The sequence below is a fragment of the Mizuhopecten yessoensis genome, unplaced genomic scaffold (assembly GCF_002113885.1).
Source record: "Mizuhopecten yessoensis strain PY_sf001 unplaced genomic scaffold, ASM211388v2 scaffold8071, whole genome shotgun sequence".
NCBI classification, from domain to species: Eukaryota; Metazoa; Mollusca; class Bivalvia; order Pectinida; family Pectinidae; genus Mizuhopecten; species Mizuhopecten yessoensis.
Genome location: NW_018407364.1, coordinates 555,224 through 667,120, shown reverse-complemented (window position 1 = coordinate 667,120; position 111,897 = coordinate 555,224). Strand labels below are relative to the sequence as shown.

At 38.5% G+C, this 111,897-nt stretch overlaps 6 protein-coding genes and 1 long non-coding RNA gene across 10 annotated transcripts; 3 read left to right on the top strand and 4 right to left on the bottom strand.

Moving 5' to 3' along the window:
* Positions 1–1,206: 1,206 nt before the first annotated feature.
* On the bottom strand, positions 1,207–11,547 carry LOC110454827 (L-aminoadipate-semialdehyde dehydrogenase-phosphopantetheinyl transferase-like). 2 transcript variants are annotated; one of them, XM_021504554.1, is made up of 6 exons: positions 11,481–11,547; positions 9,625–9,825; positions 8,637–8,853; positions 7,436–7,554; positions 5,705–5,935; positions 1,207–3,615 (listed from the first exon to the last, which is right to left on the bottom strand). In XM_021504554.1, the coding sequence occupies exons 2-6, from the start codon at positions 9,784–9,786 to the stop codon at positions 3,433–3,435; spliced, it is 912 nt and encodes a 303-aa protein (XP_021360229.1). In that variant the 5' UTR covers positions 9,787–9,825; positions 11,481–11,547; the 3' UTR covers positions 1,207–3,432. The 2 variants fall into 2 exon arrangements, with proteins under 2 accessions (XP_021360229.1, XP_021360230.1); XM_021504555.1 differs by having other exon boundaries at positions 11,512–11,534.
* Positions 11,518–23,015, top strand: LOC110454826 (GTP-binding protein 8-like). Of its 2 annotated transcripts, none has more exons than XM_021504553.1 (7): positions 11,518–11,692; positions 14,327–14,749; positions 15,875–15,982; positions 17,080–17,210; positions 19,185–19,284; positions 19,669–19,787; positions 22,290–23,015. In XM_021504553.1, exons 2-7 carry the CDS (start codon positions 14,372–14,374, stop codon positions 22,369–22,371), a joined length of 918 nt encoding a protein of 305 aa, XP_021360228.1. In that variant the 5' UTR covers positions 11,518–11,692; positions 14,327–14,371; the 3' UTR covers positions 22,372–23,015. The 2 variants fall into 2 exon arrangements, with proteins under 2 accessions (XP_021360228.1, XP_021360227.1); XM_021504552.1 differs by lacking the exon at positions 19,185–19,284 and adding an exon at positions 18,741–18,840.
* Positions 23,016–31,777: 8,762 nt separating this feature from the next.
* Positions 31,778–57,384, bottom strand: LOC110454806. Its single transcript, XM_021504525.1, has 18 exons — positions 57,117–57,384; positions 55,592–55,668; positions 54,504–54,626; positions 52,226–54,006; positions 49,567–49,709; positions 48,405–48,525; positions 47,883–48,026; positions 46,949–47,052; positions 45,363–45,847; positions 43,883–43,974; positions 43,240–43,361; positions 40,973–41,109; positions 40,515–40,688; positions 39,415–39,441; positions 36,833–37,022; positions 36,037–36,156; positions 32,692–35,133; positions 31,778–32,304 (listed from the first exon to the last, which is right to left on the bottom strand). Exons 2-18 carry the CDS (start codon positions 55,624–55,626, stop codon positions 32,215–32,217), a joined length of 6,330 nt encoding a protein of 2,109 aa, XP_021360200.1. The 5' UTR covers positions 55,627–55,668; positions 57,117–57,384; the 3' UTR covers positions 31,778–32,214.
* A 21,923-nt stretch (positions 57,385–79,307) lies between these two features.
* Positions 79,308–80,299, top strand: LOC110454794 (UDP-3-O-acylglucosamine N-acyltransferase-like). Its single transcript, XM_021504501.1, has 3 exons — positions 79,308–79,517; positions 79,865–79,972; positions 80,105–80,299. Exons 1-3 carry the CDS (start codon positions 79,323–79,325, stop codon positions 80,249–80,251), a joined length of 450 nt encoding a protein of 149 aa, XP_021360176.1. The 5' UTR covers positions 79,308–79,322; the 3' UTR covers positions 80,252–80,299.
* A 113-nt stretch (positions 80,300–80,412) lies between these two features.
* On the top strand, positions 80,413–82,374 carry LOC110454804 (UDP-3-O-acylglucosamine N-acyltransferase-like). The gene is made up of 3 exons (XM_021504524.1): positions 80,413–80,559; positions 81,304–81,591; positions 82,015–82,374. The coding sequence occupies exons 1-3, from the start codon at positions 80,413–80,415 to the stop codon at positions 82,372–82,374; spliced, it is 795 nt and encodes a 264-aa protein (XP_021360199.1).
* Positions 82,375–84,133: 1,759 nt separating this feature from the next.
* LOC110454838 lies at positions 84,134–92,070 on the bottom strand. 2 transcript variants are annotated; one of them, XR_002463408.1, is made up of 4 exons: positions 91,894–92,070; positions 91,349–91,495; positions 90,715–90,822; positions 84,134–84,474 (listed from the first exon to the last, which is right to left on the bottom strand). It is a non-coding gene; the product is annotated as an uncharacterized LOC110454838 (long non-coding RNA). The 2 variants fall into 2 exon arrangements; XR_002463409.1 differs by lacking the exon at positions 91,894–92,070 and adding an exon at positions 91,649–91,713.
* Positions 92,071–101,001: 8,931 nt separating this feature from the next.
* Positions 101,002–108,462, bottom strand: LOC110454868 (cytochrome P450 2B5-like). Its single transcript, XM_021504619.1, has 4 exons — positions 107,753–108,462; positions 103,464–103,979; positions 102,728–103,171; positions 101,002–102,092 (listed from the first exon to the last, which is right to left on the bottom strand). The coding sequence occupies exons 1-4, from the start codon at positions 108,099–108,101 to the stop codon at positions 101,911–101,913; spliced, it is 1,491 nt and encodes a 496-aa protein (XP_021360294.1). The 5' UTR covers positions 108,102–108,462; the 3' UTR covers positions 101,002–101,910.
* Positions 108,463–111,897: the final 3,435 nt, after the last annotated feature.

The following is a 111,897-nucleotide window of genomic DNA, read 5'->3' as shown; positions in this document are numbered from 1 at the left end:
CCCCCCCCTCCAGATGGGCAATAGAAAAGAGAAGGACGATGGATAGACAGATGGACGATGGATAGACAGAGGGTCGATGGAAAGCAAGAGGGATGACAGATAGACAGATGGATGAGGGATAGACAGAAGGACGATGGTTAGAATAGACAGATGAGCGATGGATAGAGAGAAGAACGATGAATAGACAGATAGACAATGGATAGACAGAAGGGCAATGGATAAACAGAGGGTTGATGGAAAGCCAGAGGGATAGACAGAAGGACGATGGAAATAATTGACATGGGACATCGATAGAGAGAAGGACGATGGATAGACAGATGGACGATGGACAGAAGTATGATTGATAGAATAGACAGATGGGCTATGGATAGAGAAGGACGATGGATAAAATAGACAGGACCATAGATAGACAGATGGACGATTGGATAACATACAGATGGACGATTGATAGACAGAAGGACGATGGAAAGCCAGAATGATGATAGATGGACAGAAGGACGATAGATAAACAGAAGGATTATAGATAGACAGAAGGACGATGGATAGACAGATGGACGATGGATAGACAGAAAGACGATGGATAGACAGATGGACAATGGATAGAGAGAAAGACGATGGATAGACAGATGGACAATGGATAGAGAGAAAGACGATGGATGCCAAGCCATGTTATATGCTCTCCACTTGGTCCCTTATTTGGTCCAGGAGAGCTTAAGAATTCCTGTCCAGCTGCATTGCCATTTTTCCTATATACAGTAACCTCCCCTTAACTCCTTTTAGATATAATTGTAGCATATTTGGATTGTATACTTGTTGTCCAGGTAGCTCAATCATTCCCAGAGATGGTATAACAATCTGAAGTCCAGGGTTCGAATCCTAGTCTAAACCCGCAGAATATTTTACACACAAAACATGTTAGTAGTTGATAATATTTTGTTCATTTCATATCTCCATTATGTTTTCTTAAATGTACGACAAGGTATATTTTTCTTTTCAAAATTGATTTATCAAAGCTATAGTCATGCCAGAAAATAAGTTTCAAACGCATAGTTTTATATTTTGGTCGTGGTACGAGGAACCTTAGAATGAAACAACAATCACTTAATAGTGCGAATGACATTGGGATTTATGTTGCTTTCAGTACTTCACCGCACAATTTAGAAAATTCAGAATTCAAAGTATTCGAAAAAAATTAAAACACACACATTTATAACAAACATATTTTATTGATCCTGGTACATTGTATTCAATAAGTTATTCTGTCCGGCTTATAAAAAGTATATAACAATGTATAAACAAGTCATTGACAACCTTAGAACAACATACACATTTCAGGTTCGGATGAATACAACTTGATGATTTGATCATTTTTTACACACTGCTGTTATTTTTCATCAGCAGTTGTTATAAATCACTTCCCATACCAAAGCGATGAATGATAAAACAAATATACAGAATAATTGCATAAAAAAGTGAATAATTCAAAACTAATCCCTAAAGTCTTCTTTTAAATACTGCCTATTTCACTGGTGTTATTAACATTTTTGGTAATTCCTTATGAATATTCATAAAAATTTCAAAGGTTATGCCTGATTTATTGAAAATTGTTCCAACATTTAAAACAACAGTGACTAAAAATTACCAATAAAATATATCTCTATTATCTGTGACCAAATAATCATTATCTAGTGTCACTTCCTACTGGTAAGTTCCCCAGACACCCTGGGGAAAAGGGACATTATCAACAAGGGACATAACCCTGTCATGATATAGGTTACGTCACTTTGGCCACTTTTATTTATCGCGATTCAAACAGTTGGACTAGCTATACTTGTATGTTTATGAAATAAGGAGGGACCTAGTAATATGATGCTGCATTCAGGCGAACCTTGACAAAGCAATGCAAGGCCTGCATAAACCTTCACAAGTCAGCCAGGATTTATACCTAAAAACAGACAAACCAGTTGTTCTGCATGAACGATCAAGCCCGACGTGCATGCTTAGAGTATGCAATGAAAAACACCTGCAATTTCGTAGTAGATGAGCAATCCTTGGAAAAACCTTAATTTTCCACACTTATACAGTGTACTGACAAAAATGCCACAGTTCACAGATAGGAAAAATGTTTGTTTATGTTATTAGCCATTTTTTTGTCAGACTGCATATGGTAAGTTCACTTTTCACGATACATGTACATCGTTTGTCAACAATTTATTCATTATAAGATTTAAAGTTTTCACGATTTGTATTAATTTTATTATTGTATACTGGGAAATATTCACTGCAGTTTGATTTTCGTATATTTCACCCTCCATAATGAGGGTGAATTTATCACTACAGCAAACATTTGTAAACAGCACAATATATATCGTTATTAAGTGTGATGGGCGAATTTAATACTGGGCGAAAATGGATTCTTCAATTGATGGGCATACAAATGATACGAAACACCCTTCAAAGATAACATCAATCATCTGTAGTACATAGGTTCATATCCCAACTTCATACAAAATATCTAATACCGTATTCGCAATAATCAGCACTCCTCCCCCAATAAATCAAATCCCTCTCCTCCTTTTTTGGGAGGAACTGAAATTATAAAGGCCCCCTCCCAGAACTGACCAGGCCCATCAAATGATTACCAGGGTAATAGCAATTAAACTTTAAAGCAGAGATTTATTTCTAGTGATCATGGTTGAACTTCCCTTAAAGCGCATGAAACTTTTTATTTTTAAACTGCCAGCAACACTGGAATGTTTATAATGATCTTCAGTAGCAGAAGTTGCACAACATTTTTCCATCATAAATCACATTTTATTATCCTAATACAAAGTGTATATATGCATTCGTGTGTATTCAAATACCATGGGTGCAAATTATGGTATTCAAAAGTAACAGTATGAATGTTATAGATAATATAACACTCATAATTATGTGAGACTAATTCTATTTTTTAAGATTTTAAGATACTAAGATGCTATTTTTTGTTACACCTCAACTTAATTTCTCATATTCTGATTGGTTGAGAAAATGATGGAAACAAACACTGAAACTCGCTAAAAATACAATGTAGAGTGACGGTGACATAATGATGTGATAGTGCAAAATGTTACCCTAGCAAAATATGTGCACATTAAGTTGATCATCAGTTAATGTGCATACAGATTGTGAAGATAAGATTTTGCAGGTGATATTTTACACTGTCACCTGTAAATAGGACATTCATTACACATAATGTAGCAGTGCAAATTGTCTATCATCTGAAACCTGTTCTCACTTTTTATTTTGCTTTGGGTAACAATGATTCCCTTGGGTTGACATTATGCACTGTTACCTTCTAATACATTATATTGATAAACTGACACATGGTATTGCCCATATTAAGCGCACTTTAGAAATGATGATTAAGACTGCGATGCTGTGGGTGTCATGTCAGGACGTCTGTGCTTTTTTGCTTTTCCATTGACTCGGGTCCTCTGCTTTTACATGAAAGTTCTCCCAGAACGACATGTCTGGTTCAGAGAGAGACTGGACATTTTTGATGACATCTCTAAAATCCAACACCTTAAATTCTCCTCCGGCAGACAGCAATCCTTCCTCCATGTTCTTGTTTACCTGCAATGGAAAACATGTTCTGTATGTCATGGTAAAACTGTTTACAAAATATTGTAAATAATAAAGGCTATAAATATTTCAAAGATAATGGGTGAGAATAAAACCTCAGGGAAAAAGCTTTTTTTTCTCTCTCCAAAAATTGTCTTGTAGGTAAAAATTCCTTCCATTTACTACACAAACATGCATCCTCAATACTGCAGTGGTTACTCTCACTTTTGCTCTCTGCACCCCTGGAATTTGACATAGCAAAATTGAAGGAACGCATGCAGCTAGCTATTTGATTGGTCTCAGGTAAAAAAACAACTGACCAATCGCCAGGCTGATACCTGTCCTTTGAAGATTAGAGGAGCGACATTCGACTTCAAAGCCGGTAAATTTTACGCAACCGACAGATTCTTTTGACGTACATCAAAGTATCAAACTAGTCTTCTCGTCTCATCCACAAGGTGGTTCACACTGAGCCTTCAATTTTGCTATGACATATTCCAGGGGTGCAGAAAGCATGAGTGAATGTAACACCTGAGGTATTGAGGATGACAAACATGTCTAGTGAAACCCAACTAATAAAACAGCCCGTGGGAACTAATACTTTGCTATAGTTTACAGGGTGTCAAAATACACAGGTTTAAGCTTTATAGGAAACGGACTGTATGATGGATATGACAGGACATCAGAATACTCAGTGGTCAGATTAGAGAGGTTTCACTGTACATAATCAATTGTGATATCCAGACAGTAATGGGTTCGGAGATAGCTCTTCTCTATTTTCAGATTTATCAACACAAACAGGTGCTATAATACAATCACAAGTTGACTTTTTCCAGTAATGAGGGAGGTAGATATTTAAACATTAAACTGCTATCAGTTGGCATTCATAGGCAATTCGAATGCCAACTAGACAAAGGCAAATTCCATGAAGCACTCAAAATTGTTGATCAAGGGGAGGTAGCCTCAACTTTGTACTTAGAGTTCCTACACTGTTGGCAGTGCATGAGCTGGACAACTTGCAACTAGGAACACAGATTGTTGGGAGAGTCAAAACATTCAAAAGGAGAATTAAAAAAAAATTTATATATTTCCTGAAAATGTACTTATCACAATGTCTGGGACTTTGATAATACCCCCCAGGTATAAACTTTAAAGCAAGTGATCAAATTGTGAAAGATGCAATTTCGGTAATTTGTCTTGTCTGTCATGAAACATAATGCCATATTTTTTTTCTTGTTGACCAATGAATGTAAAAGTCATTGTAACATAAGAAATGGATCAGAACATGGATATTACAACCAGACAAACTGGAAGTGCTGTTAAACAAGAACCAGAATTATAAGAAATATAATAGGCTGCTACCACCAAATTACATTATACAAGCGTACATGTTAAGTGAAAAATAGAAGTAATTCCATTTGTTTCCTGGCTGTTTTGGGAATATTTTTTTCATGAATTGAGAAAAATTTGACATGGTGTAAAATTATTTCTGGTCATACAAATTTGCAAAATTTCATAAATTTGTACAATCTTAACACAATGATGTAAATAAGTTGACAAATGGAATTGAGGGAAATAAATGAACTGAATAATCAACCTGTGAACAATTAGCATGAGGAGATAGATAAGTGTGTAACCATTTAACCTGTGCATAAGACAGATTGTAAACGTGGATGACTTATAACACCAGGTACATCTAACTCTGAACCCTGTCTGGTGACAAAGGGACTGTGATAGGAAGTGTCACCACGAACAAAATCATAAATTTTGCATATATATGAATTACTGAAATTCATTTTTATACTTGTCAATTTGGAAAAAAAACTCCTTACCATTTCTGATCTTTGCATGAGGACTAATTAGTTTAGTGTCACAGTCTGTACTGTAACATATATAGGCGACATTTTTTCTGCATTAATACGACATGCCTTCTTTTTATAGGTTTCATGATATCGGTTACAATTTTGGGAATTTTTTACATGATTTTTTGGGTGAGAAGGTAAATTGCCTTGGGAATGGGACCAATAAGCGGCCTCAATTTTACAGACAGGAAATTAAAAACACTGAGATCCCAAGCACTACAGCATTGTCACACACTTACGGGACATCCCAAACGTGTTTTGTCATTTTCGTTTACAGCTACTGCAATACTATGGTCACCTAGCAACTGCTCCTCAAATGTCCAGTCTGGCATCGGTGTCCCAGCTATCTTCAGAGTGGTGTCAGAAATGACACTAGAGTCTATATTTAAAGTTGGAAGGTTGAAGTTCAATCTGCCAACCTCAAATCCAATGCCTACACCGAGTGCTTTTACGTAACTTTCCTTCAAGCACTGAAAATAACAAAAATTAGTAAGGAGATTAACTTCCCAGTCGTATGTCAACCTCTTTGTGGATGTGAATTGGCTAATGTACAACCATGTATCAACCTACTGCACTAGTTGTATACAAGACCTAGATTTATATATATATTAACCTAGTCATGCAAATAAAGCTAGTGTATATGAACTTTTTGAAAAATCTACTAGACAAATGTCACAGCAGTAGCTGTGTACACATGTGTCACAGCAGTAACAGTGGACATATGTGTCACAGTAGTAACAGTCGACATATGTGTCAAACCAGAAACAGTGGACACCTGTGTCGCAGGAGTAACAGAGACTGACAGAGGACACATGTCTCACAGCAGTAGCAGTGTACACATATGTCAAACCAGTTAGAGTGGACACAGGTGTCACAGCAGTAACAAAAGACACATGTGTCAAAACAGTAACAGTAGACACATGTATCAAACGAGTAACAAAGGACACATGTGCCAAACCAGTAACAGTGGACACATTTGTCAGAGCAGTAACAGTAGACACATGTATCAAACCAGTAACAAAGGACACATGGGTCACAGGAGTAACAGGGGACACATGTCTCACAGTAGTAACAGCGGGCACATGTGTCACAGTAAAAACAGTAGACCCATGTGTCAAACCAGAAACAGTGGACACCTGGGTCACAGGAGTAACAGAGACTGACAGAGGACACATGTGCCAAACCAGTAACAGGAGACACAGGGGGCACAGCAGGAACAGGGGACATATGTGTCACAGCAGTTACAGTAGACACATGTATCAAGCCAGTAACAAAGGACACATGTTTCACAGTAGCAACCGAGGACAAATGTGTCACAGCAGTAACAGTGGGCACATGTGTCACAGAAGGAGCAGTGGGCACATGTGCCACAGCAGTAGCAGTGTACACATATGTCAAACCAGTCAGAGTGGACACATGTGTCAGAGCAGTAACAGTGGCACATGGGTCACAGCAGTAGCACTGTACTCATGTGTCAAAGCAGAAACAGAGGACACATGTCTCACAGCAGTAACGGTGGACACATGTGTCAGAGCAGTAACAGAGGACACGTGTGTCACAGCAGTACCATTGGACATATGTGTCAACCAGTAACAGTAGCCACATGTGTCACAGTAAAAACAGTGAACACAACTGTAACAGTAGAAACAGTGGACACATGGGTCAAACCAGTAACAGTGTCGCATGTGTCACAGCAGTTACAGTAGACACATGTGTCACAGTAAAAACAGTGAACACAACTGTAACAGTAGAAACAGTGGACACAGGTGTGACAGTATTAACATATGACACAAGTGCCACAGCATAAACAGTGGCCACATGTGTCAAACCTGTAACAAAGGACACATGTGTCAAAGCAGCAACAGTGGACACATGTGTCAAACCAGTAACAGTGGACACCTGTGTCACAGGAGTAACAGAGAATGACAGAGGACACATGTCCTTGGCTTTCAATGGATTATTGGTCATACCCAGAGTCTGAAGAAGAGCTTGAGTCTCTCTTTGTCTGTGGTGGGAGAGCGAATGAGCATCCATTCTTCTGCAGTGAATTGTCTCCTCATAGTTTCGAAGAAGCTATCCACATCTGTACCTGTTCAAAACAAATCCATATGCATATATCTACAACTATAATATAATAGGTTGATGAGCCATCTAAAGGGTGAAAGCAGCTTGTGTTTTAGTCAGTCGTTAGATCTTACATATAATATCCCATCAGTAAGAACAGATGTGGTTATGGTATTGACTTGGAACAAGAAGGTACATTGTATGTTAGTTTTGTAAAATCAGGTCTTTTGTCATAAAATGTCTGAATAGCAGGTAGACAAACTGTTCCAATGTTAAACAAATAAAGAAATCAAAGTACTGAAAGTTCTGCACTGTGTACAACAGCTGTTATTATCTGTGCAGGACTGAAGTCACTATAATATTTGTTCAGTATGTAATACAGTATGTTCCACTGGTATAATGAAAACACTACGACAAAATTCTAGGACTTACAGGTCATCTTATGTGTGGGTGTGTATTAAATCACAATTTTTCCAATTCAGAGTTGATCAAGAGTAAATTTCAAGCACATGTCTATGTTGAGTGTTTAAAATCTACCCTTAATTCAAGAGAATGGAAAAAGTATGACGACATTCTGTGTCAAAAAGGAGAGGAACTCATTTTTCTCACATAATAGTTATCAAAGTCTAGAAATATATATAAAATATCCATCTAGTTGATTGCACTTGCCTCCCTAATTGGTTTTAATTAGTGTAGGGGAAGTAACTCCTATTACCTTACAATACAAATCTTCCAATTCCAAATTTAAGGTGAAATTATATAAAAATACCGGTAAATGTTGTTTCAGTTTGAAACTGTGGACAGGGATAGCACCATGTTTCCCTCTAATGCAATACTGACTCTCTATAGAAAGTTAAGAGGTCATGTGACAGCTCTAAACCAATCATTTCTAGATATTCTTTTGCAATAAATGTAAACAATAGACAGCTGTAAGACCAATGTCATCAATACACTCTTTTACAATGTAACAGTTTTCTAGGGATCTCTAAAACTCATTCACCCCTGAAATTTCATAATGAACTATTCCAACCTTTGCATTGGAAGAGTTCAAATGTGTCTTCAGGGATGGATGAGTTTATAAAGAACATGTAACTTAAACTTACTAACGTGTTTCCAATTTCATGACATCCACACCGAGAATACAGTTCCCTTGTGCCGCAAGGACAGCATAATCCCCCTGGTGGGAAACGTTGAAACTGAAATTATCAACATCAGTCCTGTCTGCTATATAGGGTTTTCCCTTCTCTGATCTTGCTAAAGTCACTTCCTTAAATGGAATGTTGAGGTATTCTGAGATAACCTTTCTTATCATAAGCCGTCCAATCTGCAATAAAAAAATAAAGTATTCAGGATAGAAATAAAAAGCCATACGAGCCTGAATAAATCTCAACTATACAAAGGAAGCTAACTTTCTTAAGAGAAACGAAGTTTGCATAGGAACCTTTTTTAGCATTCTGTGAAATACCATTTCCAGTATTATAAATGTTCTGAAAGGGGGACCTAAGTTAAAAAATAAATACAATAGAATCAACGTCAACAAAACATATTTTGAACTCAAAATCGATAAAAAAAAAATAGTCTCAATATCGAAAAGACTAGGGCATATGTGAACAAAAGAAAGCATTACATTGGTATGGAGACTCTTGAAAAGGTACAAAGATAATAGGACCAGGTGTTCCAAAAGGGTTAGCACCTTCTGCTTCATTAACGACACTCACCATCTAAATCTAGGTCAAATTGACACCTATTTTATAAGTAATAATTACGATCTAGCATGTTTCAAGGGAACTTGATTGGATGTGTTTAGATGTCCACACAAGGTATACAAGCGTTGGAATATGAAAAGGGCAATAACTCTGTAAACATTCGTAATATCAGTAAACAGATTCAAACTCTTAATATGTTGCCTAGAAAAGATATTGTCTATGAACAGACAAATAGTGGGTCAGGCTGATTCCAGCATACACTGTTTCTCCTCTACAAACTTTGATGTGTTGTTTTAATAAGAAATTATCGATTGTGTAAGATTGCCCTAAACATGTTAGTTGAGATAGATTTTGTAGAAGAACAGTATTAACTATTGTTGACAAATTACCATGGAAGATTTTGCATCTTTCTTGAACACAAACTTGCTGATCCTCTGTGCTTCTTCAGGCTGGACACACTGGTTACACACGGTCCAGTCCTCCGCAGAGGGAGCCCATGCCCGGAAGTTGAAGGCCCACCTTACACTCATCCTCACATGCCTCCCAGCCATCTCTCCATCGTAGGGGCAAACAGGTTACCTTTACCCTGTCTGGAACAAAATCATTTTGATGTATCGATATATGAATTAGTACTGAATATTGGCATTAAGCTCACGCATACATACCAACACACATAGCCACGATACAGAAATGTATATTAAAGATGCTAATTTTTAATTCAATATCAAAACAAATTATTAACATAAGAGTTTTCATTGGCAACGACAATGATTTAATGACAAATTATTTTCCATTTTGTCGCTGTCTTTTTAAGAACGTGTGGCATTATACTAAATTACTTGAACACTTTTGTTAATGCCACCCTTCAAGGCCTTTATAATACAAGCACACCATATAAAATATCAGTTATCTCATGATTCTGATTTCAACAGGTCAGTCCCCGTCTTGGAACATTAAAAAAAATATATTTAAAATCTTGTAAGTGAAAGTTTTAAGGTAGCACATAACCACTGACTGTTTTTGTATGCAATTCGGACATGGCAAAACCCAGGTATTAATTGTTACAGCCCTCTAATTGCTAATCATGCACTAGTAAACATATATATAGCTGTATACTTCATACATTACAAACCACAACATTACTTTTATATACATACAGTAACACCTCTTTTATAATAACACCCACCGTGAGTCAATAAAAGAGATATTAAGGATGAATTATGAAGAAATATAAGTTAACAGCTGGTGGAGGGTAAGCAAGGGGGCAAATGAGGGAAGGAGGCAAATCAAAGTTTTATCATAATGAATACATAGCTGTCAACCCTCCCTTACATTTGGAGGGACGACTTCCTCATTTTGACCTAAATTTACTGATCTCCCTCGAAATTCAAATTTAATTCTTCATCCTGTGGTCAAATGATCTCCTAGTTACTGCAGGGTGTGTGTAATGATTATAACAGAGGTGTCTGAATCAAATGAAGGTTTTTTATGAGTTATTTTGAATTTTCATACATAAAAAGGGAAAGATAAATTGAGCAAAGCAGTTTCAGTCACGTTTCACGCACTTTCTTCCTGACGTTGGAAATGTGGAATGAGGGAGATCTCCCTCATCGGAGGTTTCAGAGGTAACACCTTAGTTAATGTGAATATGATGTATAAATGCAACATAAACAACAGGTCCTTAGGGACTGTATCAGTCACCTTGATATTTAGCAATCAAGGCAAAATATATGGGCAATTCCGGGATCATCCTTAACAGGCTGCAGCACCCTTGACTATTTTTTTTATAAAACCAGTGTTTTTTGTAGAATTTGAAGAAATAATATCCGAGTCCCAAAAATTACCGTTAAAATCCAATTAAATAACAGCAAATTTTGTTGAAATATGATCATCTGTTCAGCAGGAGTAGGCTTTTTAAATGCTTTAACACATACCACTCAAGTATACCACTTTAAGTCCTAACCGACCAAATTACATGTGCCATGTTTGTAACTTAACATCTTGAATTACAATCCAAAATCCCCGATGTATGACATTGTGTTCATTTTGGATTTTTCAATGTGCTAGAAACCGGTAAAAACTGCTTCCTCAATTAAGTCCGAAATCCGTACGTGGTCATGTAAGCGACTTCAATATCATTGATTCAACTTCACGGAACTTATCGAAACAAAAGACATCAATTAGAAAACTATTATATTGATCACTTGTATAGTGTATATATGCCCTAGAAAATTAACAAACTTACAATATCGATCGAACCGTGTACGTTTCTTTACCTATGTCCCACTTAGCATCCGGGCATTTCCAAAATGGCTGCGCCCAGTGTACGTGCATGCAGCCGGCTAGTAATCATTCACAGGATACGGCACACTCCGATATTTTTGGGACATACGTTATGAAATTTGATATTTCACTCCAAAGTACCGAACAAGAAAACAGTACGTTGTGGTTGCAGCGGTAAGTATCAAGAAACCGCCGTCTTATATTTATGAACCGGTTTCCTCTGGCCCTGCAGACTTGGACATTTTGACAGATAGATGTCTGGTATGGGCCCGACCAGACATCTATCTGTCAAAAAGCCCATGTCTGATGTTAGAGCCAGAGGAAACTAGGGCTACACAAGCATCTGATTCTGGCCGCGTCGGGTCGTTTCGCACTAAACCTGTTTGACCACGCAATTACTTCAACTTTGGTCATAAAAGTAGCCATTTATTCAACTTGGGTCATAAAGTATTACGGTAATACAAATATTAATACCCGGCCTCTTATATATATATATTAATTGTCTTGTCGTCGGTAGCAACCTTTTCGCAGCTAGTACCACTACTAATTAAGTGATTATAATGCTTGACAATGGGGTATCGGTGACCGGGCCGGTTGTATATATATAGACATGGGTATACGTCTTCGGGGTCAAATTAAGACTTTTTTAAAAAGGATTGAGCGGTGCTCATGCAGGATTGGGTCGATTGGAGGGTCCCGAGTACAATTAACCCCGTCTGGTTTTGCATATTTTTTTCCGCTCCTGTTACACTCACGTACCAGATGCAGATGTCTGTCTGTGATACTGTATACATGTATATATATAATTTTTATTGGTTCTATAGCAAATCCTTGAAACCTCGATAAAAAAAAATCATTAATAAAGAAAGAAATTTGCAAGGAGCATGAAAATCTAATGAATGAATGTGTCTGACAGAAGGGATCAATGATCCCATGCACATTTTGTGATGAATAATTACCAAAACGACACCCCTTTAACTCTTGTAAATTATAATTAAAAATACCTTTTCCGAACTTAAAGGCCTAAAATGGTTTACAATAATTTATAAAGCAATCCAAATCCATGTGTTTTTATTATTAGCTCTGACACCTGCCTGATGCTTGTGCCATGGCGCGGCGTCTGTCATCCATCCGTTGGGTCCGTCAACTTTTTGTTTAAACGACTTCTTCTGAAGATCCATAAGGCATAGAGTCATGATATTTGGCCAGTAGTATCATAGATGGAGTCCGACAAAGTTAGTGAATGAAAATGACCTTGACCTACTTTCAAGGTCACAGGGGTCAAATAGGTGAATAGGTGTAAACTTTCAAACGACTTCCTCTAGAGATCTGAAAAGCCTAGAGTCATGATATTTGGCCAGTAGCATCCTATGATGAAGCCTGAGAAAGTTTGCAAATGAAAAGGACGTTTGGTTTACTTTCAAGGTCACAAAGGTCAATAGGTCAAAACATTCAAACGACTTCTTCTGAAGATCTGAAAGGCATAGAGTCATGATATTTAGCCAGTAGCATCGTATGATGAAGTCCTACAAAGTTTGGGAATGAAAATGACTTTGACCTACCTTCAAGGTCACAGGGGTGAAATAGGCCTTAACCTTCAAACGACTTCTTCTGAAGATCTGATTGCCTTAAAGTCATATTTGTTCAGTAGCATCCTATAATGGAACCTGATTATGTTTGTGAATGAAAATGACATTGACCTATACTTTCAAAGTCATATGTCCGTCATGTGACACCATCCTTATATTTCCTTAGCTGTTGCTAAAACGATAAACAAATAACAACAAACAAATCCCTTCAACACACTTCTGAATATCCGAAACGTGTCAAGTCCTGCTCCTATTCCCCCACCAGCATCCTCTGTTTGAGCTCAACAACATTCGCACATGAATATGCCCTTGCCCTATGTATACTTTCAAGGTCACAGGGGTCAAATAACTGCGTGGTAAACCTTCAACCTCTTCTGATTATCCAATCAACCTAACTACACAATATTGACCAACAATTCCATGTAACAAAACAAACAGGGGAGCAATACAGGCCCTTCTTGGCCTGTGGTTAGTTAGGCTGTCATGCAAGTAAATAGGATACTTTTCCATTTCAGGATCAATCTCTATTTGTGTATGTATACAGTATAAAAATATAACCTCCCCTTTAATTAACAGCTCAGTTTGTTAGGGTGTCTGAGTTGAATGATTGGAGGTCGATCCAAGGTTTGAAAATACTGGTCTGGTCACATTTTTACAGTTAAAACACTGTTGTCGATTCCATGAGAGGGATTCTTAATAGTTTCTAAACTTTTGTTATTTCATATAATCAAGTTTGTGTCAATAAAAAACTATGTGTATTCAATATTGTAAAATCTAACAAGACGTTTATGATATCACAAAAGAGATTTAATGATTTTCACATTTTGTAATGAATGTGAATTAGGAAATCAGCACCCCATGATATTCATGTGCCTTTGAACATCGATAATTTATCAAAACACCACTTTCTAACGTAATGGACTTGTCTGTTAAGTGGTTTAAAATAAAGCGATCAAAATTCCTGTTCTTCTCTAATATACAAACTTTAATATTAAAATCAGACCTCTCAAAACCACTTAGTTACTTACCCGGTACGCTGAGAGCTCTCAGATTGCTTCTATATAATTAAGTTTTTAACCGACTTTGCAAGATCTTTTCCACTTGATAAATGGGAAATGGTTGAATATTTTGTGCAAATCACTTATAAAACAAAAAATTTCATTATCTGTTAGGTTTATCATATGACTGCACTGTATTCTGATTATAATTCTTATTTCAGATAACAACAAAAATATTCTTAACCTCAGTAAGACAATTGACCAGAATGAATAAGTTCCGCAGATTACTCGGGAATCAAGGAATGGTTGTGCTTTCTAAACCTGGCTTCACCTGGAGCAAGCTTTCAGCACTGCTGAGTAACACAACGCTTGGATCTTTTGGTATCAGCACATCCACAAATATACAATGCTTGTCAGCAACAGACCAGAAAAAAACACAACTGACACCTTATAATCCAATCAGCGAGCTTCAGCCGTTTGTAGCTGTGCCTATTATACCAGAGGGAACCGCTTCTTTCAATCCTGCAGAATCTGAAATAAAGTTTGCTTCAAAATTCTTCACACCAAAAGATGAATCATACAAGATAAAGCATATAAAGACAGCTGCTGAGATAGATAAATTACCCAAGTATGATATTCCGGAGGTAATTTTTCATTTTGAAAAAAAAAATATGACATTTTATAAAGATCTTACACTTAGCATGTAATTCCTGATCAGTTGTAAGAAAATTTCTCAAATCTCTTGACAATATTTCTAAATTAGATCTTTCTTTTTTAATATTACCGTCATTCATTCATTGCATTAGAAATATCTACACAGCATAAAAAACAGCAATCTTTATTTTATCTCTGAAACCCATGTGTGTTCTATATACATGTATCCACTCTTGACACAGATAATCTCTGTCCCTTTAGAATACGTCATGACAAAATTGAAGGATCGTGGAAAGCTCCGTTGAAGAAAACCTGACCTATTTCTAGACTGATACCTGTCCTAAGGCTTTGAATATAACAGAGGAGTTACACCAGCTTCAATGCCTGTTGATATTATCACAGTGACTATGCTACTGCACAGTTCTATTTATCTTCATCATAGCAGGCATTAATTAGACTAGTCTGCCAAGTGGGGGTTGCGGTGGCCATGTGGTTATAATTAAGGCATCTGAGTCATTCTGCTACCATTTGCCCTCCACCACTGGGTCGCGGGTTTGAGGCCTACGTTGGGCAGTCGCCAGGTACTGGGCTTAGGTCATTGGTTTTTCTCTGGGAACTCCAGGTTTCCTCCTCCACCACAAAAACCTGGCACGTCCTTAAATGACTATAGCTGTTAATAGGACGTTAAACACAAACAAACAAAGTCTGCCAAGTACCGTACTTGTATCGATCCATCCGCAAGGTGACATGTAAACAGCCTTCTATTTTGTCATGACATATTCTATAGGAGCAGGTGTGTGTATATCGAGAGCAGAACACATGTTCTTTGAAGATGGATACGCCTCAAAATACTATCCAAATGAGCTGTAACTTAAAAAACATGTTGCATTTTCATTCTTCAAATAAATAATGATGTCAGCTTACTGTGTACCGGGAAATGTTCGCCCTTCTTATTTAATTACTATGTATATTATGTTGTTGACAAATGTTTGCTGTAATGATAAATTTGTCCTGATTAAAGATGGCGAAAATCAATATGCAGCAAAAATTTCACGGTATTCAGTATATGTTAGTGATTCCAAGTTTTAGATGTTAAACTTACATATGTATTTCAGGTGGCGTTTATTGGTCGGAGCAATGTTGGGAAATCCTCTTTGATACACACCCTGTTTTCCAAAGCTCCAATCACAGTTCTTAGAAAATTATCGGTGTCATCCAAACCAGTAAGTAATGTCGGGTGACAATCTGTTCTGATAAAAAAAAATCTTAAAATGTACGTTTGTGCATACCTTTGAAAAGGAAATGTACTCCAATAAAAGAACTTATTTTATGAATTCAAAATCTTTGCTAGATGGTGTAACATGTTCAGACCTAACAAAGTTATATTTGTGTTTCTTGCTTCGAATCCACGAGAACAAGGTGGTCTTATTTTCTGACATGTGATGTATTATACAAGGTTAAGGTTAGTTTCATGCAAATCTTTTGTTAGGTAAATATGCATGATCAATCCATTTGAGAACATTTGGATCCTTAATTTGAACACAGGTAAAGATAGACATATACCATCGTTTCAGTACCCACTCTTACTACAGCCAGAGGTCAAAAGTCCTCCCTGTGATGTCAGTTTCCCATTGGATTCTATGTAAATCTACTTATTTTTTTCAAAATGTTTTAGAGCCTTCATTTGACATCCAATTTTTATAAAACTGTTAGAGAATTACCCAGTATTTCTTGTGGTAATCTTTATACATGTATTATTATCCATGCCTCTAGATCTGTTGTTGAGATATTACTTTTCATCCCTGTATAAAAGTTATACTTTGATGTCATTCCCATAGACACAATGGTTAATTTTGCGGTAATAATTGTTTTGGACAATTTGAACTCATCATGGTTAGAAGTCTATGAAACAGGTTATTATATAGAAGTATTACCAATAGAAGCACTAGCTAATTCTTAAGCTATGTGACAAATTTCATCAATTTTTGACAACTCTATAAACGAAGCCAGGTAAAACTAATTTTAGAAAATTAAATTAACATAGAATCTAATGGGGAAAATGATGTAATATAACATGAAAGACTTTTGAACTTTGTTTGTGCATCAAAAAAATAAATTGTCTTAGACATTTCTGTGAAAACAAACCCTCTAAAAGTTAAATACAGGCACTTTATTTGAGTGACTAATTTTTGTTACTGTTGGAGGTAAAAAAAACGGGGGGGGGGGGGGGGGCAGTTTTTATCACAATTATTTGTTCTGTTTGGCCTTCCTATTCAATTGTATGAGGTGTAGCAGTAATAGACGTGGTCTGCTGTTACAGGGGCGTACCAAGGCACTACAGTTGTACCAGGCAGGAGGGGCCTTCACACTGGTCGACATGCCAGGCTACGGACATAACATGCCCTCCTACTTCGTAAACTGTGTGGAAACCTACTTTCAAAAAAGGACAAAGTGAGTGATCCAGTAGACACACAACAAGGGGTAGATTTTACCACAGGCCTAGTCCAGTGATTTGTTATATGGGCCAGTTCATTTTGCGAAGAACAAAGTCTTCTATCCTTTTTTTTTATTAAACCCATCAAAACTGGTATGAAATGCAACATCCTGAAAACATACATGTATATGCTCCAAGGAAACATACAATTACCTTTCAACATTAGGTTTTTGCGTTTAAGTTAAGTTTCTCTAAAAGTGTAAGTTAGTTTCTCTAAAAGTATAAGTGCTAGACCAACCAAACTTGGACCATTGGTGCATCTTAGGTAGAACATCTCAACCCATGCATCAAATACTGGATGTGGCCTACCTTTTATGGTCCATGTACTTTGTCAGCATCTCCATCAACATTAAGTTTTTGCGTTTAAGTTTGTTTCTCTGTTATGTGCATTGATGGTCAAAACAGGGCATAAGCGAGACATATCAATCTGAATGGCTTGTTTTTGCATCAAATTAACTGGTCCATAGGTAGCTGACCCTTATATTGACTCTGGACTTTTCGTAGTTGTCATAGAATTGAATCCTGTAAATCTAGCCATCTTCCATCATAAATATATCTTATTTTTATCATCTTGAGACATGACAGACCACTTGAACATGGGTATCATACCGTGATCCACTCTTCAACCTTTTTTACTTTCAACTTCTTGAAAGTGCTTCAAATTACTAAAATGCAATTACTAATAGTTTGACCAAAAAGCTGCCAAAGGAGATGGTCTCAGAGAACGTTTCAAAAATGATTTTCTTGAAGTTAAGATATTGTCATTTTAAAAATTTATTATTTCACACAGGTTTGGGATGTTCTCTTGAATTTATTCACATTGTGAATTTGAAGCAGTAAAGAGGACATGCCCAGGATTTTAAACAAATGTTTATGCATGTGTTTGGAATATGTCTACTGAACTTTTTCAATTGTCAGACTTTACAAAGTTAAGCAAGTTCGTTTTGTCCTGAGATGTATGCTCAATGAATTGGTGTAGCATTGAGGAAGTTGGTGGTCTTCATTTTGTTAGGAGGCACGGCAGTCTGGTGGTAGGATGCCTGGCTCGTAACCGAAGGGTTGCGAGTTCGAGTCACGTCACGGCACTGTTTTGTATCTTTGAGCAAGATACTTTACTCTGCTTGTTCCAGTCTACTCGGCTGTAAATGAGGGCGTGTTTGGGCAGTGCTAGAATTGTTAAATGCTAGCTGTGAGCGCTGAAATCAGCACCGTCCGTATGCTCCCCAGGGAGTTGAGAAAGGTATTGGCTGGATGCAAAGGCCCTATAACCAGGGATAATTATTTGTGAACAGCTTTGAGAAGACCTACAAACTAGGATGTGATAAAGCGGTTGTTATTTAGAGTCCTAAGAACATCAAACTATTATTACTATTATTATTCATTGATAAGGTCAGTGAAACATAGATGAACAATACAGGCCCATTTGTCCTCACATTTATTTCACATACTGCGATAGAATTATTGAAAAACCTGACTTTTTATTTCAGGCTAGTCAGATCGTTTATATTAATAGATGCAGTGATGGGGATTACTGAGACTGACCTGATAGGTCTACAAATGATGGAGGAAATGGTTATCCCTTATGTAGTGAGTTGTCTACCCTTATCAATATCAAAATTCAAGAACATCCTTAAAAAATGTTTGCTTGCAGTTTCAGGACTGACTCACTAAAGATGGAACCCACTCAACCTATTTTTGAACTTTCGTGAATTATTTCTTTCTTGCTGAAAAATAGCTGAAACTGAGGGACTTTATTTTTACAGAAATGTGATATTTCGAGAGAGAAAAATCAGAAATTCCTACTAACTGAAAAAAAGAATATCAGAAGGGAAACTGCAAACCATTTTTTAAGGATGACCTTAAAATTGTAGGGGTTTTATGTAATTTTACCATTAAACACAGTCGATGTTGATTGTGGCTGACTGTTGTAGCTTGAAGGTGGTGTTCATTCTGATCGACTCTGAGATAGGATTGACTAGACTGGATAAGGACATGCTGGAGAAGTTACATGGCTTCTCCACAGTTCACTGTGTACGTAGTCCAATAAATGTACTATTCATTTTTGCGTAAATGCACCTTAAGTACTGTTAAGTAACTGGTCTTGCTATACTTTGAATTTCCGCTACTCAGAGTGCCTCAAGATTGCAATATTACACCGCAAAGTTAATCAGATATATGGTCTTGTTAATTTAATTCAAAACGGGGTAAGAAAAATAACATATTTTGCACACACTTTCTTGTTCTTTAAAAATAGAAACCAACTGACAATGTTGAAAAATGAACACTTTTGCAGTTTAAAATTTAATGTTAAATGACTGAACTAGTAAAAACCTAACCATGACAGATTCAGAAAAATATAAGCATTACAACATCATTTTAGCCTCAAAATAAGTAAAACCATTTTTTCCTTTTCAGTTGGTGTTGACAAAGATTGACAAGGTTAACAGACACCAGTTAGTGAGGAACCTCATGTCTGTGATGAATTACAGAGACGAGCACAGCAGATTCTGCCTTCCACAGCCGTTCCTCGTCAGGTAATCCTCATGTATAATACTGTCTGCCACAGCCGTTCCTCGTCAGGTAATCCTCATGTATAATACTGTCTGCCCCAGCCGTTCCTCGTCAGGTAATCCTCATGTATAATACTGTCTGCCCCAGCCGTTCCTCGTCAGGTAATCCTCATGTATAATACTCTCTGCCACAGCCGTTCCTCGTCAGGTAATCCTCATGTATAATACTGTCTGCCCCAGCCGTTCCTCGTCAGGTAATCCTCATGTATAATACTGTCTCCCACAGCCGTTCCTCGTCAGGTAATCCTCATGTATAATACTGTCTGCCCCAGCCGTTCCTCGTCAGGTAATCCTCATGTATAATACTGTCTGCCCCAGCCGTTCCTCGTCAGGTAATCCTCATGTATAATACTGTCTCCCACAGCCGTTCCTCGTCAGGTAATCCTCATTTATAATCCTCCCCGCCATAGCCGTTCCTCGGAAGGTAATCCTCATTTATAATACTGCCAGCCACAGCCATTCCTCGTCAGGTAATCTTCATGTATAATACTGCCTGCCACAGCCGTTCCTCGTCAGGTAATCCTCATTTATAATACTACCCGCCATAGCCGTTCCTCGGAAGGTAATCCTCATTTATAATACTGCCAGCCACAGCCATTGCTCGTCAGGTAATCTTCATGTATAATACTGCCTGCCACAGCTGTTCCTCGTCAGGTAATCTTCATGTATAATCCTGCCTGCCACAGCCGTTCCTCGTTAGGTAATCCTCATGTATAATACTGTCTGCCACAGCCGTTCCTCGTCAGGGAATCCTCATTTATAATACTACCCGCCATAGCCGTTCCTCGGAAGGTAATCCTCATTTATAATACTGCCAGCCACAGCCATTCCTCGTCAGGTAATCTTCATGTATAATACTACCTGCCACAGCCGTTCCTCGTCAGGTAATCTTCATGCATAATACTGTCTGCCACAGCTGTTCCTCGTCAGGGAATCTTCATGTATAATACTGTCTGCCACAGCTGTTCCTCGTCAGGTAATCCTCATTTATAGTACTGCCTGCCGCAGCCTTTCCTTTTCAGGTAATACTCACGTATAATACTGACTGCCACAGCTGTTCCTTGTCAGGTAATCCTCATTTATAATGCTGCCTGACACAGCTGTTCCTTGTAAGGTAATCCTCATTTATAATACTACCTGACAAGGAACAGTTCCTTGTCAGGTAATCCTCATTTATAATCCTCCCTGCCACAGCCGTTGCTCATAAGGTAATCCTCATTATTAATACCGCCTGCCACAGCCATTCATTGCCAAGTAATCCTCTTTTATAATACTGTCTGCCACAGTCGTTACTCATAAGGTAATCCTCATTTGTTATGTGAAATGAAATATATGTTTGTATTTCCTTAAATTCCAGGAAACATTTCAAGTCAGAAAGTCTTACATAAAGAGTTATTTACTATTGGGGACATAAGATAATTACTGCCCTAAAAACATAGTGAAGTATTAGGAAAAAAAATGACAATTATTGTGCAATATATTTGTATTTTTAGCTCTTTTCCAAAGGAATTTTTCTTATTTTGTAATCTATCTATCAAAAAATATTGTGATAACACATCTTTTTCATAAGTAGAAAGGACAAGTTAGGTTAAGTTCTTGCTGAAGTTTACTTGCCCCGGACTAGAGGACTAGTGCTTTAGTGTCAGTTGGATGTGGGTAGATTATACACCAGTTTGAAAATGTCTAGTTGGTACAGCTCAAAATCTTTGCCCTAAATATAAACTAGAACTGTCATCTGGAGGATAACTAATATCCCTCGCAAATGCTGGTAGTTTATACATCATTTAGGGACCTTGACCTTGCACAAGTACATCAGATAGTGATCATCAATGCAAACTTTCAATGAAATCCACCTGTAAGTTAAGGAGGAGTGGTGCAGACAAGTGTTTAGCACAAAGGGGCATAACTCTGTCACAAAGGGCCATTACTCCCTTAAAAACTGTTGTTACCTGAAAGTAATATGCTGGTGCCCAAGCACATCAGATAGTGATCATCAATGCAAACTTTCAATTTCATCCACCTGTTAGATAATCAAGAGAAGTTGTGCGGACAAGTTTTAAGGACAAAGGGGCGTCACTATATCACAAAGTGTTGAATTCAAAAATTAAAATACTGTTGCACAACTACATAAAACATTTATCCTTCAAGCAAAGTTTTAATAAACTCTGCCTGTTAGTTAAGACAGAGGAATCTGGACACGTTATTTTACATAAAGGGCCGTAACTCCCTTAAAAAGTGTTGAATCTGAAATTAAAATGCTGGTGCACAGCTACATAATACATGTATACTGATCATTCATGTGAACTTTCAAATCTGCCTGAGAGTTAAGATGGGAGTTTTCCAGACAAGTAACTGCGGATGACCGACATCCAGGGTGATTCCAGTATAACCACACACACACCCTAACTTCGTTGCAGGGTGTATAATGATACATTTTTTTTCATTGCGTTTCTTCTTCTTTTCCAGTGCCCACTCTGGTGCAGGGATAGAACTGCTGCAGACATTTATCGCCTATGTGACTGGTAATATGTTAGTGACCGGATCATGATGAGGGATACAGTGGCTGTAGACAGTCATCCTCAATGTGATGGGCTTTCAGACACTGACCGGATCATGATGAGGAACACAGTGGCTGGCTGTAGACATTGTTGCCAACATGACTGACTATCAGACACTGACCGGATCATGATGAGGAACACAGTGACTGATTTGTTGAGTGTTTGACTGAAAGTTATATTTAATTGTTGGTCGTGTTACTTGAAGTGTGAAAGTAAACCATTAATTTTGTACTACTCTCATTAGAAACAGTATATACTGAATATCGGGAAACTTTCAATGAGTCAAATATTTGCCCATTACCAATTAAATCCATATTTGTCCAGTATAAATTTTACCTTTTACATGTCATTTCTATTAAAGGGCATGCTGTACACTTATATTCACCATCATGATAAATTTGTCTTCATTGTGGAAAATTAAAAAGGGTGAAAGTTAAACTGCCACAAAAAAAATCCCAGTAGACAGTATCCTGATCAGTGTTAAAGCTGCAACAACCTCAATCGTTTGAGGATCTGATGTTATAACAGGACTGAAAACTCTGAAAAGTTACCGATTCAAGCTTTATGCTGAACAAGATTTCTGGGTGATAGGCTGTCACTGTGAGAAAACATAATAAAACCACTTGTTCATATATTTGTGATTTATTTTATATTTTGTTAAATTAGTAATCATTAATAACATAAATAACAAAGGTACATTACATTTGAGTTCAATTTGTCAATGTTACCTTTACACTGTTAAAGCCCGAAAAATTGGTCCTTTCAAATACCTAACATAGATTCTTAAAGCTCAAGTTTCAGGGATAATACAATTAAAGCTTAGCAGACCTTAACCCTTTCACCCCTAGGTAACTTTGGTAGACTCTTCCATACATTAATCTAGATTGGTCCATTATGGTCTACAGTGGTGAAAGGGTTAAAAATTAATGTAGGCCTGAAAGTGCAAGAGAAAACTAAGTCTGTTCCTGTTTTAAACATAACTCTGGTCCAAGCAGTGTTAAACATGGTCAGAACATAATAAAGGAAAAGCAGCCTTGTTGGAGATCCACATATACAAGTGTATGGTCAACAGATAGACACTTAACTAGGCAATGCAAATTTTGAAAATGCAATTTTGAAAAATAAACCAAAAAAAAAATGAAAAAATTCTGTTCAAATACATTGTATTGAGGTTTTATATATATAAATACATGTATACAGACTTTAGGAATTGTTGAAATTTTACAAGATCAACATCAAATATAAAAGAAACTTTGCCTAGCGACTCACTTACCACAGCAGTAGATATAGAAATATTGACCGTGAGAGTGTTACCTGTGCATGTGTTTTACATGTCACATGACCCGACTAGGTGTGTAACCTATCGCATCATCTGTATAGTGTCAAGTGACGTAGTATATCATTTTTCGGAGTGCATGCTTACCAAGGGTCGAACGTCGGAGAAGGGGGAGTTCCGGATCCCCCTACCATAATTTGAAAAAAAATCAACTAGGTCATAGAAGCAATCTCCCATGTTCTAGGGACTCCATTTAGTCTGATTATAAACAAGTAAAAACCGACTTTTTATATGAATAATATTAAATTGTGTACTTCACTTAGTAGATTTTTATTTACATAAACCATCGAGATTTTTCAATGTGTATCAACATAAAAAATAATTTTCAAGATTTTTTTTTTTTTTTCATATCTTTTCATTTTTATTTATGATGGACAGTCCATATCAATCATTAAAAAAAAAGAGAAATTAATAAAAACATATGATTGGAAAAAAATCTTAGTGTATGCTTAAGTATACAAGGAAACATGTATTGCTACGCCAATGGTGTTTATGGGTGTGACAACTCTAAATGCAGACTATTGGTGACCTCTGAACTCCTAGCAGGACATATAGTACAACTATTGAGTAAATATAGAAATACCTATATATATAATTTACATACACTACATCATCAATCTCAATCAAAATACAAAAACTCAAGATAAAATTGATACTATAATTCTAACATTAACAAGACAACATCACACTTAACAGGACAAGAAGGCAGCCTTTTGATTTATTATTGATATCCTTAAAATCTCTCATCCTGAGTTAATAAGAAAAAGTATTATTTATGATACAAAAGACAAGGCAATTTTAGGCAATTAAATCAATCTGAAGTCACTTTTTTATTCAAATTAATTTGAATAATTAAATTTTTTGATCCTCAACATAAAATATATTTACCATTTATAAAATATCAGACCATTGAGAAATGTTCCACTTAAGGATCCCTGTTCCACTGCAGTGGTTTTTCGAATATACAGTAACCTCCCTTTAACTTCTGAACGGTTGAACCGGTCAGACCAGAATTGTTCGTTTATGAAATAAGGTTGGACCTAGGTAATATGATGGTGCTTTCAGGCAAGCCTTGACCAAGCCTTGCAAGGCCTGCATAAACTTTTGCAGGTCCATCAGGATTTATACCTGAAAATGTTACATTTAAAACGGACGTACCGGCGGGTTGTTCCGCATAAACGAACAGGCCCCTGGTGTATTGTCACAGATGGATATATAACTGTACCACAGTTTGGCTAGGCCACTTCCATTGACCAGTTAGCTCAATTTGTTCGTGCCATAGTATAACAAACTTAAGTGACAAGTATTCAAATTCTGGTCCAGCCCTGCTGATTTTTTCCACTCAGAACACTAGCTGTTGTTGTTGTTTTTTATTTATTTTATCTTCAATGACATAACTTTTCAGAAATGAGTTATGAAAGCTATATTCATACCGGAAAAACGTTTCCAACGCTTAGTTAGAGTTTATGTCAGTGGTACAGGGATCCTTAAGAGAAATAGCATTTAATTGTATACAATCGAGTGTACGAGCTTCTGATCCAAGGGAGACAATCACTTATAGGAAAGCAACATTCAGCTTTTACTAAGAGGACAGCATTAAAATTGAGCTATTATAAGGAATGTTCCTCTGTTCTTTGAAATGTAATGAAAAGAACTAACCATAAATATTTAACAGTGAAAAAAAAATTGGGAAACTGAAGTGTGTAATAATATTTCATATGCCAGCTGACTTTCATTTTCTCACATACATGTAACTTAGAAAATACAAAACCGAAAATGATTCTTGTTTCAAAAGAATTATTCAACATTCATTGGAAACTATTAGATTAAAATCTGTAATTACACATAAGATTCATGGCCTTCGATCAGCTTTCATATAAAAAACAAAATTAACATTGTTATTAGGAAATTTCGGACCTTGAAGACTGCATGAAGCAACAGTCTATGGATTCCAATTTTCAGAGTTTGTTATCAATCAATTTAACAGTATTCAACATATAGTTTATAGATTAATTAACAAATCTGTATATTGCACACAATTTCAAAATGATTCAAGCATGATTATAATAACAATCAGGATCATTTAAAAAAATAATAGGCAACAATTTGAAATCAAACCAAATCTGTTCTGAAATGAGTGGCTAATATAAAAAAAAAAGTAATCATATTTCATTTTGTTGACATGGTCCTATCAAGTAAAGTACAGTCAAGCCTTGTGATCAATTCAGCAACCTTCACTATAATTTCAGCTAAAGGGATGCATTGTGAAAGGTCTGGACTATTGTGAAACTTTTATGAAAATACATGTATTGTTCAACATTTGCAGGGCAACCAGATTATTAATACTCAGATTAGAGGAATGACTGAATTTATGTACAATGAAACCTGCCTAATCTGACCACTGAGCATTCTGATATCCTTTCATCTTTGATATACACCAGAAATCCTACTTCTCCAATCTCTACCTTCTAACGACATTATGTCTATTCAAAATATTTGTTTGAATCTACAGGGTATCGGATTAGACACATTTCACTGTATAACAGGTTTCTTCTAAAACTAAAAAGCGAGTTCCTCGACGTTTGCTTAAAACGTATGATGCATTATCTATATATAGCATTGAAATTTTTTATTTCATGTAAAAGTAATTTTGAGATCTGAGTGATATAATTTCGTAAATCAATTGTTCAAATTAATAAAGTTTCACAGCTGTGACACATGCCACAGGGGTGTAGCACATGTACAGCAATCATCACCCCAAGGTGTGTGTATGTGTATATCACTGAGTTACACATTCACAGACTCGCTGTGGGGAGGGCATCTGTGCCACGCCCCTAGCTATGACATGTACACACGATGCTGGCAAGCATGCAAAGACAAAGCAGAGAGGAAAATCTCGAGAAAACATAAAATTTGACTTAGTTTTACAATGTATTTACTGGCTTTAAGGATCCAACCTAAATCTGCTGTAGTAATATTTCACTGTTCTTTGTGTGTGAATATTATAATTCACAAATATCAGCCCTATGAAAATAAATACACAAGTTCACATGTACCCAGCATTAACACTATCAAACAGCTATATACTAAGTATTATGTAAATCCATTGGCTGGTCTCGGGTTGAGATACATGTATATATATTTGAGCGCAGAACGTGAAATACAACATTTCCTGTACATAACTTACAAATTGATTTTAAACCAAAATAAAAAAAAAAAAAAAAATCTTCGAAATTTTAAAGATATGTGCAACACAGTAATAAAGATAATTTAGTGCAGATTATAAAAGATCGCGCCGGTAACTCTCCTTGTATTTAACTTGCTGTAGAATATCGTATATTGGTCACCCCATTATCTTAATTACTTTCCCCTGTAACTGCTAGTTTCATCTCTCCTAGTGCATGGGTATATTTTTTGATAATTTGATTATGATAGCATGAGGCATACTGACATCACACCATCTTAAGTTACTCCTGTATATTTTTGGGGGACAGAGGGGGGAATTGGGAGAATTCTATTTAACCAATGGTGTAATAGCATGTAACAAAACAGTTTTTTTTCTTAACGATTTATGGAAATGAGGGTAAAAAAGACTGCACCAATTTTAAACAACGTACCAAGGATGCACAGATTAAAATCCATATGAATTGAAATTTTTTTAATAACCACAGATAATACAGAAAAAATCACAATGACAATCAAAAAGGAAAATCTATTTTTCAAAAATATTCAACAGGGTCTAATACAATGTTAACAAAACAGTATTTTATAAAAAAAAAAAATGTATAAAACTTAACAGAGTTGTATGGTGCATAACATATCTAGAAATTTCAGTGACTAGAAGTGATATCGGAATGTTTGTGTTCCTGAATGCGAAACCTTCCATATGGATATCGGACGCAGTCGCATATGTTATGAAATGAGGGTTTGAAACTGTGAACCGATGGTTTATACAATGTATGAATCATACGTACGCTATAGACTACAAAGAAATCTCACACATCAAAATGAAGCAGACACTACAATATATACATATAGATATATAATCAATTCAAGACCTTAAATATTCTGCAGAAAAGGGGTAAAATGAAGTGCTGTAGTTTTGGAATGATAATTGTAAAGTTTTAAACAGATATGTACCGATGGATGATAAAATAGCAATAAATATCTATTACAAGTCCAATAAACCTAGCTATATCACATGTACAAAGAACAAAAAGGAATGAATTAATCTTTGTTGACACAATACACAAACAGTTGCAGTGTTTTTCGGAGGGCAGACAAGTCATGGTCTATTAAAGAATGATTAAGAAATCAATCAGTTTGAAAAATGGAGGTAGGTAAGTTAATGAGGACTGCAATAACAAAACATTGACATGTGACTAACAGGTATGACACACGTTTGACACAGGTGTGACTGACATGTGTGACACAGGTGTGACACAGATATGACTCACATGTGTGACACAGATATGACTGCCAGGTGTGACACAGATATGACTCACAGGTATGACACATGTGTGACACAGGTAAGACACATGTGTGACTGACATGTGTGACCCATGTGTGACTGACATGTGTGACATAGATATGACTGACAGGTATGACAGATGTGTGACACAGGTATGACACATGTGTGACGCAGGTATGACACATGTGTGACACAGGGATGACACATGTGTGACTGACAGGTGTGACTGACATGTGTTACACAGGTGTGACTGACATGTGAGACACAGGTGTGACTGCAATGTGTGACACAGTATGACTGGCAGGGGTGACACAGATATGACTGACATGTGGGACACAGATATGACTGACATGTGTGTCACAGGTGTGACTGACATGTGTTACACAGGTATGACTGACATGTGTGACAGAGATATGACTGACAGGTGTGACAAAGGTGTGACTAACATGTGTGACACAGGAATGACTGACATGTGTGACACAGATGTGACTGACATGTGTGACACTGGTGTGACTGCCATGTGTGACACAGGATGACTGACAGGTGTGACACAGGAGAGACACGGATATGACTGACAGGTGTGACACAGGTGTGGCCGACATGTGCGACACGGATATGACTGACAGGTGTGACTGCCATGTGTTACACAGTTCGACTGACAGGTGTGACACAGGTGTGACTTACATGTGTGACACAGGTATGACACATGTATGACTGACATGTGTGACAGAGATATGACTGACAGGTGTGACTGAAATGTGTGACACAAATATGACTGCCAGGTCTGACACAGGTGTGACACAGATACGACTGACAGGTGTGACACAGGTGTGGCCGACATGTGCGACACGGATATGACTGACAGGTGTGACCGACATGTGTGACACAGGTGTGTCTGACATGTGTGACACATGTATGACTGACAGGTGTGAAACAGATATGACTGACAGGTGTGACACAGGTGGGACTAACATGTGTGACACAGGAATGACTGACATGTGTGACACATGTATGACTGACAGGTGTGAAACAGATATGACTGACAGGTGTGAGACAGATATGACTGACAGAAGTAACACAGGTGTGACACAGATATAACTGACAGGTGTGACACAGGTGTGACACGGCTATGACTGACAGGTGTGACACCTGACATGTGTGACACAGGTGTGCCTGACATGTGTGACACAGGTGCGACTGCCATGTGTGACACAGTTCGGCTAACAGGTGTGACACAGATATGACCGACAGGTGGGACACAGGTGTGACTGACATGTGAGACACAGGTGTGACTGCAATGTGTGACACAGTATGACTGACAGGTCTGACACAGATATGACTGACAGGTGTGACGCAAATATGACTGACAGGTGTGACTGACATGGGTGACACAGGTATGACTGACATGTGTGACAGAGATATGACTGACAGGTGTGACACATGTGTGAGTGACATGTGTGACACAGGTATGACACATGTGGGACACAGATATGACTGACATGTGTGTCACAGGTGTGACTGACATGTGTCACACTGGTGTGACTGCCATGTGTGACACAGGATGACTGACAGGTGTGACACATGTGTGAGTGACATGTGTGACACAGGTATGACACATGTGTGACTGACATGTGTGACACAGATTTGACTGACAGGTGTGACACAGGTGTGGCCGACATGTGTGACACGGATATGACTGACAGGTGTGACACAGGTAGGTATTATTTACCATATACTGTATATGATGACATCTTACTGTAGAAGCTGAATATACATTTATTTCAACTTGTAAAACCTAAAACTATAATTACAGCAAAGTTTACACGTTCACGTGTAGCGGAACTGGACAGGGTCAATCATCGGTGATCAGGCAGCTCAGTTCGTAGAGTGTCCGTCTAGAGTTCGGAGGGTCCCGGGTTTGAATCCCGGTCTGGCCGTGCATTCTTCCATCTCCTGTTACACATGTATATATTTTTTACAAATTGTTCACAAACAGAGGAAGAGTTTATCTAAATAACTTAAAAGATAATGAAGGATGGACATAACAAATATAAGCAGATCTACAGGAAGTAAATTAAATGGTCAATAAATATATGTAAAATAAATCATTGGCTAACTTTGTGGGGGATATTTAGCTCTAACGGACGGACAACACAAATAAGAACATGTGTAAGACAGACTAATGGTCATCTTTGTGAGAGACTGACCAACAGGATGGATACAGCAAATAAACATGTAAAACAGATAATTGGTCAACTTTGTGGTGGATACTCTACAGGAAGGACATGACAAATAAACATATAAAATACATCATTGGTCAACGTTGTAAAAGACTGACCAACAGGACAGACACAGTAAATAATTAAATATCGTACAATAAGATTATCTACAGGACGGACATAAGTAAATGATGAACACAACATATAAGAAATGTAAAATAGACTGGTTCTAGCCATTCGGACATATATGTATATATGTGTATATATATCTTATTAATCATTCTCAAAAATATATAAAACATCTTCATTATAACTTAACTTATATGTAATACAAAAAAAATTCAATGACATGAAGTGATATATATTAAAGGTATACAGCTAAAGCTACACAGCATGTATATTCAAATGTGAACAAATATCTTTATTTGTGTAATATAAGTTTCTCACGACACGCCTCACATATATGTCAACATCTGTCAAGGTTTACTTCATGTCCACCGCATTCTTACAAGCCCACGAAGGCAGTGGCTGACATTGACAATTGGAAAAAAAATGAGATTCTCGTCGCTTATAGCTGTATACTCAAACTACCACAAACTCTCGCAACCACTTCCTGTCTCACAAAATCACGCACAGACTCGTTAACCCACATTCTTTATACACTAACATGCTATAACTGTCTAGACTCCACCTAAACATACAAAGGGTTGAGTGTATGTAGATCAGCATAAAACATTAACTCATTCACCCTTAAATTTCATAATGAACTATTCCAACCTTTGTATTGGAAGAGTTCAAATGTGTCTTCAGGGGTTAATGAGTTAACAATTTAATATCACAAACAAGATAGTGTATAGTTTATCTTAACACTATACTGTATATAAAAAAAACACCATAAAAAGTGCTTAAACAATAAATACAGTAATTTTTTTTTAAATCTACTGTGTTATAATTTTATCATTACAACATTTTATACATATACTGATCATTTAGGAATGTTTTGTAGTTGCTAGCAAATAATATCACAGAAAAGCTAGCTAACGGTCACAAAATTGAGAGATACAGAGTAACAACATTGGCATGTATATATAGAACTCTCCAATTTCCCATAACTGGCTAATAGGCTCCAAATTTCTCGAAACAAAAACATAAAAAAGTCGTAGGGGTTTTTGTTGTTGTTTTTCTCGAAATTATATTCTGCCCCTGCATAATTCATAGTATGTAATTTGATTAAATTTTAGTAAATTGTAAAAAAATGTATCATATTTCTTTTCAAATTTATAAAAAACAAATTACATGCTTTTATCCAAAGTAATATAAATGAATTTTAAAATTCAAGTTTCATATTTGCTCACACTAAAATAGTTTTTTTAAAGATAATTTAAAAAGTCTGAAGGGACACCAAGATATAAAGAAATGAAGAAGCATTAACCAATTAACCATTCTTTCATATTTCAAACCTGAATTGAATTCAATGCCAAATATGTGTTATGGAAAAAAAACACTGTTCGAAAACTTAAGTCTGAATGTAGCTCTTACTTTTAGAAATCTGGACCAGATGCACAAAGCGACATAGCTCCCATTTAGAAGGATGATAACCAACGTCAGCCAAGATTCTACGAAGCGAAATCAGCCGTTGGTATCTTATTGTGATAGGTAACAACACTAGTGACAGTACTGTACTATTTTGGTAGTACATGTACATGTATTGGAGTAGGGATAAACTCTACTGTCCGCTACCTCTGGTGACCACTGGTCAGCCCTATATAAGTGAATCCTTTGGTATGTTATAATGTAGGTTGGGTGGTCAGTCATCCATGAGTGACCAGCTACTAGCCACAGACTGTGAGGGACTGTTAGGGTCTTCTCCAAGTGCCATTCGCCTACTAGATACAGCCTACAAAGAAAATAATTTATTACATTTTTGCCAGTGAAATATCGGATTCTATCAACTTGATAAAACTGATATCTTTCACACTGTGAAAATATCACTTTTTGGTATTGACCAATCATAACGGTTTCTTCTATTTGCTGCATTCAAAAGCAACGATTTTTTTGTTCAGATTCAAATGAAGCGACGGTAGAATAAGTGGTTGAAATGGTAAATGTTTGGTACACACACTTAAGTATTTACATGAATATACAATTAATAACATTTTCATAAACAATCACACCAGATAATAGCAGAAAACGTCGGAATTGCGAGAAGAACCAGTACTAATACAATATGTCTCCCTTCATTCGAAGGGGAGACATAATATAACAAGTACAAAATATATCTCACCTTTTTGAGTATTTCCGCGATGGACACCATGGTACTCTTTTTGACGTGTCGGAGGTCGTGGAGCTGGCTGGGGTGTGGTTTAGATGTGGACACCAGGGTTTCTTTTTGATCACGTAGATCTGTCGACTTCAACATCAACTGAGGATTGTTCATATTCTCTACCTGAGCAACTCCGCATTGTAGTCCGCGGTTCGTTGCCCTAGATGCCTGAGGTAGGTCCTTAGAAACAATGGCAGGCTTCACAATCTGTTTCTTGCCCACTGTCACTGAGAGAACTGGGGGTGGGGGTGGGGCAGGGGGTGGGGGTGCCGGGACCTGTGGGGGAGAGGGATGAGACGAGACACATTCAGCATCAGCACCACTTTGTAGATGATGTGTTTTGTATGCACTAGATACATTATGTTTTGAGTGTAGAGGCTCATTAGAATTTGGTGTAAGTGTAGGATGATTTCTGCTGGCACCATCACCTCTAATTTTCCCGCCTGATTTCCGTTTCTGTTGTTTGAGCTGTGAGGAGAGAATCGGTCCAGATGCTGTTTCATCTGTAGAATTCTCCTGGTCTGAGAAATGTCCCAGATTATGAAGTTTACTACTTAGCTCTGCCATCCAGTTCGTAGAAGCTCCCACCCTTACCTTTTCACTAACTTGTTCTGGCTTACTGTTTGTAGTCTTTTTCGTTGATTTCAGGTCTGTAGGTTTTGGCTTCGTCTGTGGTCTTGGGCTGTTGGCTACACCTGCTCGAGAAACATTCCTTGGGTAGTCTTCTAAAATCTCCTCCAGACTGTCTCGTAACGTTAGCGAATCCAGACTATCTGCATCAATACTTTCTATCTCAATATCCTGTGAAACGTTGAGGCTGTCCCGACTTATGTTTCTACCTAACTTCTCTTGATGCTGAATAGGGGCTGCCGTCTTGATTCGATCAATCACTGCCCCACGTGGGTCAACTTCTGCCATGCTTGCTTGAGATGTTGGGGTCCCCTGCACACTTTTCCTCAGCGAATTTCTGGAGTTTATGACTTGACTTTGGAAGTCCTTCACATCAGTTTGTGATCTTGGGGTTACCTGTGTACTTGACCGGACACATACATTCTCTAGGTTATCTGATGTTGGAGTCACAGTCTGTGCACTTTTCTTTAATACGTTTTTACTCTTTCTCACTTCACTTAGTAAATTCTGTCTTAAATCTACAGGTGATTTGCCTTTCGTTAAAATGTCATTACTGTTGCGAATGTCACTCATAAGACTTTTTCTAAAACCAGTCTGCTCTTTTCTTGAGCTCACTGAACCAACAGAATTATTACTCACATCCAAGGATCTGCTATTGCTATCCAACCGTGGAGAGTTATTCTGTGTTCTTGGCGATCTAGAAGCCGCAAGAACTCTGCCATCGTTAGAACATCTGACATCAGAAAAACTTGCTGTACCTGTAAAACTCTGTCTTACATTGATCTGATGTTGATTATACCTCTCAGCTTCTGCAGCGATACTGTTTCTCACTGATTTTTCAGCTTCTGCAGCAATGCTTTTTCTCACAGACCTCTCAGCTTCTGCAACAATGCTGTTTCTTACTGACCTCTCAGCTTCTGCAACAATGCTGTTTCTCACTGATTTCTCAGTATCTGCAGTGATGCTGTTTCTCACAGACCTCTCAGCATCTGCAGCAATGCTGTTTCTTACTGACCTCTCAGTATTGGCAGCAATGCTGTTTCTCACTGATTTCTCAGCATCTGCAGCAATGCTGTTTCTTACTAACCTCTCAGTATCTGCCACAATGTTGTTTCTCACCAATTTCTCAGCATCTGCAGCAATGCTGTTTCTAACGCTTCCCATTCCGTCCCACATGCCTCGGGGGCTGCTCCAAGCGTCCAGACTGCCCCTGATAGGTCTAGGTGTTTCTGGGGAGTTATGAATTCTTTCAGTGGATCTTTTGTCTGGGGAACTACGACTGCTTCCGAAGGATCTAGATGTGTCTGGGGAACCTTCTTCCCCTGTTGGGATGACAAGAGGTTTCCGTGATGATTCCGTGTTATTCATTTGTGCTAAATGATCTCGTGGAGACCGGGCAGAATTTATTTTTCTTGGACTAATATCTCTTGACTTGAGAACCTCATTTAAAATGTCCTGAGATTTTCTTTGTGAACTTGTTGGCCTATTCTCTCCCGACTTTGTGGTGTAATCACTTTGTTTTGGCGATAAAGAACCCTGGTTGGCTGTATAAGGCCCATCCTCCGGTTCTACATATGTACCAAAGGACCGTTTGAGTTTCATATCCTCAATAAGAATTTTGGCATTGGCTGTGTCCAGTGAGTTGGTTACAAGACTGATTATAGTTCGGGCGGAGTGAATATCCTCCAGTGCCTCCGGAGGAACTCCTGCCTCCCGGAACAGGTCCTGCCACTCGCTGGGAAATGTCATATTTTCCAACTGCGTCAGTATCTCCTGCAGGAAAAAGTATCGAATACAAATTATAAACAAAGCTTCAAATATGACTTATGTATACTAAGTGACCTGGTGGCAATTTCTTCCTTGTTTAAGCTATTATTAGTAATATATATACATTTGAAATAGCATATAAGCTGAGAAAATGGCAAACTTATGTAATAAACATTTTATCTGTAGTATTTGAATGTCATTCTGTGGAATATTGAAAAAAGTTTGATCCGTCTTCAAGACCAAAATATTTGATTTCATAATAGAGACATACCATTATAGAAAGAAGTGGACTTTTCAACATTTATCACTATGTTGCCTACTTGGTCCTACTTTCACCATTATTATTATAAAACGGAATGTTTTGTTTCACATCAATTCAAAGTTAAATCTGTCAAACAATTTTAAAGGACTGAAATCAAATAATTAAATATTGGAAATACATTTGTAATGTCAGCAACTGAAAAATATTTCAGTGACATCTAATATTGGGATAGGGGAAAATGTGACAGAACTGCTATACAAATGTATAAGAGCAACAAGATTTTCATATTATTAATTTTCTTTTCAGAGTTACATGTTTTCCTTGTTAAGTGTACAACATTTCCTTGTTGATTCTCTCATTACTGTATTTGATTGCAAATAAGCCCCAACCCATAGTAAAATAAAATACTCCACAAGTAGGGAGGGGGCTTAATTGCGAGTACCCTCCTGTTCACAAATGTCCGCCATCTTGGATATACCACTGTTTTGATCTATGACCACCCTACATATCATGTACTTATAGTTGCTCATGTTGTACAAAAGTAAGAAAAAGTACAAGATTTCCTTTTTAAAGAAACAAAGATTTTTGTGTTAAATGTACAAGCTGTCATATGGTTAGATACGTTTCTATGGCTTTCAGTGTTTTACCTTGAATGGAGGCCGTTTGGATGGAGCAGGTGCCCAGCACTGCTGTATAAACTTTGTGAGTTCGGCTGGACAGCTTGAGGGTATCTCTGGTCTCTTGTTCAACCTCACTCTCTCCAGTACCTTCAAAAACAGTAAGGATGGTTATCAGTGAAAGACAATTATAACTTATAAGTACCAGAACCCCACCTTGATTCCCATACCACAACTCCCACATCATGATTCCCATACCACAATTCCCACATCTTGATTCCCATACCACAACTCCCAAACATGATTCCCATACCAAAACTTTCACATCTTGATTCCCATACCACAACTCCCAAACATGATTCCCATACCAAAACTTCCACATCTTGATTCCCATACCACAACTCCCAAACATGATTCCCATACCAAAACTTCCACATCTTGATTCCCATACAACAACTCTCACATCTTGATTCCCATACCACAACTTCCACATCTTGATTCCCATACAACAACTCTCACATCTCGATTCCCATACAACAACTCCCACATTATGATTCCCATACCACAACTGCCATACTATTATTTACATACCACAACTCCCACATCATTATTCCAAACCACAACTCCCCCATCTTGATTCCCATACCACAACTCCCATACTATGATTTCCATACCATACAATGCCCAAATAACAATTACCATATAAAATGAACCCCATCCCACAAGAAAAGATATGCTTTTCCTAAACTACAGTATTGCTTTGATTCTCATTTTATCGTCAGCAACACATAAAGCATCTGTAGACCGGATTATTACCATAGCCTACCTGGAACACAGAACATCCCTCATACGGCTGCTTTCTTGTCAACATTTCCCAGAGTATCACCCCGAAGCTGTACACATCAGCCTTTGGAGTTAGCTCCCCTGTCTCCAGTAGTTCAGGGGCCATCCAAGCAGGGCAGCCTTGCACTGGTTTTGATTTTGATGTTTTCGTTGCCTTCAGATTAGCATCATATCTGTGGTGACAAGTTTACATAAATAACTGTTTTTCTTCATTGATTTCTGTTTAAACTCATATCGAGGGTAACTATGTTAACTCATGCACCCCTGAAGACACATTTGAAATCTTCCAATTCAAAGGTTGGAATAGTTCATTATGAAATTTCAGGGGTGAATGAGTTGAATATCTAGCAGTACGGGTACATATTAGTAAAAAAGCATACACCGACCAAATATACATTTTACTTATCATTATTTCTAATACCAGAAATAGCTGGCTTCAAATATGAGGTTGAGTTAATAACCTTTGATCTTTAAAAGAAGGAAACCTCACACACCTTGTGATCAATTTGACATCTGTTAGTAAGTGTAATGAAAATGAAAAAAATGCATTTAAACTTCTTCATTGATTAACCATTAATCTTTGTGAACCGACTATAAATGGTTCTAGAAAAACACATCATCTATATTTACGATAAAGACTAATTATTAAAATACTTTCAATAGAGAAACTAAAACAAGCAATTTACACTTCCGATTTTAACCTTGAAGTCCTGAAATATTCGTTTGCTACTTACCCGGGTTCACATGTTTATGAATTAAAGTTTTATAATAATAATAAAGTTCAAACAAACAAATGTGACCTATTATGGGATCTTTATAAAGGACATTGTAATTTTCATTTATATTTATAATCTAACAGCAAGATTAGAAGCCCCAGGACTACCAGATTTATAATTTGGATAAGGAATTGTTTAAAAGTAAAGCTTAAGCCCACAAGAAGAAGTATTTGCCCACAAAACCTGGGTAGCTTTCATTTATCCTGTTGAATTGATCCAGATGGCACAGAAAAATGGTTAACTGGTCTGTGGTAAACGAAAGCACTTGGATCAAAAGTAGGCAGACATCAAAGGCAAAGCTTGAAAAATACAGTCTATTCATGTGCTGCTGCTCAATATGCTAAAATACAGTCTATTCATTTGTTGCTGCTCAATATGCTAAAATACTGTCTATTCATTTGACTATTTGACACTTTTCATATGCAGAGTGACCCATCTCTGTGCTAAAACACCACAAAAATTTAATTCATTCACATGTCTAGATCACGTAATTATAATTCATGTAAATGAACATTTCTCATTTTTGGTCAAAATTTCTAAAATTATTATTCCCCCCCTCCCCCCTAAATAACCTGTTATACAGTATGCGTCAAATTTTTCCAGAGGTCACCCTCAATGCCAAACTGTGCCTGTCATTTCTCATAAGTTTGAACCAGTTGAAATGGTCTAACTGGATAAATGAAAGTGGCTCAGGACTAGATCATGCAATAGAATCGTCAGCTCACACCGTACAAAAGTTTTACCAACTTAATCATTTTCTGGTCAAGCATGTATTTCATTGAATCTGTTTAAATTATTTTCACATGCAGCAGCAATGCAGTAGACTGGAAGCAGTTTCTCTTGCCCACAAGATCAGGAAATCCGTATACCATTTGATACTGGCTATTTTTTTCTGACCCACGGGTCTGGATAACTGTTGTGACATCACAAAATTGTGCAGTGATTGTGATTTAAACTTTTGCCAAGTCAAACTTTCAACCTTCACTACTAAAATCCTTATTCACCCAGTATCAATGGAACCATTCATGTTGTCACAACAGGCTATAATAAAAATAATGACAGTACCCATCATGAAGACTGCATGGCACTTATTTTTTTGGCAATTCTAAATGATTTTTTTTTAGATTGGTAGGCAAGAAATATCTCTGGGAAGCCCAAAGGTGGTATAGATGAGGTGCTTCATATCTTGGGATAAAATATCAGTATACAGTCAGACTTTGATGTTTCAAACTTTGCAAAATTATTGGTAAAAAAAAATCCAGGATTAGTTTGCATGTTTTGGTAATAAAATAACCCCAGCACATTTTACTGTTCTCATCATACAGGTAATTGTTTTGCTTCAATTTATAAATTGTAATTTTTTAATGTTTTCCTACAGATGTGACCTTGATTGTAGTTCGAAACAGCGTGAAATTTGGCTGATCAAAGTTCAGTTCATAAATGAAAAATCAATAGAGTTATATAAGGAAATAATTCCAGACTTTACTATAAGTTCGACAAATTGAGAAATTTGAATCATCGAAGTTTGATTTGTATGACTGTACTGATATATATTCTGTATGGTCACCTCATCTATATACCTCACCCCAGGTAAACATTCTGTTAATCTAGCACTAGTTTGTTTTGTGTAGCTGTGTAGTGTAAAGTGACCACTCTAAACTCTGTCACACAAAAAAAAGCACAAGAGTGAAGGAACATCATGTTTTGTGTGTGTGTGTATGTGTATTATGTACAAATTTCAACATCAAACAGTATTGCGTGCAGCAGTAATAGTGATTGACATTTGTACTTTCGTAATAGCTGTAGCGGTGCAGGTCTGAAATATATAACATATTAAACTATTGAGTGAATTGAATATTCTTAAACATTTTAAATGAGACTTATGAATATACTGTACTTTGAGATATTTTGGGGTTGCCGAAATTCTGCGGTTTTTTTTTTTTTTGCTAAAAATTGGAAGATTAAATTTTGGTGCATAAATTTGGCATTTGACGATACTGTGTGCGAAATTTTGTTTTTTTCCGTTGACTATACCAATTTATTCTGTTATGTTACGATAGATGTGCGTCTAAATGACAGGACTTGATCATCTATAGCCTGGAAAGCTTGCAGAATTAGCAACTGCAGGATGCATTATAAATGAGTAAGAAGACTATCTGCCGAAATCCGGATGTTGAGGGGATATATTTCTGGCACTGTGAAATTATGTTGAAAATAATTTTGGCTCATTCACTCCAAACACCAAATAAATCAAAACATATTATCTGATCCAAAATATCTCAAAGCTATGAATTGTTTTAAAGTTAAGTGTTTCTTTTTAATAGAAATACTGACATAAGGAAGGGGTTAAGGGTATCGGTATTTGATAGAGACTTGAATAAAAAAAATGAATAGCACAGAATATATATATATATCTTGAAAATAGATGAAGTCATTCACCCCTGCAATTTCATAATGAACTATTCCAACCTTTGAATTGGAAGAGTTTAAATGTGTCTTCAAGGGTGAGTGAGTTAACTACAAAATATATTAACAAATAACTTTATGTTATTCTGTATGTACAATGTACAGATGTTGTAAAATGCAAAAGTTAAACTTCATCAAAAAAATCCTGGTATATAGTATGTATCTCTACTGTACTGGTGTAATCTCCTAAACGTAAAACATTAATTCGTTATATGATAGCAATAATTTAACAAACAACGAAAATGGTATTTAAATAAGTTAAAGCCAACAACAGCAAGACATCATTTTCATATTGACGTATACAACACTAAATACAATGCACTGATTACAACAACATTTGATCTAATGCTTTTAGAAGCTACAGAGGTCACAAATTCCTCAAAGCATTAGGCTAAAGCTTCCAACAAGAAAAAAGTTGCCTACCTTAATTTTGAGAAGCCGAAGTCGGCAATCTTTGCACGGTCGTTACTACAGATGAGAACATTCATGGATTTGAGGTCGAGGTGAAGAACTGCTGGCTTTTGTTGATGGAGGTAAGCCATCCCGAGGGCAATGTCATGAGAGATGCGGAAATACTCGGCATGGTCCAGGGGCTCCCTGTAATACAGAGATATTCATCAACAAATGCTTATCTACGGTTTTCATCCAAAAGTTACTGTATTTAACTTCATTGAAAAGTAACTCAAATGGAAAGTATTTGACCCCTGACAATATTTGTAAGCACAGGGTCAAAAAACAGTTAAAGCCATATTCATGACTCCGTGTCTGTGACAGGATCAACTAATGACGCTCTAAGTCATATATATTATGTAAATTAAATACTTCTGGTAAAAAATATGAGAAAGATGAATGTAGTTAGCCTAACCCTTGACCTTACTTACCTGGTGGTGCTATGGAGACGGTGATACAGACTCCCCCTGGCCATATACTCCAGCACCATCAACGGAAGTCTACTGGAGCTACACACGCCCATCAGTAACACGACCCGGGGATGGCGAAGATCACGCAGCAAGCTCACCTGGGGACATTGAGTACACAAACCTTAGGGTCACATGTGGTTATTTATACTTCTCCTACAGCCGTTATAGATTTCAATTCTCCCAACTCATTGCATAAACCTGCTAGGAGTTGGTAAACATTTTGGTTAGCCAGTAGTGGGTTATGCCTTGGACGTGATTTCATTGGTCAATCTTCTATGATACCAAGTAACAATGATTTGCGACGTCATCTTCCTTTGTGAAGTCAAAGTACAATATCTGAATGTAACATGTCGTGGGAGACAAAGGTCCCAAAACTCGTGATGCATGGTTGTTCATCATGTTTATCTAACTTTTTATTCAAATTTCAAATTAGTGGAGGTGCGGTAGTCTATTGGTAGGACGCCGGGCTCGTGACCGAAGTGTTGCGGGTTCGAGTCACCGCATGTCACTGTGTTGTATCTTTGAGCAAGATACTTTACTCCGCTTGTTTTAGTCTACTCAGCTGTAAACGAGTACGTGGTTGGGCAGTGCTAGAATTGTTGAATGCTAGCTGTGAGCGCCGAACTGGCAGCACTGGCTGTATGCTCCCCAGGGAGTTGAGAACGATATTGGCTGGTTGCAAAGGCACTATAACCACAGATAATAATTTGTGAACCGCTTTGAGACGACCTAAGAACTAGGTTGTGATAAATTATTATTATTATTATGAAAGATACTCGGTAAACCTTGTATCTTTAAAAAATTTGAAAATTAATGAACTTGAGTTAGATAAACATAATAACCAGCCATAAGTCTACTTAACACCATCTCACAGAAGCAGCGACTCACGCTCCAATTACAGCTAAACAATCATAGAATCAATGAATTAATCACTCAGATGTCCTGTGTAAAGTACTAAACAGGTATACAGGTATGGCACACTGGTGAACCATCTAGTCACTTGTTACTGACTCAGCTAGATGTATGTCACAGAGGTGAACCATCTGGTCACTTGTTACTGACTCAGCTAGATGTATGTCACAGTTAAACCATCTAGTCACTTGTAACTGACTCGACTCGATGTATGTCACAGTGGTGAACTGTCTGGTCACTTGTAACTGACTCAGCTAGATGTATGTCACAGTGGTGAACCGTCTAGTCACTTGTAACTGACTCAGCTAGATGTATGTCACACTGGTGAGCCGTCTAGTCACTTGTAACTGACTCAGCTAGATGTATGTCACAGTGGTGAACCATCTAGTCACTTGTAACTGACTCAGCTATATGTATGTCACAGTGGTAAACCGCCTGTCACTTGTAACTGACTCAGTTAGATGTATGTCACACTGGTGAACCGTCTAGTCACTTGTAACTGACTCAGCTAGATGTATGTCACAGTGGTGAACCATCTAGTCACTTGTAACTGACTCAGTTAGATGTATGTCACACTGGTGAACCGTCTAGTCACTTGTAACTGACTCGACTCGATGTATGTCACACTGGTGAACCATCTAGTCACTTGTAACTGACTTAGCTAGATGTATGTCACAGTGGTGAACCGTCTAGTCACTTGTTACTGACTCAGCTAGATGTATGTCACAGTGGTGAACCGTCTAGTCACTTGTAACTGACTCGACTAGATGTAAGTCAAAGGGGTCACACTGTCTATTTTTATTGTTACTTACTCAACTAGAGGTTGTCAGACTTGTGAACCATTTAGTCACTTGTAACAGACTCAGCTAGAGGGGTCATATTTTCGAACAATAAAATTGCTTTTTAATGATTTGGCTGAAAGGATTTTCCATTTTCCTCAATCAGTAAGGCACTAGACTGATAATCTGTAGTCTCAGGTTTAACACCTTAATGGAGGTAAACCTGACCTCGTTTCCATGTAGGTAAAATGTCTTGGTAATACAATACATTGGTACCTTGTGACTGATGGTTTGATTGTTTGGCTGTGTTTTATGTTCTATCAACAGCTTTGGTAATCTAAGGACGTGCCAAATCTTGGTGGTGGAGGAAAACTGGAGTACCTGGAGAAAAACCACCGACCTATAGTCGGTACCTGGCGACTGCCCCAGGTACGCCTCAAACCCCTGATCCAGTGGTGGAAAGCTAGTGATCGTAGACGGTCAGACCTCCTAACCGCTCAGCCACTGTGGACCTTAATAAGTTGTGAGTGAACTTACCTCTGCAGTGAAGTAGTTTCTGTCTTGAGAAGACAGCGGTATCTTCAACTGTTTAACTGCCACCTCTGTCCCTTGGTATTTGCCCTTGTATACTTGAGAGAATGTCCCCTCACCAATCAAATCTGTACAATAAACAGGTCGCATGGTATTAACTCATTCACCCCTGAAGACACATTTGAACTCTTCCAGTTCAAAGGTTGGAATAGTACATCATGAAATTTCAGGGGTGAATGAGCTATAACTGATGAATTCAATCACTGAAGTACCCAAATGTAATAAGTCTCTATTATAAATCAGAAGCTTTTATAAAAAAATAAAGGCTACATGGAAAACATAAAATATCTAATTTCAGAGTAACAAAAAATCAAGTTTAGATATTGAAAACACTCTTTAGCTTTAAATCTCTCCAAAATTCCTCTAAATCATTGAGAAAAAATTCAATCTTATTCAGTGAACCCCAAAATAATGACTTGAGGACAGGAGTTTGAGCCTTTGGATGGTTAAAAGAATACAGGACCTGGTCACCAACTGGACACATTGTGGATAATTCTGTTTTGATATTTATAATGCAAAACAAAAGAGAAAATACACAAAAGCAAAAGAAAATACCTAAGCAAAAAAGTAATTGATTGACAGTATTTACCTTGTTCATCAAACCGAACCTCCTTAGGATCCACCTCTATGCTCCGTACAGGTTCAGTTTGGCGTATCCTGTTCAGCTCTGAATTCAAATGTCTGGGAAAAACACAGAGAAATACAAGGCACTTATCAGTAAGCTATATACCAGAGAAAACAATAGTCTACAAAATTCATTGATAACTTTTCTCTGGTACCTTACCAAGATATGATTACAAAGGTTTGTTGTCGGGTCAACAGCAAAATTCAGCTTTAACTGTAGTAATTGGAGTCTGTCTGTTCTTTAATCTGGCCTTGTTTCATGGTCCAATGCATTCAAAATTCAACTTTATTCTATACAATAATAGTAGATCTACTCTTAGTAAACTGGCTTTTGATTTCGTTCCAGTCTACTGCTGGTTGTCTATACAGTTCTACACTACATAGGAAAGTTAACGGTATATGGTCATTGTCATCTAACCCAGGTAGAAACAGCTCAGTGAATACCCTACTTGAGAACCTTTCCCCTAGGGTTTAAATCTCTCCATCCCATCCCCCAAGGTATGTAAGATTACATAAGTCGTGCCCTAGGGTTTAAATCTCTCCATCCCATCCCCAAAGGGATGCAAGATTACATAAGTCTTGCCCTAGGGTTTAAATCTCTCCATCCCATCCCCAAAGGTATGTAAGATTACATAAGTCGTGCCCTAGGGTTTAAATCTCTCCATCCCATCCCCAAGGGATGTCAGATTACATAAGTCGTGCCCTAGGGTTTAAACCTCTCCATCCCATCCCCCAAGGGATGTCAGATTACATAAGTCGTGCCCTAGGGTTTAAATCTCTCCATCCCATCCCCCAAGGGATGTAAGATTACATAAGTCGTGCCCTAGAGTTTAAACCTCTCCATCCCATCCCCCAAGGTATGTAAGATTACATAAGTCTTGCCCTAGGGTTTAAATCTCTCCATCCCATCCCCAAGGGATGTCAGATTACATAAGTCGTGCCCTAGGGTTTAAATCTCTCCATCCCATCCCCCAAGGTATGTAAGATTACATAAGTCGTGCCCTAGGGATTAAATGTCTCTATCCCATCCCCCAAGGGATGTAAGATTACATAAGTCGTGCCCTAGGGTTTAAATGTCTCTATCCCATCCCCCAAGGGATGTAAGATTACATAAGTCGTGCCCTAGGGTTTAAATCTCTCCATCCCATCCCCGCAGGGATGTAAGATTACATGAGTCGTGCCCTAGGTTTTCGATGAAGTTGTTCCCAGTCATAACAATTTCATGATGTCATGTCAATTATGTATTGATGCAATGTCAAAATTGCAAATATGAATAAGAGAAAAAGAATCTTTTCCTCTTTGGGAATGAAATGGAGAACCCAACTTTTATGGAAAGATACTTAAATTGACAAAAACTCTGCAAGCCTCATGTTGATATCCTCAACCTTAGGCACAATTGGGTGAAACATTATATTAACATGTTTTTTACCTAAAATTTGACTTACCTAATTTGTTTTCTGTGTTGTGCTTTTTCCTTCTTGATCTCTGTCAGTAGTGCTCTTTTACTCATTGTCATGGAAACTGTGGACGACTTTGTATTTCCCAGGTATGAATTCCTTACTTTCATTTGTTCTTTCATCAAACTAAAATCCTCTTCAATATCATCTTCACTTTCGTTGCTGTGTAGATCTACTGTCACAGTGTCTTCAAACAAGCTAGTTTCCTCCCCTTGTCTCAATTTTGAAACATTTTCATCAACATTTGAATTCGACATAATGTCACTCAAGTTCAATCTTGTTACGATATGATTCTCTAGATTTGACTTTGTGACAGAGGTAGATGGGGTTTTTCTGTGAGATTTTGAAAGCTGATCGAAATTTTCCTGATCGGTCACTTGAGCCTCGACCTGGACCAATCGGTTCTGAAGATCTCGGACAAGATCCATGGTGATGAGCTCCCCGGACATCGCACGATCCTGGAGGGACTGGATCTGACATGGGGACGAATGTATAATTTTACCAAATACAAATAGACCTAATGAACCTGATTATATATCCTCCATTTTTATATCAATTTACATAAAAAAAGGAATCTAAAAGAGGTTTTTTTAATAAAATGTCATGTCTCATTTGAATGACTGAAAGATATTCACATTGTTTATTTTCAGCAGCATTCAGCAGCATTGTAAGTGGGTGGGAACAAGTGTCAAAAGCCCCCACCCCCCTCCCCAACTAGAAGCTAGGGCCTGGTAAGCTTTACAAAAAGTGAACTCAGAATTTCTAACTTTTAACATTTTCAAAAATTTTGTGTGTCAGAATTAAAGGAACACGTATGGTGGCAGAGTACAGTAGAAATGGCTTGACCCTAAAAATAAAGGGCATGTCTCGGATAAACATGGATAGCGGATTCATCCTGCACAACACATCTACAAATATATATATATATTTATAAACTACATTTTGAATAGGTGTTTTTAGAAGAACATTATTTTTTTGAAAAAGTGATTTCCCCAAATTTGGGACTTCTGAAAACCATGGTTACCACATCAAAAAACACCAAAATATGCAAAAAATCATGATTTTTAACCCAGAATTTGACCCCCAAAAGTAGAATTGTTTATCTTAAAACCTGTCTGAAATTAAATATCGCCTACTCGGGAACAGAAATACTCACGTTTTAGCATAGGTCATTCCGGTGGATTTTTCACAATATTTACACATGTGCTGAGTACAAAAATAGACTACATGAAAAGCTAGCTTTTGTTGTGTAGTCACAGATTTGTAAATGCCCAAAATTGTAGTCTCAAACCAAATTCGTTTGTTATTTTTTTTTAATTATGAAGCCCACATAGTCCACTTCATCATGTATATGCCAATTTTAGTGCTGATTTTTTTTATAAATTTTGATACATGTTATATTACAGGAGTTATTAATTGTATAAAAATATCACCCATGGCCACCGTACGCTACTGTACTCTGCTACCTATACATGTACAGCTAGAAAATAATAGTTCATCTACAAGAAATTTATTTTTGTTAATGTTTCAATATTTCACAAAAATACCATTTTGGGGGGAAAAAAAGTATTTACCTGCTGTTCCAGGTCTCTAACAGCAGTCGATGACCCCTGCTTAGTGGTGCTGTGTCTTGGCGGCCGGGAAGCAATTCTCAGCGAGGATGACACCAGGAGCTTATCTAAACACAAAACAACAAAATACACCACTGTATACACACTGCAGTAGTATATGTATGGGGTTTTTTTTTTGCCTCTTTTCTTTTGAGAAATTGAGATATCCTCATCATGGATATTTAACCAATAAAATGTGAAATGACGTCTGTGCTTAGAACCCACAAACTTATAGACATTGAGGAAGACTCCCCTTCACCCCTTCTGAATAGTGTGTCATTTTAGTGTTGTGGCATTAATAAACAATGTAGAACTCTTCTGCGAAGGAGATATATATCTAGTATCTATCACATATCCTTATATTTAATTCGTTTTAGATGTAACATGGAATTTGATTGGCTAATCAAAATATTCTGTGACCATACAAACATGATGTACCATTCCCATTTCTCATTTTAGTACTAGTATGAAGCGCAGATGGCTATTGTTCATGATGTCAACAGCCCAAACAACTGACCCCGACATATCAAGATATTGATTATTAATGATGTGATGAACATAAGCTTGAACCAGTGTTGATCAATGTAGTTCTATCTCACTAAGAATGTTACTGACGTCACTTTTCCACAGAAGAATGACCCAGATCATCAATTTTGTTCGATGTTTTAAGCTGATATGAATTAGGAAGGGCATAACCCTACTGTGTTTTGACATTATTGCAGATTATATATTGTGATTATAATCTCGCAAATATCTGTTTTATCAACTTCGCTCTGTGTCTCCTTTAATCAATTTGAAACAGTGTAATCATGATATACTGCCCCAAATCTATGAGCACAGAGTCGGGTAGGGTTATTCCCCAACTCTAGCCATGGAAATGAGTGACAGCAAGGCTTACTTGGGTCATCCTTGGTGATCTCACTCGTGCTTGGAGGCACAGCCAGACTCTGTCTACTGGACAATTTCGGAGTACGCCTACTGTAGGACGGCCTGGCTCCTTCCTCCTTCAAAACACTGGCAAGTCCGGTAGCATCTGGTTCATCTACAGCAACAAGTCAACATTTTGATATGAAATTCATTTAAACATTTAAATCCTCCTATCAGTAATCATACTAATCAAGTTAGCCTACTACTTACCCAGCCAGTGTTTCGGATTCTTTTTTTTACCATTGTCTCTGTAATCATTTATTTTAAAACTCAGATGTTCTTGGGAATGAAGATGACTGAATTATCAAGACTTTATTTACATTAGTGTCCATCCCAATGACCTTTGACATATGATACTGACCTGCATGTATGGTCTCTTTCAAATGTATTTCAACCATGACAAAATATGAACTGACCTATCAAATTAGAATTTAAGCATTATCACATAAGTTATGACTATACTGTTAACGTTTTTTTGACCAGAGGAACTGACCTGTATGACATCCAGTGTCCAGCACGCTGACCGTCAGGAGATCTGCCAGAGTGTGGTTGGTGACATCAGTAGCCCATTGCTGTATGTGGGCCATGTCATCCCCTTCCTCTTCCTCTACTCTCTATATAAACAGACAATAGACAAATCTTTACATCTGCTCTGTAAACCTACCAAGGGTGGCTGTCATTCATGAGACCATGAATCTGAATTACTGATGATTACGACGTCATTACAATTGTGACGTCATCATCACAACCGATCAGATGGCGGTCAATTGGTTTTTTTCATTTGTTAATAACTTTTTTAAATGTTAAGAGGAAAAATAAAATTTAAATATTGATTTATTTTTAAACAAATGGAAATTATAAATATAAGTATTGAACTGCATTCTGTTTAGAATTATATCTATATAATTGTGTGAACAGGACTGCAGACAAATATTCATAATTCACTAATGTGTGTTATTTAATTTGTCTGCATTCATATTAAGAACCATGATCACATGATTATAACTCTAAATGTAATGTAATTAAATGCACATGTATAGTTTCTATACAAGCCATTCGGATTGATACGGCTCGCTTGTGCCCCGCTTTGACCATCAATGCACATGTACAGTTTGGTTGGTCTAGCATTTATATTTTTAGAGAAACTATTTTAAACGCAAAAAAAATAATGTTGATTGAGATGCTGACAAAGTCAATGGACCATAAAAGGTAGGCTGCATCCAGCATCTGATGCATGGGTTGAGATGTACTACCTAGGATACATCTATGGTCCAAGTTTGGTTGGTCTAGCACTTATACTTTCAGAGAAATTACTTAAATGCAAAAACCTGAATGTTGATGGAGATGCTGACAAAGTCAACGGACCATGAAAGGTAGGCTGCATCCAGCATTTGATGCATGGGTTGAGCTGTACTGCCTAAGATGCATCTATGGTCCAAGTTTGGTTGGTCTAGCACTTATACTTTCAGTGAAACTAACTTAAACGCATAACTTGATGTTGGCGCCGCCGTCGTTGCCAGAAAAGCAAAACTTTAGTCTCGCTTCCGCTACCTCATGACGGCAAGACAAAAATCAACCATTATCTCTCTATACAATCAGTGACAGAAAACTTACAGTTCTGTCATCTCTGTAAAGTAAAATTAAACTTTGTTTACCCGGCTTTTTTCTCTAGATAAATGCTTGGCGGCTAATTCATCCCTTTGTTGTTTTCGCCTTTCTCTTGATTTCTGCTCTTTCTCTTCATAATCCTTTTCCATTTTCTGTTTTTCTTCAAGTCTCCGAGCTGCTGCATTAATAGCTGTGATAAAAAAATAGTAATACTTGGTTGTTTAAGATATATTTAAGAAATGAACAGAAAAGTTGCACCAAAAAATGTACACCAAATAAGTTGTATCTACCCGGTAATAAAATGTTTGGTTTCTGATATATATATAGTGTTTGTGTAGTTTGTTGATACAATTATAAATTAAGGGTTAAAGAAACAATTTTCATCCTCCTTATATTTTTCATCCAACTATAGACCAAACTTGTTTCTTTAATTAGAAACCATTCGGATGATGTTCCCTATTTATCCCTAAGCTTCAATTTCTCATCCAAAATCTACATCACAAAAAACTACTTGGAAACCTTTGCACCGTCAAAACTTTCGCACTTCACTCGTTAAATCTATATCAGCGTCAAATTCGCCCTTCACATTTTGTAACTTTATGCTGGTAGCAGTGTATCAATATTTTCAGGATAAATATATCCTAACTATATAAACTATTTTTATAGGATTTTCAAGAAACTCTTTACACCTTGTATCATGCAAATCATGGAATAAAGTTATGGATTATCTTTTTCAGCAAAAAGGCACAGCATTAAAGTAACATAAGTAATATACCTACAAAAGCTACACACACTAAATCTACTGTGGTAAGTCACACCAACTATATACACTGTAATAAGTCACACCAACTATACATACAATGTGATAAGTCACACCAACTACATACACTGTGATAGGTCACACCAACTATATATACTGTGATAAGTCACAACAACTATACATACACTGTGATAGGTCACACCAACTATATACACTGTGATAATTCATACCAACTATATACACTGTGATAAGTCACACCAACTATATACACTATGATAAGTCACACCAACTATATACACTGTGATAGGTCATGCCAACTATACATACACTGTGATAAGTCACAACAACTATATACACTGTGATAAGTCACACAAACTATATACATACACTGTGGTAAGTCTCACAAAGTATATACACTGTGATAAGTCACACCAACTATATACACTGTGACAAGTCACACCAACTAAATACACTGTGATAAGTCATACCAACTATATACACTGTGATAAGTCACACCAACTAAATACACTGTGATAGGTCACACTAGCTATATACACTGATAAGTCACACCAACTATACATACACTGTGATAAGTCACACCAACTATACATACACTGTGATAGGTCACACTAGATATATACACTGTGATAAGTCACACCAACTATACATACTCTGTGATAGGACACACTAGCTATATACACTGTGATAAGTCACACTAGCTATACATACACTGTGATAGGTCTCACCAACTATACATACACTGTGATAGGTCACACTAGATATATACACTGTGATAAGTCACACCAACTATACATACACTGTGATAGGTCACACTAGATATATACACTGTGATAAGTCACACCAACTATACATACACTATGAATACACTATGATAGGTCACACTAGCTATATACACTGTGATAAGTCATACCAACTATACATACATTGTAATAGGTCACACTAGCTATATACACTGTGATAAGCCACACCAACTATATACACTGTGACAAGTCACACCAACTATATACACTGTGATAGGTCACACCAGCTGTATACACTGTGATAAGTCATAACAACTACATACGCTGTGATAAGTCACAACAACTATATACACTGTGATAAGTCACACAAACTACATTTGTATATACACTGCGATAGGTCACACAAGCTATATACACTGTGATAAGTCACACCAACTATATACACCGTGACAAGTCACACCAACTAAACACACTGTGATAAGTCATACCAACTATATACACTGTGATAAGTCACACCAACTAAATACACTGTGATAGGTCACACTAGCTATATACACTGTGATAAGCCACACCAACTATATACACTGTGACAAGTCACACCAACTATATACACTGTGATAAGTCATACCAACTTTATACACTATGATAAGTCACACCAACTATATACACTGTGATAAGTCATACCAACTTTATACACTATGATAAGTCACACCAACTATATACACTGTGATAAGTCATACTAACTACATACACTGTGATAAGTCACACCAACTATACATACTCTGTGATAGGACACACTAGCTATATACACTGTGATAAGTCACACTAGCTATACATACACTGTGATAGGTCACACCAACTATATACACTGTGACAAGTCACACCAACTAAATGCACTGTGATAAGTCATACCAACTATATACACTGTGATAAGTCATACCAACTACATACACTGTGATAAGTCACACCAACTACACATACACTGTGATAGGTCACACTAGCTATATACACTGTGATAAGTCACACCAACTATATGCACTGTGATAAGTCACACCAACTACATACACAGTGATAGGTCACACTAGCTTTATACTCTATAAGTCACACTAGCTATATACTCTATTAGTCACACTAGCTATATACTCTATAAGTCACACTAGCTACTACTCAAACTGATATAATTACCAGCAGATTTCTTTTGTTGTTTGCTTGCATCAACAGTGACCACTTTAGCCAAATCTTGCTGATAAGCTGTTTTCTGTTTTGTTGTTACAGAAGATGTTGGAGCTTTCCCATCATTTTTACTCACACTTCCACGTCGAGAGAGTGACCTTGACCTTGGTCGAGATGGTAACTTACCCTGGCTACTTTTCTTATCTGAATTTTTCTCAGCATCTTTTTTACTAGTCCTCTCCTGTTCTCGTTTCACTGGTGGCTTTGACGTTGAAGATCTAGAATGAAAACTGTTTGACCGACACAAAGTTCTTCTATTTCCATTAATGTCAAGCTTTTTCGTCTCCTTTTTACCACCGCCTTCATCCATAGGTTTGAACTTTTCATTGTGAGATTCATGTTCGAAAAGTATGATTTTGTCAAAATAGTTCGATTCAGATGAATGAGAACTCATTTTATCCGAGGTAAAATCTTGGCCGTTCATACTTCTTACTTCTAACAGTTTGTTTCCATCACCTACACCCTTGGGGACTTGCATAGATTTATTCTGCCATGGTGTTGGTGATAGTGGATGACTTTCCTGACTAGGGTCCCAGTCGTTCTCGGACACCGAGGGACAGTGTTCTGCTGTAGTTATTTCCCAATGCGACCATGTTTTATTTGACTTCACCGACATTGCCGTGTCATCAGTCCAACTGGGTTTTTGCTGTAGTTCCTCAATTCCTCGTACAATTTTGTTAAATGCTCCAACTGCAACCACTCCAAGTTTGTTCAAATGTTTCGGAGAAAGCAGTACCAATTCTTCCATGTCAATTTCATTTTTGGCAAAAATCTGGACATATTTTTCCTCTTCTAGTAATCCAAGTCTTCGTAACCATAGATGTACATCTGGATCACATTTTGGCGACTGTTTTTCACTCGTAACAAGTGACTGTGAATCGGTGTTATATTTAGGGATAGTTGGACTGTCTGTTCCCAATGGTGACCTACTTCCAGAGTCATCATCACCTACGAAAATTCGGTTAGTCTGCTTTGGAAACTTGGGACTGGTCAGTCTATGAGGTTCTTTTTGATTGACATCAGATTCAAGTTCCAGTGAATTTCTAGGTGCTTGAGTTTCAAGTGTTTTTGTCTGTTGTTTATGACTTTGTTTTTGTAATGTCTCTACATTTACACTTTCCCTTTTTCTCTCTCTACTATTTTCTCGTCGAGATTTCACTGGAGTATTTTTCCCTCTTCCCAACGTATTTGACAAAACATTTTCTGATGGAACTTTCCTGTTCTCAGAAATTTTATCTTTGGATTTTACTGCTGATTTCTTCCGCGTGATCACATTCGCACTGGCTTTCTTTATCACTTTTGTTTTTAATATCTCCATTTTTTGCCAGTCATAATTTCCGATTGTTCTACTCTCTGCATCCTCTTCTTGTTTTGTATTCCCAGGACACTCAAACTCTGGAGACAAATCCCTCCTTGCTGAACTTTTGACCTTAAATCTATCCATATCATTATTATTTTCACTGGAGTTCTTTTCGTCGTTAAGTCTATTCCCTGCAGGTTTGTATGGACTGTTCGTATTAGAAGGTTTGGAACCACAATTTGAGGCACTGTATTTAATGTCATTTGTTTCATTCCTGTCATTGGCTTTCTTAGTAACCTTGAAACGACCTGATTCTTTAGCCTTTGTCTTCGGAGTGCCTATCCCATTGGGATCATCAAGGTCCCTTGTAGACTTATATGTCCGCAACTTTCCCGCTCCACCATGCTGCCAAATTGGCCCACCAATCTCTTTCCTGAAAGTAACACCAACAGAATAAGTACCCAGATTTTTATAATTTGGTACAATTACTGGTATTGACATATACATATCAGACATGTATCTAATATTAAGTAGAAGTAAATGATACAGGTGTAACAGGAGAGAAAAAATGCACGGTCAGACCGGGGTTCGAACCCGGGACCCTCTGAACTCTAGACGAACGCTCTACCGATTGAACTACCTAGTTGTCGACGATCAACCCAGTCCAATTCTGCTTTATTCCTCCCTCCTTTTTCTTAGCCTTCGCCCCCGTAGACAACTATTTACAACCCAGGTTCAGGTATCCCCTTGCCAAGTGTACATCCCGTGCTTGAAACAAGGGTTGGTCACAGGCACCACTGTAAAAGGAGAGGGAAAATGCTTCTTTCCATGTCTTAATATATTACTTGTGAAACATTTAAATTAGCAGTCAACAGTTAACTCAAAAATAAATATTCTCGCAAAATGCAACTGATTGTATGAATACTATACCTGATTATGCCCTTAATGGTGGAGTCTTCATTCTCCTGGAAACGTTGATGTAGCAGCAATGCATCCTGCATGTGTTCCACATCCTGGTTCAACTTCACACTCTCCTTCTTCAGGTTATCAAGTCTACAACACAAGCTGTCATGTATATCAATAAGGTCTCCTCTTGTCCACAAGTGTCTACTAAGGTGCTGGTCCAGGCCAGTGATTTTTTTCTTTGTGAGATGAAATTTCTTTCCTTTTTATTTAAAAGCAAAGAGGATAAAAAGTGAATGGTAGGGCCAATTGACTTCCAATTTAAATGTACAATTGACCATCTCATCATTTGTTCTTAACTTCTTAGTTTGAACCCTGATCAGTACATCATTGTGAAAGTATACATATCATTACAGACAGTCCTTAACTACAAACAGCACGTCATCTTTCCATCTATCGTTGATACTCACATTGTTGATACTCACTACAGACAAACTGCATGTTTGTTAACTATCCTAACAAAATACCGTGAGTTTCTCGTTACAACCCATGGACAGACAGTTTATTATGTAACTATCCTTACTCATTATGTACAGTTATCCACAGGGCTGCAAAGATACACGAACATGACAATACAATATGAGTCACGATACTGTGGTCATGGTACAATACGTAACAAGATACATATAGTTACAGTAGAAGGAAAGAGAAAAGATGTGATGCAAATTTTTAATGGCAAAATTACAGCTGGAAAAAGACTTGGTCTAGAATGGATATAATGGCTTTAAATTAAAGTTTCACACACTTGTTGTGTTTCGACGTGCATGCCAACTTGCTAAGTTGGAGCTGTCACTCGTCATGTTGGAACGGATATGAGTTGACTAAATTCAGAAACGCCAAAAAAAATTGTAGGTGCATCATAACCTCCCAAAAAATATTGTGTAGCGTACTGTATTCAAAATATCACGATATATCGTTGCAGCCCTAGTTATTCATAACTACTTCTAGTCTTCTACTCTGTGCAGTACTCGATAAAGATAATCTTTTCTTTTGATATTCGTGTAGAGAATTTACTTGTGAGGTCATAACAATCACATATAGATGTTTCACTTTACCTTTTGTCACGTTGTACCCTCCGGGGTGCAGACATCTCTCAGATTCAGACTATTTCATTTCCTTTGATAAAAGGGAGCTGCAACATAAATCATCTTGCATAAAAAAATGATTATCAAAAAGGATCATTACTTATTATCATACAACAATGTATATCAATTTATCTAATATCCGGGAAATAATTCTTACGCCGTTACAACCATCCTAGGGATGACAGACATAATATATAATTAACAACACAACCAAGCAAGTTACAGGTTTAGAAATTTCTACTCAAGCCCATCTAACAATGTGAACCTCTTTAGAACCGGCATATGATGTGGAAGGGTGTGCTTGTGTGTGATAAAGGTTGTACATGTATTCCTGCTCATTATAGATATGTAGTCTGACAGCTCATGTGAGCAAACAATGAAATTTGTATTTCTTATGCAACATGCAGTAGAAAGAGAAAATGTAACGACCTGACCAGGATTCGAACCCGGGACCCTCCAAACTCTGGTCGCCAACAAACAACCCAGTCCTTTTCCACTACATTCCTCCCTCCTTTTTCTAATTCATGCCCCCGAAGACACAACTATTTACAACCCAAGTTTAGGTATCCCCTTGCTCAGCGTAATCCCATTGCTTGAAACAAAGGTTGGCAAGCTCACCAATTTTGTAACAGGAGAAAGAGAAAATGTAATGGCCAGATCGGGGTTCAAACCCGGGACCCTTCAAACTCTAGACGGAAGCTCTACCAATTGAGCTACCTGGTCACCGACGATCGACCCAATTCAGTTCTACTACACTTATATAAAACATAACTGTTCAATTATTAGTACTTTAGGGGTAAACGTGATCATAAAAATTGTCCTGAAGAAGCCCACTGTTCGGGAGAAACCGATAGACACAAACAAATAGGTATACCTACCTACCCTGAGCTTGTTGCGATTGAATATTACACTATATTAAACATAAGATGTGTTTGTCTCTGTAACAATATTTTTATCCGTTAGATGAGTCTCTTTGACCATATTTAAAATGTGCCATGGGAAATATCAATACATATATATCATCCCACTGTGACTCAAACAGAACCTTTCCTACAGTTATTGATTCCTTAGATTTATATATTTCACTTACAGTAATCTGTAAAAAAGGTAACAGATTTAAATGAGGCCTTTTCTTTATGCAAATGAATGGGTTAATTTTTTTATAAATGACCCTTTTCAAGTTGTAAAGACCAATTATCTGACTCAAGAGGTACTAAAAGTAGGGCAAATAATTTTGGAAAATATGGTGAAGATGAAGACAGTGAAAATGTGTTTAAGTTGATAAATTACAACATATTGGGATAATTTACATATGCAAAACTATCGTTCAGTGACGGTACAGTACAAGTGTCTACGAAGCTGTGCTGGTCAATATAATCACTTATTTGTTTCATGACTCTGTTTTACCCCACTATCAATTCTGGTATGAGACAGGGTGTTAGCGCAGCTAACGTGGCATAAAAAATAAACAAGAATAGTGTAAATATTTGCTCACGTGTCCTGTAATCCTCTTGTTCCATTTTGTCAAAATACAAGTGCTGGCAGGTTGTGTACATTGTTGTCGAGAACTCTTTCGTACAGCGAGAGCAGAAAATGTATTGAGTAAGCGACACCTGTTGAAGAGAATGTTCATAATCCCATCCAAGGGACACAACTAAAATAACCCGTACTCGTTGTCAAACTTTATAAAATTAATCAGGAACTTAGTATATTTCTAGTGTTTATTTAGGAGATATTATGTCTGACACAGTTTTACTGACTGACCAAAACCGCTGGAATGCGCTGTATCGATTGTTTCCCTCCTCGAGCTCTGAAAATGACAAGTTTTCATTTATTATTCATAACACATTACTCCTTCTTGGATAAAGCACGGAATTAGAAAGTTTCCATCCTTCATTGATTTTCAGAAAAGTGTCATTTCAAAACGTGTCCATGTTTCACAGCGCAATCCTACCCTGTAGGCATTTCAGAGGAGGGGTCCTTGGAATATTGAACCTTTATTTTTAAAAGTACACGCAGCAGCTGGGGACACTAATATTTATAATTATACACGATCGATACATACAGTACCGCAATTATGATACTAAATGCTACCAGGCATCACTTGGAACATGCTTTATTAGAATGCAAGGACTGAATCTTGTCCATTTCATGGGCTGAAGATCTGAGTTGACTTTTAGACTGTGACTGGTGAGGCTGATGGAAAACTTGAAGACTGCGGAGCGGACATAAAAAAAAATATACTACTATTTTATATATGTCTCTGATCGGAGAAATCGTGGGAAACGACTTTTCACTCTGGTAAATGTAATGCTCTATCTATATCTATAAAAAAAATGTAGTGCAATGTGAATTACACAAACACACTGCACGGGGAAATAAGAACATGTTCCAAAATCAAAATCATAGTAAGACCACGGAATTAGATTATCTAAGTCCGTGGTAAGACCGTTTTTGGAGTATGGCAGTACAAATACAAACGGGAATTTATTATAGCATTTCCATTTGGTATTCACATTGACTATGAATGCCAACTACATACATGTATATAAACTTTATTTATTTTACATGGCACGTGCTATTTCAAACTTATATTAATCACTCTTGTTGTCCCGGATGTTAGCGCGCGGGGTCTTATTGTGGGAGGAAACCGGAGTACCCGGTGAAAACCCATGTGGTCGGGCAGGTAATTATCCCCATACCGTCTTTCACGTCCGATCGGGGAATCGAACTCCGGCAGCCTTGTTGAAAGACAAGTGTGCCATCCACTGCACTACCCGACCACCCACGCCAACTAAAAAGCGACCCCAGAATTGGGGATTTAGTTTTTGCGCTCCCTACTTGGGGATCTGCCTACTTGGGGACACAGAATTAAGCGACCAAAATAAATCTTCTGCAACCATTGCAACATTTGGAATCTTTATCTTTCTTTCTACTTCTAACTTCCTTTTATTTTCTAGCGTCTAGCTTGGCAATACATCACTTTTGGCTTTGATGTTGAGCGTTCGCCGAGGTGAGGAAGGCAATGGGTTCTGTCACCAGGCCGGGACATATCAAAATCCTTAATAATGGTAGTTATGGTGGTTCACCCGTTGTCAGGTATAATGTGACCGGGCGGAATGCTGTGCGGGGTGATTTCGGCGTGGTGTTTCAGTGAGATAGCACTATAAAGTCGGCATCAGACCCGCACTATTACAAGGAGGCAAGTACACCAACATACCCTGTCTCCAGCACACATACTTGCACGCTTTCATAACACACATGCATGGAGGCACGTCCTTAAATAGCATTGGATGTTATTATAGGACGTTAAACAATATAAGCCTAACCAAAATATGTAAAGTACTTTAGCTATCGATAAATTATTGAACTATAAAAAAATACATTAAATCACTTTCATTGCAATTTCAGACAATACGCCACGTGTGCTTTTAAACAGGAAAAAGGGGAGGGAATCGGAGAAAACTTATTGAGGTTGCAATCTAACAATGCTTTGATATTACTGGACAACGAGCCTACGAGGTCTAACTGGATTAGATACATGAACATCAAGCACAGACACAAACTATATATAACATTAAAGGGTTGTCCGACACGCTGCTTGTCAATCGGGAACCGTCGGCACTTTCCGTAAACGAGAAAATGCTTTAAAAAATACTTTAAAAATATTTTTTCGTGTACTGCAGACGGTTCCCGATTGGCTTCTTATAACAGCTCAATCTACCCAGAGTTGTCGTTCCTTATACCCCATTACACGACATTTCAAAAGTGTTTTTCACAAGGACAGAGTAAAGCCTGTGTGTAAACACTGATGACAGATTTGAACCGGTTATTGCTGTATTTCAATTGGCTTCGTTATACAAGTAAGAAACACATGGTTTACAACCTTGTAGGTGGCAATTAAAGTTTCGTTTTAAATTTCGGGTTTGATTCAGCCCCAAAACGTTTCATATTACTGAGTTAGTGAGTATACATGGAACTGTTTATCAAAATACACATCGTGTGCTTAATGAAAATTTTTGAAAGAAATTCCTGTTTTTCCTAACATATTCTAAAATGAAGTTTGAAAAGCTTTCATAAGAATACCAAGGCAACGATAATTTCCTACCTTCGCAGAGAGACGATTCTTTTATTTATAAAACATTTATAAGGGAGATGAGTCATGTCACCTTATGCATAAAGGATCTAGAATATATTTCGAGAATATGATGAACAAATCTTTGCATACTTCATCTATTATATCGTTCGAAATCGTAATTTTATTTCAAATTAATAAAAAAAATATAAGAAATATTAACAGCAATTCGTTAAACTATGTCTGTCATATAACGTACGTATATTATATACATTAATTAAGTAAATTTGGTATCAGTGACCAGGAAGTTTGCAGTTCAATTGTATATTGTATCGAAGTATATATATATATATATGTGTGTGTATACGTTACGCTGGATAGACTCAATGTGTCGGTTTCGAGTGTTTTTTATAGTTCTCTTATATTAAGCATTGCTTAAGTGATTTCTACTTAGAGTGAATAGCAACATTTTGACCTCTGCAGGCTCGGGAAAAACTTCCCCAGTGCATGTCGTTATCATAAGAGGCGACTTATATGGGCCCCTGCAGAATCGCAATCTCCCATCTGTGTCTACAGGTACTCGGCTCGTCTGTCAATACACATATGATATAAAAGTTTATTTTACACGTGTGGCAGATTGTAATTGTACATAGGATTAAGGTCGCCTTCTAGCTTCGGAGCTACAGGGAATTTTCTCTTCACCTCAGTGGTAGCGTGTCCGACTAGGAACCTGGAGATCGAGGGTTCGATCCCCATGAAAGCACCCTATTCTCTTTCCTATTAAAAATGGTGTCTATGGCCCTCTCTGTGGTGACAGGGAGTTAGAACCTGGGTTGTGGTGTTCGAGGGCAAACACAATTAAAAAGGGGGGAGTAGTGTGGCAGGTTGTAATTGTACATAGGATTAAGGTCGCCTTCTAGCTTCGGAGCTAGAGGGAATCCCTTTAGCTCCAAGTGGTAAAGCGTCTGACTAGGAATCTGGAGATCGAGGGTTCGATCCCCGGTGGAAGCACGCTATTCTTTTTCCTGTTTATATCTTGTGATGTGTCTTCTGCTTAGGCCCTTGAAGAAACCAAGATTTGCCGCCCCAATTCAACATTAAAAATCTTCACCTTTTCTTTTCTCACCTATCCGGCCTTTCTTTTCGGTGGTGCCTACCCAGGCACACTTCTTCCTATGACTTTGGATGTCGCGATGACGTCAACCCCCATGCAAACAAACACACAAATAAACAAACAAACAAACAATGTTTTTGTATATCCATATAATACACCTTATTCACCATATACCTACAACTTCTCCAAATATTTAATAATAAATGATGACAAATGTACTTGAGTTTAAGAAGTGTAGCAGGCATACTTTCATGATTATCAAATATTCAAATCGGTACAACACAGTCTTTGAACCGGAATACGGGAATGTACAAGCAAATCAAACCTTGTGATGGGATGTGTCTGCTTTGGAATTTCGTGGAGATAAGATGTTAACATCTTCTATTTCCAATGAAAATGCGCTTAACTTTCTATCTCGAATTTAGAATATATATCTAGTGTGCTGGAGAACGCTCCCAAAAGACCCTGGTTGGCCGGGCTAGGTTCCGGCTTTCAAGAGCCACTCGGCTTTCCGGAAGTCAGCCTTGAGCTTTTCCGGAAGTTAGAACGTAATTTTATCTTGTTGTGCAGGAAACAAAGTCACTAAAACTGGGCCTAGTAGTTTCTCAACTCACTATGTACCCACATGAATAAAGTTATTGCTAACTCAAAGTGTCTCAGGTCTCGGTACCAATAACATATTATACAAACATAGATAATTTTGCTTGCAGTGTATTGAAAAAAGTGAGAAAATGAAAAACAGGACTTACAGTTCTTGAAATGGATTCTTCTTCCAACTTTTATTCCAGAAACCGGTGTACATCCCAAAACAAATACCAGTACGATCGGGAACCGTCGGCACTTTCCGTAAACGAGAAAGGAAAGTGCCGACGATTCCCCGATTGATATCAATAGACACTAATAAACAAAATGGTCGATTCCTGGTATTCCATTGATGGTTCTAAGAACTCACATGATTCATTTATAAAGCACACAGTGACAATCACATTGTACTTCGATTTTTAGATTAAATCACACAAACCTGTTTCCCTTTGGAGGTTATCTCTTATATCTATATGCTCATACATTACATGTCTGTTTTTCAGCCATTAGATAAAAGTCCGGCATAACAACAAGTTCAAATTAATTGTAACGGGGTTCGAACAGAAGTCCCCAAAAACCACCGTACTGTTCGTAATGTTATAATAAACATACATACCAAATTTGAGCGAAATCGGTTAATATATAAGTTTCGACCAATCAGCGGCCGCCGCAGCGATCTTGGATGCGCAGTGCCCAAAACGAATGTGTTTTAAATATCTACATATGCCAACCAATATTAATGCCAAGTTTCATTTAATTTTGAGAAACTGCCGGGAGGGGAGAAGAAGATGATGAAGAAGAAGAAAAATAAAATTCCCCAATTAACAAGAATAAGAAAACGGTCAGGTCAGCAAGGGCCCCGCCATGTGTCTGACCGTGCCCAAACGGTTTATTCTTGGTAACTTGGCTTTGACCTCAGAAACATTTTAAATCTCTATTGCATATCTAAATATTATAGTCTATCAACATGTAAAGTTTCAAAAAGATTCGTCTTTTGGATTCCGAAATCAAGACCGTATCCATTGCTTTGATTTTAGTAACAGTGACCTTAGGAATGTTTTAAACTATCAACATGTCAAATATCAAAAAGATTAGTCTATGGGATTCTGATAATATATCTGGAAACGAAAGTGTGGACGAAAGGACAGACGGATGGACACCGTGATTACTACAGGGAATCCCCTTCTCCGATGCAGAGCCGCCTTTTCCAATGGGAACCTGTTCGGGTCTTTAAGTCAAGACGTGACGTCAAATCTGCGACGGAAATTTCCGAATGTTTTTGGAATCACAATTGTCGCCCAAAAAAGGCGATAACCTTAGAAAATAGAACCTTGTTCGAGCAAAACGGACTGTTTGACAATTAGGTAACATAGCTTATTTAAATTAAATAATTTCTTTGGTGTTTTGTTTGCAAATTCATATACTAATATAAAGACTTCATTTTAACATCTATGATGGTACGTAACAAGAAGAAACGAGGTAAAAACCAGAAGTCCCCAAACTTTTGGGAATCGACGCCCATGTACCTGACCGTGCCCGAACGGTTTATTTTTAGTAACTTATCCTTGACTTTGACCTTTAAAACTTTTTTAACCTTCTATTGCACATTAGAATATTACAGTCTATTAACTTGTGAAATTCCAAAAAGATTAGTCTTTTGGATTCCGAATTTAGGACCGAACCCAGTGTTATAATGGAATATGTTTGAACGGAACTGTGTTGCATACACCGTCATAAAAGGTTAAAAAGATGCATTTCAAACCTTAATTAAGGTCACTCCCAATCATGGAAATCACGTTTCCGAAACAAATATACACTGTAATTCACATTCAATTAATAACTGCAAGCCATGATATTTCCCCGCTGATGTTGCACCGATTTTGTAGGGTCAGCTTAGCACGTATTTAAATATCAGGTCATCTGTATACTTGTAAAATGTCATGCTAACTATGCATTAATTTTCTCCCTGTGGACCTCAACAAATGTAATTAGCTGTAATTTGTTGATAATTACAATCGCAGGCAGTCCTTGTACATTAAGTATTTTGGTTATGGTGAACGAAAACTAAATATCATTCACACTTAATGAAGGTACAGCTGCAGTTCCCTAAATTATGATTTATTTAGAGTCAACATCGTAGTTAGTCCCGCCTGTGTCTGTGAATCTCCATGTGAATGTCCAGTTTATACACACCAGAGGTTTGAATTGTTTCAAAATCTAAATTTTGTTAATGAAATCTCCTTAGATATATTGTTATCTGGTATTCCGGATCTGTCTTCCCAACAAAATAATGATATTTTTCGTAACGTGCAAAACTTCATAAAGACCGGCGGTATGTTTTAATTCGTAAGGCGTTTTATAATTATTTCTATACTCAATTTGTGAGACTGTTCAATGTTGTTCTTTCTCTTTTTGTTTCTGTTGTTGTAATGCTACTATTATACATATTATTTGATACCCAGTTGTGCCATGTTTGTAAATCTGATGTATATATTTGAGGAAAGGGCATAAATAATGTTGTTATAACTTGTGCCCAATCCTGTTGTCACTATTTTGGCAATCAAGTATGTTTAAACTAAACATTAAGTAAGTGAAGTACGAATCGTTCTAAAGATACAAACACTGGTCAGTAAAATAGTCTGGAAATAGTTTTTAGACAAGCGACGTATACTAACTTTACTGGCTAAAATAAATTTTATTGAATGTGTTCCTGCGCTAATTTTCGGCATATTGATAGTAATAGAGGTATAAAGGTAATATACGCTAAATTCAGTTTTGTTTCAGAAGGGTCTATAGTTGTTATGGGCAATGAAAAGATATTTTAATTGTATTAAAAATTGTATTGCCATGTCATATTTTATTTACACTCTCTTAAAATATACCGTAGCTAAAAATACATCTTATCAGACGGTTGCAGCAGTCTCGATATCCAGGAGTTACGCTCACTTTCGCTGGAGACCGAAAGTGACCGTAACCCGTGGATATCGAGGATGGGGTTGTAGGGCAACCGTCAAACACCAAGGCTAAACGCTACTTTAAATTCTGGCGGAAAAAAGTCATCAGTGTATGCTAGCTAATCTCACTTACCTGGTGTGGTTTGTGTATGCTAGCTAATCTCACACACCTGATGTGGTCAGTGTATGCTAGTTAATCTCACACACCTGGTGTGGTTTGTGTATGCTAGCTAATATCACTCAACTGGTGTGGTTTGTGTATGCTAGCTAATCTCACTCAACTGATGTGGTCAGTGTATGCTAGCTAATCTCACTCAACTGATATGGTCAGTGTATGCTAGCTAATCTCACACACCTGATGTGGTCAGTGTATGCTAGCAAATCTCACTCAACTGATATGGTCAGTGTATGCTGGCTAATCTCACTCAACTGGTGTGGTTTGTGTATTCTAGCTAATCTCACACGCCTGATGTGGACAGTGTATGTTCATCATTTTGGACAGTTTATTTTAGCTAATATCACACATCTGGTGTGGTCAGTGTATGTTAGCGAATCTCATGCTAGCTAATCTCACACGCCTGATGTGGTCAGTCTATGCTAGTTAATCTCACGCTCCTGGTGTGGTTTGTGTATGCTAGCTAATCTCACACACCTGATGTGGTTAGTGTATGCTAGCTAGTCTCACATACCTAATGTGGTTTGTATATGCTAGCTAATATCACACACCTGATGTGGTCAGTGTATGCTAGCTAATCTCACTCAACTGATATGGTCAGTGTATGCTAGCTAATCTGACACACCTGATGTAGTTTGTGTATGCTAGCTAGTCTCAGCCACCTGATGTGGTTAGTGCTGGCAAGTCCCACATCTGATGGGGTCAGTGTATGTAAGCTAATCTCACACACCAGGTGTGGTCAGTGTATGCAAGCAAATATTACACTGACCACACCAGGTGTATGCTAGCTTATCTTACACAGTTAATTTTGTAAGTGTATGGTATGTAATCTCGCACATTTAATGCGTTTTTTTAGTATTTTCTAATGATGCTCTCATTTCTGTTCAGCCTGATGTGGTTAGTATATGCTTGTATGCTAGCTAATCTGACACACCTGATGTAGTTTGTGTATGCTAGCTCGTCTCACCCACGTAATCTGGTTTGTGTATGCATACTAATCTCACACACGTGATGTGGTCAATGTTTGCTCGCTAATTTCACCCACCTGAGGTGTTCAGTGGTTGCTAGCTAGTCTCACACTCCTAATGTGGTGTCTGTATGCTAGCTAATCTCAAACACCTGGGGTGGTCAGTGTATGCTAACACATGATTTAGTCAGGGGATGCTAGTTAACCTCAAACCCCTGATGTGGTCAGGTTATGCTGGCTAATCTTACACCTGATGTGGTCACTGTATGCTAGCTAATACCACACACCTCATGTGATCCGTGTATGCTAGCTAGTCTTACACCTGATGGGGTCAGGGTATGCTGGCAAGTCCCACACACCTTGTGTTGTCAGTGTATGCGTCTGCATACACAAACCACATCAAGTTGTGAGGCTAGCTGGCATACACTGACCACATTCGGTGTGTGAGACTAGCTAGCAAACACTGGCCACATCAGGTGTGTGCGATTAGTCTGAATACACAAACCACATCAAGTTGTGAGGCTAGCTGGCATACACTGACCACATTCGGTGTGTGAGACTAGCTAACATACACTGAACACATCAGGTGTGAGACTTGCCAGCATACACTCACCACATCAGGTGTCTGAGATTAGTGTGCATCACCAAACCCCATCAGGTTGTGAGACTAGCTAGCAAACACTGGCCACATCAGGCGTGTGAGAATAGCTAGCAACCACTGAACACCTCAGGTGGGTGAAATTAGCGAGCAAACATTGACCACATAAAGTGTGTGAGATTAGTCTGCAAACACAAACCACATCAGGTTGGGAGACTAGCTAGCATACACTGGCCACTTCAGATGTGTGAGATAAGCTAGCGTACACTGACCACATCAGGGGGTTGAGGTTAACTAGCATACCCTGAATAAATCATGTGTTTCAGATAATATAACATACACTGACCACGCCGGGTGTGTGAGATTAGCTACCATGCACTGACCACACCAGGTGTATGCTAGCTTATCTTACACAGTTAATTTTGTAAGTGTATGGTATGTAATCTCGCACATTAATCTCACTCACCTGGTGTGGTTTGTTTATGCTAGCTAATCTCATCCACCTGATGTGGTCAGTCTATGCTGGCTATTCTCGCACCTGATGTGGTTAGTGCTGGCAAGTCCCACACACCCGGTGCGGTCAGTGTATGCTAGCTTGTCTTACACAGTTAATTTTGTCAGTGTATGGTAGGTAATGTCGCACATTTAATGCGTTTTTTTAGTATTTTCTAATGATGCTCTCATTTCTGTTCAGCCTGATGTGGTTAGTATATGCTTGTATGCTAGCTAATCTCAAACACCTGATGGTCAGTGTATGCTGGATAGTCTCACACCTGATGAGGTCAGTGTATGTTAGCGAATCTCACACACCTGGTGTTGTCAGTGTATGCGTCTGCATACACAAACCACATTAGGTGAGTGAGACAAGCTAGTATACCCTGACTAAATCATGGGTTTCAGATAAGCTAACATTTACTGACCACACCAGATGTGTTATATTAGCTAACATAAACTGTCTAAAATGATAAACATACACTGTGAGTGAGATTAGCTACCATGCACTGACCACACCAGGTGTATGCTAGCTTATCTCACACATCTGAAGTGGCCAGTGTATGCTAGCTAGTGTCACATACCTAATGTGGTCTGTATATGCTAGCTAATATCACACGCCTGATGTGGTTTGTGTATGCTAGTTAATCTCACACACCTCACACCTGATGTGGTCTGTGTATGCTGGCAAGTCCCACACACCCGGTGCGGTCAGTGTATGCTAGCTAACCTCATACACCTGATGTGGTCACTGTATGCTAACGTATCTCAAACACCTGATGTGGTCAATGTATGTTACTCACACCTGATGTGGACAGTGTATGTTCACTAATCTCACACACCTGCTGTGGTCAGTGTATGCTAACACATGATTTAGTCAGGGGATGCTAGTTAACCTCAATGCCCTGATGTGGTCAGTGGTAGCTAGCTATTCTCACACGCCTGATGTGGTCAGTGTATATTAGCTTATCTCACACACCTGGTGGTCAGTGTATGCTAACTAATCTCATACACCTGATGCGGTCAGTGCATGCTAGCTAGTCTCACTCACCTAATGTGGTTTGTGTATGCTAGCTAGTCTTACACCTGATGTGGTCACTGTATGCTAGCTAATACCACACACCTGATGCGATCAGTGTATGCTAGCTAATATCACACACCTGATGTGGTCGTATGCTGGCAAGTCCCACATCTGATGTGGTCAGTGTATAGCTTATCTGAAACACCTGATTTAGTCAGTGTATGCTAGCTTGTCTTACACAGTTAATTTTGTCAGTGTATGGTAGGTAATGTCGCACATTTAATGCGTTTTTTTAGTATTTTCTAATGATGCTCTCATTTCTGTTCAGCCTGATGTGGTTAGTATATGCTTGTATGCTAGCTAATCTGACACACCTGATGTAGTTAGTATATGCTAGCTTATCTCACACACCTGGTGGGGTCAGGGTATGCTGGCTAGTCTTAAACCTGATGTGGTCAGTGCATGTAAGCTAATCTCACTCACCTGGGGTGGTTTGTGTATGCGAGCAAATCTGACTCAACTGGTGTGGTTTGTATATGCTTGCTAATATCACACACCTGATGTGGGTTGTGTCTGCTAGCTAGTCTCACATACCTAATGTGGTCTGTATATGCTAGCTAATCTCAAACAACTGGGGTGGTCAGTGTATAATAGTGTGGTTTGTGTATGCCAGCTAATCTCACACACCAGGTGTGGTCAGTGTATGTTAGCTAATCTCATACACATGGTGTGGTCAGTGTATGTAAGCTAATCTCACACACCGTGTATGCTGGCTAGTCTTACACGTGATGTGGTCAGTGTATAATAGCGTATCTCAACCACTTCTCACACACCTGATTTGGACAGTGTATGCTAGCTAGTGTCACATACCTAATGTGGTCTGTATATGCTAGCTAATCTCATACACCTGATGTGGTCCGTGTATGTTAGCTAATCTCAAACACCTGGGGTGGTCAGTGTATAATAGTGTGGTTTGTGTATGCCAGCTAATCTCACACACCGTGTATGCTGGCTAGTCTTACACGTGATGTGGTCAGTGTATAATAGTGTGGTTTGTGTATGCTAGCCAATCTCACTCACCTGGTGTGGTTTGTGTATGAAGCCTAATCTCAAACACCTGATGGTCAGTGTATGCTGGATAGTCTCACACCTGATGTGGGCAGTGTATGTTAGCTAATATCACACACCTGATGTGGTTGTATGTTAGCTTATCTCACACACCTGGTGAGGTCAGTGTGTGCTGGCAAGTCCGACATCTGATGTGGTCAGTGTAAGCTGGCTAGTCTCACACTTGATGTGGTCAGTTTATGCTGGCTAATCTCACACCCCTGGTGTGGTCAGTGTATGTAGTCAGTGTATGCTGGCTAGTCTCACACCTGATGTGGTCAGTGTATGCTGGCAAGTCCCACACCTGATGTGGTCAGTGTATGCTGGCTAGTCTCACACCTGATATGGTCAGTGTATGTTAGCTAATCTCACACACCTGTTGTTGTCAGTGTAACCTAGCTAATCTCATACACCTGATGTGGTCAATGTATGTTAGCTATTCTCACACACCTGGTGTGGTCAGTGTATGCTAGCTTATCACACACACCTGGTGTGGTCAGTGTATGCTAGCTTATCTTACACAGTTAATTTTGTCAGTGTATGGTATGTAATCTCGCACATTTAATGCGTTTTTTTAGTATTTTCTAATGATGCTCTCATTTCTGTTCAGCCTGATGTGGTTAGTATACGCTAGCTTATCTCACACACCTGATGTGGTCTGTGTATGCTAGCTTATCTCACACACCTGATGTGGTCAGTGTATGCTAGCTTATCTCACACACCTGATGTGATCAGTGTATGCTAGATAATTATCTCACACCCCTGATGTGGTCAGTGTATGCTAACGTATCTCAAACACTGGATGTGGTCAGTATATGCTAGCTTATCTCACACACCTGATGTGGTTAGTATATGCTAGCTTATCTCACACACCTGATGTGGTCAGTGTATGCTAACGTATCTCAAACACCTGATGTGGTCAGTATATGCTAGCTTATCTCACTCACCTGATGTGGTCAGTGTATGCTAACGTATCTCAAACACCTGATGTGGTCAGTGTATGCTAGCTTATCTCACACACCTGATGTGGTTAGTATATGCTAGCTTATCTCACACACCTGATGTGGTCAGTGTATGCTAGCTAATCTCAAACACCTGGGGTGGTCAGTGTATGCTGGCTAGTCTTAGCTAATCTCACTTACCTGGTGTGGTTTGTGTATGCTAGCTAGTCTCACACACCTAATGTGGTCAGTGTATATCTGGTGTGGTCAGTGTATGTTAGCTTATCTGAAACACATGATTTAGTCAGGGTATGCTAGTCTCACACACCTGATTTGGTCAGTGTATGTTAACGTATCTCAAACCCCTGATGTGCTCAGTGTATGCTAGCTTATCTCACACACCTGATGTGGTCAGTGTATGCTAACGTATCTCAAACACTTGATGTGGTCAGTGTATGCTAGTGTATCTCACACACCTGATGTGGTCCGTGTATGCTAGCGTATCTCAAACACTTGATGTGGTCAGTGTATAATAGCGTATCTCAAACACTTGATGTGGTCAGTGTATGCTAACGTATCTCAAACAATTGATGTGGTCAGTGTTTGCTAGCGTATCTCACACACCTGATGTGGTCAGTGTATGCTAACGTATCTTAAACACTTGATGTGGTAAGTGTATGCTAGCGTATCTCAAACACTTGATGTTGTCAGTGTATGTTAGCTAATCTCACACACTTGATGTGGTCAGTGTATGCTAGCTAATCTCAAACACCTGGGGTGGTCAGTGTATGCTAGCTTATCTCACACACCTGATGTGGTCAGTGTATGCTAGCTTATTTCACACACCTGATGTGGTCAGTGCATGCTCGCTAGTCTCACACACCTAATGTGGTTTGTTTATGCTAGCTAATCTCACACACCGGATGTGGTCAGTGTATGCTAGCTTATTTCACACACCTGATGTGGTCAGTGTATGCTAGCTAATCTCACTCACCTGGTGTGGTTTGTGTATGCTAGTTAATCTCACACACCTGATGCGGTTTGTGTATGCTAGCTAATCTCACTCACCTGATGTGGTCAGTGTATGTTAGCTAATCTCACACACCTGGTGTGGTCAGTGTATGGTAGCTAATCTCACTCACCTGATGTGGTCAATGTATGTTAGTTAATCTCACACACCTGGTGTTGTCAGTGTATGCTAGTTTATCCCACACACCTGATGTGGTCAGTGTATGCTAGCTTATCTCACACACCTGATGTGGTCAGTGTATGCTAGCTAGTCTCACACACCTGATTTGGACAGTGTATGCTAGCTAGTCTCACTCACCTGATGTGGTCAGTGTATGTTAGCTAATCTCACACCCCTGGTGTGGTCAGTGTATGCTGGCTAGTCTTACACCTGATGTGGTCAGTGTATGTTAGCTAATCTCACACACCTGATGTGGTCAGTGTATGCTAGCTAATCTCGCACACCTGATTTAGTCAGGGTATACTAGCTAATCTCACACACCTGATTTGGTCAGTGTATGGTAGCTAATCTCACACACCTGATTTAGTCAGGGTATAGTAGTTAATCTCACACACCTGGTGTGGTCAGTGTATGTTAGCTAATCTCACACACCTGATGTGGTCAGTGTATGCTAGCTAATCTCACACACCTGCTTTGGTCAGTGTATGGTAGCTAATCTCACACACCTGATTTGGTCAGTGTATGCTAGCTTATATCACACACCTGATTTGGTCAGTGTATGTTATCTAATCTCACACACCTGGTGTGGTCAGTGTATGTTAGCTAATATCACATACCTGATGTGGTCAGTGTATGCTAGCTAATCTCGCACACCTGATTTAGTCAGGGTATACTCTCACACACCTGATGTGGTCAGTGTATGGTAGCTAATCTCACACACCTGATTTAGGCAGGGTATAGTAGTTAATCTCACACACCTGGTGTGGTCAGTGTATGCTAGCTAATCTCACACACCTGATTTGGTCAGTGTATGGTAGCTAATCTCACACACCTGATTTAGTCAGGGTATAGTAGTTAATCTCACACACCTGGCGTGGTCAGTGTATGTTAGCTAATCTCACACACCTGGTGTGGTCAGTGTATGTTAGCTAATATCACATACCTGGTGTGGTCAGTGTATGCTAGCTAATCTCACACACCTGGTGTGGTCAGTGTATGTTAGCTAATATCACATTGGTGTGGTCAGTGTATGCAAGCTAATATTACACGGTTAATTTTGTCAGTGTATGGTAGGTAATATTACACGGTGAATGTTGTCAGTGTATGCTAGCTAATCTTACACGGTTAATTTTGTTTGTGTATGGTAGGTAATCTCGCACATTTAATGCGGTTTTTGAGTGTTGTCTAAGGATGTTCTCGTTTCTGTTCAGCTTGCAGCTCTTTACTCTTTTAATCTCTAGTTTATACGACTATCATCAAACGATACTGTCTTAACTGGGCAGTGTTTTTATTTTACAAAATGCAAAAAATCCAGTGAACATATTTTTACATTGAAATCTGCACCAACGCGGATGTAACATTTAGCGGTGATCCTGTCAACATGTAGTCGATAATCCGAGTATAATGGGGAATGTGAGTTATTTACACGTACACAATCAATCGATATTTTTGTGAGCGACACCGGCTTAGTAATGTTATACTATATAGTGTAAAGCTAAAGCCACGCAGCATACAACACACAATCTCAGTCAACGTCATTTTCTTTGACACTTCAGTATTCTGTTATGAACAAATGAATTTGAAGTAGTTAGCGATAAAGAACTTCCTTCATCGCACAATACCTACATACATTCTGTACTGAGCACATATTACACAATGATTTCTTGGCGAGAGTACAATTCAAACGAATTATTTTAATCAAATAGTGAAAAATTGCTAGCAGAGATATAGTAGCACTAATTAAATAAGAAAATATCTACAAAAAATATAAGATGAGATGAAAGCGCTAAAGACGTGTTGTTAAAATTTTGTCTTTATATATATACATGTATAAAAAAAAACAAATGACAAGAGTTTCTTAATACCTTCCTAGCGCTTTCACCTCTTTATAAGTTCATCAGGGAAACTGTTTATTTATGTTGACAGGACAACAACAGAACATATATATATATGTATGACACGTGACAGATAATGAAAAAATGACTTTAATCTTTAAGATACGTGTAGCGTAGCTTGACGTGTAATGTTCATTATTAAACTATAAACAAGTCCAGCTTCCGGGTTTTAGTTTGACAGTCGCGTTAACGTTCCTACACTTTGGTTTCGTAACTGAGTTTAAAGTTCGGGGTTAACATTTCTTTAAATATATAGAATTTCAAACAAAAGGCAAAGAAGCATAACGATGAAAATGAAATGTACATTTGGTATAGGTTTTCAAGGTGGTCCTATACCGATAGTTATTATTAAAATTCACATGTGTAGCGCACCCTGTGATATACCAGTAAATACAAGCTACACAGTGTAGTCAAATCACTTTCAGTTTTAATGTCGCCAACTCTCTAGGCTTGAAAGGGAACTACTTTATGTCGTAATGACCTCATTATGCTTCCGCTTCACTGACCTCCAGTTCGTCAGCCACCGACATTTCATTGCGGAAAATAAACGCTTGAAATAATGTTTGCAGTATTGTTATTTAGTCGACATGTTTGATAAACAACCCATATAGTACAATGTAAAAAGGAAATAATACCTTATGTGAAATAAGCTTTAAACTCGTTTTTTTATCATTTACAAATAACGAGGAAGCTCTCTGTAGCGAGCTACAAAGACCTTGTTTGTGGTTTTCATATCGCTCCCAGTGAATTTTATCAATCTTGTTTGACGTTTTTATTCGGTTTTGATTGCTATATCTTTTTGCATTAACAAGTAAAGCATATACATAATTGACGTTTATATCTGCTTTAGGCCCTCTGTCAGCGTCTACACAGGTACAGTATCGCCCTAATTAATTACCTTTCTACTACACTAATCAACCTGTATGTATGATTACGGTACGGATAATTATCTATATCGTTAACGTTTAGCCGAGACATGTTATGATGCTCTGACTGCCCATTTATTTATACTACGTACTCATCAGAGAAATATTGTCAAAATATTGTTTCATCCTAGATTTGCATAACTATCCAACATCATGGCTTTATTCCAATAATTCTTTTGTATATTACATTAAGTTATCCCAGATTTCAATACTCACTACGTCTCTGTGCGGTAGTCAGTGTATTAATTACTATATATAACTCCTGTAAACACATTCGTCTTTTATTTACATTTGCCACATGGACCTGATAGTTTGTTACAGCGTAGCTATTTTGGGACCTAAACTTATATATTCATAGTACAGTGTCATGTTACTTAAAGAGTGTAATTTTTCTTTGAACACATCAGTTAAGGTCCAAATATAGCTATTCTGTAACAAATTCCTAGGTCTATGTGACATCATACTCGATACTGGAGAATGCAGAGAGCGAAAGTGATGCTGCGACATGTACCGGGAACAACATTCGGTAACAATGAGTATGTCATAGTGGGGTAAATATTAGTTTGTTTGTGGGACCATGGTGCTGTTAAGATGGTAGAGAACAAGTTATTATAATGCATTTCAATTCAATTCAATTCAATGTTTTGTTACTTTCTTTTTAACAAAACAACATAATAAGGAACTTTAAAAATTTTAACAGCATATGACTTACACAGACTGTTTTTCTCAGTTGAAGTGACTTTTTTTTTATTAATAAGCAAAGAGTCAAGCATTAGTTGAATATTGTCAGTAGATAAAACCTGAAGAAGACGTGTGCTTCAACTTCTAGGATAAGACATTTTTTACATACTCTTTGTTCTCTATGGGTTTTCCTTATGCTCACACAGTCTGAATAGTGTGCATAACATTATATAACGGTCCATTTTCGTCTATCTGAAGTGAGCAACGGTCAATTTGCCTGTCTATAGAGTCTGGTGTGCATAAAAGTCCGTCCGTCCGTCCGGTCGTCGTGAATGGATGTCGGTCCGTCCGACCGGAGCGACTTCTGCGATTTGTTTTTTTCCGGTGAGAGAAACAGATTTGTCCGTCCGGCCCACAGGGGCTAGACACGGACCCACGTCACCATAATTCATGATTGTCAGTTGCTTATTTAACCTTTCTACTACTCTGGACTATGAAACCACCAGCTGGCAATCATTTTATAGTGACGTACGTCCGTGTCTAGCCCCTGTTGTCCGGACACTTACGTTTATCAGAGTCCGTTCATTTTACTGATCGGCTTGCGTAAAGGTCAACATGTATGGCCGGAGCAATTAACGGTCAGTCTTTCCGGTCTGTCATATCACATTCCAGCACTATCAACATGTAAGTATGTTGTAAAACAATAATTTCTATTTATGTGGCGATACTTATGCAAACATTGTAATCAATGTTGTGAGGCGACCTGTACTGATCACAGGCACCCGATAATCAGTCAAAGGTGGTATATGATCTAAAATTGTAACCCCCTAAAACACCTACTAATACTCCTTATGCATATGAATATATCAGATGAAGCTCAAAGTTACATACGTAATTAGTTTGTGTCCCTGTGGGACTGATCACAGACATAGTGGTGTTTGTGTTGGTTGTTACATATGTAATTGATTATCAAGTCCCTGTGGGACTGAGTACAGACATTTTGTGTTTGTGCACAGGGACATGATAATTAGTTTCAGCTATATTTGGACCTTAACTAAGGTGTTCAAAGGAATTTTACACGTTTTAGAGGTTTAGATCGACTTTCGGTAAAAATGCCACCTCAATGATGTTTACCTAAACTACATGTAAGATGTTCAGCGTAACTTAACACGTTTTAGGGGTTTATAGTTTAGTTCCAAATATAGATGTAACAAATTATCAGGTCCCTGTGAGTTTGTTTCAACAGATCTGTGTCAATGACTATGTTACTACACGGATGAAGATTTACAGTCAGCACATTGACATAGTGTCACAACACTAACACAGGGTACACGCAAAGTGTGTTTAACACAGCCTGTGAGTTTTACTGTGAGTTACAAGGGCATTATGTAAAAATAGTTTACGTTCGATATTTAACAACAAAGCGTGATTATGTGGCATGAAACTTGAATCCACCCACATGTAGTATTTTATACGGTTTTTAATCAACATTTAGTTCCGAGCACATTGTGTAGAAAAAATCGGGATCTTTTAACCCGGTATCTTTGAACGCGGAAACTCCTATTAGAACCGCAACCTGTTTGTCACCAGCGGTTGACCGATTACATTGGTCGGTTTCATTGCGGATGGGAGTAGGGCATCCTTGATATCCAGGGGTTACACTAACTTTCGCTCTCTGCTCCCCTGGGATATGTCATAGCAAAATTGAAGACACGTGGTGTCCAGCTATTCGAACGGTCTCGGGTTAAAAATAACATGATCAATCACTAGGCTGATACATCCGACATCCGACTTCAAGCTAGTAAGTTTTGCCGTCACGCGACCGCGAGATTCTTTTGATGTTAACAAAGGATCAAACTAGTATTCTGGTCTCATCCACAAGATGGCGCACACTGAACCATCAATTTTGCTATGAAATATTCCAGGGATGCGGAGAGCGTAAGTGAACGTAACCCTTGGATATCGAGGATGGAGTTGGGGGTAGGGGCTGTTGTATCCAACAGTATCCAAACGATCCAGTCTTAACTGAATAGGTTCATATCTCTCGTAGTATTGAAATCAACATTTTAAATGGTGGTATGACCCTTTATCCTTGAAATATTTTAAGCATGATTAAATTTTCCTGTTTTAATTCAATTTTCTTCGGTCATTATCCATTACGTCATATTGTATATACATACTTCCCTCTTCCTGTTTCTTATCGTGAATTTTTTTATCCGCGTCATGTGCCTATTGACAATTTTTCACGGACCTGCAGTTTTAATCTAATTTCCTTAGAATATATTGTAGTCAGCGTCCGATGTAGTTTAAAAGATAGCATACAAGGAAATAAGCCGGCAGGCGACCTGACAGTAAAGAAAAGACACGTCCGCAGTACAAAGTCGATAATGCGTGATTGGTCGCGGGAAAAAATATGCTGTTCTCCTTCCTATTTCTTCCACATTTCTTTCTGGTTTGCTACGATTTTTTTTATAACAAAGCTTATTCAATGTTTATACACGGCGGAGTTTGCTCCAGGTATAAATCTCTGAGCCTAACCTAATATGGAAGTCTACGGAAATCATTTTAAATGGCGGTAGGCCCTTTATACTTGAAATATTTTAAGCATGATTGAAATTTACAGGGGGGTCTGCACTTCTTGAAATTATTCCCAGCAATTTTACAAAACAAAAAACAAAACAAAAATTCAAACATTATGTTCTGTAACACAGTGGTGTTATTTACTGCTATTTGGACTGATTAAATCCTACGAAGTAACCCCGATCCACAGTCAACACATCCAAGCCTCATGAACAGTACTTCCTTATTGATTTCCGGTATTGTTTTGTGACATGCTTCTGGTGATCTGGGTAAAACCAGCACGGCTCCAGGAACCTATTTCCATTATCGACCGGCACTGTCCTGTATTCCATATCAGATTTTTGTCATCGATGCAAGCGTGTTGTATATATTCAGAATTTTCTGTACAGATTTATTATGTTTATGAATATGAAAGAAACACGAAAAAAGAAGATACAAAATGCTAAATTTGTATTTGTCACGTGACGTGCGCTTGGAGAAAAGCTGTTAGGCTCCACACGCCATACAATCTACTCAGGGCACGTCTAAAACCTAAATCAAATGCTAANCCCCCAGGAATTTTAAGCGTTATTCTCGGAACCTTATTAAGCGATTTGTTGGATAGGAGCAAACGCCACGTCAATGACGTCACAACCATACTCTTGTTTTGTTGATATTCGTTGTCGTTCAGACGTGTATTAGTCCTAAGTAACAAAGTACCCTTTTAAAATTCAAATGTTTCGATATCGTCTACTACCTGAAAGTTATATGTCAGAACATTTTAGGGATTTCTATTATCCACTAGGTTTCATTTTGCTTATCGACTTATCGTTTCTTATAGTCGGCCTTTCTCCGTCACCATTCACACCAAAATTGTCTCCTGTTTCAACTGTTTCAAAATTTCTATCATTTCCATATATTTACATTCTGTATGCTTAGACCCATTGACAAAAATTACATTCATAAATGCATAACACAGGTGTTCATAGAATCTCAGCACGTGGGAACTGATAGTAACCTTATCACACTGCGTAGTAATACACTACAAAAACTACTCACTCGGAACGACCGACCTAGATGCTTAATTCTTACATCTTAAAATATTATTGAACTGTGCTTGGTGAAATATCCACGTATTCACGTGTCCTGTGCTACAAATAAACATTGAATATGGAACTACATTTTGTTGTGTTCTTGTTGTTGACGGTTGGTAAGATCTCTTACGATAGTGTCACATTTCCCAGCGAAAAAACACTGTTCTCGCCACTGCGTTGCACCCGTGTATAAGCAGGAACAAACCCTGTTTATTTGTTTTATTAGTTGTTATATCGATCCACTGAAAGGATTCGTCAATGTAAATATAAGGAATGATATTTATTTTTTCAACATTTATGAGGTCATACCAACAATGGGTTTTTGGACATATTTTACATGAATCGCTAACGCGATTCATTCAATATGTCCATAAACCCATTGTTGTTATGACCTCATAAATGTTGAAAAAAAAAAATCATTCCTTAAGTGTATGGCAAACAAAACGCGTACAAAGAAACAATTCTGTCTCAAACCGATTGTGACGTCATATTTGATCGTTCTTGTGACGTCATCGTATTGATTCTCACTACGCGCAGATAATTCTTCAACAGGTTGGCAATTCGTGGAATGGGTGGTTAAATTTCCAGTCATAGCCCCATTATAGTAATAACTAATGTTAATTAACGTCCTCACAATAACGCTCAACTTAGAATGGCGAAATTCATTACGTCATCATCAATATCATAATAATGTTACGTCGTAAACAGTCAAATCTGAGGTTATTTTAATGCATACATTATTATGAATTATGAACAGTCTGTTTCAAAGATCAAGTACCCTGCAGTCCTAGTTCAAAAATAAAACATGCACTTTTCAAAACTGTATCCTATTTCTGTTGCAAGGGCACAAAGAATCGTCTGCCAATGCCGCTCACAGCGAGACCATTTTACTCGTGGGAACGTAAACCTATCTGTTGACACCAAATAGAAAACTCTTTGGACACATAGAAAACTAATGAGGTCAAGTAGACGTTGTATGTAAATATATATACCATGCATTCTTCCTGACTATATCATTTATGTGGTTTGCATAATTGTTATTACATTTATTTGTTTTTCAAGACAATGCATCGATAAGTTGACAAATGTGTACACTTCAAAAGTTTTGGACAAGAAATAACTTTAAACACTAATTTGGTCGTCAAAGATTAGCAACCCTCCCAGTGTCCTTGAATGACCTTTGTATATCGTTCTCTTTCATTGATGAAACGGTCAATTGCGAGCTGATTTTTTTATTAGTTATTTCAAACCTCCATTGTTCATTATGCGAAATCTGGAAAAGGAGAAACGTTCCTTACGGAACACTGCAGGTGAGCATTCACGGTAACTACATGGTCGGGTCCCAGGTGGGTATTCACGGTAACTTCATGGTCGGGTCCCAGGTGGGCATTCACGGTAACTACATGGTCGGGTCCCAGGTGGGCATTCACGGTAACTACATGGTCGGGTCCCAGGTGGGCATTCACGGTAACTACATGGTCGGGTCCAAGGTGGGCATTCACGGTAACTACATGGTCGGGTCCCAGGTGGGTACTGACGATAACTACATGGTCGGTGTTCAGGGTAACTACATGGTCGGATCCCAGGTGGGGATTCACAGTAACTACATGGTCGGGTCCCAGGTGGGCATTCACAGTAACTACATGGTCGGATCCCAGGTGGGGATTCACGGTAACTACATGGTCGGGTCCCAGGTGGGCATTCACAGTAACTACATGGTCGGGTCCCAGGTGGCCATTCACGGTAACTAAATGGTCGGATCCCAGGGGGGCATTCACGGTAACTACATGGTCGGGTCCAGGTGGGCATTTACGGTAACTACATGGTCGGGTCCAAGGTGAGCATGCACGGTAACTACATGGTCGGGTCCCAGGTGGGCATTCACGGTAACTACATGGTCGGGTCCCAGGTGGGCATTCACGGTAACTACATGGTCGGGTCCAAGGTGGGCATTCACGGTAACTACATGGTCGGGTCCCAGGTGGGTATTGACGATAACTACATGGTCGGTGTTCAGGGTAACTACATGGTCGGATCCCAGGTGGGGATTCACAGTAACTACATGGTCGGGTCCCAGGTGGGTATTCACAGTAACTACATGGTCGGATCCCAGGTGGGCATTCACGGTAACTACATGGTCGGGTCCCAGGTGGGCATTCACGGTAACTTCATGGTCGGGTCCAAGGTGGGCATTCACGGTAACTACATGGTCGGGTCCAGGTGGGCATTTACGGTAACTACATGGTCGGGTCCAAGGTGAGCATTCACGGTAACTACATGGTCGGGTCCCAGGTGGGCATTCACGGTAACTACATGGTCGGGCCCCAGGTGGGCATTCACAGGAACTACATGGGCGGGTCCCAGGTGGGCATTCACGTTAACTACATGGTCGGGTCCTAGGTGGGCATTCACACTAACTAAATGGTCGGGTCCCAGGTGGGTATTGACGATAACTACATGGTCGGTGCTCACGGTAACTACATGGTCGGGCCCCAGGTGGGCATTCACAGTAACTACATGGTCTGGTCCCAGGTGGGTATTCACGGCAACTACATGGTCGGGTCCCAGGTGGGTATTCACGGTAACTACATGGTTGGGTCCTAGGTGGGCATTCACAGTAACTAAATGGTCGGGTCCAAGGTGGGCATTCACGGTAACTACATGATCGGGTCTTAGATGAGCATTCACGGTAACTACATGGTCGGGTCCCAGGTGGGCATTCACGGTAACTAAATGGTCAGGTCCCAGGTGGGCATTCACGATAACTACATGGTCGGGTCCTATGTGGGTAATCACGGTACCTAATGGTCAGGTCCCAGGTGGGCATTCATGGTAACTACATGGTCGGGTCCCAGGTGGGTATTCACGGTGACTACATGGTCGGGTCCAAGGTGGACATTCACGGTAACTACATGGTCGGGTCCTAGGTGGGCATTCACGGTAACTACATGGTCGGGTCCTAGGTGGGCATTCACAGTAACTACATGGTCGGGTCCAAGGTGGGCATTCACGGTAACTACATGGTTGTGTCCAAGGTGGATATTCACGGTAAATACATGGTCGGGGCCCAGATGGACATTCACGGTCGGGTCCCTGGTGGGTATTCACGGTAACTACATGGTTGGGTCCTAGGTGGGCATTCACAGTAACTAAATGGTCGGGTCCCAGGTGGGCATTCACGGTACCTACATGGTCGGGTCCCAGGTGAGCATTCACGATAACTACATGATCGGGTCCAAGGTGGGCATTCACGGTAACTACATGATCGGGTCTTAGATGAGCATTCACCGTAACTACATGGTCGGGTCCCAGGTGGTCATTCACTGTAACTACATGGTCGGGTCCCAGGTGGTCATTCACTGTAACTACATGGTCGGGTCCCAGGTGGTCATTCACTGTAACTACATGGTCGGGTCCCAGGTGGGGATTCACGGTAACTACATGGTCAGGTCCCAGGTGGGCATTCATGGTAACTACATGGTCGGGTCCCAGGTGGGTATTCACAGTAACTACATGGTCGGGTCCCAGGGGGGGATTCACGGTAACTACATGGTTGGGTCCCAGGTGGGTATACACGGTAACTCCATGGTCAGGTCCCAGGTGGGTTTACACGGTAACCTACATGGTCGGGTCCCAGGTGGGCATTCATGGTAACTACATGGTCGGGTCCCAGGTGGTCATTCACTGTAACTACATGGTCGGGTCCCAGGTGGGGATTCACGGTAACTACATGGTCGGGTCCAGGTGGGCATTCACGGTAACTACATGGTTGTGTCCAAGGTGGATATTCACGGTAAATACATGGTCGGGGCCCAGATGGACATTCACGGTCGGGTCCCTGGTGGGTATTCACGGTAACTACATGGTCGGGTCCAGGTGGGCATTCACGGGAACTACATGGTCGGGTCCCAGGTGGGTATTCACAGTAACTACATGGTCGGATCCCAGGTGGGCATTCACGGTAACTACAACATGGTCGGGTCCCAGGTGGGCATTCATGGTAACTAAATGGTCGGGTCCCAGGTGGGCATTCACTGTAACTACATGGTCGGGTCCCAGGTGGTCATTCACTGTAACTACATGGTCGGGTCCCAGGTGGGTACTGACGATAACTACATGGTCGGATCCCAGATTCACAGTAACTACATGGTCGGGTCCCAGGTGGTCATTCACTGTAACTACATGGTCGGGTCCCAGGTGGTCATTCACTGTAACTACATGGTCGGGTCCCAGGTGGGGATTCACAGTAACTACATGGTCGGGTCCCAGGTGGGGATTCACAGTAACTACATGGTCGGGTCCAAGGTGGATATTCACGGTAAATACATGGTCGGGGCCCAGATGGACATTCACGGTCGGGTCCCTGGGGGGTATTCACGGTAACTACATGGTCGGGTCCAGGGGGGCATTCACGGTAACTACATGGTCGGGTCCAGGTGGGCATTCACGGGAACTACATGGTCGGGTCCCAGGTGGGTACTGACGATAACTACATGGTCGGATCCCAGGTGGGCATTCACGGTAACTACAACATGGTCGGGTCCCAGGTGGGCATTCCCGGTAACTAAATGGTCGGGTCCCAGGTGGGCATTCACAGTAACTACATGGTCGGGTCCAAGGTGGATATTCACGGTAAATACATGGTCGGGGCCCAGATGGACATTCACGGTCGGGTCCCTGGGGGGTATTCACGGTAACTACATGGTCGGGTCCAGGGGGGCATTCACGGTAACTAAATGGGCGGGTCCCAGGTGGGCATTCACGGTAACTACAACATGGTCGGGTCCCAGGTGGGCATTCACTGTAACTACATGGTCGGGTCCCAGGTGGGTATTCACAGTAACTACATGGTCGGATCCCAGGTGGGCATTCACGGTAACTACAACATGGTCGGGTCCCAGGTGGGCATTCATGGTAACTACATGGTCGGGTCCCAGGTGGGTATTCATGGTAACTACATGGTCAGGTCCCAGGTGGGTATTCATGGTAACTACATGGTCAGGTCCCAGGTGGGCATTCATGATAACTAAATGGTCGGGGCCTATGTGGGTAATCACGGTAACTAATGGTCAGGTCCCAGGTGGGCATTCACGATAACTACATGGTCGGGTCCTATGTGGGTAATCACGGTACCTAATGGTCAGGTCCCAGGTGGGCATTCACGGTAACTAAATGGTCAGGTCCCAGGTGGGCATTCATGGTAACTACATGGTCGGGTCCCAGGTGGGCATTCACGGTAATTACATGGTCGGGTCCCAGGTGGGTATTCACGGTAACTACATGGTCAGGTCCCAGGTGGGCATTCATGATAACTAAATGGTCGGGTCCTATGTGGGTAATCACGGTAACTAATGGTCAGGTCCCAGGTGGGCATTCACGGTAACTAAATGGTCGGGTCCTATGTGGGTATTCACGGTAACTACATGGTCAGGTCCCAGGTGGGTATTCACGGTAACTACATGGTCGGGTCCCAGGTGGGTATTCACGGTAACTACATGGTCAGGTCCCAGGTGGGTATACACGGTAACTACATGGTCAGGTCCAAGGTGGGTCTTCACGGTAACTAAATGGTCAGGTCCCAGGTGGGTATTCACGGTAACTACATGGTCAGGTCCAAGGTGGGAATTCATGGTAACTAAATGGTCGGGTCCTATGTGGGTATTCACGGTAACTATATGATCTGGTCCCGGGAACTACATTGGGTCCCAGGTGGACATTCACGGTAACTACATGGTCGGGTCCCAAGCCGTAGTAAAATCATGCTTAATTATGATATTTACACATAGAAATGCATAAAATCATTTTCAATGTCTCTTAAAGGTTTGGAAAACGCCAAAAAGTAAAGGCATATTTCTCAGATTATACATGTTCAATTAATTTCCTTTTTCTTGCGTCAAAAGTCGGACTTTTATAATTTTCGATTCATGCTCAATTATATTACATCGTCACTCCAAATGTTTAGAACAACTCTGGGACGATTTAGACATTTTGAAGAACCTTTCATACAATTTGGGATCTTTTGTCGTGATGTTCAAGTTCTCAGCGGGATTTGACTAGGCAAAACACGCAACATCCGTCATGCAGCAAAAATGTATGTCAGCTGTCAATAAAATCTCTATAAAAATGAAAACAACACTTTTCATACAAGAAGCCTCGAAAAAACCGTGGCTCGACCTCAGAATTTTATTTCGTTAATAAAACACATGATTTCGATCACGGTATGTAGAGTTATACACAAAGAAATAATCATATGATAGCCGAATGTTAGCAAGTTGGTATGAATACATTCTAATGATACTGGTCATCTTCAATGTACAAATGGAATTATTTTAATATAAAACGTTTATATGTATAATGACAGCAGAAATCTCGCGAGATTTCCGAAAAGCACTGTTTCCACTGGCAACGACAACATGGACGTATATTCTCCATCCCGATCACGTGACATCAAGATCCGTCACGCTTTCTTTTCTTGCTCAATTGCTACAAAGACAGAAAACAAGAATCTGTTAAGTATTATGCAGAGCTGAACAATAGATGAAAATTCATGTATTAAATTGTATGGTGATTTTGTTAAAGTGCTTCATTGTATTAACCAGTTAATTCAATGTGCGTGCAAGTGTTTTGAAATTTGAAACCAATTTATTCTTGCATAGAAATTCGATACCTTTTCAGAAACAACGAAACTTTTCATTTCTACCACACATAATTACGCCAATGTTCTCGGCTTCTTGCATATATGTTTTAAGTGTTCGAGACGCTCCCTCTTGAACATAATAAATAACAACAAAGCGCTCCCCGAATAAAATACGCATGGTACCTAATGCATACCACAAACTAGACAGACCCAGACCCGGTAAAAATAGCAAAAATACTTCTGCCAGTTAAAAAAACGCATTCCGAGACATTCCCCAAGTATGTTTTTTACAACAGCCTGGCCGTAACAGGTCTATATTACGGAGCGGGAAGTGTAGGGTTCATCTTTGAAATGTACAAATGTGAAGTTAGCAGCACGAGTTGAAACAAATTCCTGTTGTTCGTTTAATCGATTACTCTCCAACAAGAATGACGTAATGTCTAGATTCAATAAAGCGCACGTGCTCTTGAAACATCCCCGTAGACACAGAAATCATCGCGTTCCAAGTGTTTCTGATTGCAAATGGACTTGTAACATACTTTACTTATATCTGCAGAATAGATTATAAATAATAAATGATGTAAATTGATAATGGAGTGCAGTGAAATGCCGCAGAGTCGGGTGAATTATGCAGTTTATGGGGACAAGTCGAAACGATTCTGGTTTCGTTACAGAATGTTAATACCGTCTTTGTTTAGCATCGTATCAAGATGGTTTCCAATCCAGAGCCACTTCAAAATGTAATTTCACTAAAATAGTCTGGTCACCGTATATCATGGTCACTCTCTTGACGAGGTCGGACCGGTTCCCATGTAGACACTGCCGAGGCCAGAAATCATTGTACATGTGATGATGCTAATTTGGGAAAATCATCAGGTCAGACCCGGGACACCTACTCGGAGTCATACTGTGCCATTACACCGAGTCACCATTAGCCACTCCTCTACCGCAGCACGGTGGTGGGGCGCGGGAGGGGGTGAATGGGGAGCATTTTCGGGAGGAAATTGATGAAGAGGGATGATTCATCGTCAAACACTACTTTCCCCAAAAATCAGTCAAATCTACGTCCGATCGGTTTACCAGACATTTGAGAGATATCTCGTAGACCACAGTCGGTACGTGTATCGCAGCTCGAGAAAATCTATATTTTGTACATGTATATAGTCGCATCGGCAAGCATTATCTTCTCGTGTTACTAGTCCATTGACGAGTACACTTTCGCCGATATAAATATTCATATGATGTCCCGAGTTTTATCTATAAGAAATGGCCATGGACATTAATCTGGCACTTGGCAGAGATAAACTGCGTCATCCTCCTCCGACAGGCCATCGGTGAGTCAAAATAAACACCACGAGGCCACCGAAGAAAATACGACTTGGCATTATCAGTAAACCAAAATAATATGCTTTCAACGAATGTTTATACCAATGTGTTGTGTGTATAACTGTGAGCAGTACATGCCGGTTCTTAAAAAATCTAACGGTGAAGTGATGTGTTGACTTTGCGGATACAATACTGACCGGGAGATATGTTAACTCAGTGCGATAATGAACGAGTGGGAATACGTAGACTTGGCGTAACCGTTTTCATGACCGAGCAGCAGTTTGTTGACTCTTGTGACAAGCGTATTCATGACTGAGCAGGGAGATGTTGACTCATTTTGTTCATAACTGAGTAGCAGTATGTTGACTGTGTGTGTTCATGACTGAGCAAGGACATGTTGACTGTGTGTGTTCATGACTGAGCAAGGACATGTTGACTCGGTGTGTTCATGACTGAGCAAGGACATGTTGACTCGGGTGTGTTCATGTCTGAGCAGCAATGTGTTGACTCAGTGTTTCTGAATGAGCAGCAGTGTTGACTGTGTGTTCATGTCTGAGCAAGGACATGTTGACTCGGGTGTGTTCATGTCTGAGCAGCAATGTGTTTACCAGCAATGTGTTGACTCAGTGTGTTCATGATTGAGCAGCAATGTGTTGACTCAGTGTTTCTGATTGAGCGGCAGTGTTGACTCGATGTTTTAATGTCTTAGCAGCAATGCGTTGACTCAGTGTGTTTCTGATTGAGAAGCAATGTGTTGACTCAGTGTGTTTCTGAATGAGCAGCAGTGTTGACTCGATGTTTTAATGTCTTAGCAGCAATGCGATGACTCGGTGTTTCTGAATGAGCAGCAGTGTTGACTCTGTGTGTTCATGTCTTAGCAGCAATGCGTTGACTCAGTGTGTTTCTGATTGAGCAGCAATGTGTTGACTCAGTGTGTTTCTGATTGAGCAGCAATGTGTTGACTCGGTGTTTCTGAATGACAGCAGTGTTGACTCGATGTTTTAATGTCTTAGCAGCAATGCGTTGACTCAGTGTGTTTCTGATTGAGCAGCAATGTGTTGACTCAGTATGTTCATAACTGAGCAGCAATGTGTTGACTCAGTGTTTCTGATTGAGCAGCAGTGTTGACTCGATGTTTTAATGTCTTAGCAGCAATGCGTTTACTCAGTGTGTTTCTGATTGAGAAGCAATGTGTTGACTCAGTATGTTCTTAACTGAGCAGCAATATGTTGACTCAGTGTGTTTCTGATTGAGCACAATACGTGTTTCTGATTGAGCAGCAATGTGCTGACTCAGTGTTTCTGATTGAGCAGCAGTGTTGACTCAGTGTGTTCATGACTGAGCAGCAATGTGTTTGACTCAGTGTGTTCATGACTGAGCAGCAATGTGTTGACTCAGTGTTTCTGATTGAGCAGCAATGCGTTGACTCAGTGTGTTTCTGATTGAGCAGCAATGTGTTGACTCAGTATGTTCATAACTGAGCAGCAATGTGTTGACTAAGTGTGTTTCTGATTAAGCAGCAACGTGTTTCTGATTTAGCAGCAATGTGTGTTTCTGATTGAGCAGCAATGTGCCGACTCGGTGTGTTCATGACTGAGCAGCAATGTGTTGACTCAGTGTGTTTATGTCTGAGCAGCAATGTGCCGACTCGGTGTGTTCATGACTGAGCAGCAATATGTTGACTCAGTGTGTTCATGTCTGAGCAGCAATGTGCCGACTCCGTGTGTTCATAACTGAGCAGCAATGTGTTGACCCAGTGTGTTCATGTCTGAGCAGCAATGTGCCGACTCTGTGTGTTCATGACTGAGCAGCAATGTGTTTTTGTTTGAGCAGCAATGTGCAGACCCAATGTGTTCATGTTTGAGCAGCAATGTGTTCATGACTGAGCAGCAATGTGTTGACTCAGTGTGTTCATGTCGGAGCAGCAATGTGTTGCCTCATTGTATTTCTGACCGAGCAAGTTAACATCAGTGGGTACAAATTTGAGTAAGGATTTGATAACTCATTGTTATGCCCGAGCAGGGGCATAGCGATTGCAATGTGTTCGTTACTGACCAGCACTACGCCCACTCGTTGTGTTCATGAATTAGCGGGAATATGATGACTCAAGTGTGTTGATGACTGAGCAGGGATATGTGGACTATTTGTCGACGTACATGACTGTGGGTACCCTTAATGTTAACTATGTACCTATTCCGCGAGGACTTAACAAATCAAATAATCTATAATTTTGATATGATTAAGTCGCGGCTACCCGATCTGACCACGTCATTATCGAGTATCAATACGAGCGATGCCTATTACACAATGTATCAGTAATGACAGCTATCAGTTTACTGGATTTGACAAAACAGTACCAGAATTGTGTTGTGTACACAGCATGACCGTTATCGATTAGATACAGTAGGGAAAACTGTAGATAGCGCAGAACGCGCCGTATTCTGTAACATCCGCGTGATAAATAGACACGCGGTTTCGTACACCAACTTTGTGAACAAAGAAGCGTTAAACGGTTGCCAAGACAACGAGCGACTTGTCGTATTCTACATGCTACGTAATGTCAGTGTACATTGCCAACAAACGCATCGGAAAATCTCAGCTGAAAGCATGTCAAAACATATTAACGGCGAATCGGCTTCAAACCGAGACACAGCTGCACCGCAAGCTTTCTGCGTTTACATGTACATTTAGTGACTTTTAGAGATATCAAAATGTCCGGTAACATTTAATTCGTAGTTTCTTGTGCATCATGAGTGGGGTTTATTCAATAATGTGTCAAACGTTCGACTACAATGCAACACGTGTACGTTACAAGCGAGTTAGATGACTGCGTGAATTTAATTCCACACTCCATCTCGTGTACATGTGAGCGGTTTAACGCGGGCGTACGACCCCACAGCCTTGTCACAAAGGCTAGCAGATGTGTCGGGGGGTAAATCGCAGACGATGAAATCAGACATGCTCAAGATCAGATTTCGTGTTTCATTCACCGAGTAACGAGGCCCTTTGGGGCTCATTATGGGGAACTGGAAGCTGCGTCACTCAACTTTTGGGATTAAAGTGCAATACGTAAGGAAGTATGCGCGCGCGCGTGTGTATATCGCCATTGTTTATCTGTCTAGCACGTCATAATTCCATCCCTTCAAGCCCTCTAGGGATGAAAGTTCACGCAAATTTTGCATACACATCGTCCGCCTCTTCATACACTTAAATTAAACACACTCGAAATTGATCCTTCCGCGGCCTGCCGGGAACTTCCTCAAACTAGTGCACGTACGAAATGTTTCCTGCTTAAAAGATTGTGCTTACTCCATCACCTCTCCCCTTTAACGCCTCAAGTTTAATGACAGATGTTCTCTGATGACTAACCAGACCACAAACTCACCATTCCAAACGCAATGAGGCAAGACAAGTACAACGCGTGCGCATGCAGTGCATATCTGCGAGTGTCGTTAACTTTTCGGAAGAGCTGTGCCGAGTACAATATTTTTTGCACACGTAACATTATTTGTGTTCATGACGTCTTGTATAGAAGGGGAGCAAGTTTTATGATGTATGCCTGGAATGTGACCTTCTATAGGACGGTATTTCACTGTCAAGTATGTAAACATAGGTCATGCTCTACATACGTAAATATCCGAACTAAGTTTCATTATGTTTTTGGGACATACCAAAACCTAACTATCCTTCATGGATTGCGGACGCGAACAGGAGAGATAGTGTCAGTAATAAGCGACCCATGCAATATTTGGTATGGTAAACGACCACGCTCTATCGACTTATAATAATACATCAATGTCATATGCAAGCTGTATAACTTCACAAAAAGGAAGCAACTTAAATTGACCGGTCTCTAAATTTTGTGATCCATAAAAACACGAAGTCCTGTACAGATGACGGCACACTAAAGGACACGTATCTCGTTTTCATCTATATATTCACGTTTTGAGTCGATACACAACGACAAAACAATTTAAGTTCATGCCGACAAATAATTATGTTTAAGCTAGTTTCCTAAGCGGCGAGGCGGAAGATATAATTTTCTAAAATTGACTAGTGTAGGCAGCTTATCGACTTCCTTCCTTTTTGGTGATTATCTGGGCTTTTTCCGTAGCATACAGGACATTCAACGTTCAAAGTGAAGTCGGGAGTTAATCCGTCTTCCTGTCGAGCATTGATTTTAAAATAAAAGATCGATTAAAACTGTTTTAAATTCCAACTGTCAAATGATGAAATCCCGACGCGTCAACATCACAGGTAGAAATACCAGCACACCTGCTAAAGCTGACACAACTGTGCGGGGTCGAGAACTCCGATCGCACGTTTGTATAGCCGGGCAAACTTGTACTTTCAGCGACAGGTTTATCTGACACAGCGAGTAGCGTATCGATCATTGCACTCTGTGCGCTCCACTCTAACGTGGACTAACATATACTGTAGAATATACATTCTAGAGCAATCGGGGCTAACATCGCTGGGAAGAAGAATTTGAACACGATATCGAATGTCGCATATGCAAAAATAAACGGAACAAAAATGGGATTTAATATGTAAAATGACCTCGGTATGAAATTTGACAATTTTCACCCCAATTTCCCCCCAAAACCATCTTTAGAAAGTAACACTGGCTGAATTAAACAAGTAACACTTCAATAAACATTTACTCAACTGCCTGCCACTTCTCGTTACATCTGTAACTGCGGACAAAAACGTTCTCTCAATTACAAGGGAGCGTCTCGAAAACTTTCTTTTAAACTTACTTTCTTTCGTAGGTAATGGGTTCTTTTCTTCTGTTTTTGTCTGTTTTAGCTTCGACTTGTCGAAACTTGTTACTTCTGATATATCGGGTTTGTCAGACATTTTCTTTTCTGAAGAAAACAAAAAGTCATTTAATAAAAAAAAATAACATTACACAAAAGCTCTCGCGATAAATACTTTCAACTTCATCAGTAATAGTCGAAGATAGACTCAAAGAGCTACTGTTGAGTGTTCAGGATAATCGACTCGAGGCAACAAAGCTTTTGTATCTCTATCGTGTCTATCACTAAAAAGCGTCTGTAGGCTGCATCAAATATCTAATTATCGTTCGTGTCATTAACATAATGATTTAACCAGTAATAACTGCAAACTATACATTATATGCAAATTGAATTATGTATAATCGCATTTTTTGATAGCGGAAATTTAAATGTTTGAATGTCAATCGTATATACTATCTCGTCACGCTTGAGTGATTCCATTTATACAGGCACTATAACACAGTTTTTTTTTTCTTTTCTCTCCCGGCGACAAGATGGATTCATAGTAAGTTTCACAAATATACAAAAGGAAGGGGGCATCGAGCACACTTTTGAATGGATCTTAAGTATTGCATAAGATAATGTTCATACTTACAAGTATAAGCTTCCTTCAACGTCTAGGGAAACCTTCCTCGCCGTGAATACAGAATCGAATGCGAGATTGCAGCTGTGTCGTAGTAATACAAGGCGTGCCTTTACGCTCCGTCTGCGGTCTATCCTTCCGCGTCACAATGATGAGGAACTATTTGTTGGAGATGAATCATATAGTTAATGTGGTGATGTCATTACGGTAATTCTGAAAATGGGTTTGATTCATACATGCCTGATTCAACAAATCAATGTCTATTGTCTTCCTTCTATCACGTTGAATATATATATGTATGTATATACTTACCGACAGCCACAGCGACAGTACGAACCTGGGTGTGAGTCACATTTTAAGCTAACACAGATTCAATATCAGTGAATGAATTGTGGTTATTGTTGAAAATTGCTCGGTAAGCCTCGGGTTTAATCTTGTATGTCCGGTTTAAATAATAAAATTCATGAAGAAAAATTGGATTAAAGCTTTAATTTGATAATTTATGGATAGTTACTAATGAGTTAACCCGTGAAGTGTTCTATTTAAATTTACTTAACTGTGCAGGTGCAGGTGCAGAGAAAGAAAAGACCTGCTGCAACTTATGTCAAACCCCAGCAGAATCGGGATTGGTCCTCTGTCGGGATATTGGTGAAACCAAAAATTGATCTGCTGCCCCAATTCTGTAGCAACATATATACGAGACCGTTTTGTTCGGTGTTCTCTCATGCCCACTATAACGTCATGGCAGTGTCTCCCTATCCAAAGAACCAAATAAACAAAGTAACTAGCTAATTCAAAGTTTTAATGAGTGTGTTTGTATGGCAGTGTGTTTGTTGTGTAGCGAGCGTGCGGTACAGTAAGTGTGTGTCCCGTGTGTCACGTGTTGTCCCCACAGCTCGTGATTTCATTCGGCATCGGCACGTGCTTGTCACCCGACTAGACATTGATGTGGGGCATAGGAAACAATGTGGGACATAGGTTATCAAATGTTATCCATATATATCTGCCACGGAAGAAGATCCCATTAAAACCTGGTTGGAGAATGGGCCTGTTAATGTTGATATTACATAGAGACGTATTCGCGTTGAAAATATCAATTGATCAACCGATCATGTACTTCTTTACCTATCCTGTTCCTGTGAGTTTCGAATCAATTTATCATACAGAAGACGTTAAACATGAACCCAAACTAGGGAGAGATCCGAGTGTATATTAACTAGTCAATTAACTAGGATATATCTTATGATTTCTTGAACCACATGAGGAGACCATCATACTGTCGCCCGGTAAATCAAGGAAAACGCATCCAGTGACATGTCACATCTGTTATATCAATTATTATTTAAGAGTATAATTTAAAACGGGAAAATAAAATCTGAATTGAGCCTAAAAATATTTTACATGCTTATGCTTTTTTTTACATGCTTTTTTTTAACCTCCGTTTAGATATAATGTATCACTGTACTACAGTAAGGCCGAGACAGTTATGTTGAACAGGTAGATTAATAGGTTAGAGCGATGTAGTATCAATCTGTAATCCAGGGTTGGAATCCCAGTCTAATTTTACATTCAGAATACTGCTGTTGATCATATTTTGTATATTTCATTTGTATTATTTCAATTCTTTTCAGAAATCCAACGCGTCGTTAGTTAGTTGGTAGTGGTACGGGGATCATCAATATCAATATGACGTCATTCAACAATCTGCTTGCTCTAAATATTGTCAAAACAGTTGTAAGATAAATGTGTCTTAATATCATGTGAGAGTTATATAGATTTTAAAAAAAATGAGATAATGTTCATGTAATTAACGAGACACTAAGTCGTTATAACGAAATGTTAAGTCGTTAACGAGACACTAAGTCGTTATAACGAGACACTAAGTCGTTATAACGAGATGTTAAGTCGTTATCACGAGACACTAAGTCGTTATAACGGGATAAAACATATTCTTTGGATGTCCTCAATCAGCCACCGTATATAATAATATTTGCAAATAATGTAAAATTATTTTGTGACCGAATACGGTTAGCCCGTCAAAGTTTAACACATTGATTTCCAGAAATAATATGTATAACAGAATAGGGTACAAATAATTTCAACATTCTTCTTCGATTTATACCTCAAATTTCCAAACATAAACATTATTGGAGAGAATATCATAAACAAACTCCACAACAAAAGCAGTCTCGTTCAACAACAAAAGAGATAAAGTAAAAGAAAACAAGAAACACATTCTAAGACGCAGATACGTATACTGTTGGTGTTTACCGTACGTTGACCGCCGGGCCAGACAACGGAAAGCGATGTTCAAGGTTAAGAGCGCATGGGTTTGTTTCTAATTATGGTTAAGACATGAAAATATTTTGCAGGAGTGCATTTCTTCCTCTAAAAGTCCAATCCCCCACCCTCCACCACCGTATACTTTTCTGTCATGTATTATAATTAGAAACGATCCCCTGTGTTAGGAGTGATGGACTCGACAGTAGGATATGCATGTGATGAAAATAAAGATAAGGCGTGATCGTTGCCATGGAAACGGGATGGTGAGGATACTAATGCGTAAACGGCGTGTACCAGTGGAATTTGAGGTCTCTAATCCAACAGTTATTTGAGATAGCATCGTTATGGACTTGTCCGTGTTTTCTTTGAGTGACAGCGGAATTTCTCTTGCGAAATAAAACATGTGTACCGCTTTACACTCGATGATACACACATACATTTCTTCTGGGGGCTGTCTCGGTAAAAAAATAAGTTAAAAAATGGGATTGGGAACTGATAAGGAGGGAATGTGAAGTCCTTTCGAAGATTGCACTGGGCGATAAAAGGGTCATACATGAATAAACACATTTTTCATAGATTACTTTTTCTCTTCCCACAAANCCCCGAATTAACACATTTTTTATAGATTACTTTCTTCTCTTCCCACAAATTAAAATAGCAAATTCGGAACATCCCCCCCTCCCCACCAACTTCCACGAAAAACGATTATATTATATTGTTATAATAATTTTGTGCCCCCCTCCACCCCTAATATTGTAGGTTTGATTTATAAATTTCAGCACCTCTGAATGTGTGTCGCTGTTTGTCAGTCATGTATCTGTCGTAACGCAGGTCAAGGCATTGAACTAGAATTAGTACACGATAGCTACACGGAGAGATTGACATATATAGTGTAATATTTCATATAACGTCGCTTACATGGTTAGCTATTAGCGCTTTTCGACGTCGTCGCATCACCTGAAATGGACACAGGGACCGGAGAATTTGTAACAGATATATTTGGACCTAAACTAAGGTGTTAAGAGTAATTGTACCTGTTTAAGGGGTTTAGATCGACTTTCGGTAAAAATGCCACTCCACTCGCAATGATAATTTATCATTGGGTGTTGCATGTTTACCGAAAGTCGATCTAAACCCACTAACTCCCACTAATTGCCGAAGACAGCATCCACGGATGATGAGGTAAACGTTGTCACGGTCAAGGGGCGAACCCCAAAAAAACTCATTTCGGCGAAACGTTTTAAAAAATACACCAAGATCAAAAGCGAGGTATATTGACAAGTAAGGCTTTAAAGTGTTCTGATGGGTGCAGCAGATTTATTTTTGATATTTTTGTGTCCCCAAAATTGACAAATCTGCAAAGGGTTCTGACGACTTGGTTACGATGTTAAGTTCCGTGATTTTCATAAGCTGACCGCTGGTATCGATCTGACATGGTACTGTGATAAACGATTGAATTTGAATCTTATTTCTGTCATTTTAACGGTCTGTCTGATAATTTTGATTGATTAAGATTTGTGTACATGACGATCCCCGAATACTATTTTTACCGAAAGACATTGTTTATGCTATATTAAATTACTCGGTGATACTTTCGCAAGAATCGCTACGACCCCCTGGAAAACTCGGGACGAGTTCTTTCCTAGAGGGGGAGTATTGTCACCCTAGTACAAAATACTTTCCGCTTCCTATATGTACCGATTCGGCCAGGTAGCTCATGCGGTAGAACATACGACTATAGTAACCGCGAGGTCCCAGGTTCGGCATGGCTGAGACATTGAAAAATAATGACTTCTGTTACAACACGATGGGACCCCGGGAGAAGAAAATCTAGAAGATATTCTTAGCACGGCCTCAGGAAAACAACACTCCAAGAAGACCGGAGGAAAAGATTGTCTTCGCAGGACATCATGTAACAATCATAAGAATATTTCAGAACGTATTCTTCTTGTACCTTAGAAAAATAACACTCTATAGAGGAGAACGTGAGTAATTCCGCAAGTTCAATGAAAGACTATGATATATTTAAACACATTTTGTTCTTTCCTTTAACCACTATCAATCACAAAAACAGGCAATCGGGAACAGTCGGCACTTTTGTAAACGTGTATTTTTCTCGTTTACGGAAAGTGCCGACAGTTCCCGATTGTTAAAACAGGCTGAATACCACGCTAAGGTTTATCGATATCGACCATCAAGGGTACCGGTTAACATGCTATTTTCTACCACACCGGCAATGTAACGACACTTTTCAAATAAAATGTATTTACAGGACAATTATTCGCATCCTAAAGCCAAGTTATAACTACGTGGGGGGCCGCACTCGTAGTCCGAAGCGGCCGTCATATTTTTTTTCTCCAAATCATTCTCACCCTCGCTACATGTATGTGTTACACCAAAGGGACCTGATAATTTGTTACAGCTATATTTTTGGATCTAAACTAAGAGGTTCAGAGTAATTTTACATGTTTTAGGGGTTTAGATCGACTTTCAATAAAAATGCCACCTACAATGATTATGTATATACGAGAAGGGTGGAAAGCTCTCGATGTCGACTAAAAGTCGATTTAAACCCCTAAAACATATAAAATTATTCTGAACACCGTAGTTTAGGTCCAACGGGCTGTTACAAAATTCTCAGGTCCCTGTGTGTTAGATTAATGACAGGTCGGTGAAATATGCCCCTCCCATGGATGGTTCATTACACAATTACACCATCAAGATAGTGATGAAGTGTGTATGTTACCGAATGCCAATATATAAACCTTATAACGTCTAATAGCACTCCATTAACATCAGAAAAAGAAGGCCCAAACAACCTTCCTGTAATTGATTCGAGTCTCCCTATCGGTAAGTAAGAGTATTCCAGAATAAGGAAGGAGGAGTTGTCTCCCCTGCGGTATGCTGACGACTTAGGTCTGCGCTAACTTGCTAGGTCATTCTTTTGTTTGGAAATTCTCAGCATTTCGTACAAAAGTGCTTCACTTTATAAAACCCAGCAGTAGTTTAGTTATCAAGGGTGTAGCTGGGAGTGGATTCATTTACGAGTAACGAGCGCTGTAAAACATAGGTGGATGGTCTGGGGACCGCCTTGTCGTCCCCCCTCCCCCCCCAACACACACCTCCTGTGTGTCTAGGGTCTTTAAAGGGGGACAACGTGGGCTAAACCGCCAGGCGAAAAAACAAATTTTGAGATCTAACAGATTCTGTCACATACAGGATCATTTTCCAGGGGGTAAATGTTATTGCAAAATTTAGACCTTCTACAATAAAATCATGTTTTAACTGTATTTTATACCAGTTTGTAACAAGAGATGAAAACATGCACGGCAAGACCTGGTTCAAACCAGGGACCCACCGAACTCTAGACGGAATATATCTAAACACTACATCTCCATCCTGGATATCCAGGGGTTACGCTCACTTTGTGCAGAGAGAATCAGTGAGTTTAACCCCCTGGTGTATCGGGGATGGCCCACCTGCTGACATCCCTTTGATGTCATACCTGGACACATGTATAAAGGTGTGCCTTGGGCCTTCTACTGATACCGTCAGTGAGATGAAACCCGTAAGGGTGGATTCATGTAGGCGCTAAACCCTTCAACCAACCAACAACCAACCAACCAACCAACCTTCTGCTGATAGGAGGTCAGCGAGGACTACACTAAAGGCGTCGATCCGAGGACTGCAGTAGCTGTGACAGCCTATAGATATCCGCATCTGAGGAGCTGTCCAACCTCGCAGGTCTTTAGAATCTCCGAGGGCCTGGTAAGCGGCAACTTACCCCCTCACGTCGACCGAACAAAAGACTTAGACATCTTGACATATAGAAGATGTCTGGTGTGGGAGCCCCAGACCAGATATCCCTATGTCAAAATGTCTAAGTCTGGTGTTAGGGCCAGAGGAAACTCGGGCAAGTACCAACCAACCAACCACTCCTGCTGTCAGCACTGGACACAGGTGTGTTTAGTGTTGTTTACTCGTACACAATGCACACCTAAGTGGGCTAAGGGAGTGGATTGAGATTATTTTTTATTATTGAACCAAGATGTTAAATTATAAATTGTGTATATTAACATATGTTTTTATTTTCATTTTGAATCCTATAATATAATTATATTTTCGAGGTAAATATATAATTTAGCATCGCATACATAAGTACTGTATACAATTAAATGTGTAACTATTTGTCGGTATTTTGCTGTTTATTTTGAATTGTCGACCTTACACAAGGAAGACGATTTGCGATTATGAGGTAATATTCAAAATATGACATACATTTTATTGCCCTTCAAAAACATAGCAGACATCAACGTTGAAGAAATTTTGTAAAAATAACCGTATCATAGTATATAACTTTGCAATATAAATAATCCGGCACACAAACTGGTCATTACATGTAAATACAGTGCTGTTCAACGACGACATGGCGGAATAAGTTTTCATTGTAAAGTAAAGAAAAGGACTGAAAACTGACTCTGCAGGTAAAATTAAAGGGAAAAACATTTTTGATCTTCCAAAAACTGGTCACTAAATATGGAGCTGTTCAACGACGCAATTATGGAATAAGTTCTCACTTTAGGGGAAAGAAAAAGATTGAATACTGACTCTCCAGGTAAAATTAAAGGAGAAAAACAATTTTTGATCAATATAACAGAGAGTATTGCTGCATAATTTCCCTCAAATTCGTGTATTCGACACATTTCTCATCAGTGCTCAGAAACTGGACATGCATTGCTACCAGTCTGTGTTACTCTCTTCAGAGTCGTCAGTTTGGTTTCATGTTTGGATGTAGGGCTACCAAGTTTGTTCAAATCAATGACCCTTTGACTTATATTCAAGGTCACCGGGTTAATAATCTTAAAAAAACTTTCAACCAACTTCTTCTGTATAACCAAAAGGCACAGGGTGAGGATGTTTGGCTAGTGACATGCTTGCATAAAGGGCTACCAACTTTGAACGACTTCTGAATAATCAAAAGGCCCAGGCTGATGTCAGTAATATCTTAGATTAAGGGCTACTAAGTTTGTTCAGATGAATGACCTTAACCTATATTCAAGGTCACATTTTGTCAAGTGTGTATACAATTTTAAATGACCGAATCTCAATACACAAAAGGTATAGGGTGGTTATATTTGGCAAGTTGCATGCTGAGATTAAGGGCTATAAAGTATGTTCCACGTAATGAAATTGTTCGACTTTCAAAGTTACAGGGGTCTTATAGCTTTATTTTAGTCCACTTAAAAGGTTACAAGTTAGAGATTAATAGCAGGTGAACGATTCAGACCCCCGCACCACACACACACACACACACAATAGCTCAAAAACGGAGGCCATCACGACGTTCGTACTTTTGTAATGTTCTATTGTATGGTATGAAGTGTTTGTATAAAGAATACAAAGAAAAACAACACAAGTCAAGAGTGTCTTTCAAAAAACATGTAATCAGTACTGCATGTTACTGCTTGATTTTTTGAAAGGAACAAATACTTTTGAAAAGCAAAATGCATATACAGACGACCAGTATTAAAACGAAGCATATTTTCAACATGGTTGACTAAAAGTTTTGGGATCTGCCTATTAAACGATGTTTGTATAGTTTCACTGAATATTGTACTTTCTAAATAAATTGATATTCAAAAGCAGTGAATTAATTCAAAATATTAATTGAATTAGACAAATTTAATTTTATAGATGAATTAAATTGATTAAGCATTTTGTAGTGTGAGCGTAACCCAAATCTGGCGAGGGGTAAATCGGGAACCTTCGGCACTTGCCGTAAACGAGAAAATATCGAAAGTGCCGACGGTTCCCGATTGGCGTTGAGTGTCCCAGAGTAGAAAGGACACCGGCATCTCATAAAACAACAGTTAAACCTCGTTACACTGCCACCATTTGTCTGGAGAAATGTTGGCGTTAGACAGGGGTTTGGCGATACATCGAGGAAATATATAGATGAATTCGTGAGAAAACGAGAAAAAGGACATTTAAACGTGATAAACGATGTTGCAAATGAACCAAGGGACATTATGTCGAGGCCTTGTTGTAGTCCCCATTATGCTGATATTTGTTTTACTGACGAGCCAACCCTTTAATCAGTAAAGGTCAACACATAATTAAATATGCTGTGTCGATATCAGGTATGCAAACAATGACTCTATAACAAGATACTCTACCGTGTAATGAGTGTTAATTAAACCAAACAAAAACTTTAAAAATAAATAATAATCAACTTTTAAAAGAGGATAATACCATTTATCATAAAATACTACCACAGTAAGTAATGATAACACAGTCTAACTCTTAAATGTGTAAATAATGATTGATAAAGATTACATTAGTTTAAATAAAATTATCACAGAACTTAAAATAACAATCAAGGTATGCCGTATTATTATGATGCTACAAAAAATGACACAATCTCTAATAGTGGTAAAACAATAAAAATATTGACAAAATGAATAAAAAATGAACAACACAATTAAAATATCATAATGAAATTACACGTAATTATAACATAATTAGAAATAACGATAACACTGTTTAAATACATGATGACACTTTTTAAATAAACGATAATACTGTTTAAATAAATGTTGACACTGTTTAAATAAATGATGACACTGTTTAAATAAACGATGACACATACATCAATAACGACAACATAAATATAACATTGGTAATATAGTTATAAATCTTAATCAGCAATTTAACAGGATTTGAATCACGAAAGTAATACGAAAAATCAAATTAAATCGCAAATATGACATAGTAATGGACGATTTCGTAAACTTAATTATATTCTAAAACTGAGCGTCATTCCATGTGACGTCATCGTACAACATTTGTTCATGCTGTTGACACGATCCAGTTTACCAACGCAATTTCCCTGTTTTTCAACAGTTTTGTTCATAAGATACAGCTTTGCGTTTATCAATTGTCTAACAAGGTTTTCAGGATCGACCACACATATTAGCATGAAGCATGTTTTTGTTTCACTTCTTGAAAAGCAATTTAACATGGAGGCCATTGATTTACATTTCCATGATGCTCTGTTGTTTTCGAAATCGTCCAATCACAGGGACCTGAGCATTTGTTTATGCTTTAAGTAAATATACACGTTTGGGGGTGGGGTGGGGGTTGGGGGTTGGGGGTTAGACAAATTTTAAGTAAAACTGCCACGCATACGGGGTCGCATTTTTTCCGAAAATTGATCTAAACCCCCAAAACGTGTACATTCTCTAAGCACATTAGTTTGGGTCCAAATATAGCTGTAACAAATTCTCAGGTCCCTGTGATCTAATGAGTGAAACAATCTAAGTGTATCGTGTTGATAGAAGTGAATAAAAGGCCAGTTCAACATCTCATATTGCTTTTTGAACAGCTCTATCACGATAGAAACTAAACGAAGAACGAAGGGACGATTGAGGGTGAACTGCAACAGGAGTATGGTCGATTATTTTACCCTTTCACCACTGTAGACCATAATGGACTCATCCAGATCATTGCATGGTAGGGTTTACTAGAAATAAATAGGGGTAAAAGAGCTAGTGATATAGCAATGCAAAAAAAAAAAAAAAGAAGAAATATGATAGAAAAGAGTAGAATCGAGTGACAAAGCTAATACTGTAACTATTCCTACATCTTCTGACTATTACTACTGGCATAGAAAATATCACAAGTAGCATATGTCCAACGCCATCATCAGATCGCACAGCACCTTCATTGTTCACTGGTGTAAAAACAGTGTCTGATATCAACAATAATTAATAACATTTTTCGTCTGAATCCAATACCTTTGGCAGTAAGGATGTTGTTTAACTACAAAGCCGAAAACAACATATCAACAAACAAGTACCATTTCCTGATTTAGTAATTATATTAGCATCAAGTTGCTTAAATTCGAGAACTCATAATTATTCTTTTGAGGAACCAGAAATTACACGAATGATTTTTGTAAGTTATAAATTGTTACAGAGTCAAAAATCATACGAAAGGCGATTTATTTTATTTGTAGTATCAAGAATATTTTTTTTATCGAAAATTTTAAAGTGAAAGAGTATTTCAAAAAAACGCCGCATCAAGACCGGCATTAAAAATCATAATGAGGTCAATCACAGTAGGATGGGGCAAGTGTAAGAGTTATCTCCCTTGCAATGCATATATACGTAAACTATCCATATCACAAGAAAAATATGAGCTTAACTAAAGCTAAATTAACAGTAATAACATACATTTGTAATGAATCATGAATAAAACAATTTCCAACACCATATATTTCGACACATACTTCAGTTCAGAGTTACAGCCCGGAATTTGTATGGTTTTGGTGTCCTAGACAATCCCACGACGCCTTCGAGTGGTGGGAGCCGGTCTGGGTTTTCCGGTAGAAACTCAAACCTCTGTATTAAAGCCGTGATGAATAGAAACAGTTCTATCTTCGCCAGAGATTGTCCCAAGCACATTCGTCGTCCTGTAATAAACACTTAAAGTTAAATAAAAGATTGTCCCTGGCACAATAGGCGTCTTATAAAAAAAGTAACTAGTGTGTTCAAAGATTATCTCGGGCACATATGTCGTAAGTGAACGAACACTCTTTGTCAAGACAATTCACATTTGCAATACGCGGGAGGCTTTTGGAAGAGACTTTCATGGTCTATTTGGCCAAATAGAACATGCACCCGTGTGTCAGTTGTTCAATATTACATGAATAAGTGTCGTTTCACCGCCAATGTTGTAGAATTATAAACATTAACCGTCTGGTGACCGTATTTCTGATTTGATTTTCGGAATTGCTTATTTTGACGACTGACTTATTGCTCAGTGAACAACATCTACTGTATCTATTCTTAGAGCGTTTTTGATAAAGGGAAAGCTATTTAGTTTTCTATTGTATCATCACGCAAATATATATGAAGATGATTGTGTAACAAAACTTAAATACGGTAATGAATTCATAGTCATGACCATGTTTTTCTTAAAATTCCTTACAACTCGTTGAATAACTGCTAGTATAATTCCCCAAAATGCTTATGATACAGTTATGTTTTAACCTTGTATAATGTATTCAATATACTACAGACACTCATGCAAAATAACGTCCATTACCTAATGAGAAAGCGATAGCCATCTTTTTCCTGTCTATGACGCGTCCGTCCTTTCCGAGAAATCTGTCTGGATTGAACTTCTGAGGATCCTCAAACAGGTCCGGATCGGTCATGACGGAGTTAAGGTTAGGAATTATGATCGACCCTCTTGGAATCATCATGCCCCGGAAGTGAATGTCCGTTCTGGCTCCATGACCCACAGACAATGGTGCAATGTTGCCCATCCGAAGAACTTCCATTATAAACGCCTCGTAGTAAGGCATGGAGGCTTTGTCGTCTAGTGACGGAAGTCTGGACGTCCCGACCACAGTCGCTACCTCATGTCGGAGTTTGTCCTGGACAGGTCTGTTGTGAATGAGGTAAAGTATCGCCCATCGAATCATGGCGGAAGTTGTTTCAGTCCCAGCCGAAAAGAGATCCTTAATTATAGCTGCCAGGTTGGCGTCTGAAAAACAGTAAAGATAAACTCAACTGGATTCAAACGAAAATAGAAATACTCTCTGTTATCTAGTAATATTATTTTATTTGCTATCATAATGTATATAACTTTGCTATATTTCATGATTTTAATCGCCCTCCTTCAAAGATACAATTAAAAACATCCTTGTTTATTGCTTCAAATATTTACGGAAATGGTTAATTTTTGTTCGGTTTTGTATTTACCAACAAATTAATGCAACCTGTTGTATTAAAAATCCAACTTAGCTTTTCTTTGAACTGAGATCAAGGCACAGTACCTTCAAAAATGGGATGATCCCGGCCAGCTTTACTCTGTTGTTGGAGAAAGACGTCAATAAAATCTCTCGGATTGTTTTCATCAAACGTCTCTCGGTGATCAGCTATTTGACCGTTCGCAAACTCTTTAACCTGTGCACCGTTCCTATGAAACTTCTTAATGCTGAATACATCTCCGGGCAGGAACCGTAGCCATGGTAACTGCCGAATCGCACCAGCGACCGTATTTAACCGGAAGTTCTCATTCAGCAGGGCAGTCAGACGCTTGAATTTTGCGTCGGTGTATTCGTATCTATTTCCGAAAGCAATGCTGCATATGATATTAGAAACAGATATGAGAATAAGTTCCTTGACGTCATAAGGTTGTCCTTTTTGCTTTTCAATGACATCCAAGAAGGCTGTGACCTCTTCCTTCACTTTTGATTCCAGGATTTTTCTACCGAACCCGAAACCTCGAAGTGTCAACAGAGAGAAGGTCCGCGTTAGTTTCCAGTGTTCACCGGAAGACGCTCCGATCCCTATTAAATAAAAAGATTAAAAACATAATGTATAAGATTATATTGTTATGAAAGTATTCCCTAATCCGTCTGGTTTCCCAGCATCTGTTTTTTTGAGAAGGAAATATTTTATGTTTTTTTTCACAGCTCATACTTCATTTGTTCTTTACCCGAAAGTGGCTCAAGAACAAAAATACAGAAACTTCATTATAACATTATTGAGGGTAAAATGAAAGCGTTTTATAAAAAATAATGTTGAACTTTTTCTATTATAACAAATAACAATGGTTTAACTGTAACATTAACTTTAACAAACAAAGAACAGGGTTAAGTGTTGAAAATAATTTTGGCTTGGTTTGGTTTGTTTGTGTTTTACGTCCTATCAACAGCTATGGTCATTAAATGACGTGCCAGGTTTTGGTGGTGGAGGAAAGCCGGAGTTCCCGGAGAAAAACCACCGACCTACGCGCGACCCAGTGCATGGTGGAGGGCTATTGGAAGCAGAATGGCAAACGCCTTCATTCCACTTGGCCACCGCGGCCCCTGAAAATAACCGATAAATATGGTTGTCTGTCTCTTATTGTAAATTCAGTGTGACTACGTGTGTATTTTTACAAGCGTAATCGCACTTCGTATGCAATTGTACACATTCTGTTACTATATGAGTTATGTGTATTGCCGAATTCTATAAATGTATGTACTCTATACAAATGAGATAAGTTGAAGACGCGTGACTATTGATGGAGGGATAGCGTATAAATAGCTATACAGGTGACGTGAGACAAGATTAAACCCTCCAGAAACTGCTCTCCTCCCTTTTTTGTCAAAAGAAATTATATGTGTACAAGGAATCAAATATTTCTAAACATTTTCTTCAGGTTGGTAAGTATGGATTATAATAAGTTTCTTGTTACACAACCGATAAGTGTTTCTATGTGACGTTTCGATGACTAGTACGGTATGTACTCTGTCAAGTTCATCAGACAAATGACCAGTGATATGTTCGAGTTTTCTACAAATCGATGTCGAGAGTCTATGAGCCCATGGCCCTATGCCATCGATTTGAGGACAACTCGTACACATTTTTCACCTTTGTGTGCATACGCTTCACTGGTCATTTGTCTGCTGAAGAATACAGAGTACATACCGTACTAGTTAGTCATCGAAACGTCACGTAGAAACACGTATTGATTGTGCAACAAGAAACATTTCATAATAAAGGAATCAAATAGGTTTGATAAATAAAAACATGAACGGTGGCTAAACCGAAACCAAAATTACTCAAGAATTGTGTAGGTGTGTCATTGAAAAAACCCAATTGTATTATTCAGTCTGCCACGGGAAATGGCACTACAATTATTGTGTACTCTATGACGGAAGATATTGAGCAGGCGTTTCCTGTTTTAGTTGTATCAGTCAATATGCATTTCCAGTTAAGTTACTTAAGCTTATTTAGTGTGAAAATTCGCACGGAGATCGATTGTGAATTTATTACGCATTAATTTTAGAACACACCTAATACAGCCGTTCAGAGAACATAACTTCTTCACGGAATCAAGTTAAAAATCAGAACATTCAAACGAATTTCAGTGAATTTGAAACACGAAATCGCACTAAACGATATGTAGTGTGACGTCAACAGATCATATACATCTTTAGTCATTGGCCTAAAGTCTGATGTTAATCGTCTTTTGCACAAGGTTTAAGGATTCCTATCCCATTGCAGGCAAAACGCTGGAGAGTTCTATTACAGTTTCAGGTACACATACATATATAGTTACCCCCTAACATTTCGTTTTGGATGTTACTGTAGCGCGACTAGGTCAGGATATTGATCTGAGGTCACGGGTTCGAATCCTGCTATGAACCTGTTGTATGTTTTACATTCAGAGCACATTTGTTTGTTTATTTCATTATTATGTTTTTCACGAAAGTTCCGTAGGATAAGCTATTCGTTTCCAAAATGGTTTATCAAAGCTATAGTCAAGCTGGAAAATGTTTCCGATGCATGGTTCCCTAAACAAAATACGAAACGTGTATCAGCTTTGGTCAATCAATTAAAGACTCATCGCAGGCATTCAATATTACACTTTTTTTTTGTATTACTGTTATAAGTACAGTAAAAAATGCTGTCCGATTTATATCAATTACTGTTTTAACCGGATAGTATATCTGAATGTGAAAGGAAACCGGAATGCCCGGAGAAAACCCACATGGTCGGGTAGGTTATCTTATACCTTTTCACGTCCAATTATGTAATCGAACCCGGCCCGGATGTCTTTTTGAAAAGCAAGTGCGCAATCTACTGCGCACCCGACCATCCAGCGATAATCGTATGGCAGAATTAAAGGTCGTTGTTTGTAATAATTTTCATGAAAAATAGAATTACTATATTCTGCTGGATTTTCAGATTAGACGGGTTTTGCTGTGTTTAAAAATGTTGCAGTGGTTTTGTGATTACTTTCATTTCGTTCAATCGCTAATGAAATGCAGCAAGTAAGCAAAGAAACGTCGCATTATATTGTAATGTGTGTATTCCCGAAATCTATATTTATCTTCGAGATAAGTTAAGGACGTGTGACTTTAAATAAAAGGGTACTGTAGTACATATATATATGTGTGACGCTAGACTTGAGTCAAGTCTTCTAGAAACTACTTTAAACCGTGCATTTCGTCAAAACAAAGTTTATGTGATTCGGAGTCAATTTTTTCTTCTAATACCATTATAACCGTTGAGAATGTCTAAACCGAAACCAAAATAACCAAGGAATTGTCATAGGCGTGTCATTAAAAACAGCTCTGTTTAGTCTGCTACGGGGAAGTAAGATACAGGTATTGTGTGTTCGCAGCTGTTTCATGCAATGTGATTCTCCGGTCACTTTATTAAGTGTTAAAATACATGCGAGGATCAAAAGTGGATTTAGTACGCATGTATTTGAAGTCACACCTGGTATAGAAGTTCAAATGATATATGATCTTCCTTGAAACAAGCCAATTATAAAAAAAAATAAAAATAAAAATAAGAATGAAATAAAATCAGTTTTTATCGGTTAATACACGGTTTCATAAGTACACAAAATAGATCACATTGTTTTTAGTGACATTCGTCTCGTCTGAAATAAATAGCCTAACCACAACGAAGCACATGCATCTTCGTCTAATATGATTGATAAAAAGCATTTGACGATTAAAGGCGCCTTTCATAGGCACAGTTAAAAATACCGTTTTCTTTCGGATATTTAGAAAAAAAGGGAATTCTTTTGTTATCCTGAGATGGCTGGAAAGGCCTGGAGAACTGTTACCCAAGACCGTCAGCAGCGAACTAGATTTGGGATTTTGGACGAACTTTGTAGTGACCAGCAAAGTTGTCTGTTCTGTCTGAAAAGCGAACGAACGCTTCGTTGAGCCTCTACTCCCAAAGTAGCCACGAAACCAATGGTCTAGCTGTTACTTAAGTAAGTGAAGATTCTATGACTATGAATACACAAATCCTTTCAACAATTTCAAGATTGTAATATCAATTGCATTTTGTAATGAAATTTTCAAAAATCAATTCATGGAAATCACTGTTATGACCTTCGTCCCTAAAACGATCTAACCACGCGTCATGGCCTCGAACCCCCTATTTTTAAGAATAGATTTAGAAGCTATAACGGTACGCATGCCCAAAGGTGTCACGGTCACGCCAGGTGTCCGGTTTACTCAGATGACAAGATTATTCAGGCGTCAATAGAGACAGGTCATGCTGCGTATAAATACAGATATCAATATAACAAACAAAGGAGTCAACAAACCTTTTCCACGTAAAATGGATGGCACAGCGAAGTTGTCTGGTCTGTCTGAAAAGCGATCGGCATTTTTCACGAACGCTTCGTTGAGCGCGTCTACTCCATTGATGACGACCGTGAAGTTAGAACCTAGTTTGATACTGAACACGTCACCGTACTGTGTTCGGAGGTTCTGAAATATCTCGAGTACGTTCCCCTTCCGCATCAAAGGAATGCATCCTAGCACTGGATAGCCAGTTGGACCGGGCGGGATATTGGACGGACTTTGTAATGACCGAATGACCAGCAAGATAAGTAAGAAAATAACTATGGTTACAGTTAAATTCTCCAAACCAATAGTCCAGTTAAAATCCATATTTTTTTGAAGATGAAAATTCGAGAATCAAATTATGATTTCTTCGTCGAGTTTTGTCTGGATAACGGGAACTGAAGCTATAGAACAAAGTGTTCCTGTTAAATATACTGAAATCGAAAGTAGAAATGGTTTTTCCGTATGCGTGTCGCTATATAATGCTAAGGCTGTGTAACACAGCGATAACAAATCAATACGCTCAGCAGACTTTAATCTATTTACAAGTCAGCGCAACTTCCAGGAATATTCTGTCTGATTCTGGAATGATGGTTTAATAATCACGTATAAGAATGTACAAGGTCGAATCATTGATTACATGATTTTATATAGATATAATGACGTACGGACATACAAATACTGCCCATCTGTTATAAATTCCACGTAGTAAGTAAAGCGTCGACCGAGTAACGTACACGGAAGTCAGTGATTAGTGTAGTATTTGTCATTTGTTCTCAATATGTTTTAAACACGGTAGTCGGTACTTTTAAATGTAACAAAAGTAAGTAGATTTATACAAAAAGTAATGAAGCTACTTAATATCTAAATTAAGGTTATATGCAATAATTATTTAAATATGTTGTTATATATATTGTATCATATGTCGTAAAATGTGTGTACTATGTTCATCAATGTGTACATGTACTATGTAATATTTGACCTATTGTTACGCACGTATTCCGTCTTTGCGTATTGCAGAGTTATCTTCTCTTGGGAATTACGTCGTTTTATCAAAAATTGATGACGTTACTCTCACAAACAAGTGACGAAACAATCAATACCTGCTCCCAAGAGAAGATAACTCGCAAAGACGGAATACGTGTGGCGTAAGTGTAAAATAAATCTTGAAACCTTGGGACCAACCACCGATATCGCTCATTAGCGTACAAATAATACTAACAGTAACACTACCGTGACATAGTAAATGTTAGCATTATGGCGACGTCACATGTTTACAGATTGATCATCCAGAGCTTACGCTCACTTTCGCTCTCTGCATTAGCGAAAGTGAGCGTAACCCCTGAAATTTCGTTTGTCTTGAAACAATAACTGAGGCATATATTCCCCTTTAAGACTGAAGAAAGGTAGAAGCCCGAACATTTTCTACACGGCAACCAATCTATTGGATTTCATTTTGGGTTTTTCATATTTCTATATGGAACTGAGATGTTACAATGTATACAGAACGATTCATAACCAGCGCTTTTATAGTTCTAAAAAAGGACCAATTTACGGCAAATGTAAAACTAAAATTGATACAATCTTGACGCGAAGAATGTAATACTTTTGTGTGCATATCTGTATTTTAATTAAATATCATTGCATTGATAGGTTGTTCTGGACTTGATGAAACACTGGTAGACACAATTCACACGCAACCACACCGACACAGGTGATTGGACCTTTAGAACAGATGTTTCGTCTTCTAGGACTTATCGGTGATGGTTGGGGCCAAAAACGTTGGAAATCCAAATTGACCGAACTACTGTTGCATGTACGAACAGAAATAATAGTCTTTGTCTGGCTTTATTGACAAAAACGTTTATAGCAATTTTGGTTACGATACCATAAATACAATTTGGTAATATTAGTGTATAGTTATAATGTGTATTTAGGCAGAATATAGTGTGAATTGTTGACATGATGCACCCAATATATAACAATGTCACTACTTATCAACTCAACAATGTGCTAGTTTTTCGATATTTTGTATTCCATGATTAGGTTTTTCGGAAACGTCTTCAATCTGACCTTAATTTCGTGTCATATCTCGACGGTAAAATCAAACTTATCGGTGATAGTCACCAGAAAGCCCAAATTAGCATCCGTCTTTTGTTATTCATGTGAATGTTCTATGGATTCAAGGAGCAATGTTGATCCCGAATTTCATAAAACAAACAATATGAGATATCTTATATAGCAAATGATATATCTTATATGATATATGATATATGTTATACAATATATATGAGATATCTTATATAATATATAATTTATCTAATTATAGACTATGTAATATGTCTTTTATATATAAATAAAATGAGATATCTTATATAGCATCTCATTTAATCTCTATACAAGATATCTAAAATTATATATCAAATATCTCATATAGTTTAATGAAATTCGGAATCCACATTGCTCCTTGAATAAATGTCAAGTTGGCTTGGCATAGTGTTCCTTGTTATCCCGTAGTATTTGGGTTTGTATTGCAGCAGTTTGCAGGTGGTTTTATTACAGGTTTTTATAAATCCATTATGATTATATCTGTCGCTGTGTTTTGGAGGCTATTCTGGATGTGTGTTAGTGTACACCCATTATGGGAGTTCCACGAAGAACAATGGAATATATGAATCAATAGAGACTTTTAGCTATATAGGTTGCTATTTGTTTAGTTAGACCACACTTTGAATATGAGAATCAGATCTTGCGTCCTCATTACGATAAACACATTGAAACAATAGGAAATGTTCAACATGGAGCAATAAAATAGGTACCTGGCCTAAAAGACTTATCCTATACGGAGCGTTTAGAGAAACTAAAAATACCAAAACTAGCATTAGGTTACCTTATACCTTTTCACGTCTAATGATGGAATCGAACCCGGTCCGGATGTCTTTTTGACAAGCAAGTGCGCAATCTACTGCGCACCCGACCATCCAGCATATTAGATCGTATGGCAACTCGTCAGTTGCTGTCTGACGGACTAAACGTTAAAACTGACGTCTTGTTTAATTTATTCGGAATGCAAATGTCTTTGAATGTGTTTAATTGCAGTTTATGTGAAATGAATTTGCTTTGTTAGTAATCCAAAATATGAAAAAGAGGTTCAATGAGTAAAAACGACGGTTTCTCAGTTTTGCGGTATTGTTTTGGTGTTTACTTGATGTTGTTACTTTGTGTATAATTATCGGGAAAGTGCTAAAAAAGATAAGATGACGAGAAATATGAACTCACTTAATTAAATAGTTTATTGAGTTTAAATGAATGAATACGTAACATAAAAGAACAGATGTGAATAAAAATACGAGTGAAAATATCAGGAAAAAATAACGAATGAGTAAACATGATTTTTTTGTAGATTACCTACCGTACAGAAGTATTCTTTATAAATTATAAACAGTAAATCAATCATCAAATTAAAGCTATATATATATTTTATATCAATAAACATATTTAAACTGTTTTCAATCATTTTCTAAGAACATCTTGTAATAGCACATTGCTGTGTAACTTTGTAAACAAGATATGATAAAGATAAAACTTGTCAACGAGCTCAAAGTTTACTGCACGCTTAGACATCTTTTAATAGCACATTGCTGTGTAACTTTGTAAACAAGATATGATAAAGATAAAACTTGTCAACGAGCTCAAAGTTTACTGCACGCTTAGACTATATTGAATATACAAACAAACAAACTGGCTATCAAGTGCATATGTTAATTTTAATATAAACATGTTTTACATGTGGAAGAATTAAACAGTTGATTCCAGGAAAATATTTTCTCATGACTCAGTCTCAGGCGGAAAATATAACCAGCAAGATCAATTCAAAATTTAAGTTATATTTTACATCAACACATGAGTTCACAGTACTAGTCTTATACGTACATGTTATTAGTTGTTTATATGCTACTCCGTACATACATGTATATCAATTCAAAATTTTCTAACCTCTTCAACGTATCTCAACTCCATACACCTGTTTTACTCTGGAAGTTTCAAAAAAATAAGTCTTAACTCTCTGCGTGAATGGTCGGCATGCTCGTTTGTAAAAGACATATTGGCATATAATAGATTA

Bases quoted from the DNA above. Each gene is read 5' to 3' on its own strand.
- LOC110454827 (XM_021504554.1), bottom strand. From the start codon at position 9,786: ATGGCTGGGAGGCATGTGAGGATGAGTGTAAGGTGGGCCTTCAACTTC. The intron at 7,555-8,636 runs GTTAGTAAGTTT...TGTTTTGAACAG, and splicing joins TGTCATGAAATTGGAAACAC to GTACAGATGTGGATAGCTTC. The intron at 5,936-7,435 runs GTATGACCAATA...TGTTATTTTCAG, and splicing joins AGCTCTTCTTCAGACTCTGG to TGCTTGAAGGAAAGTTACGT.
- LOC110454826 (XM_021504553.1), top strand. From the start codon at position 14,372: ATGAATAAGTTCCGCAGATTACTCGGGAATCAAGGAATGGTTGTGCTT. The intron at 15,983-17,079 runs GTAAGTAATGTC...CTGCTGTTACAG, and splicing joins TATCGGTGTCATCCAAACCA to GGGCGTACCAAGGCACTACA. The intron at 19,788-22,289 runs GTAATCCTCATG...CTTCTTTTCCAG, and splicing joins CCACAGCCGTTCCTCGTCAG to TGCCCACTCTGGTGCAGGGA.
- LOC110454806 (XM_021504525.1), bottom strand. From the start codon at position 55,626: ATGTCTGCACCCCGGAGGGTACAACGTGACAAAAG. The intron at 54,007-54,503 runs GTATAGTATTCA...TGTTACTTTCAG, and splicing joins ACCATTAAGGGCATAATCAG to GAAAGAGATTGGTGGGCCAA. The intron at 39,442-40,514 runs GTAGGCAACTTT...TATATATTTCAG, and splicing joins TTCGGCTTCTCAAAATTAAG to ACCTGCACCGCTACAGCTAT.
- LOC110454794 (XM_021504501.1), top strand. From the start codon at position 79,323: ATGGTCGGGTCCCAGGTGGGTATTCACGGTAACTTCATGGTCGGGTCC. The intron at 79,518-79,864 runs GTGGGTACTGAC...GTCGGGTCCCAG, and splicing joins ACTACATGGTCGGGTCCCAG to GTGGGCATTCACGGTAACTA. The intron at 79,973-80,104 runs GTGGGTATTGAC...GTCGGATCCCAG, and splicing joins ACTACATGGTCGGGTCCCAG to GTGGGCATTCACGGTAACTA.
- LOC110454804 (XM_021504524.1), top strand. From the start codon at position 80,413: ATGGTCGGGTCCCAGGTGGGTATTGACGATAACTACATGGTCGGTGCT. The intron at 80,560-81,303 runs GTGGGTATTCAC...GTCGGGTCCCAG, and splicing joins ACTACATGGTCGGGTCCCAG to GTGGTCATTCACTGTAACTA. The intron at 81,592-82,014 runs GTGGGTTTACAC...GTCGGGTCCCAG, and splicing joins ACTCCATGGTCAGGTCCCAG to GTGGGCATTCACTGTAACTA.
- LOC110454868 (XM_021504619.1), bottom strand. From the start codon at position 108,101: ATGGATTTTAACTGGACTATTGGTTTGGAGAATTTAACTGTAACCATA. The intron at 103,980-107,752 runs GTTTGTTGACTC...TTTATTTAATAG, and splicing joins ATCCATTTTACGTGGAAAAG to GGATCGGAGCGTCTTCCGGT. The intron at 103,172-103,463 runs GTACTGTGCCTT...ACTGTTTTTCAG, and splicing joins GGATCATCCCATTTTTGAAG to ACGCCAACCTGGCAGCTATA.